The following is a 119,654-nucleotide window of genomic DNA, read 5'->3' on the forward strand; positions in this document are numbered from 1 at the left end:
ATCAGGTTTCTAGATTGTAGGGCTAAATTCTCCTGTATGACAGGCACTTTCTCATGTTATAGAAACATACAAATTGCCGTGCAGGGTCAGATCCTAGACCATCTAGTCAAGTATCTTGTCTCTGACAGTGGCCAGTAGCAAATGCTTCAGAGGTAGGTGCAAAAAAGCCCACAGTAGGCAGATGTGGGTAATCTGACCCCATGAAGGCCTAATCCCTAAATAGTTAGAGATTGATTTAAACATGAGATTTTTATGTCCCTTTCAATACTCTTTTTGTTAGTTAGCCACATGAGGGCAGCAGAGCCTATTTTATTTCAAACTTCTGCACTAACAAAGGATTTTATGTTATAGGAAACGACTCTTCAGCAAGGTACTGAACACACTGGCCAACATATCTGCTCAATTTAACACCTATGGCCAATATTTTTCAAAAATAGGAGCCGAATGTTAGGCTCCTATATCCACATTTAGATTCCTAAATAGGTGGCCTGGTTTGCAAAAGTGTTGCCTATATGCCCTTCAATTCCCATTAAGGCCAGCAATTTTGAAAAGAAGATCACTTATTTAGAAGCCTAAATATGGATGTAGCAGCCTGTTTTAGGTTACTTTTATAACACTGTGGGTCAAGATTTCTTTTTAAGTTGAGTAATGTCTAATAGATTGCATAGGTTTACTTTCTTCAGGGTCAGTTTCAGATACTTGTAACTGTCAAAGTTTTACCTTTTCAGGCTATATAGGACTCATGATTTAAAGCAATTTAGTTTCAATTTCCTAGGAAGTCCACTTAAAATTGATCACTGTGAAAAGCCTAACATTTTCCCATAAATATCAGGCACTGATCACACAGAAGAATGCCTTCCTCTTTTAAACCATACTCGGAGAAACACTGCTGCAGACCTAGCTATGGAATTCATTGGGAGCCAAATATAACTAATTATAATCTTAGACAACTTTGTGAAATGTGAATATTGCATTTTCCTATGACTTAAACATTTTAAATCTTTCTGAGAAGTATTATTTGTACATAGGTGACATTTGAGCCCACTGACTGACTGATTCAATTTCTTAATGTCCCTAGAATAACATGTTTTTCATGCAAGGCAATGTTCAGATTTGTTGGCACTACATGCTTTAATAATTCCATATGCTGATGACAGTCTAAAGTTAGCCAGTTTTTCCCTTGGTATTTCATTAAATTAAAAAAATGCATTCATGATGTGTGATACTATCATAATTGCTAAGCAGGGCATTTGCGCAGTCCCTAAAGCCATTATCTCCACTAACATAAATCTTGAGAGCAATTTGTATGAGCAATAAAAGTGGAAGGAAACAAGAATGCAGATCACATGGCTTTGGAAGAGTAACCCCCTTGTCAGAAACTTTTTATTTAAAAAAATAATAATAATCACTTGTGAAAACTTTTTCTCTAAAGCTCATCTGTTTGCTCTAAACATTCTACAAAATCTATTATAAACTACCTTCTTTCAGTATCAGAAAATGCTTTTACAAATTATGTTATCGTTTGTGGTTGCATTCACCTTTCCTTATCTGTTTTTGGATCTTTATTAACCACATGCTTTTTAGACATTCTGGGCAACATTTGTCCTTGGTGAAAAACCACAGAAGTCAGTGGAATAATACCAGGGATGAATTTGACACTGTTCAGACACAGTGTGCTTACGGACAAAGTCCATTGACAACATACAACATTTGTAAAAAGTCCACCAACTGCTTAATAATCATTTGTAAACTGGCTCCGTTTTCATTGCACATCTTGAAAGGGGCTGAAGTCTGTAGTTCAGTCATCAGGTTTTATTTTCTTTTGGCTGTAGCAAATATTTTGACTAGCCAAGGTCTTAATAAATACACAAACCACAATAATAAACTTCCCAGCATCTGTAAATCCTCGCTGAGCCAGTTAAACAGAATTAAATACTTCAATTTCTGCTAAAAATCTGAAAAAAAAATTTTTAGATGCTTGCCTTTAGACTCAAAATACTCTCTACTGATACATTTTGGTTAAGATTGCTACAAACCTCACCACCTTCTTCTCCAAGTGCAAACACACTTTCTCAGTCTTGTTTTGCTAATATAAATACATAAAACAGTATACATATAAAGATGCTAAATTATATATACTAAAAAATAACCCCCTACAATTTCCTTCTGGGGAAGGAAAGAAAGAAAGAAAGAATGAACTACATGTGACAGGTGCTAGTCAAATTGCCTAATGCACTTCTGGCAGATGTTCAGATACTATGATGATGGGAATAAGACTCTGAATAGAACAAAATAGAATAAACTTAACTGGAACACGAAAAATAAATTATTAATCTTGTGATTTTTCAGCTTTTAAAATATCGCTGAACATTTTTTATGTTCAAAAACATGTATTTGTTAATGTCCAGAATTTGCTGTTGATGTTGCAGTCAGTATCTGAAGCAAAAAGAGAAATGCAAAAAAAATTCATCAGTGAATTCAAAGGCAATTATTAAACCAAAACCTTTTTGTTTGTTTGGGGGTTTGAGGGTATTTTTTTTGGAGGGGGGAGCATTTTAAGGTTAAAAATTCATAAGGAATAAATGAGGCCCCAATCCTGCAGCTTGTTTCATGCAGGCAGATCCTGGTACCAGTTTGAGGCTATAGAGCCCCATTGACGTCAGTGGGAATTTATGTGAGCACAGAAGTCTGGCCACACAGAGCAATTTGCAGGATTAGGGCTGTAAGCAAATAAATACATCAGCAGTAAAGCTCTAGTAATCAAGGAATCAGGACCAAGTTAGAAGAAAACTAATGAGGAAATCTTTCAATCCATTCACACAGAGGAATCCAATTATATTCAGTACAAATCTCATGCTGCCTAATATGGTAAATTCGGTGTGAAATTGGGGAAAGATTCACCACATCACCCCGCCCACCCAAAAAATTAGTAGAACTGCCACAGAATGCTTTTCCACATGCTCTGCTTACCCTGGTCCTGAACTGAAACCCATTAAAGTCAGTGGAAAGACTCCCAATGATTTCAATGGGTTTTGGCTCAGGCACCATTAATGAGATGGGTCAGACAACATGGATACCCATTACGGACAGTTGTTGTTATTATTATTACAGTAACTCCTCGCTTAATGTTGTAGTTATGTTCCTGAAAAATGCGACTTTAAGCGAAACAATGTTAAGCGAATCCAATTTCCACATAAGAATTAATGTAAATGCAGGGGTTAGGTTCCAGGGAAATTTTTTTCACCAGACAAAAAACTATATATATATAATACACACACAGTATAAGTTTTAAACAAACAATTTAATATTGTACACAGCAATGATGATTGTGAAGCTTGGTTGAGGTGGTGGAGTCAGAGGGTGGAAGAGGGTGGGATATTTCCCAAGGAATGCCTTTCTGCTAAATGATAAACTGGCATTTGTCTGAGCCCTCAAGGGTTAATACATTGTTGTTAATGTAGTCTCACACTCTACAAGGCAGCACGAATGGAGGGAGGGGAGACAGCATGGCAGACAGACACAGAGACAGACACCCTGTGTCAGAGAGAGAGATGCACATTGCCCCTTTAAGTGTGCTGACACCACTCTAAGTACATTGCCTTTAAAAAGATCAGAAAATTGAGAGAGCAGCTGCGGCCAGCTCTCTCCATCCTGAGCCCTGTTGTGTCTCCCCCCTGCTCTATATGGAGAAGGGGTAAGCGGGGGGCAGGAGTAGGGAAGAGGGAGGGGGACACCCTGACATTACCCCCTCTCTTCCCCTCTCCCCTGCACAGCAAGCAGGAGGCTCCCAGGAGCAGCTCCAAGGCAGAGGGCAGTAGCAGCACATGGCAGTAGGGGGAGGGACAGCTGAACTGCTGGCAATTGGTATCCTGCTGGGTAGTTGCTGCACAGGGAACTTAGGGGAGCGGGGAGCTGATAGAGGGGCTGCCGGTCCACCCTGGTTCCAAGCCCCCACCAGCTAGCTGCAACGGGCTGCTCTTCCTGCAAGCAGTGGACAAAGCAGGCGGCCGCCAAACAACGTTATAAGGGAGCATTGCCCAACTTTAAACGAGCATGTTCCCTAATTGATCAGCAACGTAACAACGAAACAACGTTAACCGGGACGACTTTAAGTGAGAAGTTACTGTATTTGTTTCACAGTAGCAGCTACAGGCCCAAATAGCCATTGAATCCCTATTGTTTTGATGGTGTAGAAACACATAGTACGTCAGTTCCTGGCCCCAGTGAGCTTTTAAATACACAAGACAGACAAAGGGTGGGAAGAGAAACAGGCACAGAATGGTGAAGTGATTTGCCTAAGGTCATACAGTTGATCAGTGGCGGATCCCAAAATAGAATCCAGGTCTCCTGAGTCCCAGTGCTCTATCCATTAGACCATGCTGCTTCCATTTTTGTGCTTTATTATTATTGTGTGTATGAAAAATAAGTTTATTTGATTAAAGAAATGGCAATGAGTTCTGGTCTATAATGAAAACCAAAAACAATTAGTTCAGCAATATCCTTTTTATTGAGTACCCCATCAGAGGGACTTTAAAATACTACTTTTCTACAGGAACTACTGGCCCCACCTCTCCTGTCTACTATAAAGTATGTTAGTTACATTCTGAATCACCCTAGTCTTGCATGATTGGAAGTATGTTTATCACAGGGCTCAAGGAAGTCAAATTCCAAGATTTTCCCATAAGCCTCTGGACTTTATTTTAGAAACTCTAAAGACAGTGGGTTGAAAGAGACAGGTCAAAAACAAAACAAAGGGGTTATAGTGCCACTTGTCCCCTGAAATGAGGATTCCAGTGTTTCCTGCCATCCTGCAAGTGTGTGAAGATTCCACCCTTGGAAAAGTAGCACAGCAGCATCTGTTCTACAGTAAGACAAGGCTGCACATTGAAATTTACTGTCAAAGAAATTTCAAGCTTAAAACTTAGTTTTTGCAAGTGTTCATGTTAGTAAAGTTCAAACAATTGAATGTGCATTGAAATCAAGCAAAAAAGGGTCGTGAACACAGTTGAATTACTTAGATTGTAAATTCTTTGGGCACAGGGACTAGCATATTTGTACAGCACCTAGTACGGTGAGTGCAGCCTGGTTGCTGACCGGGGCCTCTGAGCACTATTGTCTGAGAACTACTGTAAGGCAAATAATAGATAATACTAATAAACTTGTTTTAGAACTCAAATAGATATTCACAAATAATTTGCACTATCCTCTCAGCTCTTGGTACATGGCACACAGTTCAACAGTTCTGGATCTATCCACTGGATGGCAATGATGACATAGAATCATAGACATGTAGGGCTGGAAGGGAGCTCCAGACGTCATCAAGCCCTGCATTGAGTCAGGGCCAAGTAAACCTAGATCATCCCTGACAGGTGTTTGTCCAACATGTTCTCAAAAACCCCCACCAAAAATGGGGATTCCACAACCTCCCTTTAAAGCCTATTCCAGAGTTTAATTACCTTTATAAATTAGAAAGTTCCTAATATCTAAGGTAAATTTCCCTTGCTGCAGCTTAAGTCCATTACTTCTTGTCCTAACTTCAGTGGACATGGAGAACAACTGGTCACAGTCCTCTCTATAATAGCCCTTACAATATTTAAAAATTATCATGTCTCTGCTCAATCATCTTTTCCATTCTTCATGAGTCAGGTTTTCTAAACCTTTTGTCATTTTGTTGCTTTTCTCTGGACTCTCTCTAATTTGTTCACATCTTTTTTCAAGTGTGGCACTCAGAATTGGACACAGTACTCTAGCTGAGGTCTCATCAGTGCTAAGTAAAGTGGGACAATTACCTCCCATGTCTTACATATGACACTCTTGTCAATGTACCCCAGAATATTAGCCTTTTTCACAACTGCATCACATTGTTGACCCATATTCAATTTGTGATCCACTATAATCCCCAGATCCTTTTCAGGAGTACTACCATCTAGCCAATTATTTCCCGTTTTGTAGCTGTGCATTTGATTTTTTTTTCTTCCTAAGTATAGTACTTTGCACTTAACCTTATTGAAATTTCATTTTGGTAATTTCAGACCAATTCTCCAATTTGTTGAGATCATTTTGAATTCTAATCCTGTCCTCCAAAGTGCTTCCAACCCCTCCCAGCTTGATGTCACTGCAAATTTTATAAGCATACTCTCCACTCCAAGTCATTAATGAAAATATTGACTAGTACTAGACCCAAGACTGACCCCTGTAGAACCCCACTAGATACAGCCTCCCAGTTTGACAACAAACCATTGATAACTACTCACACCCACCTTATAGTAATTTTATCTAGACCACATTTCCCTAGTTTGCTTATGAAATGTCATATGAGACTGTGCTAAAGCCTTTCTAAAAATCAAAATAATCATATCCACTGCTTCCCCCCATCCACTAGGCCAGTCACTCTGTCAAAGAAGGAAATTAGAGTTGGTTTGACATGATTTGTTCTTGGCAAATCCAGACTGGCTATTTCTTATAACCCATTATCCTCTAGGTGCTTACATTTGACAGTTTAATAATTTGTTCCAGTAATCGAAGTTGGGTTAACTTCTATAAGTGCCTGCATCCTCTTTGTTCCCTTTTTAAAAGATGGGTCCTTCTCCAGACATCTGGGACCTCACTTGTCCTCCATGAGTTCTTGAAGATAATTGCTAATGGTTCCAAGATTGCTTCAGCTGATTCCTTAAGTACCCTAGGATGAATTTCATTAGGCTCTGCTGACTAGAATATATTTAATTTATGAATTTTTTTTCTCCATTTTGGCTTGTGTTCCTTCCCCTTTGTTGTTGATAATTAATTGTGTTGAGTAACTAGTTACTATCAACCTTTTTAGTGAAGACTGAAGCAAAACAAGCAAAACCTTATACTTCTTGATGTAATCAGTTATTAGCTCTCCTTCCCTGCTAAGTAGAGGACCTGCACTTTCCTCTGTATTTCTCTTGCTCCTAATGTATTCATAGAACATCTTCTTATTGCCTTTTATGGCTCTTGCTAGGTAGAACTCTTTTTGTCCTTTAGCCTTTCTGATTTTTGTTCCTACATGCTTGTGCTATTCTTTTTTACTATTACTTAGCAATTCATCCCTGTATCCACTTTGCTTGGACCTTTTTGATTTTCAGGTCATTAAACAGTTCCTACTGGAGCCATATTGGCCTCTTACTATTCTTCTTATCTTTCCTTCACAATAGGATAGTTTGAAGTTGTGCCTTTAATGTTGTCTCCTTAAAAAACTGCCTGTTCTCCTGAACTCCTTTTCTCATATACTTTCTTCCCATGGGATCTTACCTACCAGTCCTCTGATCTTGTTAATCTGCCTTTTTTTTTTTTTTAAGTCCATTATCCTCATTCTGCTGCTCTCACTCCTTTCTTTCCTTAAAACCATTAAATCATAATTTTATGATCACTTTCACCCAGGCTGCCTTCCACCTTCAGATTCTCAACAAATTCTTCCCTGTTGGTCAGAATCAAATCTAAAATGGCTGCCCACCCTGGTTACTTCCTCCATCTTCTGAAACAAAATGTTGTCCCCCGTACATGCCAAAAATGTAATGGAAATTTTGAGTTTTGCCATATTACTTTTCTAACATATGTCTAGGTCGTTAAAGTTCCCCATTTTAAACAGGTCTTGTGTTTTGGATATTTCTGTTACTTGTTCTAGAAATGCCTCATCCACTTCCTCTTCCTGATCTGGTGGTCCACTATAGACCTTACATGATGCCACCCTTTCTCGCCCCCCACTTTATCTTTACTCATAGACTTTCAACTGGTCTGCCTCTCCCCTCCTTCTGGCCTTCAGAACAAGTGTATATATTATTGATATACAATGCAATACCACCTCCTTTTTTTGTCCTGCCTGACTTTCCTGAAGGAGCTATATCCTTCTATGTCAATATTCCAGTCATGAGACTTATTCCACCAAGTCTTCGTGATGCCAATTAGATTATGATTTAGCTTATGTACTAATTCTTCCAGTTGTTCCTGTTTATTCCCCAAACTCCTTGCATTTCTGTATGGACATGTAATATGTTGAGCACATTTTCTCCCCCACGACCCACTGATTTTCTTCTTGTTTCTTCTAAGACACTATTGTAATTATTCATATGTGTCCCCCCATAACATCTAGACCTCTGTTAAGGTCACCTTTCTTTATACTTACCTGTGTGCTTTTGTCACCAGCACCCTTTGAATCTAGTTTAAAACCCTCCTCACTATGTTGGGAAGTTGGTGTTTGAAGATAATCTTTCTCTTCTTAGTCAGATGGACCCCAACTTCCCAGCAGACCACCTTCCTGGAACATCATACCATGGTCAAGGAAGCCAAAGCCATCCATCTGCTCAGCCATGCAGTCAACTCCATGATGTGCCATTGCCTGGGCCCGGGCCCTGAACTGGAAGGGTGAATGAGAACACAGCCTATGCCCCCAATACCTTCATTTCGACTTCCAGAGTTCTGAAGTCACTGCTGATGTACTCAGGTCATGCCTAGCAGTATCATTAGTGTCCACATGAATGTGCAGCATGGGATAGTGGTCAGAGAGACAGATGAGCCTTTGCAACCTTTCAGTAACATCTCTGATGCAGGCTCCAGGCTGGGAGTACACCTCCCAGGACATCTTGGCAGATGGATACCTCTGTCCCCCCTAGAAGGGAGTCCCCTAGCACCAGCACCCTATACCTTTTTCTTGAGTGCAGTAGCTGTGAACCTCCCAGCCTTGAGGGCCTAGGTCCATCTCCTCCTCCTCTGCCATTGGGCTCTGCTCCTCACCTCCTGTTGCCAGTACAACATACTGGTTCTTCACCTTGATGGATACGGTCCCGGGTGGAGCACTGTGTACTGCCAGAGATGGCCAGCAGCCAGACTACTTCCTATAGAGCAGGTTCTCCTTCCTCTCTGGTGCCGCTGTAGTAGGCTAGCAACCTCTGTTCCAGATGTTTCTACATGTGTCCTGTTGATTAAGTCCTCACACAGCCAGATGCTACGCAGATAAGCCACCTCCTCCTGCAGCTCTCTTACCTGTTTCCTGAGGAACTCCCCCAACAGACACCTCTCACCCCAGGTGGTTCCACCTGCCTTACTTTCATCAGCTGCGACATGCAAGCCATGTTCCCAGCAAGTAAAGACACAGACCTGGGTGGAAGCCTCCAGGGTCAGGATGCCCTCTCGCAGGGGTCTATGGGTGGAGGCAGAGGAAGAGCAAACAGGGTGATGGAGACATGCTGTATTCTCCCCATTGCAGGGTCTTCCTTGTAGAGCACTTACAAGTTGAAGAAAGGAAAAAAACAACAGACAACCCCTCCTTCCTCTGATGGCAAACTCCCTTAGTCTCCCAACTGCCTTTGTCTCATCAGCTACTGGGAGCCTGCATGCCTTTTAAAGCTGAGAAACAGCTGGGCCCCATAAACAGCTAGAAGGGTGACTCTGTTGCATCTAATAATAATCACCGGCCTAAATGGATCAAAAACTGCACTGCTCTCACTTCAAAGAGTCCTGCTAGAAACCTGGCGCTGCCTCACCTAACTGCAAGGCAACCTAGCCCAGAGTCAGCAAGCAAGCAAGCAAAGACATATACATCAGTATCTGATGCATCTATTGGCAAAAAAACTGCAGTGTAATAACTTTTGACACTGATACGATGCATTAAGTATTAAAGAAAACTCTTACCAGTATAATGTGCACAAATATTAGGCTTTTGAGTGACAGATAGCCCCCAAATGGTGGATTATTAGCAAAATGTTTCACATGTGGACATTGTACTTAGCTATATTGCCCCAAAAGTTTCCATGAATGCATTAAAATTCTATTCTTTCCTAACAATGTTCATGCACATTTTCAGGCTAAAAGGGTTTATTTCCCCCAAATCTTAGAGGGGTGCCAAGAATAAGGCTTGTAATAGGAGATTGGTTGGAACATCAAGGCTTGGCAGAACTTGATTTTTATTTTAAATAATTTTAATGATTTTTATTTTTAAGCATTTTTTAATTTTATTTTTATCAATTTAAATTTTTGAAGTGGTGGGAAATATGGTTAGGGGTCAGACAATGGAAGGGGGTCAGAATAATTATCTTATGCCAGATGTGAAGATTCAAAAAGATAAAACTTTGTACCCATTCAAACACAAATTGTCAACATCACATGTGAAAATATACAAAATAAATATCCTTAAATCAATGCTAAAGTTCTCAAGTAGCATGTCTCTTTGCCTACCTGTACATTTCTATTATAGATGGAAATATTTTTTTCATCGGGATGTGTGTGTGCAGTGAAATAGACATTCACCAACATTAACTGATTTAAAAAATCTAATTCTTCCAAGCCTAGCTGTAGCTGTTGCTAATATGCAGGGGCAGGACTGTAGTTTTTACTTGTTCCCTTACTTTAGAAAGCCTCCAATTGCAGACCTTCATGTCAAAGTCTGGTCATCCTCCATTCTGCTAAATGACCTTAGGCGCATGCTGTGCTGCGGAAGGTGCTGTCCTTCACACTCAGGACATGGCTCATATCCCAGCATCCAGTATGACATTAGGTGCACTATGCTGCTAAAGGTGCTACCTGAGTGGATGTGACTGTGAACAGAAGGGGCATTGGAGATAAATATTTGAGGGAAGGGAGAGGGCACTATGAAAGAATAAACAGTTGAGAAACACGGCAGTTAAGGAGAGAAATACAAGCTATGAAAATTTGTACTCTCTAGATTTTCTTAACCACCTACGATCTAGCTTTAGGCCTTGGAATGGAACAGGAACTGTAGTCACCTCAGTCAGTGATTTCTTGCTGACAAGGGAAAGATCAAGTGATCATGCTGATTGTCTTAGATCTATCGGATGCTTTCGATGCCACTGCTAAAAGATGATCTTGATATGCTTGCAGGCTCCGCTGGAAATAGAGTGGCTTTTGGCTTTTCCTTTTTTCTGTATGGAAGGACTCATGTAGTGCTGGATGTTCTTGTCTTGTACAAAAACTTTTTCATGTAGGGAAGTCACAACGTTCTATTGTCTCTGAACAGGAAGGGCAATGTATATGGGAGGTAAGTAGGGGAGACAGTAAGTCAATGGGAGTGGTCGTGTCTCCATTATGCAGATAACATTTCATTTCAATGGGACTTAGGTGCCAAAATTGCTCAGGCACTTTTGAAAATCCCACTAAGCATCTATCTGCATCTTTAATCACTGCCCCCTACTGCCGCATGTGGCTGCCAACTTCCTTTGTGGACTTTCTTGCAGGGAACATATCATCGTACCTGTGCTCCAGAGCCTGCATGTGCTTACAATACATGTCTTAGTGCAGTCTGAGGTGTTAGAACACAAACCGTAATCAATACCATGTGTCTGGCTGCTCTCTCCAGGTAATTCTAAAACAGATGAGATCAGGTGAGGTGCTCAAGCTAGCAACTCTCAAAGGTAAATACCAGGGTACTGGGAGTAGGATGTTCACAGTGAAGAATCCTTGGGTCAGATCCTCAGCTGCTGTAAACTGGCATATTCCCATTGAAATCAATGGAGCTATGTGGCTTTACACCAGCAGAAGATCTGGCTCTTAATTCATGGAAGTCCTATCGTCTGTGTTATACAAAGGAGGTCAGACTAGATGATCACAATGGTCCATTCAGGCCTTATCTATGAACTCTAGAACTAACTCCCATGCTGGTCCAGCAGAACCTAAATTTGTTAGGCTTTGCAGCATGGTTTGAAAGCTTTCTTTCAGAGGATGGATAGAGTGATGAGGAGATATTGAGATGAGGGGGTTGGAAGGGTGGTTAATTGTAGCTGTTTGATCAATCAGAGGTTTTTATGCATTCTAAACTTAATATGCCTAGGCACCTGGAACACTGGAGAGGTATATTTATTTTATTTAGATTTATAAACTACAAATAATACCAATCACATGCTCTGGGTGATCTTTGTAATTCATGTCCACGATAACGTAAATGGATTGCCCACTTCAGAAAAATAAGTTATTAAAGGAAAATCTAAATCAATAGATTTTTTTTAAAAAGCTTTAAAAAGCTAAGAGCTGGCTCCTGTTTTCCTCTCCCTACTGCACTCAAGGATGCACATCAAAAACTGACTAGCAGGTTTTCCTGCTAGATTTGGCAGTCATCAGGAAAGGTTGACTGTGTAACAGACCAGATTAGCAGTGGTGCTCCTTTTATTAGGTGAAAGAAGAAGGAGTTAAAAGAGACAAATTCTACCCTTCTAAGTTTTGGATGAGTCAGCATTATCTCCTTATTCTACCATATATTTAAGGCTTTAGGGAAGGGTCAAGTCAAGTAGAACTCCTCCCCTCTGCCAAATGTTGGTAAGGTGGTAGCATTTGGTTCCACTCTTATGAATATGAATGATAGTGGCTAAAATGGCTGACTCATTACCATTCTGGGTTGAAGAGACCTGGGAGAGAAGAGGGTCTGGGATCTATAAATACAGGGCTTTTTGCTTTCTCCAGTATTGCAGACCAGAGTATGGCGCAAGAGCCACTCCAAACAAGCCTCTGGCCTTTGTTTCTGGTATGTGTAGATCTTGGCTGATATAAGGCAATTTTTCACACTGTTTGCTGTTTCATGAATAAATCAAATTTTGTCCTTCTGACGTAAAATCTTGTGTTTCGTATTTTGCTGATGTCACGGTTCTGCCCCATCACCGTACACAAAGACATACGTGGCCATTTTGTATATATATATGAAAAGGCATTGACACAAGTAGCCTAGCAACCTATACAGAACGATTTAAACAGAGGAATTTCAATGCCTTTGTCCCACATTCTTGAACAAGTGTTCCAGTTCAGTTATTACCAATACATTTCCCCAACATATTCTTGGTGGGAAAGTTGCTATGGGACACAGAGTTACCAATGGTAACATCCTAACTATGAACTGGAATCCTCTGTTGCAACATAGAAGAGAAAGAAATTTGAAGGGGAAAAAAATGCTCTTAGTTCTGTTTATAAGGAAATCACACTGCTATTTTGGCCAGCTAGCAAACTGGAAAAACATCTGTTCATAAAACTGACATTGAACCTAACAATGTAATTCTCTAGATGCCATAAAGTCTCATGTAATTCAGTCTCAGGTTACTCAAAATGGAGCGTTTGTTCATGTTAAACTGCTTGACTTCTGAAAAATTGAGCAATGAGGTTAATTCAAGGAAACACATCAATGGCTAACTTTATGTGGGTCCTACCTGGAATGTTCAGATTTCCAGATAAGATACATGCTGACAGTTTTTACCAGTGTCTAAGGCCATGTTTACACTACCACTTTGTTGTTATAACTTATGTCACTAAGGGGTCTGAAAAAACACACCCCGTGTGCGACTTAAGTTTCACAGAGAGAAGTGCTTCTGTAGACTGCCACATGTGGAGGTGGTTTTATTATGTCGACGAGAGAGCTCTCTCCTGCCGACATAGAGCGGCTACACGAGCGATCTTACAGCAGCACAGCTGCATCAGTACACCTGTGCCTCTGTACTCTTACTAATGTGGACATGGCCTAAATGCTAATTTGTCCAGAGTAGACACAAGTAAATATAATGGAGGTCTTTCAGATACAGAAACAGTGTAAGAAAATTTAGAGGAGGGAAGCCATACTGCACATAGGCTTGCCAGGTGTCTGGTTTTCTGGGTCCTGACCGGTCCACTAAAAGTCCAGTTGGCCACAGTGGCTGGCTCCATGCAGCTCCCGGAAGTGGCCATCATGTCTCTCCAGCTCCTAGGCGCAGGGGCAGCCAGGAGGGCTCCACGCTCTGCCCCTGTACATGGCGCAGGCACCACCCCAAGCACTGGCTCCACAACTCCCATTGGCTCCCAGGAACCGCAGCCAATGGGAGCTGCGGGGGCACCATCTGCTTCCCCCAAGCCTCCACCTTTAACCCGCCTCTTCTTCCCCCTCCTTTACTCCGCACGCCGCGTCTCGCTCCTCCCCCCTCCCTCCTCTGCCTCCTGCCCACGGCAATCAGTTGGCTTGCAGCATTCAGGAGGCAGGAGGGAGGGGGGAAGAGCGAGGACACGGCGCACAGGCTCCCCCTTGCTCCCCTGCCTCCTGAACACCGCAAGCCAGCAGATTGCCGTGGGCGGGAGGCATGGGGGGGGGGGAGGTGTGCTGCATCCTCACTTGTCCCCCCTTCCCTCCTTCCCGCGGCAATCAGCTGGTTTGCAACATTCAGGGGGCAGGAGGGAGGGGGGAGGAGGAAGGATTCGGCACGTAGGCTCCCCCCTCCCTCCCCTGCCTCCCACCCTTGGCAATCAGCTGGTTTATGGCATTTGGGAGGCAGGGGAGGGAGGGGGAGCCTGCGTGCCGAGTCCTTGCTCCTCCCCTCTGCCTCCTGAACACCGTAAGCCAGCTGATTGCTGCGGGCAAAAGGCAGGAGGAGGGGGAGGGGAAGCGCTGATCTGCTGGGTCTGCCGGCGGGCGGGAGGTGCTGCGGGGTGGGAGGGGCGTAAGGGAGCTGATAGGGGGGCTGCCAGCTGTGGACAAAGCAGGCAGCCAAACGATGTTATAGCGAAGCATTGCATAACTTTAAATGGAGCATGTTCTGTAATTGAGCAGGGACGTAAGATTGAAACAACGTTAAGTGGGGAGTTACTGTACTATTAACGGAGATGACTCATGGCCAGTCTTTGAGGGGGAACACCTCCAGCAGCACCCACTGTCATGCTGGAAGATGGCCCAGGCCAGGCTCTACTACAAAGGGTTTCACTTCAAGCAGTTTACCATCTGTCTCATGCCTGATTGAGTTACTGGGAAATGCAACATGGCCAAGTTATGAGGGACAGCAGCTCCAGTAATCCAGGGCAGGAGTGGCTGTAATGTTAGTCAGGTGGGGAAAGTCAAGTTAGGTTTGTGTCTATGACTTCTCTGACCCCATATGATGCAAAGCTTCTCGGGGAATACTTCATGTTTATCAGTTCTAGCTGAAGTAGGATCAGAGTTGTGACAAAGCAGTGACTCTAGCCTGGTGCTCTCTGATTTGGGACAGCTAGCATAGTTATTTGGCAGAGATGATAAATAACCCCAGCATTTTCTTCCAAATGACATGCTTGAAAACCTGTTCCCTTCCACTTATGGATGGTGTAGGAAAACATGCTGATTATGATCTGAGACATCTAGGAAGTCCTCCAGCAGGACCAGACTTGATGTATTTGATATTTCAAAGGTTTAAAAAAAATCAGAAGAAAAGCCATAATAAATGAATTCAGACTGATAGAATTACTTCCCTTACCAGGAAAAAGTATGGCCATCCAGCTGTTATAAAATTCTAATGAAACAATATCACCCTTATTCAAACTGAAAAAGTTAACAGAGTTCAAACTTAAACTTTCAGTACTTTTAAATGAGAAAATATCTTGAATATATTTTGCTTTATCTCGTGACAAAATGTAGATCCACTTTTTTGTAGTACTTTTATTATTCGGAATTATAAAAAGAACATGAAGTCTTTTTCCAGGAAGTGTGATATCTACATCTTTTCTTAAAATCCAATTGTTCTTTTTTGCAGTTCTTTGGCTAAATGATATTGGATCTCAGGGCTATATTACCAGGAAGGTTCTACATATCTTGCACCTGTGTTTTCCAATGTCATGTTTTTCACTCTTTCCAAGGTGTCCACAATGACAAATGTTTGTTTCAAATATTGTTCTTCAGTGAGACTGACTGTATTTATCTTTTGTACTTTATTGTATGGGTCAGAGGCTATTATTTCTCCCCTTGTTATAATTCTGTCAATGCTTTAACACTAAATAATGTAACCGAACAGGTTCAGCATTATGTAATGAGGGTCTAATTCAGCACTAGTCTGAGCAGGTACAACTCAAATTGACTTCAGTGGAAGTTACACCTAGTTATGTGAGGGGACAGTTAGATCCAGTGTTTCTGCTTTATTCCTTATCATCTTGTCCTATTCTCTAAAATGATCCCGTCCAGCTTTTCTCAGGGCTATTACTAAGTGATTCTGTAAGGGGCCTTAGCATGAGCCCAGCTGTTCCCTGAGCACTACAGAGCCTGCTCCCTGCCTTCGCCTCACATTAGTCCCCTTTCACCAGCGAGCAGCACTCCCCCAGCTCTCCCCTCCCTTCTAACACCCAGCCCCCATTGTCCCCCCCCGCTCGGACCTTTGCCCCCATTTTAGCCCCGCCCCACGTCACAACGTCGACCCGTTCAGGGGCGGGCCGGGCCGGGGACTCAGCGCAGGGGAGGAGGTGGCTTCCTCCGTCCCCGCCCCCCGCGCGCCTCTTCCCTGCCCCTCTAGGCCCCGCCCTTTCCCAGCGCTGCGCGCCTCTTTCCCCTGCTGGCCTCCGCCCCGCCCCGCCCCGCCCTAGTCTGGCTGCTTGCGGGCGGCTCAGCCAATCGAGGCGCAGCCGGTAGCCGCGGCGCCCGCGCAGCTCCTTCAGTGCCTTGGCTGGGCGTTTGTGTGAGCGACCGACCGGCGCTCGCCCCGGTCCGCCGCTTGTCCCGTAGCTGTCCGTCCCCTCATCGTCGCCGCGAGCCCCGGTAAGTGACACCCCCTCTGCGCAGGGACACGGCAGCGGCCGGGTGGTAGAGCTGCGCCCCGTAGCAGGGGGCCTCAATGGCGGGGGGGGGGCTGAGGTCGCTCCCTAGCAGGGGGCTGCGGTGGGGTTGAAACCCGCCCTAGCAGTGAGGTCCCCATTAGCGAAGGGTTTAGGCTGGGTGTGGTGGGGCAGGGCGATGGGTTGGGGGATCCCCAGGCGGGGCTGGGGGTGGGTGAGCACTGCAGGGTCCTCTCACAGCGGTGGGGTGCCGGGTACGTTGCCCTCAGCTGGACTGACTTCCAGAGCTGCATGTGCAACTTTTCCCTGTTGTCACAACGAGATTCCTTCCCCGCCCCCTTCTCCTTGTTGGGGGGAATCTGGCCTGTGGGATTCTGAAAGCGACCCCTACCCAGGCAAGTCTCCCAGTCACTCTGCCGTGCTCCTGCAGGGGTGCTTCAGACTGCAGACTCACTGCACGGGCTCCCGCACTGAGGAATGAATGAAACGTCATTTTGCCTCACCCACCCAGAGCTCCTTCAAGAGAAACGGTATCCAGCTGATTCACTGTCACCCCACGGCTCGGCCCCACCGGGGCCAGCGTCCACCTCATCTGAAGGAGTGTTCGCTCTCTGACTGAGATCACTCTGGTTAAAAACGCAACATTCTAAAGTAAGGCCAAATATAAAACTGTAATTGTGCAGCAGTGCCATTTTACAAGGAAATATCTATACATGAAAGTTAAAATATTCAGGCTCGGAAAGTTGCAGAAACCTTTCATTTGTTGTGCTACAAAACACTCAGTTTCTGTGATCAAATACACGAAGTAAATGATATTCCCTAGCATCTTCTCTCTAGTTCTCTGTGTGGTACAAGAAAGGGCAGGCACATCACAAAAATGTGACTTTTTGCATCCATTGACTGTATTTGTCTTGACTTCAGTTTTAGAACATTGAAGCTATAAATATGGGGAGAGGGGTAATGGTGGGATGGAGAAGGCTGTTAGAAAATAAATAATATGTAATTCGTGATTAGAATTTACCACAGTGTAATTTGTAGCTCTAGGAAAGTGGGATAGTGTGAGTGGATGTTGGCTAAAAAAACCCCTTCACAATCAGCTATCATGAGCTGCTTTCCAAATTTTCATTAACATTTCCTGCCCACGTGTGCTCTACCATGGCACTCTTTCCTATGTTTGGGATGGTCAACTGTCATCCAGTAAGCAATCTAATTATGCTGGAACTATAACATATTTGAACTCTATCTCATACTTGTCAGTATTCTTAGCTAACATCTGACTATAGAAAACACCTGGAAGTGAGGCACATTTCCTGATTTCATCAGGGAAGTTCACATAAAATACTACTCAAGATACTTAAAACCCTTTTCAGTGCAGTCTGTACACTGGTGTATGGCCTCTGGTGAATCTGCTGCACCAGGGGAGATTTTCCAAAAAAACCTAGTGTAGATATAGCCAAGTGCAATAGATTTCAAGTCTTATAACTCAAATTCTGTTTCTACCTTGCTGCTGATTTGTGCTTTATGTGATCAGTGAATATACTTTTTTGTTTGTTTGTTTGTTTGTTTTATTTGAAAGGCTAGATTTTGGAGTAAATTTCAACAGGAAAGATTACACTTTGCATCATGGTGTCTTTAAGAGTGCTAGGTCTAAGAATGGGGAATGTCTTTAAACTCCTTTTATTACACTATTCTCTTCCCTAAGTGTCTGATTACTTGTCTTTCCAGATCTAAAAGTATATTTACTTTAACCAGCTTATAATACACCTTATTTGCCTGTAAATAATAATGGAGAGAAACTGCTCTCACTGATGCCAGTACTTACAGCAATGAGGTTTCGTAGCTATCAGCCCTCAGACTGATGTTTCTAACTCTGTGGATACTGAAAATGATTGATTGAGATAATGCAACTTAAAACCACTACTACAAACATGTGACTAGCATAAATACAGAATGTCAACAGAGATCCAGAGGGTTACATTTGTAAGCTGTTATGGAAATATTAAACTTCATGCTAGTGCCTTACATCTGTAGTTGGAGAGAGAATCAGATGCATTAGCTTGGGGATGGGACAATCTGGGGAGAAGAGAGACCCAAAACCTAGGGGAGCAGACTCCAATCCTGTTACAAGTTCCAAGCTCTGCAACAGTCTTGGCATAGCTTGAAAGCTAACTACTAGTGCCTGAGCTTTCCAACACTTACAATTTTGAGGAGCTACAGCTTTCATGTATGGACCTTTTCCTTAAATGAACAATTATATTTAGAAAAACCCTTGGAAATCAGACTGAACATTTTTTTACCTACTATAAAGACTATTACCACTGAAAACAATAAGAGAAAAAAGTCTTTTTCAGTTTTACTTTGGGCAAAATATCTTTTTTTAGTATCAAATTCTTAGTTCTATCTTGGGCTGTATCTTTTTTCTACTTTTAATTTAAAGACAGCTTTATTCCCCTGACTTAAAAAAAAAAAAAAAAAGGGGGGGGGGGGGGAGAATGCATTTAAAGTCTGCTCTTAAAACTCTCCTTTCTTGTTAGTAGCGGCACTTCCCATTTTGTTAGAGCGCTGGCAGTGAAACAGGATCTGTAGTCCGGAGCGTAAAAGACAAATTGAGCTTTTGTTGTTCAGTAGTGCATTCTGCAGCAGCATAACCTTTCACCTACTTTTCTGCAGCAGTCATGTGACTTTCTAGTGCTGTGGAGGAGGAGTGTGGTTTCAAGAAAAGAAATATCGGTTGCTCAGTGGAAGTGCCCTTCAAATGACACATCAGAGCTTCGTAAAACTAAACTGCAGATCCAAATGTATTCTTAATGATTTGGTCGGAGGATAGGGGTAAAAAAAGAGAGAACAAAAATGCATAAGATTGTCCAATTCAAATGTTTTCTTGTCAGGAAAAATGGTTAACCTTTACAATATGCAGAGGTAATGGAACTGGTGGATCTAGCTTCTTGCTGCTTTAAAAAATGATTGTAAGCCCAACCTTGGAGAGTTTTTCTATATAAAAAGCAACTTAAATGGAACCTTTTTTTTTTTTTTTTTTTTTTTTTTTTTTTTTTTTAAATTGGCATGCAACTAAGTTGGGTATTGTAATTCAATAAGTCCTCTAGGACTTGCAGTATACTGTAAAGAATTCCTAAACTCCAGATTTTTAAGAGAACATGCATATAAATAATTGTAAAGCAGTCCTCCCGCGTGTTCAAATCAGCTTTTTTTTGTAGGGTCTATTTAAATAATGGCACCTGTGTTTGATTCTTTTTTTTTGTTTGTTTTGTTTTGTTCTATTTAGTCCCTAGGGCAAATGAAAAGTCTACCTCTCACCCACTTGCACTGTAAATCACATAATCTGCTGCCTGAGGTGACCCCACTGTTTTTGCCTCCATTGGCCCTGCTTAGCAGTCATACTGATAGCAGTTTTGAGCCCCTGGAGATTGTATGCTTAGCCGATTAAAAAGCCTGTCAATCCAGTTACCTAGGTTAGAGTACGGAGGGTAAGCATTGCAGTTCTCTTACTGCCGGAGTATTACAGAAGCTAATTAGTGGAATGTCATTATTCCGGTAATGTAAATGTATCTTTCACAACAGCAAAACCAATCCTCTCTCCCCCCCCCCCCCCAACCCACACAAAAAAAAAAAAAAAAAAAAAACCCCAACCCACTAGTCTTCAGCCCTTTCTTTGCTGCCTAGCAAAATAGCTGTATGGTGTTTTGGTTTTACATATTTGGCTTTTATGTAGCAGGATGTACTTTAAACTTCCAGAATGTCATAAAAGGTGGCTTTTGCATGGATGTATGCAATAACGTGCATTGTAGTACAGGCCTGAAGTGTAATGCCTTTTTGTAGGCTTGTACTGTATAGAAAAGAACATATCTGGGCAGAGAATAAGGAAAATATCTTTGTACTAGTATTTTCCTGATAAGTGAATGCCAGAGCTGCAGCAATTTTACCTTTGAACTGAGTTGAGCTGTGTGTCTGTCAGTCTGTGTTGTTAGACTGTACATTATAGGGCCTTTCCTCTACCTGTATCATGCTGCTGTGGAAGTGTGCTGGAGTGGCAGTCCTCTAGTATTTATGCAGTAAGTACAGCTCAGGCTGCTGCAGTCAGGTTCCCCCATTCTTATTTGCCCATGTGCCTCTACCTTGACAAAATAGTTTATTCTTAGACTTGGTAGAATTTGATTATTTTTTATATATAATTTTGATGAGTAACATTGTTTATTTTTAAGCATTTTTAAAAATTTACCTGTTTAAAATTTCACAGTTGTTCAAAATTAGAAGTTTTAAACATTTTTTTTTCTGGGTTTCTGTTGATTTAAATGTTCACAGTTGTGCGAAAATATTAGGGGGGGAGGGTCTCAGGCAATTATTTAAAGACAATAGATGCTGAGATTCAAAAAGTTAAGCTTTATAACAGTTAAAACCCAAAATGTCAATATCAGATGTCAAAATATACAGTAGAACCTCAGAGTTATGAACACCTCGGGAATGGAGGTTGTTTGTAACTCTGAACAAAATGTTACTCTTGTTCTTTCAAAAGTTTACAACTGAACATTGACTTAATACAGCTTTGAAACTTTACTATGCGAAAGAATAATGCTGCTTTTAAGCATCTTAATTTAAATGAAACAAGTACAAAAACAGTTTTCTTACCTTGTCAAATCTTTTTTTAAACTTTCCCTTTTTTAAGTAGTTTACATTTAATACAGTACTGTACTGTATTTTTTTTGTCACTGCTGCTGATGCCTGATTGCATACTTTCGGTTCCATGTGAGATGTGTGGTTGACGGGTCAGTTCGTAACTCTGGTGTTCGTAACTCTGAGGTTCTACTGTACAAAGCAAATATCCTTAAATCAAACTATAAGTGCTCAAATAGCACTTTTCTTTTTTTGCCTATCTGAAATATGTCATCAGTTTGTGTACAGTGAAATCAACATTTACTGATAAAAATCTAATCCTTATAAGCATACTTAAGCTTGGTTTATATTAGCAATTTATATTAATATAACTTCTCACTCAGGGGTGTGAAAGATCCACGCTCTTGAGTTATACTGACCTAACTTCCAGTGTAGACAGCTCTATGTCAATGGGAGAGCATCTCCCATCGACCTAGCTACCGACTTTCGGGGAGATGGAGTACCTATGGGAGAAGCCCTCCTGTTGGCTTAGGTAGCATCTTCACTGAAGTGGTACAGCTGTGCTGCTGCTGCATTTTTAAGCGTAGAGAAACCCTGAGTTTGCCACCAGCTCATTTTGCATAGGCCTCCAAACAGGTAAAAGTTACATGACTTGGTTATTATTAGTCAGAACTGATTTTGAATTGGTGACTTAAATGTGGAAAACACTGTAACCATTTATCAGTCAGTTCCCCTATATGCAGCTGTACAAATAGGGCAGCATGAAACACGCCATTCAATTTAGATCAGTGCCTTTAAAAAAAACAAAACCTAAAAAAATTAAAGTTCTGTTTCACATTGGACTATCACAGCAGCACACTACTTTTAGAACGGTGGTCCCCCACGCGGTGCCCGTGGACGCCATGGTGCCTGCCAAGGCATTTATGTGCACCCGCCTAGTGCCCAGCAGGGGAGAGAAGCTGCGGCCCCGCGCCTGCCGGGGACAGAGAACTCCGGGGCTGCAGGCTGCGGGCGTTGGTGCTCTCTGTTCCTGGCAGGCGTGGGGCCGCGGCTTCTCTCTGGCTTGGAGAGAAGCCGCGGCCCCGCGCCTGCCGGGGACAGAGAACTCCAGGGCTGCGGGCACCGGTGCTCTTTGTCCCCAGCAGGCGCGGGGCCCGCCTAGTGCCCAGCAGGGGAGAGAAGCCAGGGCCCCGTGCCTGCTGGGGACAGAGTGCTGCGTGCGCTGGTGTTCTCTGTCCTCGCGGCTTCTCTCAGGCTTCTCTCTGCACTGCCCAGAACTGCCGCCCAAAACAAAACTGCTCCGCCTCTGCAGAATGGACCGAATGTTTGATATTTATTTTGTAAAAACACCTTAATTTTTCTTACAGGTAGATAAACAGAGCAAATTCACATGGTAAGGTGAAAGAGTAATTGCCGAATAATTTAATTAATACCTTTTACATGTAAAATTACTTTTTTATCTTATGGATTCATATATTATGTAATATTAAATATGTTTTTCGTATTATTTAATGTACAAATACAAAATAAGCCTTGAAAAATTGTTGGTGCCCGCCACACTCTTCTGAAAACATGAATGTGCTACTGGCCACAAAAAGGTTGGGGACCACTGTTCTAGAAGAAAAGCAGAATTTTTATTTAACTCCATTGAGATACAGGGAGAAATAATAATAAAGAAGAGTACAATCTCTTGCCTGTGCAATTTATAGACTTTTCACTTGTCCCTCTCTTCCATGCACCCCAGAAGATGGTTTTCTTTTCTCTCAAGAATTGCTGGAAGGGGAAGGGTTTTATAGTTGATAATATGATAGTAGGCAGAACAGCCTGGAGAAACGATACCTCCAAAAGGGGTATCTCGGCCATCACTTGGCATTTGGCCCCCAGCGTCATTTTACTCTATATGTTAGCTCAACTGGTTTGATTCCTTGGAATCCTTACTGGGGACACTGGGTTGTTACTTTCAGCCCTCTCCACTCGTGATCAGCTCTGACCTGCTGACTAAAGACAGTTCAGCAAGGGAAACAGGACTAACTATATAATAGCTGCACCTGAGGACATGGTGTGTATATGTGTGAAAGGGTAGTATGGTTTTGAAGTTTGTATTTGGGACTACTCCCTTGTTTGGCACTAAGTTTCCCGAAACCCTTCCCCCTCTTCACCTCTGACATAGTCTCACTGTACTGGGAGTAGCAGTCAGTTTATGAAACCCAAGAGACTGGGGTGGTTCAAAGTCAAAGCTTTTTTGTGTGTATCTGTATATGTCTTCATGACTTCTCCAGTGGGGAGCTATAATGGACTGTTCTTTATTACTGTATAACTCTGTATCAGTTATCAGTTGATAGTATTGGACTAAACAGGACGTCTTTCTTCTCCCGCTTCAACTGAAAGTTCCATGCCAACTCCACAAGGGTATCAGCCCTAGCTGGTTTGGGAATAAGGTGTTCTCCATGCCAGGGGTTTTTAACCTTTTTCTTTCTGAGCGCCCCCCACCCCAACATGCTATAAAACCTACATGGCCCACCTGTGCCGCAACAGTTGTTTTACTGCATATCCAGTAGATTAAAAGCCAGGGCCGGTGTTAGGAGGTAGCAAGCAGGGCAATTGCATGGGGCCCCCACGCATAGCTAAGTTGCTTGGGCTTTGGCTTCATCCCCCGGCGGTGGGGCTCGGCTTCCGCTTTGTGCCCTGGACCCCAGCAAGTCTAATGTTGGCCCTGCTCTGTGGTTTATTTTGGTGGACCCCCTGAAACCTTTTCACAGCTCTCAAGGGGGCCCAGGAACCCACAAAATAGTGCTGTGTTGGGTGTCTTGGTCACAACACAATTCTATTTAATAGGGTAGGTGGGTCTTTAATCATCTTCCCAAACCATAGTAAGAACTTGGACCATGCAAGTTATTAGCATGATTTGGGAACTCTGAAGCCATTTTTACACTTCAAAATGGAACTTTGTAACCAGATCCCCCATTATGCTTCTGCTTGGACCTCAGTGGGTTTTTGTTGGTCAGGTCTAGATGCAGGTCACTGGTTTTTGTTTCTTTCCCTCCCCTCCTCCCCCTCCTTAGCATTGCCCAAATTTAGGAGGGGAAAGGAGGTAAGTGGCAGAATTAAAGTAGAAATCTGGGTAAAACTTCGAAAAGAATCTCCTGTAGAATGCAGGCTAAGAACAGCTAATGTGAACAATGCACATTCTCAGAAAGCTGCCCAAGGCTGACCACAGGAATCAAAGGATATGCTTACACTACAATAAAAAGACCTATGGCATGGCCTCAACTGGCATGGGCTTGCAGGCTATAAAATAGCAGTGGAGATGTTCAGGCTTGGACTGGGGCCGAGACTTGGAGACACTCCCTCCCTTATGGGGTCTCAGAGTCTGGACTCCAGCTCAAGCCTGAACTTCTACACTGCTGAGACCCCGTGAGGGAGATGGGTCTCCAAGCCTGGGCTCCAGCCCAAGCCTGAACATCTATGCTGCTATTTTTAGCTCTGTCCGTTTACCTGGGCTCTGAAACTTGGTGCCACGGGATTTGTATTGCAGCGTAGATATAGTCAAGCTTACAATACATAAGTGCAGCTTGCTCTTTGCCATTGGCCCCAGCAAGCCACCCAAAGACTCAGACATCAGGTTGCCTGTAAACATTCTGGTTTGCAACACATCCCCAGTGTTGCTGCACGTGTGTGAAGGACTTTGGCTCATCACTGTAGATGCACACTGTAAATGCAACTCTTACCCTGAATAACTTTTTAAATATTACTTTTCAAAAGGGACCGTGTCAGAAACTAGGTCAGATCAATCCAGGGTAGGTGCTATGAGTTTCAAAAGGATGAGAGCCTTGGGTCGAGCCCCAGGTGTGCTAAAAAAAATTAAAAACTGTTACATTTGGATGATGTGACTTTGGGGTGGAGGAGTGCTGTATCTTGGGAACCCCTTGCTCAAACAACCTAAAACTTGGACTACTAACTCTATACCATGGACCACCCCAAGGCAGAGAAGTTTTCACGACAAATCAGTCAGCATGCAGATTTTAGAGTACTTTTCAAAATTTGGCTATTAAACAGTAAGCTAGTGCCAGTCTTAACTGTAGTGGTGCTATGACCCCAGTATAATTGTTTGCTAGAGTCAGTCAACTTAATTTTGTTGTCATCCAAGTTAAATAGTAGTTAAACTGAATGTTTCTTTAATTCAGGTTTGAGCGCTATGTACATCTGAAACATCATTCTGTCTATGTCTCTGATTATGTCTGTATTCCTTTTGCTCCGTCCTTATGCTAGAGCCATCAGATGCATCTGTCAGGTAGAACATTTTGGCTCATGCAAGTCTCAAGCCATTTCTGTGCAGTGAATATTTATTTTCACTTTTGCTTTGCAAATTTCTCTAAACAGTGTTGCATGTCTGATGTATGACTCGTCTTAAAATACAACTTTGTCATAGTCACTGCACTATCAGTTGTACCGATAAGAATTAAGTGCAGTGAGTTTCTATGTGTGTCTTTGGCTGTTTACCTGCTAAAGTTGAATAGCATGATTAATATCAGTAAGGATGAGTAGAATTTGAGGAAAATAGGGCACTGCTTTGAAATGGAAATACCTAAGTGAATAGCAGTGCTTGGAGGGCTTTCACAGGCAAATTTAGACATCAGTTCTTGAAGGGGTGTTACGTGACACGGAAATGAGATAGCTACCCTGATTCTGAGCTTCTGCTGTCTTACCACTATTTTTTTAAACTTGGAAAACATTAATACTATTACTTTCCTGTCATGAATGACTACTATAAATAGAAAAAGGATTCTGACTGTTGGCTATCTGGGTCCCCATTTAAGTGCTTCAGAACCACATGCTTCTTCACACAATTTTCTGAGGACATGAATTCTAGCATTCTTTGAATGGCATAGCAATAAGTGTTCAGGTAAGCTTCCTAATAGCTATACATGAGTATGTAAAATTCTAGAAAAACCTGATCCCCAATCTAAGGTATCTTTGGCATTCCACTGAATTGCGTGTTTTTGGATTAGCTTCATGTTATGAAGTCATTGTTCAAATATTGCCTTATGTGAGCAACAGATTCACACCAATGAAGAATTTTTTGGCATCTTTAAGCATGAATAGTCAGCTACCCTTAGGGCCAAATTCTGCCATGATGAAGGTGGATAAAGCACCCCAGAAGTTAATGGAGTTGTACTCAAAACAAGCCTGAATGTGACCCTAAATTACCAAACTGATACTCCCATGAACAGAATTCTCTAGTATGGGCTGTGTAGAACAAACTATTAATTGAATAGTGAAAACTCTGAAATATAAGTTAGAGATCACAACTGGTTTTTATTACTCATCTCCCATGTTGGCTTGGTTGGGCAGGAGTGGATTCAGTTACCTTTCTTCTAAGGCCGTGGCTACACTCGAAACTTCAGAGCGCTGCTGCGGGAGCGCTCCCACGGCAGCGCTTTGAAGTGCAAGTGTGGTCGCGCGCCAGAGCTGGGAGAGAGCTCTCCCAGCGCTGCAGGTACTCCACCTCCACGAAGGGATTAGGAGTGAGAAAGTTGCAGCGCTGTAAAGCACCAGTGTAGCCATAGCTTAAGTGTGCAGAGCATTAACCCCTGTAGAGCAGTCTCTTCAGTTCTAGAGCTTAGTCTTCATTAGAAATGTTATCCTACAATTTCATGCTACGATCACGGATTGAGCATCATCAGCGGGAGCATTAGTGTAGATAGGGCTTCAAGCAGACATCACAATTTTAACTGCTGTTTCATTGAGCCCTGGTCTCCACTGCAAACTTATGTTGATCTAACTGTTGCTCAGGGGTGTGGAAAATCCACAGCTGTGAGCAATGGAGTTATACCAACCAAACTCCTTTTTGGGCTCAGGATCCATTTGTAAATGTTTATGGCCTGTCACGACCCAGTAAATAGTCTGGGGGTGGAGCCCTGGGAGGTTTCAGTTGAGTCCTTGCGCCTCCTCCCCCAGGTGGGTTGGGTCGGGTTGGGTCCTGCCCGGCACTGACCCCACAGTGGTGGCTCCTGCAGCTTCTTTGCTGTGGGACTGGCTGGGGTTGGCTCTGGGCGCTGCAACTTCCGGGATTGCATTGCTTCTCAGGTTTGGCCCCGCCCCACTGACTGGACCAAGTTTGTGTGAGTAGAGGTGTGACTTGGCTCATGGGGTTTCAGTGCCACTCACTGAAATTTGGCCAACCCAGACTCCCGACATCATGACAGTTGGGCCACAGCTCAGTGGTGCTGGGACCCCAGAATTGTAGTGCCTGGAGCAGGGAGATGAACCCAACCAGCCCCATAGGACAGGGGCTACCACGTGGCCCTTTGAAACATTCTGGCAACCTAATTTTGGGTTCTGATCCCTGGGTTGAGAAACCCTGCACTAGTGCTCCCCCTCCCATCATTGTTACCACAGTAGAGCTAAAATTTTCATAGCAATGTTGGAAACTTTATGGGGGGAAATCCTATTATAGGCACAGCCTTGAGCTATTTTGCATAGTGCCCCCTACATCTTTTTCATTTTTCTCTCTTTCCTATATTCTAAATTGACAGGTAATTTTTATTTCTCTTAGAAAACTTGCCGTTGTTTTGACTTTTCAGTTAATTGATTTTACTGGTTGATAGCCATTTGATTTGAAACTTGCATCATCTGTTTGAAGTAACTTGATAATTACAATATGAAAATGAATTGCTGGCTGTCTCATCTGACTTTGTTTTCTGAAGCATATTTTATCTATTTCAAGTTGATAAGTTTACAAACATTTTAATATAGTAGACCACATTGTAAAAGGCCACCAACTTGAAAATCACATTTTTACCTGAAAATCTTGTTCTTGCTATTAAAAATAATACCCACAACTTGTAAAATTGAAAGACATAAGAAAAAATGTATTTCACTTTTTTCTGTTTACTTTGCACTTTTGACTGCAGTATCTATGCAGCTGGCAAGGGTAGAGTGCTAGCAGGGCAATGGGCAGAGTTAAGTCTGCTCTTGCAGACACACATGCACACAAATAGCTTGTGAACTGCACTAACGGTGATTTGAAAGATTCTAATTATTACTATTTTTGCAAGTGTAGATGCAGCCCAATAGTTTAACAGCAATGGTAGCAGACAGGGAGGGAGCAGTGGGCCTGATTGTGCTTCACAGATTGTGTTTCACAGAAACATCAAACAAGATGAGTTGATAGACTTCAGTTCTTCTGCAGCATCCAAACTGGGATAGACATATAAGGGAGTTCAGCTTGATGTATGTGTAATCATAGTTATATTTTAAGAAAATTATTACAGAACTATAAAAATCCAGCATTTTACTTTTGTGTGAATCAAGTGCTGTATTTTTGATGTAATGATGATGAGGTGGTCACTTTGCTATGGGAGAGCGTGAATAATTGCTGAGAGTGAGATGTCTATTGGAACTGTGGACCTTATTCATAAGGAATAGGACCTGGTTTCTGAAAATGAATTTGCATATGAAAAAACAGGAATGTCAGAAGAGAATGAGATTTGTTTTTTACTAATTTTTTCTTTTGGAGCTTACTGCCAGTTTGTTGGAGATCTGAAGAGGCAGCAAGGCAGGCTGTTCCACTACCTCATCTCTGAACTGCCAGGTGAATGACTCTCATGTTTTCCCCTCTGTGATGATTATACTTTTGTTTCCACCCAGCTGTACTTAGCTGAAAGTAGAAACTATGGTAAATTCCTGAGATAAGGGAAAAATAAGGCAAATAGCAGTGTTTGCACCTTTTTGCTGTGCTGTGGCATATGACCTTTATCAAAACCCACATCCAGGTGAAAATATTTTGATTAAGGCTAATGATTACTGCTGTGTGAGATCTTGCAGTATAATTTTTTTGCAGTTCATCTGTTGGTTATAATGGAAAAGAGATTGCTGGAATGGCTGTGCAGAATACTTGCTTACCATTAAACTGTGAAACTGATGGCAAAGTGGAAGTAATCTTGCATAATAGTAAGTCATTCTGAAACGCTGGCACCGACTGTGTTGTGTTTTAGCTACTGCAGTTTTTCTGCCAGCTGGAATGTCTACCTTAAGTCAGTTGCTACAGGATGACATGGTTTGTATACTTTGCTTAGCTGGCATAGAAAGTCTTGACTAATACACTTATGAGCCACAACAACAGGAATCTGAAGAGAATTTTGGCATACTCTGAGGATTCTTCCATCTGCCTCCAATTTGTAAAATTTGTGTGGAGATTTTTATTTATAATCTACTTGGATTTATTTATTTTTATATCATATGTCAAGACACAAAAAAGGTCACTGAAAAAATGTTTGGCTTACTAACCTGCCTTTGCTGCAGATAGAACAAGTAGAAACAGTTTCACAAATCACACAGGCACAATGTTTCTTAGTTTCTAGCAATATAACTGTCTTTTCTCTGTAGTTTTTAAGATAGTTAAATATTCACATGGAAAAAGGTCATGTTCAGAAGTAAGGTACAAAGATTTAAGTTTTCCCATCTGTTGAGAGTAGTGCCACTACCTGGAAAGGATGTTATCAATCTTAATTAGTAAATGTTGTAGACCTTTTAAAGCACTTTACATACCTGCTATGTTAAAGGTATGTTCAGCTGCACTAATTAAGAAAATTAGTTGGCTGTTTCTAGTGTCATCAAGGGTGAAAATATTCTCTTTTGTTTAATATCAAGTTAAGATAATTGCAGGAAGCTCAAACTTCTTTCAGTACTATTATTTCAGTAGCTACCTGCCTTAACTGCAGTACTGTGGCCCTTGGTTATAACACTGAAGCACCCAACATAATCTTGGAACATAGACATAACTGAAGCATTTCTGAATCTTGCTACAGCCTTGGGTTTCACTAGGTTTAGTCCAAAACCTTGGACTTACCATTCCCTATTCTAAATGCCAAACTGTGTCAACCCTAGAGCGTGTTGTTGAGTTTTAACTTGGTCCAGCCAAATGATATGCCAGTTAACTGTCAAAGCAAAGGCAAACAAGAAATTATATTACTTCTGGGTTTCTTTTCTCCTTCCAATAACTGGAAAAGTGTCTGACCCATAAGATAATTTAAATAACCTTTCTAACTACTTTGAAGAAAGGGATGAGGAAGAAAATGATTGGCTCGTTGTTTCTGAAGAACCTAAAGTTTAACAATTCCCATGGTTGGAATCTGCTCAGAAAACTGGGATGCCTCTTAAAACGTATGTTCTACCATGTATAACTTCTTCTGATAACATCTGTTTGTGAAGTAACTCTTATTTCTGTGCATGTTTATAGCGATAAAGGCTTCACTCTTGTGGTTTTTCTTTTGAAATATAGCTGCTTCAGAACAGGCAAAGACTCTGGCCAATTGCACGACATTTCCCAAGGCCTGTTAGATTCCAGTTTTAAACTGAAAGTTTAATGTGGCTCAGTGAAAATGAGCATGCAGTCGACTTTCTAACGAGAATTGGATTTAATGTACTTTCCAGTGATGCCCCTCTCCCAAACTCTTTAAACAATGTAACTGTAACTTGTCAGTATCACTTTCTCACCTCTCTATCTCCACTGCTGCTGTTTGCCACAAGTGCTCACCTAATCGACCACAGTTGCAAGTGTATTTTTAGGTCTCACTGATATTCTCTGGGCTCGCTGCTTGTGACCAGACTGCATTCTCTACTTAGTGTTTCTCCAAGGAATCATTAACCTTTGATCTTGAAAAGAGAATAGTAGAAGAGCCTTTTTTCATTTTGTGTACTTAGTTTGTCATCAGGCATTTAATTAGCATTTATGTACAGAGCACACATTTCACAATAATCTGTAAATATTATTAAAATACTGAGGAGACCACTTCATAAATTGTTAAGTTGGTTTGGAGGTGATAGTGGTGGAGATACACTCACTCACCAGATATTGAGATATGGCTGAACCTTGTAGCCTTAGAAATCTGCACTTCTGTTTTATTCAGTTGCTTTGCATTTACTAATTTGCATCTTCTGAGCTCTTATTACTGCTATTATTATTACTTAAAATGTCTGGTTTCTTCTATTTAAATGTTTTAAAATGTACTGTGACTCAGAAAGGTTTGGCCTCTTGACTACTGAGGAAGTGGCAGGCCTTTGCTACAGCAGGGGAAACCAAAGAATTTTCTGGTTCTGTAGCAGATGGGCCATAAAATGGGTGGGAAGCAAGTGGCTAAAATGAGTGCAGGGGTGGAGAGTGCCTGGATATCTCATTAAGGGCAAGGGAGCTGGGGGGGAGGGGGAACAGGGGAGGTGATCTTCAGCTGACTTTTGTATTCTCCCACCCTACACAGTCATTAGATCTGTGAATGAAGAGTGGGTTCTTTCTACCAATAACATTCCCAAAAAAATCTCTGCTACAGAAGAGCCTGATGCTAAATGCCCCCTTTGTATATAATGTTTTCTAACACGTTTAGTTAGACTAAATCTTTTTTCAATGAACGTGATGCTGTTTCAGATATAGATAGTGGTTATTCTGCTGTGTTCTAGGAGCTTGTTCACTAGAACATGCAATAACATTTTTCAGATGTCCACTTCCTAACTCCAAGTGCCTTTTTTTTATACACTTGATTAAATGAACGGGTCCTGTAACTGCCTTCTTTGTGGGTTTATGATGATTTATTTTTCAAATCTAAGATCCTGTTTTTTTTTTAACACAGCATTTTACTTTGTGTTCTCTGACATAAAAGGTGATACAGAGAGAGAAAGTGGGTGAGGTAATATATTTTATTGGACCAGCTTCTGTTGGTGAGAGAAGCTTTCAAGCCAAAAAGAGCTCTCTTTCAGGGCTTGGAAGCTTGTCTCTCTCACCAACAGAAGATGGTCCAGTAAAAGATATCTCACCTACCTTGTATCCTGGGGGGACCCAGATGGCTACAACCACACTACATACATCAAAGGTAAAAAGGCTGTTTAACAGTTGTTCCCTGAAATTATAGGGGAATATGGGTCAGGGGCACGTCTGGTTAAAAGTTAACCTTTGGTTGGGCAGTATAAATGTCCTAAAGAGTCACAAAGATAACATAGTGGGCAGGATTAACAGGTAGATTTAGCTGGAGAGGTCAGCAGTATTATTTGTTGTTTTTTTTCTTGCTTGGGAAAACCAGCTGGGCTGGTATCCACTGTTGTTTTGTTATAGTAGAGAAAAAGCATGCTGAACTGTGGTTTCCTTTTTTTAACCTTGCTTTGAACGAGTGGTCTAACTTCAGCTGGTTTCAGTAAGATAGAAAACAGGAGAGTGTGTACAATGTCCTTTCAGGAGGAAAGTGTAAGATTTCTTTACACTTGTATGGATGTGAATGTATTTTTAAAGAACACGGAAATGAAGAAGTTCTGTTTCAAAATGACATTTTTTTGAAAATCATAGTCAACTTTTTAATACTCTAAGATTTTGCTGAGTCCTAAGAGAGTCACCAACACCCTAGCTTTGTGGTTCACTGTTTGGGGTGAGGCTTATTAGCATATACTGTATGGAAACATTTTGCTGACTACTAGTTTTCCTGCTGCTAAAATGAATGATTGTTTTGCTCTTGGTTTGAATGAGTGGTGTGGCATCTGTGTTACTAAACATTGGCAAATCGAGTTGATGAATAAAACGCATGCTCAGTTGAGCTGTGCCCTTCTACCTACTTTACTGACAAACATGTGACTGCTTCAGAAATGTGGAAGAAGGGAATGCATGGAGCAGATTATATTAAATTGGCTTCAGAGAAGCAGAAGAGAATTCCCCTAAAGAAAAGGGCTTCAAGGAAGCTGTCTTTTCTCTGTAGTTTTTAAGATAGTTAAATATTCACAAGGAAGCTTTTTTTTGGCTACACAACCAGTATTTATTCTGAAAGGTTTTTTTCTTTCTTTTTTTTTTTTTTTTTAACATTTTAAAAAAGCAGTAGTTTGGTTGGGAAGCTGCAGTTCCTCTCTTTATGAGGAAGGACTGCTGAACAGGGATTTCCCTACACTCCCCTGAATTTCCCCAATACCTCCCCAGTGATCAACTAGTTACTAAATTGGCAACACTGCATGTCATAGGGGTAATGAAATGTTGTTATCCTTATTGTTTAAGTAAAGGGCAGCAGAACTGTACTTAGCCTGTCGTGACTTAGGGGGTCACCCTTAGTGCTAAATTTTTGCTGAGTCTGAGCCCCGGCACATCTAGGCTTGGTATTTCATAGCTGCAGGACTTCTGGGGTTGCCACATCAGTTATGAAAGTAAAAAACTTTCTTGAGCCCCAGCACTTCTTTCATTACAAATTAAACACTGGTCACCCTCAACTGAACTGCACTCACTAAGCAAGGGTTTGGATGGCAGTTCCCAGTGGGGGGAGAGAGAGGGTGGGGATAGGTGTTTTGCTTACTGGTGTGGACTCTGCCTAAGAGTCACAGGCACAATTTGAACTCCCCCCTTCCCCTGTTTAAAGATAGAGCTGATTAGGCTCCATTGAGAGTTTTTTGTTTTTGTTAAGTGACCACTAGAGTTGAAATAACTGATAATTAGGTCTAAGTGCTTAGATCTGCTGTAGGGTAGCGGTTCTGTGGAAGACCTTGCCCAGCCTGCACTAGCAGTGAGGTTCCATCACTGAAAGCTGGGTGGAACCTCAATAGACTGATTCATAGAGGTCATAGTGGCAGGTGGCAGCAGAAGATGATGGCGCAGGAGCGGTGGCGTGAACAGTGGCACGATGGACAACAGCGGCTGGAGTGAGTGGCAAGCGGCTGGAGGAATGAGCAAGATGCCTTCTCTCTCCTGCCCCTCTCAGGGTGGAAGGTGAACTCATGTGAAAGCACCTCTGAACGCTGGGTCTCCATTGACCAAGGACAACAACGAGTGAGGTGCAGTGGAGGGAGAAGGGAGGAGTATGTTAAAGGAACATTTGTCTGTTGGACTACACCTCTACCCCGATATAACATGACCCAATATAACACGAATTCGGATATAACGCGGTAAAGCAGTGCTCCGAGGGGGCGGGGCTGCACACTCCGGCAGATCAAAGCAAGTTCGATATAACGCGGTTTCACCTGTAATGTGGTAAGATTTTTTGGCTCCCAAGGACAGCATTATATCAGGGTAGAGGTGCATGTTTTAGCGATTTTGCTCCAGAATGCTAGATTTGTGACTGGGAAATAAATAAATATACATTTTCTAGTAGGCCAAGATTTTTAAAATGCGTTATTTGCCAAGGTTGTTATCTCACGTTGTCGCTATCTCGAGAGGTCGTTATCTTGGGGAGTTTCTGTACTAAACATTTTTATTATTATTATTTTTTACCTAAGAATGACCATACTGGGTCGGACCATTGGCCCAATATCCTGTCTTTTGACATTGGCCAATGCTAAGTGCTTCAAAGGGAATGAAAAGAATAGAGCAATTATCAAGTGATCCATCCCCTGTTGTCCACTCCCAGCTTCTGGAGAACAGAAGCTAGGGACACTCAGAACATGGTGTTGCATCTCTGCCCATCCTGCTAATAGTGATTGATGGACCTATCCTCCATGAACTTATCTACCGTATATACACATTCATAAGCTGAATTTTTTTAGTAAAGGAAGCACCAGAGAAGGGGGTCGGCTTATGAACGGGTATAGAGAGGGAGAGATGGGACACAGCCACTCCCCCCAACAGAGGGAGCAAGGAGAGGCAGCACAGTCTGCAGAGACAGAAGGGAAGAGACGGGGCCAGAGTCTTTCCACTTCTGGCCACGTTGCTCTCCCACCAGTCTCTGAAGCAGCTGCAGCCGCACCGCCCGGCCCCACCCCCCAGAGCATGGTATGGCCGTGCTGCCCGGCCTTCTGGAGTATGCTGTGGCCACGCCCCCTGGCCTGCCGGAGCACACTGTGGCCACGCCACCCAGCCCGCTAGAACATGCTGCGGCCGCACTGCCCGGTCTGGCCTGCTGGAACAGCTCCAGCCAGGTCCGAGACATCCTCCCCTAGCCCTCCCCAGATAAGGTGAGAAGGGATGGGATGGGGAGAGTGTGGGGGTCCCGGGCTAAGGATGGGGTCATGTGGGGGGTGGTCGCAGGGGTTACTCCCCTGACTCCCAGCTTTTTCCCCCCCCAAAAAAAATTTCCCCACCAGTTGCTGTCCCGGCCCGTCAGGGGAAGCAGCAGGCGCGCTGGGACACTTTGTTTACTTAAGTTTGCCTGCTGACGCTCGAGGTAAACAAAATTGGCATGTTAGGTAAACAAACCATCTTGGACGACCAGCAGCTTATCCTGATGGCCTGGGAACCAACGTTTACTGACCCCTGAATTATAGGGTTGGCTTATGAACGGGTTATAAAAATTTTCCATTTTTACTTATCCATCTTGCAGGAATCGGCTTATAAATGAACTGGCTTATGATCGAGTATATACGGTTCTTTTTTGAACCCTGTTATAGTTTTCGCCTTCACAACATCCCCTGGCAAAAAGTTCCATGGGTTGACTGTGTGTTGTATGAAGAAATACTTCCTTTTGTTTGCTTTAAACCTGCTGCCTATTACTTTTATTGGGTGACCCCTAGTTCTTGTGTTATGTGAAGTAGTAAATAACATTTCCTTATTTACTTTTTCCACATCAGTCAAGATTTTATAGACCTCTATCATATCCCCTTAGTTGTCTCTTTTCCAAGCTGAAAAGTCCAATCTTAATCTCTCCTCATGTGGAAGCTGTTCCACAATCCTTAATCATTTTAGTTGCCTTTATCTGTGCCTTTTCCAACTGCAATATATCTATTTTTGAAATGGGGTGACCAGAACTGCACACAGTATTCAAGATGTTGGCATACCATGAATTTATATAGTGAAAGTGAAGGAGTTTGGTTTGCCAGACTGATCAGCAAACCAATGCTGACAACCTTTGTGAAAAGGCTGCAAAATACCAAGCCTGTGGACTGCATTGACATGCAGAAAACCTTATAAACCAGTCACTGTCCGAGCCAATTTAGAAGTACTTAATGAGGCTGTTAATAGTGCTGGAGAGACAACACAGTTTATGCAAACAAACATGGCTGTCTCATCATACTTTCTATTTAAGCAAGAGATACCACACACTACAAACTGAGGACCAATGTTAAGTGCATTGTCACTTGTTAATTCTGAAATTGGACATTGATTCCGACCAACACCAGCAGAGGCTCACTATCTTTCTGCAAGAAACTCAACTGACTGGTTAGAAGCATATGGTGCAACAGTGAAAGACTAGCAGTTGAAAAAGTGAAGAACTCTCACCACATTCAGAAAATGTGCATACATGGCCGATGAATGCACTGATGCAAATGGGCATCAAGTATTAAGTCATTGCGTACGTTATCTTGATATCAGTGGTAGGCCAGTAGATGCATTTCTAGATGTTCAGGTTATAGAAGAAGACATATCGGCTGTATGTGTGTGTTATGCTTTTTTTTTTTTCAGCAAGAGTCCACAAGGACTGAGCATCTTGGGAAAAAATAGAAGATACACTAGGACTGAAGTTCAGATGAGTCCAACCTGAGAAAACCTGCTGGCTTTCTCATGAGCAATCCTTGGCTGTTGTCTTAAAATTACAGCAACCGTTATTATTGACTTTGGAAAGTATCTACCAAGATGGGACGGATCTAAGTAGTGAGGCTGGTGAACTCTGAACTTAGTAGCAAAAGTAGACGACTGTTGCCATTCTCTCTAGTAAGTCTATTGTTGAAACCACTTGAGTTATTAAACAATGCCATCCAGGCATCTGGTACAACAGTAGTAGATCTTTGTCAAGCAGTAGAAGCTACACTGAGATCAATCGGCAAGAGAGCCATTGAAAACATACTGGAAGAAGCAAAGACTTCAGTTCAGAAGTTGACTAAAGAGGACAAAAAGTGCTTGTTAAGACAGCTGAAGAAGTACACAGACTTGATTCTTACAAATCTACAACAGCAACTTCTAGATTCTACTAAACCTCTATTCGGCTTTTACAGATGCCTGTCTTATAAAACACCAACAGTTGAGTGGAGTGAGGCACTACTGCCAATGGAGCTGCTATGTGATCAGGACAGAACAGAGAATTTAAACGCAGAGTGGAATATCATATGATGAATGAATGAAGATTTGATTTCAACTTCTTTATCATCACTAGTAGTTCGACCCGATCTTTGTGCTATGTTTCCTGTGATGAAAGAAGTAGGAATTCATCTCTTGCTACTCCCAGTCACAACAGCTATAGTTGAACATTCTTTTTCCTCATTGAATTTCCTCATTCTGCCTTCTGCCTAATCATGAGCATATCACAAAGAACCGGAAGTACCAGACACATGAGAAGCCACCAAAGATGAATGCACTGCATTCGAGAAGTTCATTAACAGAGTTGTGCAAAATTACAACAGGAAACCAAGAAGGATGTAGATGTAGTACATGCTTCATAGTAGGATTGAGTAGCTAACTTTAATTTGTGTGATGATTTTGAAACAGGAGTTAAATCTAATAAAATGGTCGTGAAACATTTTTCAGTTTTTATTATTGTGCCATACAGCCCACCTTCGCCTTAATGGTCTCACCCCATGTCAGCTATCCCCCTTCCCTTCCCCTCCTCCCCCCCCATATATTCAAACACTACCACCTCCCTAATTTCAGTTCCTGGGGAAAACACTGTTGCTGAAGGAAAACTATTGCCATGAGATTTTTCCGTGTCTCTAGGGGTGTAGTAATCTAAGCAACGGACACTGTTTGTTTTCAGGGCTCATACTGATGAGGTGATTCTCATTGCATCACTTTTTTTCTTAAATCTGAACTTTTGGAGAGGCTAGGTTATTTTTCCATGGGAGCTAATATGCCTGTATATTTGAGACATTCAGATTAAAAATATTTTTAAAATGCTTATTACCTAATCCCTTTATATTAAAACTAAAATCTTTTAAAACGAATATATAGCAGACATACGCTACCTCCATTCTGCAGATATACACACCATTTGGTTAGTTTTACCAGTGGAAAAACCTAATATAATTGGGAGAAGATAAGACTCCTATTTATAGATTCATAAATTAAGGCCAGAAGGGGAACATTAGATCATCTACTGAGATTTCCTCTATTGCACGGGCCATCTGTCTGAAATAGGCCATATGGAATTGGGTAGTACTGTACATATTTGCAGCCCACTTCATGATATCTCCCAAAAAATTGGGAAATTAAGCAAGCCAGGGATGTTTCACTGGAAATGGAGTAGCTTCTGGACCAATAGTTCCTCTGGGATAGTAAAATCAGATTTGTTTTATATAATTTTTAACTTTTTTCTTTTGGCAGAACACTTTTTGAAAATGGCAGAAGCCCATCAAGCAGTAGCGTTTCAGTTTACAGTAACTCCAGATGGGATTGACCTGCGAATGAGCCATGAGGCTCTCAGACAGATCTATCTTTCTGGTCTCCATTCCTGGAAAAAGAAGTTCATCAGATTCAAGGTATTGAGTTCCTGTAGGTTTGAATGCATAATCCAAACCTATTTGGTATTTTTAAAACTTGCTTGGATTTTGCATGAGTAGAACTAAATATTGATGTAGCTATGGAAAATGATCATCATTCATCCTGATTTAATCAAAGTCTTTTTATTCTAACATGCCAATTTTGTTCTCAGTTATAAGTGCAAACATTGAGTTATGCTGAAGAACTTAGCACTGAGTGATATTTTGTGGAAACAGTAAAATAGCTATGTGAAGGCTAACCTTGAGGCATTTTTATTGGCCTTTTATATATGAGGCCCCGGTGCTGTTCTAAATTTTATCCCTGAGGGAATTCTGTGCCAAAAATTAAAAATGTTGTATATTTTATTTGTCTATATAACACTACATAATTATACGAGTTTCAATTATTTTGCTAATTTATTTCAAATACCTGTCAGCCAGTATGTCTGTAACAATACAGACAACAAAAGAGATTCCCCCCAGGAGTAGAGAATTAATGAAACCCCTACGACAACCCAGTTCCTGTTTCTCTATTATGCTTTTGTTGGACACCTCAGTATGGGTGTGTCACACATGCCAAATGGGCACATTTTGGGGGTTAACTCTGCCCCTCCGGTCTCAGACACCCACACCCTCTACCTCCCAGAGCCCACCTGCATGGCTTACCCCAGCCCAGTATCCCCCAGAGAAGAGCTGCATGATGCCCCCCACGCCCCGTACCGCCCAGGGATCCAGAGAGCGAGACAGCCTGATGTTGACTCCCGGGCATGTACAGAGTTTCCTGCATGCTGCCTCCTTCCTTCAGGATGTGCTGGGAACGCAACTGCCGGAAACCCTCCAGCATCCCCTTTCCCTCCTCCTTCCCCCGGCAGTGTCCTGTATTTGTGAGCTGGCCTCTTTTGGGTCCAGCTGCCCATAATGGCAGCCAGCAGCTCTGCAGCACCATTCTGCAGGGGGAAGTGAAATTCTGCACAGAACATTAATTCTGCGCTAATTCTGCATTGTCCAGTGGTGCAGAATTCCCCCATGAGTAAAATTAAATAAATCTAATGGTAGGGTTCTTCCTTCTCTCTTCAGTTAACAATAGTCCAAATCCCAAAATACCCAGAAGTAGCATAACCTGGGTTGTCACATTTGGTGGTCATATTGTTAATGAGAAAACCGGGAGTGAACTAACATAGTGTTTAAATTAGAGTAGGTAGTCATTTCAGATTGAGAAAAGTTTGTCATTCTTGATTAAACAAAATTTTGGCTCTTCTAGGCCCCAGTCTTCCAAACGTGTATGCTTCTCATTACTTACAGAGAAGCCTCACTGAATTATTCCCATGTCTAAATTTTCACATACATAAGAATTTACAGTAAAAACGTGATTGTGCATACTTGCTGTCAAAATTAAGTTTCCAAACTGTCAAAACAAATATTCATGAAAACATGACTTCTTGAAGATTCTGATGTTACACAAATGTGTTCTAGTAAATTAAACTAAGAAATAGATAGTGGATCTCTGATGCGTGGAACACTTAAAAAGTAAAATCTGGGTTTTACATTAAATTCTAAGTATTGGGGTCTAGATTGTTGTGTATTCACTGTGCTTTTTTCCAAATGTCTGTTTTTACATTATGCTTATTTATGCATTATTACTATTAGTGTTGACAGACTGTAGTCTGACATAACTGTATGTGAAATACTGAAATTACTTTCTAAAATAGTTCTATTATAAATCTAGAAGTATACTTGGGATTCTTATGTAACTGTGTGTAGAGCACTGTTTTAATTATATAGAAAACTTAGCTGTGTTTTTAGAATCCAAATTGATAAAATGTTGCTGCCACACTGAGCATCTGTTTTAGAGAGGCCATTTTCAGATGAAGTGGATGTTCCATTAAAGAGTTATTTGTGCTAAAGAGGTCCATTCATTTTAGCCTCTCTTTAGCAGTCTTCCCCACTGCAAAGTGCAGCCCTCCTGGTTCTGCTTCACGCTTGCACAAGGCTTGCAGTTTGGGTGAACATATATATAATTTGATATATAACTGAGAATCTCTCTAAGCTCATTTCATGCATCATCTGGGTATAACAGCTTCTGAATCACAATTGCTTCTTTCTCCCAATCTAGTCTTCTCATCTGTGTCCATCTCCTTGTTCTGAGTTAGACGTGTATTTGGAAGAAAAATGTTGGATTCTAATGTTAGTGTCCTCTTAAAAGCTATTTGTATAATTAAGATTTTTTTTTTGTATTGTGAAATAAATGACTTTCGTATGGGAAGGCTAAGTAAGGGATTCTGTTTTTCCAGAATGGAATTATCACAGGCGTGTATCCTGCTAGCCCATCCAGTTGGCTTATTGTAGTAGTGGGAGTGATGTCAACAATGTATGCCAGAATTGATCCTTCTTTAGGAATAATAGCTAAAATCAACCGGACCCTTGATACAACGTAAGTAGACTAGTACCTATTTCTTCTGAATGAATCAGTTTTTTATGCAAACCAGCATTTCTCTTGTCAAACAGATGTATAATCTAATAGACTTTCACATACCAAGTTTTAAGTTAAAGAACTAAATCATAATACAGTATATAATGTGCAAGTCACCATGTTGGTATTACCACCTCATTTTATTAGCATGAGTATTATCTGAGGAGTACAACTGATAGCTTTTCATCCGAGAACAGACAGCACAGGTGTTGTGGACAGGACTGAAGAACATTAACCGAGCCTGTAAAGAGGAATCTTGTACAACCCTGCCCTACAATGTGCCTGGCTTAGGCAATGTACCTCTGAGTGCTAAATTCATTCACAATTTTAAGAAAATAAAAAAATAAGTGAAGATATCTCAATGGGATGTTTCACCTGCAGACTGACATGTATATCAGGACACTATATCCATGTCTCTGTTTAGGTATGAAGTACGGTTGACTACAAAATGTTGCCATGATTCTGTTTATACTGTAGAAATTGATTTAAACCTTCTTTGACTTGTTGAGCTAGGTAAGTATTAGGCTACTGGTAGCCAGAGCTATTTGGAAGTATCAGTAAATACTGTAAGCCCAGTCCGCCAAAGTCATGCAGAAGCTTGTGAGCATCAATTTAGGCCTCTTATTTATTGCTTTAGAAAGCTATTGCATGTATCTCACTAGCTGGATTGGAAATATAACTTCAGTTAGTATTTTCAGAAGACCACCAAGTGTTTCAAATGTGGTTGGGAGTATGTGTATGATAAACTGCATTTTTGACACTATATATTTAAATAAAAGTATTCTTATTGTGCCAAGCATGGATGGGCATATTGTTTTATGAATTCCACATATATTTGACACACACAAGGTATAAACACTAAAATATTTTATATGGTATTTTTTACCCCAATGTTCCTTGTCAGAGGAGGAATAGTACAGACCACAGCCAAGCAAAGCACTGGTAGACATGAGGCAAGCTTTCTACAGCGTCTTCTGCTAAGTTAGTCTTGTGCGGGATGGAACCCACACAATCCTGACTTGCAACATACTTCTCTTCCGGCTCTGGGCCTTTCTTAGTAGTGGCAGAGTGTGTGGTAGTTTTCTGATATGCACAAATGAGACAAGGATGAAACCACAAACTCTTTTGTACTTGTGACTGAAGGAAGGAATTTGTTCTCTTATATAGTGGTAAGGCTAATAGGTCAAATCATTTAGTGCTACCTTTCTCTCAGTTACTACCATTTTAACACACTTTTCTGCACATCTTGTGTATGCAGTCACTGAGGAATCTGGGTGAATTATGTTAAATCATGTTGGACCTTTCTAGTGACTTAGGAGTGTAAATCCAGGGTGAATGAGAACAGATTTATCCTCTTCTCTATTCCTACAGCACGATGAGAGGAAGTGTGTGGGAAAAGATGCTACTAATACTTAAATATTATTTAAAGCTCCCTTTTTAATAGTCATTTTTAAGGATTTGGAGAATTGATGCCCCAGAGAAAATTCTGATCCATACTTTTTCTCTCTCTCTCTCAATTGAAAAAAGTGGACTTAGCACGTAGAAAGAGACTAGCTTGGCAGTGGCCTCAAAAAGTGAAGTTGGTTTATCCACAGTCTAGGTACTGCATTGACAGCTGAAGTACAAGTTGCATCACAGCACCCTCCAGTGTGTCTCACCTCTGAGCAGGAAGGATCATCTGTAGAGAGTGAGAAACTTCCCTTTGTCATTCAGCCACTCTCCTCTTTGAGTTTGCCTAGATTAGTAAAAGATCTAACAACCTGCATTTACACAAAGGAAACTACTGTGAACATCTTTTACCTCAATTTCTGTTGCTCAAGGTCAACCCTATGATGAAACCTAGGGACGTACACCAGTGAGGAACTAGGCATATTGGAGCTCCTGCACACACACCTTATTTCCTCCCCATCCTAATCATCCCCTGCATCCAGAATAGCCCTTACATATGTGCACACAACTGCTCTTATGTAGGGTGGTTGGCAAAGGAGGTGGCAGACCTATCCCAATGGAGTTTGCCTATGCCGGAGGAATTCACCACCACACAATGGAGAATGACTTTAATGGACCAAAGAACCCTCTAATTCTCCCAGAAATCTGTTGGTGAAAGGTTAGCTATAGGACCTCTATATAGGGCTTAATGTAGCTAGTCACTGGGAACAAGCAGGGCTCATGTTAGCACTTTTGTAGTTCTTCTACATTGTTTTACTTCTTCTGACATTAATTGGCGTAAACTGACTTTTATTTTAAATAGTGGTTATATGTCCAACCAAACGCAGAACATTGTGAGTGGGATGCTTTTTGGCACAGGGCTGTGGGTAGCCCTTATTATGACAATGCGATACTCACTGAAGATGCTGCTTTCCTATCATGGATGGATGTTTGCTGAACATGGCAAACTTTCCACAGCAACCAAGATTTGGATGGTAAGGAAATTTTGACTGTTTCTGTTTTAATTGTGGCACTAATAAGATATCTAAAATACCATTTGATCTCTTTCGTCATTAAGCTCTTAGAAGCCAGTTCGTTAGTTATTTTTCAGTTTTCTTTCTCTCATTCATTCATTCTTAATGTTTGGTATGCATTGGGGAATGTCCTTGTACAATGCTATTTGCTCTCCCAGTGTCTTTGGTTGCTGTCATCCAGTTGCTACCTGGGTTGTTGGTGAAACTGTTCTAATAGTTCTTGAAGAAGGGAGAGTACTTGTATAATTTGCTAATTTACCCAAAGTGGGGGATCAAATATACGTCCTACAGCCACCTCTTCTTTAGTATGGAAGTACAACTCTGAGATTACAGGTCCCAGCATACAGTGCTGCATCTTCTACAGAATGATCTGACCTAACTGTTTAGTGCAGGATGGAGCACTAAATTTTGGGAATTGTAGTCCCTGCAATGTGACATCTCTGCTCTGGTTGAGAAGCACTGTAATCTACTCCATTTAAAGTAAAATAGTTGCAGCCCTCTGGTTCCTGGCAACATGGCTTTCAGTTGGGTAGAGCTTGGATGCTCTTGACCCAAAACAACCAATATTTGAAAGACCATGGTTGTGCTTGATGAACCGAGAGAGAACAGCAACACAGGAGATAAAACCTGTTAAGCAGTCTAAAACAATAAAACTCCCTTTTACTGCTCCCCCATGATCCATCTTTTTATTGATGTTTAGTTTCATTTCATTTACTTGAAATCTTTTCTCTCAAATTGATTTCCATATAGTTGAAAATATGGGACTTTGGCCATTTTATGTTAAACGTACAGTTTTCTATAGCTATTTTGGTCAAAACAAATACATATTTACTGTAGAACTTTATTTTGCAATGAAAGAAAACATAATATTTTCAAAGTATTTAGCACTTTTATGTTCAAAGCATGTTGAAAACATAAAAGCACAAAATGCCTTTGTGAGGTTAGGTGATTTCTGTTACCCATTTTATAGATGTCGGGGGAACTGAGGCAGACACACCTAATGATTCACCCAAGATAGCAAAAGAAGCCTAGTGTCAAACCCAAGATAAGATCTAAGAGTTCTGTGACCCAGTCCTGATCATGACTCTATGGAAAAGAATCTATTTAAGAAGCCATATGCCTCAAATGATGTTTTTAGAGAGGTCTGTTTGCATGTGGGTGAATGATTTTTGGGGAGGGGATTTGCTGTTAATCAAACTCAATTATGTCAACAAAAATACTTATCTTGTTTTGCCCTTGGTTGTATTAAAAATGGTGTAAGAGCCCGATTAAAATAAACATGATGATACCCCTTATTCACCGCATTCTCCAAGTTTACTACAGTGTGTGGTTAACATGTAGTGGCTGTGTTGTGAAGGATGTTCAGTAGGCATGTAGAATGATATGCTAAAATAATTCTAAGGTGAATACGTATCTGTTATAAATGAAATTTTTGATAGCTCCCCCAGATATGGTACTGAGAGCCGCCTGATATGAATTTGTACAGTACAGGTACTGAATGGTAAGGCACAGTGCACTCTGTCAAAATTGCTTGGCATTCTCACTGGCTGAGTTTTCAGCATGTCCTACTAAATGGATATTTTAAGCTGTTAATCTTCCCTTTATAATGTTCAGCTTGAGCGGTGTAAACTGTAATCCTAATTATCATGTCTTGCTGCCTGCATTATATTTCTGGGTACTGTTGGAAAGCTGTTTCTCTTCATGGTTTTAAGTCAGTCTCTCTCTCTCTCTCCCCCCCCCCCACCCAGTGTTGCCTCTGAAGACTGACATGTCAGAACTCGTTAATTGGTATTCTCTTTTGGAACTACAAAGTCCCTCAAACTTTTTCCTGATACCTAACATAGCTGGTTTACTAATTTCCAGTGGTAGTGATGGTATTACTTCCCTCATAAACATTGCTGACCTTCATAGCTTTTTACGTCTTTATTATCTCTTCTTGGTATTTCATTATTTTTTCTGGACCTGTTTCCCTTTTTATTTCTCAGCTGTTCCCTTGATTAAGAGCGTTCAGAGGTGTGGTTAGTATGAATTTACTGATCTTTGTTCAGAAATAGTCACCTGATTGGAAAACTGGACTGTCTGTTCACCCATAGTCCAAACTGCTTTGCAAGTGACTGGAAACTATAACACTTGTGCTCAGTTTTTTTAAGGAAATTTATTATTTTTAATTCCTGTAGCAGTACTACAGAGTAAACTTGTAGTTATAGTTTAATATTTATTCCATAGACAGCAAGGAGAAATTTTGTGTCTGCTGTGAAGGCAACACCCATTAGAATGAGATCATTGCTGTATCTGGATGTGAAATAATAGCAGTTAACTGTGTAGAATAAATCACTTAGTCTTTTTGACGGATCATTTGAGAGGTATCCAAATTGGACTAAAATGTCTTAACTGTTAACAAGCTTACTGTAAGGGGGGGAAAAAGAGCTACATAGAAGTCAATATTGTTATTGCCATCAGGTGAGCAAGAATCCTCCTTATCATGGGAGAATTTGCACCTGGTATGGTTCAAGTATTCTGAAGCCAAATTGTCCCCCCCCCCCCCCCGTGAAAGGTGAAGAAAGCAACTTCCTGGTGAAAATCTCCATGACCATCCCCATCCCCCCTGTGAGAACGGTGGGGCTTGCCTGCAAATCTTACAGATCCCTGAGAGGACAGGGCCAACCATCTGGAGATTTTGTGCTCCAGGTCACCTTCCTGGATCTTTTCTAGCAGTCATGCTACTAGGAACAACTCCATCAACCTCTGGAGGCCCTCAAGGGTGCAGGGTGGGGTGACACTGAAAAGGTAGTATCTCTGATCATGGAAAAAACAGATTTTTCTGTTTTAAAAAAAAAAAAAAAAAAAAAAAAAGTTGCCAGAAGGACTCCTTATTGTTTTTGCTGATACAGACTAACACGGCTACCACTCTGAAACCTGATTTTTCTGTATAAGTTCTGTAGGGTCAGAAAGGGAATGAATTGAATTGCCCTCCTGTGCCCACTGAGTAGTTGCCCCCTCCATTGAGGATGGTGAACCACACAGAGAAGACTCCACTGGGTTCTTGGGTATGGGTGTAGGGAGAACAGAGCTAAAACTTGAGTCTCCCCTTTATGTTGAAGTGGAGTGATCCATATCAAGTGGAACCCCTCCATGTGTAGATATAAGAGGTGGCATGATCTCGCCTTTTGTTTTATAGTAGTGTAGGTCTAGTGTATGTGATCAGTGCTCAGGACCTGCAATAGGTGGAAGGGTTCCTTCCATATAGGGCTTGAAGAAGGTGGGAAAGAAATGCTCAGTCTTAATGATGATATGCCAAGTGTGTTGCCTTCTTCCTGTAATTGGTGACTTTCTTGAGGCACTTGAAGGCCCTACATACACTAAAACTTGATTATTAACACTGGCATTCTTATACTTGTTTTCATTGCATTCTTAGAAACTGTGCTATGGAGTTGTTGGGCCAGTGGTTTCTGTTAGGAATATATATTTTGTGGGGGGGAAAACACTGTCTACGTTAGATTTTTATATCAGGCTAAAACTGTGTAGGTAAATGGTTCTCAAACATAGTTACAATATTTAATTTTTTTAAAACATGGTTGTAGCTAGCTAGTGTTCTTATTCTAGCATGGGCCTTAACCCAGTGATAGAATAGGTTTTGAGACACCATATAGATAAAGTTCGATTTTCAGTCTTGCCAATCCTCTAGTCTTCAAAGAGGTAAACCTATTCAGAAAAACACTTTATAGAGAACTTTTATGGTCTACATCATAGACATTTCTCCTGTCGCCTTTAGGATGGGAACAGAGGCATTTACCAGGCCTTTACTATACAACAGAGGCAATGTGTCCTAGTGTCTAGAACACTAGATTGGAAAACTGAGGCACAAAGAGGTAGGCCTGGTCTACACTGCGAGTTTAGGTCGACTTTAGCAGCGTTAAATCAAATTAAGCCTGGACACGTTCACACGACGAAGCCCTTTCTTTCGACTTAAAGGGCCCTTTAAACCAGTTTCTTTACTCCACCTCCGATGAGGGGATTAGCGATAAAATCGGCCTTTGCGGGTCGGAATTGGGGTAGTGTGGACGGAATTCGACATTATTGGCCTCCGGGAGCTATCCCACAGTGCTTCATTGTGACCGCTCTGGACAGCACTCTCAACTCAGATGCACTGACCGGGTAGACAGGAAAAGCCCCGTGAACTTTTGAATTTCATTTCCTGTTTGCCCAGTGTGGAGAGCACAGGTGACTACGCAGAGCTCATCAGCACATGTAACCATGATGGAGTCCCAGGATCGCAAAAGAGCTCCAGCATGGACCGAACGGGAGGTACGGGATCTGCTCGCCATATGGGGAGATGAATCAGTGCTAGCTGAACTCCGTAGCAGTAAAAGAAATTGCAAAGTATTAGAAAAGGTCTCCAAGGCCATGAAGGACAGAGGCCATAACAGGGACGCACAGCAGTGCCGCGTGAAAATTAAGCAGCTACGGCAAGCCTACCACAAAGCCAGAGAAGCAAACGGAAGGTCCGGGGCAGAGCCGCAAACTTGCCGCTTCTACACGGAGCTGCATGCCATTCTAGGGAGTGCAGCCACCACTACCCCAACCGTGTGCTATGACTCCCTCACTGGAGAAACACACAGGGAAGAGGGTTCGTACGAGGAAGATGAGGATGGAGGTAATGTAGATAGCTCACATCAGCAAGGAAGCGGAGAAACCAACAGCCAGGATATGTTTGTCACCCTGGACCTGGAACCAGTAATCCCCGAACTCACCCAAGACCCTGAGGGCACACGGGACCTCTGGTGAGTGTACCTTTGTAAATATTACGCTTGCTTTTAAACCATGTGTGTTTAATGATTAATGATTAATTTGCCCTGGCAATCGTGGCCAGTACAGCTACTGGAAAAGTCTGTTAACGTGTATGGGGATGGAGCGGAAATCCTCCAGGGACATCTCCAGAAAGCTCTCCTTTATGTATTCCCAAAGCCTTTGCAAAAGGTTTCTGGGGAGGGCTGCCTTATCCCGTCCGCCATGGTAGGACATTTTACCACGCCAGGCCAGTAGCACGTAGTCTGGAATCATTGCATAACAAAGCATTGTAGCGTATGGTCCCGGTGTTTGCTGGCATGCAGACAACATCCATTCCTTATCATTCTTTGTTATCCTCAGGAGAGTGATATCATTCACGGTCACCTGGTTGAAATGGGACGATTTTATTAAGGGGACATTCAGAGGTGCCCGTTCCTGCTCTGCTGAACAGAAATGTTCCCCGCTGTTAGCCACGCGGTGGGGGGAGGGGTGAAGTGATCATCCCAGAGAATTGGGTCTGGGAGGGGAGGGGGGTTAGTTGGGTTTGTGCTGCATGTTAACCTGGAAACCGCAGCCCCTCCTTTTACATTGCAAACCCATTTTAAATGGCCAACCCAATTCATGCTTGATATGGGAAATGAGGGCGCTGCTGTTTGAAACCATTCCCACATGTTAAGAAGGTTAAAAAAGCCAAAAGACTGTGGCTTACCATGGCTGCCTGCAAGCCGAAATCTGTTGCCTGGCACTGCGTGAGTGATCTCTCACACGAAACCGGCAGGCCCTCACTATAAGAGGAAAAATGTGACCTTGTAATGAAAGCACATGTGCTGTGTAATGTGAACAGCAAAATGTAACGTGAAAGAGTGTACCCATTGTTCTCTAAAATGTCTTTTTTTAACCACCTCTCCCTTCTCCTCCACCAGCTGAAAATGTTTCTCCTTCAGAGGCTAGTGAACATTAGAAAGAGAAAACGGAGGACGCGGGACGATATGTTCACGGAGCTGCAGATGTCCTCCCACGCTGATAGAGCACAGCAGAATGCGTGGAGGCAGTCAATGTCAGACTACAGAAAAGCACAATATGAACGAGAGGAGAGGTGGCGGGCTGAATCGCGGGATGAACAGAGCAAATTGCGGGCTGAAGATGATAGGTGGCGTCAGCTTGCAGACAGAAGGCAAGAGTCGATGCTCCGGCTGCTGGAGCATCAAACTGATATGCTCCAGCGTATGGTTGAGCTGCAGGAAAGGCAGCAGGAGCAGAGACCACCGCTACAGCCCCTGTGTAACCAACAGCCCTCCTCCCCAAGTTCCATAGCCTCCTCACCCAAACGCCCAAGAACACGGTGGGGGGGCCTCCAGCCACCCAGTCACTCCACCCCAGATGATTGCCCGAGCATCAGAAGGCTGCCCTTCAATAAGAGTTAAAGTTTTAAAATGCAGTGTGTCCTTTTCCTTCCCTCCTCCCACACCCATCCAGGGCTACCTTGGCAATTATCCCACTAGTTGTGTGATGAATTAATAAAGAATGTATGAATGTGAAATAACAATGCCTTTATTGCCTCTGCAAGTGGTGCTCGAAGTGGGGAGGGGAGAGTGGGGTGGTTGGTTTACAGGGAAGTAGAGTGAACCGGGTGGGGGGGGGGGGCTGAGGGTTCATCAAGGAGAAACAAACAGAAGTTTCACACTGTAGCCTGGCCAGTCACAAAACTCGTTTTCAAAGCTTCTCTGATGCGCACCGCGCCCTGCTGTGCTCCTCTAACCGCCCTGGTGTCAGGCTGCGCGTAATCAGCGGCCAGGCGATTTGCCTCAACCTCCCACCCCGCCATAAATGTCTCCCCCTTACTCACAGATATTGTGGAGCGCACAGCAAGCAGCAATAACATTGGGGATATTCTTTTCGCTGAGGTCTGAGCGAGTCAGTAAGCCAGCGCGCTTTTCAACGTCCAAATGCACATTCCACCATTCGGCACTTGCTCAGCCTGTAGTTGAACAGGTCCTGACTACTGTCCAGGCTGCCTGTGTACGGCTTCATGAGCCATGGCATTAAGGGGTAGGCTGGGTCCCCAAGGATCACGATAGGCATTTCAACATCCCCAACGGTTACTTTCTGGTCCGAAAAGAAAGTCCCTTCCTCCAGCTTTCGAAACAGAGCAGAGTGCCTGAAGATGCGAGCATCATGTACCTTTCCCGGCCATCCCACATTGATGTTGGTGAAACGTCCCTTGTGATCCACCAGGGCTTGCAGCAGCATTGAAAAGTACCCCTTGCGGTTTATGTACTCGGTGGCTTGGTGCTCTGGGTTCTGTCTATGGCCCTACCACAGTTTGGGAATCCCATTTCAGCAAAGCCATCCACTGTGGCCTGCACGTTTCCCAGAGTCACTACCCTTGATATCACCAGGTCTTTCATTGCCCTGGCAACTTGGATCACAGCAGCCCCCACAGTAGATTTGCCCACTCCAAATTGATTCCCGACTGACCGGTAGCTGTCTGGCGTTGCAAGCTTCCACAGGGCTATTGCCACTCGATTCTCAACTGTGAGGGCTGCTCTCATCCTGGTATTCTGGCGCTTCAGGGCAGGGGAAAGCAAGTCACAAAGTTCCATGAAAGTGCCCCTACGCATGCGAAAGTTTCGCAGCCACTGGGAATCGTCCCACACCTGCAGCACGATGCGGTCCCACCAGTCTGTGCTTGTTTCCCGTGCCCAGAATCGGCGTTCCACGCCATGAACCTGCCCCAGTAACACCATGATTTCCACATTGCTGGGGCCTGTGCCTTGTGAGAGGTCTATGTCCATGTCCATTTCCTCATCACTTTCGTCGCCGCGCTACAATCGCCTCCTCGCCTGGTCCGGGTTTCGCTTTGGCATGTCCTGGCTCTGCATATACTCCAGGACAATGCGCGTGGTGTTCATAGTGCTCATAATTGCCGCGGTGAGCTGAGCGGGCTCCATGATACCAGTGCTAGCTATGGCGCCTGGTCTGAAAAAAGGCGCGAAACTAGTATCTGATGGACCAGGGGAAGGAGGGAGGGAGGGAGGGCTGAGTGACGACATGGCGTACAGGTACAGGGAATTAAAATCAAGAAAGGTGGCTGTGCATCAGGGAGAAATAAAAACAACTGTCACACAGAATGGCCCCCAAAGATTAAACTCAAAACCCTGGGTTTAGCAGGCCGTTGATTTCACGGAGGGAGGGGAAGCAAATGCATACAGAACAAATCTTATTTTTTACATGTTAAGCTGGCAGCCGACGGTGCAGCATGACTGATAGAGACGCAGTACGACGACGACGGATATCAATCGTAATATGCCATCTTCTACCAAAAGGCAAGGGGCTGCTGCTGTGTAGCAATGCAGCCCCACGTCTGCCAGCACCCAGATCGCCCTTGGCCTCTTCTGGGTGCTTAGCAGAAAATACTAGGTGATTGGCAGAAAATAGCATACTACGACTGATAAGCATCATCATCGAGACAGTTGCATGTCTGCCCAGGTGCCCATGATTGACAGCCACTGCAGTACGATGACAATGGATACCAGTCATAATATACCATCTTCTACCAAAAGGCAAGGGGCTGGTGCAATGCAGCCCTACGGCTGCCAGTCATGCTGCACCGTCTACCGCCAAAAGGCAGTTAGCTGCTACTGCTGTGTAGCAATGCAATACCACGTCTGCTGGCACCCAGATGACATATGGTGACGGTGAGCTGATCTGAGCAGGCTCCATGCTTGCCGTGGTATGTTGTCTGCACAGGTAACCCAGGTAAAAAGGCACGAATCTGTTGTCTGCTGGTGCTCTGAGGGAGGGGGAGGGGCCTGGCGACATGTACCCAGAACCCCCCGCGACACTGTTTTGTATCATTCAGGCATTGGGATCTCAACCCAGAATTCCAATGGGCGGCGGAGACTGCGGGAACTGTGGGATAGCTACCCATAGTGCAATGCTCCGGAAGTCGACGCTAGCCTCGGTACTGTGGACGTGGTCCGCCGACTAGAGCACTTAGAGCATTTTATGTGGGGACACACGCAATCGGCTGTATACAACTGATTTCTATAAAACCGGCTTCTATAAATTCGACCTAATTTCGTAGTGTAGACATACCCGTAAAGTGACTTGCTGAAGGTCACTCATCAGGTTGGTGGCTGAGCTGGGGACCCAGATCTCCTGAGTTCCAAAGTGCACTATGGGGATAATGATGTTTACCTCTTTTGTAAAGTGTTTTAAGACCTACTGATGAAAAGCTAGGGTATGATTAATTTTCATCTCACACATACTTTGTTGTTTTGAATGTAATAGATTGTTTGTTTTTTATTTCAGAGGCTGGTAAAGCTTTTCTCAGGTTGTAAACCAATGTTGTACAGCTTTCAGACATCTTTGCCACGACTGCCGGTCCCAGCTGTTGAAAACACTGTTAACAGGGTGTGTTGTTGGAAGAGCTGAATTCACTTTTTCACAATTTGATTCCAAATGTCGTAATGGTTTTCAGTGTCTTTTATATGATAAATGTACTGAAGTGGTTAATGCTATTAACATTCCAATCCCTCCAATTTTAGTAACAGATTAACACAGTTATGTATCAATTAAAATAAAGGCTATGACAGACCAAGGGTAATTCAGAGTTAAAGATTGACACTTTTTCCTTTAATCTTTATCTTTGGGCCTAGGCTCTCAGTGGATAAGTGCACGATATTACATGCCTTGTCAGTAGATACAGCAGCACACAATGGAGTGTGATTTACTGGGATAGAGTCCTTGATATCCCTTGCTTTCATTATCTGTATTGTGTATTCTTGATGTTACTTAAGTATAGTGCTCCTGTTATAATAGGCTTTGTATTAGGAATTCCTTTAGGCAAGATTCCAACCAGTTTTAGGCTTATTTTGATTCTTGCAGGTGATGAGTCTTTGCTGGCCTTAGGCAAAGTAACTATATATGAAAATGAATAGGCAACAAAAATAGTGATAGTTAATTCAGTCCCCTGTAACTAAAAAAAACATACCTAAAATGGCTCAAAATTAAGGAAATACTTAATTCATAATATAAAATATATCACCTACTAAAAGGAAAATCACTTTTCCAAAAATTCTATGCTAATAGATGTGCTTTCATTTATGATTTGGTAGCAAGTAGTGAGTACATGAGGTAGGAATGGGAAGAGAAAGTACCATATTTGAAGGGGAGAAATAGATATAGTAATAGAAAATGAGCTTCTGTCTTTCAAGATGTATGCGCTCAATTATTTTTTACTAACACCTGTTACAGCTGAAACCCTGTAAACAGACTTTAGAATACTTCCCTTTGTTTGTTAAGCTCTTTGTGAATAAATGACAATAAGCTCTGGTGAAAGCCGTGGCACTGACATGAATTCTTTTCTGTATTTATTCTAGTATCTGGATTCAGTTCAGCCACTTATGAATGATGAACAGTTCAAAAGAATGGAGGGTCTTGCCAAAGATTTTGCATTTAATCTTGGACCAAAACTACAGTGGTATTTGAAACTGAAATCCTGGTGGGCCACAAACTATGTAAGCAGATGACCCAAAGGCTCTTATGAAAGCACATAGTTTTAACTCTGTCCTGTTGCATTTTTTTCCTGATTTTAATACATGCTTTTTCAATTTTCAATCTTCTGTAATTTTAAAGGAAGTCCAAAACCAAAATTACTAAAAATGCCTTGCACTTGCATCTTTAATGTCTTTCATATCCATTAATTCTTACAGTACCTCTGTGTACTAGGTGAGTACATGTACAGTCGAACACCACAGTTAAGAACTGACCAGTCCACCACACACCTCATTTGGAACTGGAAGTACGCAATCATGCAGCAGCAGACACACACAAAAAAAGCAAATACAATTCAGTACAGTACCGTGTTAAACGTAAACTACTAAAAAAAATAAAGGGAAAGCAGCATTTTTCTTCTGCATAGTAAAGTTTCAAAGCTGTATTAAGTCAATGTTCAGTTGTAAACTTTGAAAGAACCATAACATTTTGTTCAGAGTTACAAACATTTCAGTTACGAACAATCTCCGTTCCCGAGGTGTTTGTAACGCTGAGGTTCTACTGTATTGATATCCCCATTTTCTAGGTGGAGAAATTGAGACAATGATTTAAATAACTTGCTCAGTGTTGCACAGTGAGTAAGTGGCAGAGCCATGAGTAGAACTTAAGAATTCCTATCTCATTACTCTAGACCAGGCTTCCTGTCTGTCATTGAACAGGACTCAAAACCTACTTACTGCTATATTTGCTTATTAAATTAACTTGCAACTTCTCCACTTGGCCAGTCTGGGATCCAGGGAGTGGAAGGGCAGTGTGGTTTAGAGCCACCTTTTCCTCCTGCTTTCCTCAGCTGCACTGAGTATGAACTTAATGCAGATGTGAATCTGTCCAATTATGTGTACATGTTAGAGAGGGAAACAAAGCTGTAGCCACCGGGATGGGTGGGTGAGGGGTGTGTTGGGAGGGTGCATTTGGGGTAGGGGGGAAAAGAGGTCACAAAAACACATCTTACTGGCCTGTCTAAATCTTAGCTATACAGGGTAGCTTGAACAAGCTTATACAGACCCTAGAGCAGCTCTACCATAGGATGAATAATATTTCAGAAGCTTTATTATGATACGTATTATAAGGACACTTTAAAAATACTGTCTGAAGAGAAGATGGGAGATTGCTTCAAAAGTTGCTTACCTGAGAGTTAAGGCTGAGTTTCTGACCTTAGTTTCGTGGGTCCTTGTGGCTCTCTTTCCCCAAACAGTGACACTTCAGCACTCAGAATTAATTAAAAAAAAAAAATTTCCTTCTGCTTGGTGTATAATGTTACCCAGTGTTTTGGAGCCACTACAGTAGAGGACCTGAATCAGTTGAAGAGCAGAGGTACAGGCTAATTAGTTTATGCTAAATTTTGTTCTCTTCATTCTGTAGGTTAGCGACTGGTGGGAAGAATATATCTACCTAAGAGGACGTGGGCCAATTATGGTTAATAGTAATTACTATGCAATGGTAAGTAAATCTTCTAAACCTTTTTATAGAAACACTCTTTCTTAGGATTCCTGTTATCTTTTGTTTTAATACTTCCTTTCTTAACTCCATTGCTACTAACTGATATGATCTGTGCTTTCTTCCTGCTGGCATAGTCTGCACATAATATCTTACAAAAGCGCTCATGTCTTTTAATATGGAATTTTCATAAGAAATTCAGTTCCTCTGTCTTTAGCTCTGCTTTATTTGGTAGGACTCTACTTCAGATTTAGAAGTTCAAAGAGTATTATTACTTCCTGTAGAGTTTACTAATTATTTACAGTGACAAGCATTGCCTCTTGGCTCATAAATGCCTATGACTGATTCTAGTGAGAGTTCCCTGTTGACCGCCCACTAGGATTTCTGTAAGAGGAATCCTAGTCTCTGTGCTCTGGATCTCTGGGGGTGTGTTAAGCTTTGACACTTACTATAGCGAGGGAAGCCGTTCTTCTGTCACTGTAGTAAATCCACCTGTCCAAAAGGAAGTAGCTAGGTCAGCTGAAGCATTCTTCCATTGACCTAGCACTGTCTACAGGGGTGGGCAAACTTTTGTCCCGAGGGCCACATCTGGGTGGCGAAATTGCATGCAGGGCCATGAATATAGGGCTGTGGCAGGGGGTTGGGGTGCGGGGGGGGGTGCGGTGTGCAGGAAGGGGCTCAGGGCAAGGGGTTGGGGTGTACAAGGGGTTCAAGGCAGGGGGGAGGGGGGAGGAGTGTGGCAGGAGGGAGGAGTGTGGCAGGAGGCTCAGGGCAGGGGGTTGGGGTGCAGGAGGGGTGCGGGCTCTGGCCTGGTGCCACTTACCTTGAGCGGATCCAGGGTGGCAGTGGCACGCAGTGGAGCTCAGGCAGGCTCCCTGGATGTCCTGGCCCTGCGCTGCACCGCTCCGCTACCAGAAACAGCTGGCACTATGTCCCTGTGGCCCCTGAAGAAGAGGGGGGGCAGAGGGCTCCACACGCTGTCCTCACCTGCAGATACCTCCCCCAAAGCTCCCATTGGCCGCGGTTCCCCATTCCTGGCCAGTGGGAGCTGCGGGAGGCGGTGCCTGCAAGCGAGGGCAGCATGTGGAGCCCTCTGCCCCCCCACCCCCAGGAGCTGCAGGGACATGGTGCTGGCCGCTTCCGGGAGTGGCGTGGAGCTCACGGCGCCACGGGGGTGGTAATCCCACCAGCTGGATCCAAAGCCCTCACGGGCTGGATCCAGCCCACGGGCCATAGTTTGCCTACCCCTGGTTTACACTGGGGCTTAGTTCAACTTAACTGTGTCTCTTAGTGGTGTGAGGTTTTAGGTGTAGATCAAGCCACAGGCACTGACAGCAGTTTTTCATAATACAACTTCACGATGTCAATCGGAATTTATAAGTTGTACAGACATAGCCCCAATTCATCACAGCTCCATATACTACTTAATCCACAAGCATGTTGTTATACTAGATGCTGCTTTAAATTCTTGAATATGTACATGTTGAAAGTAAAAATATATGAACTTCTGTTATCAGAAAACAAGCACTAACTGCTTCCAGGCTTCACTGTCTCCATGATTTGATTTGAATTAAGGTTTTTAGTATTGCTCTTCTGTTGCAAGTGTGATGCCCAGACTACACCTAAAATGCAGGTCCGCCTAGCTATGTTGCTCAGGAATGTGAAAAATTCACACCCCTGAGAGATGCAGTTAAATTGACCTAAGCCCTAGTATAGACACTGCTAAGTCAATGGAAGAATTCTTCCATCAATCTAGCTACCACCTCTAGAGGGGGTGGATTTACTACAGCAATGGAAAAACCTGTTCTGTCGCTGCAGCAAGTAGCTACACTACAGTGCTGACAGTGGTGTAGCTGCAGCTCTGCTGCGGTAGTGCTTGTTCTGTAGATCTAGCTAAGTAAACTGTTCGATACACTAGATTTCAGTCAACAAGTCTTCAATCTGATGATACTCAAGGAGCAGGTACTGCTATTATTTTGTGACTTTTTAAGAAAACTTGTTTAAAGTAGGAAGTTGTTAAGCACACTATGGCTAGTGACTTGGCCAGTTTCCCTACATGAACGCCTTTTCTGTAATGACGCTGGAATTAATTATGGGGAAAATTGTATTTTGACTAATGCATGATTAATGAACTCTGTTTGCTGAATGGAGTTTGGCAATTATAGTACATATATTAACTTATCTTTCTTCTATCTTCAGGACTTTCTGTATGTTGTTCCCACTTCCCTGCAGGCAGCTAGAGCAGGTAATGTTATCCATGCCACCCTGCTCTACAGGAAAAAACTGGACAGACAGGAAATCAAGCCAGTATGTAAATCCATTTTAGTAGTTTCTAATGTCTTCAAATTTACTTTTTAACAAATCAGCATCCGTTTTGAAAAGTAACCTAGGAGAGAAGTAGTGCCTTATGTTAAGGTACAGTGTATGTAACTGTAGCTAACGTGGCTGCAAACTCATTGTGGTTGCTAGTTAAAACTCCACTCGTGGGACCTTCTATTTAAAAAGATGTAGACCTCTACAATGGAAGCTAAAGGAAAACTTCCTTTTGCTACAGTAGTGTTTGAATTTAACTTTGCTGTGGGCTGCACTCCACTGGAGGGCAAAATAGTCACGTTACACTTGAGTATTCTGTCTAGTAGAAGGCAACGATGCACATACATGTTAATTAGTATGATAATATATTCAAACTGCAGAAGTCTGTACTACCCTGTAGGAAGATGCAATTATGGTGGTGGTGGTTTTTAAGGCAAGTTTTAAGGTTTGTGCAATAAGATTTTAATGGACAAAAGGCAGATAATAATGAAAATGACATTTTCCAGGAGCAGCAGAAATGTTATGCCGGAATAGTTTGCATTCTTTGTTTACTTTTATACTGCATTTTAAGAATACAGAGAGCAGCATGTGTGTGCATGCACGCACACACAAAGGACAAACAGGGCCAACCTTGAGTCCTTACACCTCGGCAAATAAACCTGGCAAAATGGAGGAACCTATTTAATGGGCATATTGATGTGGAAATTGAAATGTGACAACTACCATAAATCTCAGTGGCAGAAATCCATCTAACTACATTTCCAGTCTATCCTCACAGTACTTCAGTTCTAAAATAAGTAAAATTGTGCTAAATTTTGAAAAACTTCAAACTTCTAAATCCCTGAAAACTAAATGTAAAAATTCGGTAACTTTATCAAAAAGTGCAGCCTTGAGGAGAGTAATAAAAAGCATCAGGAAATCAAGGTTTTGTAATACCTGGGTAAGATCAGATCATTTCACTGCCCTTTGTGTAGACATTAAGCGCTAAACAAGTTAGGAGGCTAGAGGCATTTTCAAACCAAAAAGTAGCTTAAAACTTGTGTAGAGCTAGAAAATCCTTTCTGTGCATGCCATTGAAATGGATACTGCATACCAATAATGCATCACATAGGGCTGTAGGAACCCACTGGACAAAATAGATTCCTAGTCCATCTTCTTTTTTTAAAGCAGGCATCTCAACGAAGTGACTTCTACTGTTATGTTGCAACTGAAGCAGTTGAAGGATGTGTCCCGGAAATCATACTAGAGACAGATGCAAACCAAAACCCAGCATCTGAATAGTTCCAAACTTTGGGGAAATTCAGATTCTGATATGGGCCTTATGGCTTTAGTCCATTTCACTGCATCCTATACAAATTAAAAAATAAGGCTAGAAAATTCTGAACCACTATTGAAATGGTATTTGAAAACTTTAGAAGAAAACATTTCTAAATATGAATATCTCCTCTCTCCGTTTTGATGGTATCACAGTTTGTTTTAAAAACAGTCATTGAATGAGTCTGAGGAGGATGACTAGATTTTTATTTATTTATTTATTTTTAATTGAGTAATGTACAGGTAATGCCATGCCAATGGCTTTTCTGTTCATACGAAGGGCTTCCCCTTTCCTCTGTGCCTTCAGTTTGTAGTTCATTTCTACTCCGTTTCGTGGCCGTTTATTTTAATGAATAAATGCTGCTAATGGAGGGAATCAGTTCTGCTTGAGACCTAGGATCATATGACTGTTTTAAGAGACCTGCAGTCTAATAAGAATCTGTTCTCTTGCATATATACATATATAAAATATATTCACTGATATGCTATGTAACTGTGAGGAATCAGAGGCTGTGAAGAGGCAACTCCCAGTGGATGATATGAAGTTCTGCATCAGTGATTGGCACTGAGAAAACCTTAAATCTGTTAAATCCACAGCTTTGATCTGCTTTTAAAGTGGAAGCTCGGAGTAGCTGGGCAGTGTACATACAACTAGTGGAAAAACTATGGAACCTAACATGGGTAGGTCAGGGGACAACTGGAAAGAAAGGGGGAAAAAAGGTCTTTGATGTGTTAAGAATCCTCACGTTGTCCTACAGTCTCTCTCTAACCAGTCTGTGTGTTTTTTCTCTCAATTTGCTAATTGTATATATAAAAACGCAATTGTAACATACGTTTGCGGCATAGATTCTTCTGATGGGATCCACTGTTCCACTCTGCTCAGCTCAGTGGGAGCGAATGTTTAATACCTCCCGTATCCCAGGAGAGGAAACAGGTAAGCGGGGCCAGCCAAGGACAAGGAACATCAGGGAATCCAAACAGTCTGTGGAATATTTCCGAAGGGTGTCCTCTTAATATATTCATAAGCTGCTAAACCTGTACTTTCAAAGAGCAAAACCTGAAAAAGGAGTAAAAGATGCTCTTATGTTAAACTGAATGTGTGCCATGACCATTTCTCAGCGATTAGCAAATTAGCATAATAGTTGCAGAGACATTTCTCCTTTTTGACTGACTTCAATTAGTACGGTAGTATTCTGACAGATTAATGGTTTTTGGCTGTTCCTTTCCTTTGTTTAGAAGCTGGCCCTAAGAAACTGTTTGCTGCCTTGTTATTTATTTACTTTTTCTCTATTCTGTTCCTTAAGGTCCTTCTTGGTTTTTATCTACGTTTTTACCTCCATGAGAGTTCCATTCTCTGTCATTTGAAATCTTTTTATTTTGTTTTTGACTTTCCTTTTTTCCTTTCAGCTTATGATTCAAAATACCATCCCAATGTGCTCTTCTCAGTATGAACGTATGTTCAACACTAGTCGTATACCAGGCATAGAGACAGGTACAGTTTTAGTCCTGTCAGTGTTTTTAGACCCTACTTGCATCTTAACCTTCTTTGTACATAGTAAGAGATGTCACGGTTGAAATCACCTATAGTAATGACACTTTTTATCCAAACTGTGATTTCTCCGTAACATTCTCTAAGATAATTATATTGCATTTTATAATAATTAAGGGCTCAATTCTTCAAAGTTATGAACTACTTCCACCGCGTTGTGAAAGGTTGTCAGTATAATAAAGGGAGTGTCTACTGGTTAGAATAGAGGGGGGAGTCTACTCCTGCAATTTGTTCTGTGTCTGCCACTTATTGTGTGACACTAGGCAGTTCCCTTTACTTTCCTGTGCTTAGTTTACCTGTAGGGAAAAAAAATATTCACCTACCTTACAGAAATCGTAAGGTTTAAATAATTGTAAAAGTTTTGGGCTATCTTCAAACACAAGTCACTCTAATGGTAGAGCAATATAAATAGGACATAGTAGATAGGTGTAGTTAAAATGTTTAGAAAGAGAGAAAGGGGAATGGCTAGAAAGTAAGGCACTATTATTTAAATTGTGTATGTTGTATTCCAGGTCTGCATTCATAAGAGATTTATACATACTGGTAGTTCTGGGGACTAGCAAAGGGATATGAAACCTTTCATCACTAGTACAAATCACTGGGCTGTATGAAATGGGTTGATGGTATGTGACCATATCACAAAAAACACTCTTGTAGTTGGTACCCTTGTTAATCTGGGAAACTGTGGATCAAGTAGGCTGGGAAACTAGAGCTATGTTCTTATCCCCTAAAGTGTCTTCAGGTGAGAGCTGAACTGCTAAGGTTGTTAATTTGATCTTCAACCAGCAATTATAAATTGCTACAAAAGAGAGCATCCTAGCGAATATACAAGGGTACATACATTTTACACACTTTGGCATTTTTAAAAATGTTTCTTGCCATTTCTTAAAATTATATCCTGCATCCCATCTTCTGTTACTTAATCCTACAATGAAGTCCCAATGGTGAGTGTGATATAAACTTCTGTGGTGGTGGATTGTGGTGTCATAAACACAAGGTAATGATTCACTGCGGAATAAAACAATTACCGTATATACTCAATCATAAGCCGGTTCGTTTATAAGCCGACCTCCCCCCCCCCCCCCCCCCCCCCCATGAATAAGTAAAAATGGAAAAATTGTATAACCTGTTCATAAGCCAACCCTATAATTCAGGGGTCAGCAAACTTTGGCTCCCGGGCCATCAGGATAAGCCGCTGGCGGGCCGAGATGGTTTGTTTACCTCGAGTGTCTGCAGGCACGGAAGTAAACCTAAGTAAACAAAGTGTCCCGGCGCGCCAGCTGCTTGTCCTGACGGGCCAGGACAGCAAATGATGGGGAAATATTTTGGGGGGGAGAGGGGGAGAAGCTGGGAGTCAGGGGAGTAACCTCTGCGACCACCCCCCACATGACCCCATCCTTAGCCTGGGACCCCCACACTCTCCCCATCTCATCCCTTCCCACCTTATCTGGGGAGGGCTAGGGGAGGATGTCTCTGACCTGACTGCAGCTGCTCCGGCAGGCCGGGCGGCGTGGCCGCAGCCTGCTCCAGCGGGTGGGGCCAGGCCGGGTGGCATGGCCCCAGCCTGCCAGCCCCGGAGCTGCAGCTGCTTTGGAGGCTGGGGAGAGAGCAGGGTGGCCAGAAGCGGAGAGACTCTGGCCCTGCCTCTTCCCTTCTGGCTGTGCTGCCTCTCCTTGCTCTCTCTGTTGGGGAGAGGGTCTGTGTCCCACCTCTCCCTCTCTATACCCATTTATAAGCCGACCCCCTTCTCTGGTGCTTCCCTTTTTTACTAAAAAAATTCGGCTTATGAACAAGTATATATGGTACTTCTGTTCAGGACAAAACCAAAGAAACTGGATTCAGAAGCAGATAGCTTTTTGTTTTAAAACAAAAGTCTTAACAAAAACAGGCCCATTCTCCTCTTTGGAGCAATTTGTTAAGAGTATTTAAGCCATCAAGAATCCTCAGTCAGAAAAGTGAATACTTGGTTGAATCTTCTCAGAACCAATGGAAATACATTTCACACCAGTAGTTGTTAGTTGTCACTTGGAGCCAGGATGTCCCTGACTAAGGCATAGAAGGAAGGGAAAGGACCTCCAAAAGGTCCAGGGACTACAGAGACTGCTCTTTTTGTCTGCTTCTGGGGTACATGTTGCCCCAAAATGAGCAAGGAGGAAAGCAAGACTATGGCACTGCTCCCCCCTTTATATCCCTCTCACTGGCCTGAAGAATGGTCTGGGCATAGAGAGGCTTGGAGAAATAATCTCTGACCTGTAGGCAAGTTCAGTGTATGTACTCTAATTACTTGGAATACTCTGAAAAGAAATAGGCCTTGATACTGAAAATGTAGGAACGCTGCGTGTAACTGGTTCATATACTTTCTGTGCATTGAGCTTTGCAGAAATATGATATAAAATTGGCATACTGTTGTTGTAACAAATTACAGTTAAAGTAAATTCTGTACATTTGAAAACCACCACAGTTGCACCCTAATTTTTCTGCTGCTCCAGGCAGCAAACTTAAAGTATTTTGTATGAAAATCTTCTGTCATCTTCATAAAATAATTAATCACTTTCCCTTAATCATTGTTTCATGTCCTGTTTGTTCTTTTCAGTTTCAGCATGTTTTTCATTTATCTATTAAAAATAGGAATTTTATGCTTTAAAAATGTATTTCATTTCCACACTGCCAGTGATGAAACCTTAATTATCTCAATACAGTATCCATTAAACAGTTCTTATTTTAATTTTTTCTCTTACAACTAAATATATTATGACAACAGTGAACTGTTTATATTAGACCTCAGAGATGGAAAAGACCAGGGAGATCATCTGGTCAGTCCACCCTCGCTACCATAGGAAACCCGTGCAATTTTCTTCAGACATTTACAGATGTACAGAAATAACATTCTTCTAGTAATAGAACAAATGTTTAGAGACAGTTACTTATGTAATATGTTAATCTTTTCATACTTTTTTAGGCACCTAAATCTATATTTAGGCACCTAAATAAGTGGTCTCATCATGAGAGGCGTGGATCACCTGAAATTCTTATTGAAATAGTGGAAGCTGGGGGCAATTGGAACCGCTGGAAAAGCAGGGTCCTGATTTTCAGTCAAGAGGTGTGGTCCCTTTGTAAAGGCACAAAGGAGCCATAAAACTAGTGAATTGTGGCCAGATAAGAATCCTCGAATATAGAGTTGAATCCCTGAGTGTCAGAATGTTCCTTACGTCACTACCCTTTTCATAGCCCCCATCTGAGGGATGTGGCGGTAGCATTGCTGCCCTCCGCCTATTCCCAGCTGCCAGAACAGATGTGATTGTGGGCCACAGGCATAAGTTAGGGCAGCCCTGAGGTTGCTTTAACTTGTGGCTGGTGCCAACTAGCTGAAGAGCCTGGGTGATGTAAAGCCACTTTTATGCCCATCCTTCCTGCACTGACTTCCTCGCCATATCACAGAACTGGAACTCAGGTCACTTTCTTAGTTGCTTAACACTGGCACCCAAGTTAGAAAGTGTTTGCATTATGTATATATGAAATTATTATAAAATTTAGAGGTTTTGTTTGGCTATTTTGTATAGCAGTATTTTCTTGCTAAATTTCAGATAATGTGTCGCCAGTATTATAAATCAAATGAAAATGTGGGATTTAATATTTTGTAAACAAGTATGCTTAGACACAATGGTATTTTATGGTAAGCATATGCCCTTTAGAGTTAAACATTCGGTATCGGATTGTTTGCATCCTAACATCACATGACCTAAGGTTGCTTTCAAACCTTGATTCTGATTTTAGACACTATCCAGCACATGAAGGACAGCAGACACATTGTCGTGTATCATAAGGGCCGTTATTTCAAAGTCTGGCTATATCATGATGGTAGACTGTTGAAGCCTCGGGAAATTGAACAGCAGATGCAAAGAATTCTAGATGACAGTTCAGAACCTCAGGCTGGAGAAGAGAAGTTAGCAGCTCTGACTGCAGGAGATAGGTATGAATTTTTTTAAACAGTAACTTTTCTGATATTTTAAGACAGTTGTTTAAAGATGCCAGGCTCAGAGACAGCTTCTGAACCTTACTGTCTGCAGTTAGTTGATTATTCCATAATCTGTGCTGTTGCATATCACTGTAATGTGAAACAACGTTGAACCCTTTCTGGTTTGAGTTAGAAGTAACTTGGCAGTGACCGGTCACCTTCATGCACACCTTCTGCCTATTTGTAGTTTGAGAAGCTTGCCTTAATTATGAAACAAAAGTGAATCAATAAGTGTTTAATTGAACAATATTTGATGGCTAATGAACATTTGTATAATCGGTTTTCTGGGGCATTACCATACCTACTAAAATTATCAAATTTTAAAATCAAGACACTTCATCAGATTCTGCTGTTACACTAGCGTAAATCCAGAATATCTCCCTTAACTTTAGTGGTGTTACTCCAACCTAATTTATGCATATCTAATTGAGAAAGTAGAATCTGACTGTCTTTACTGAATTTATCCCTGTTACTACTTCACTGAATTCAGTAGCCTTACACCAGAGATCAATTTGTCCCCGTGTTTCTGGTTTGGAAAACAAATACATGAAAGCACAATGGTTCCTTATTTTTACACTGTTCACTTCCTTTTTAAGGTTTTTGGTTTCAAATGCACATCTTAATGGAAAAATGTAACGTATGTTAAATGTACAATTCAATAGCATAGTATATAAACTTTTTTTTGGAGAGTACAGTCTTATTTATATTATAACACTCATTTTGGGTATCTATATTATATAAATTATACAAATACACTCACAAATATATATATATATATATATATATATATCAATCAGCAATTGTACATGTTTGACTCCAAAAATCTAGCCATCTGCATACGAGAAGTGAGTTACAGTTCTTGGACTCGGACTTCAGATATTCAGACATTTATAAGTTAATATCTCAGACATAACCATTTCATTAGCATAGTTTTAAGCTAAATGTGTGAATCTATCCAGGTTTACACATCGGTCTCCTTTGTCATAGCATTTGAGCACCTGTAGATTGGTTTTGTGACCTTTTATATCTAATTTCTAGTGTGTATGTGACTTTCCACAGAGGTACATCAAAAAGTTGTGCTTTGTTAGGCTGTAAATGTGCAAAATGTGTAGTATGCATTTTGTGTACCAGACACATGTTTAATTCCTGAAAACCAAATATCCTGCCTGTGTACTACTACTTGAGTTGGCCTCTGATGGTAGTAATTCCTTTTTCATCCAGGACTCTGATTCAAGAATATCTGTAGCAATATCCTCACCTGTTACTGCTAGTATAAATTCATTAGGCAGAGGGTGAAAGCCAAAGGACATTTAAATCTGTTAAAAAGTAAGATTGCCCTATAGAATCATACTGTGCTCTTAAAGGTAGTAAAACACTGACCAATTTACATAATATGACCATAAATTGAAATTCTGGCTGCAGAGTACCCTGGGCTAAGGCTCGTCAGGCCTATTTTGGACGCGGAAAGAACAAGCAGTCTTTGGATGCTGTGGAAAAAGCAGCTTTCTTTGTGACTTTGGACGAAACTGAGCAGGGCTACAGGGAAGAGGATCCAGTGACTTCAATGGATACATATGCAAAGTCTCTTCTGCATGGCAGTTGTTACGACAGGTACAGCAATGAGCAGGTGGGAACAGTGCCTCATAGTCACAATGAGCAAGTGGCTATCAGCCAGGATGGGCAAGGATGGTGTCCCTATCCTTTTGTTTTCCAGAAGCTGGGAATGGATGACAGGATGGATCACTTGATGATTACCTGTTCTGTTCATTCCATCAGGGGTACTTGACATTGGCCACTGTCAGAAGACAGGATACTGGGCTAGATGGACATTTGCTCTGAGCCAGTATGGCCATTCTTATGTTCTTAGGTGGGAACAGTGCCACTTAGTCACATTACTTTACTGAAGAGGATTCTGGTTCATGTGTAGCGTAGTGTGGTGTTTACCTTTTGTGTGTGTCCTTTAAATTGCACTGCATACTCTTGTGGGTTTTGGTCATCTGGTAATCAAGTTGTCATTTATTATTTTACCAGAGTGGTGTGTGTGTTCAATCTGCTACTTAAATCAGTCACTTTTTTTCCATGTTTCTTAAGCATCATATGTACCTGTGTCTTACTTTTCATAATTCACAGCCAGTTGTAGCGTCATAGTCATGCTGAAGTTTGTGAGTAACCACAACAAGCAACATTTAAGTTTGTGATGATGTTTGGCCCCCAAGAAAACTTTAAAATTTCAGATTTTCTTTTAGTTAAAAATAAATGCACTTGTCTATTTGAAAACTTAGAAATTTTCAATATCTGGATTTTTCAAACAGAAGTAAAATGGTTAACTGCCTTTATTTATTATTACATAGCTTTTAAATACAAATCCTAATATACAGTTGTAAATTATAATCTAGCATTGCCAAATTTACTTGACAGGCAAAATTCACAGAATACATCAGCTTGTTTAACTCTATTCACTTTGGTGGAGTTGCACCTGTTTTTGCTTCTATTGCATTTGGCCCAGTGAATTTATAGGCTGGTTATTTCTGTAGCATGTTTTTAAATCTTTTCTCTTCTATTCGTCACCTGGAATTGTGTGCTGGTATATCTAATTGAAAGAGAGATTCAACAAGGTGTCACTTTGAATGAAAACTTTTAAACATACAAAAAAAATCTCCAATTTTTTTTTTTAAGGTGGTTTGACAAAACATTCACTCTTGTAGTGTTCAAGAATGGCAAAATGGGCCTGAATACAGAGCATTCTTGGGCAGATGCTCCTATTGTTGGACACCTTTGGGAGGTGAGTGTTTCTATAGCTGACAAAGTAAGGTAATGGAAAGGATTCTCATCTTGGTTGGTTCTGTTTTGTGAATCCTGAGGCTAAAGTTTGTTTAAAGCTATGCTTACTAAGAAAGTTGTGTGTCTGATATGTGAGTTCTTAGTATTTCATGTGGGTACGCATGTGCTCCATATGCCTGAGACCAGAAAATTTTTCCAAGCAGTGTCCGTTGATTTGCCCCTGCACCTCTGCTCTCCTCATGCTTTGCACCAAGAGTATAAGGGATAGGGTGGACCTACTGCCTCTCCACTTCCTTCTTACTGCCATATGGCCTGTGTCAGAACCTCCCAGGGTCTGGAGTGTCTCCTTTTTTCTAGACTTCAAACATATAAATATTTCAAAGTTTTATCTTTAGTGATAGAGTTTAGTTGTATTAATTTAGTTAGTTAGATTCTAACCCTTCCTCCCTGGGAACCTGTCTGCCTCCTGGTACGAAATTAGATTATGCCCAGAGCACTGGGCTTCAAAACTGTGTCCTTTGCCCTTACTCTTTCTTGGTCAGAAATGACTACCAGCGCTGCCTTAAAGAAGCACATATCTCCACGAGGTGCAATATCTGTCACTCCAGCCCTAGCAGAACCTGACAGGTGTTGCAATTCCACCTTAAAAAGCAGTTCATGGAAAAGGTTATTTGGACCCAATCAGACTTGGGCTGGGAGAGAGACCTTCTCCCTTTCTCCTGTACATCATCCAGAGTCAGCAAGGAGCATGACAGAGGATGCAAAAGTCATAATACCCTGGACCTTGCACCTCAATCACCTTAACCCAACCTTCCCTCTTCTCCCCCCGCCAGTAGATATTTTTGATGGGATGATTGGGAGTTGTGAACCACTATTGATGCCATTTTCATCCAATCCTTGCATATACTTGGTCATCTAGCACTCTTTTCCCACAGCTGAAGTGTAATAACAGACAAGAGAGTGCTGAATGTCATCCATTCCAGCTATATCATCACATTTCTCTCCGTACCCTCTCCAAAATCTCCTTCCCTATACCTCTTCAGGGACCATTCTCACGAGGAGATTCTCCTCCAGGGTGTAGAATCCCTCCTCCAATGGGGAGTGATCGAGTAGGTGCCTCTTCAACATCAAGGAAAGGGTTTCTATTTCTAGTAGTAGTAGCAGCACAGTTCAGACATAATGGCTTTGCCATTGTCCTATATTTAGACGACTGGCTTTTTGCAGGAAGGGTGTGCTTAGAAGCCGTTGCATCAGCCTCATCATTGCTTCATCTGTTATCCCTAGAAATCTATGTAAACATGGAAAAGTCTATCTTGATACAAAAGCAGATTATAGAATTTATAGGAACAAGTCTAGACCAATTAGGGCAACGGCTTATCTCACGCCATGATCAACTTGATAGATCAGATCATGCACAACCCTTGAACATTGGTTCAGATTTCCCTTTTTCTCTTGGGGTATATAGCATCCTGTTCTTCTGTCATGCTATTTGTCAGACTCCACTACATTGCCTGTGGGCTTGGCTCCAAATAGTGTGTATATATACACCAGGCAAGTATAACGTGAACATCAGAGTGAGGGCCTCGCTAACTTGATGGAAAAATCCTGGACAAGTCTCTGTGGGTTCCTTTCCTATCCCTTACACCCAACAAGACGATAATTCTGGATGCCTCTCTGCTAGGCTGGGGAGCCTATGTGGACAGTAACGTGGTGCTGGACACTTAGATGAAATCAGATTGCATATAAATCTCCTGGAACTCTGGGCAGTCTGAGAGACTTGCAAAGCATTTCTACCATTCATCCAGTCTCACCATTTATTCATAGTGTCCAAAAATATTTCATACTGTCAGAAAATATAACAATCATATTCTACATAAACAACCAGGGAGGAGCGAGATCCATTCCCCTGGGTATAGAAGCAGTCACCTTTATAGAACTGATTTTATCAAAAAACATTATGCTATCAGCAGGGTACTGTCCAGGAATCCAGAATTCAGTGGTAGGCAGCCTCAGCAGGTATTTCACCATCAATCGCAAGTGAGAGCTACACAATTCACTAGTGAACAGCATCTTCACTTGTGGGGAAACCCCACTTGGGACCTGTTTGCTTCTAAGGCAAATAGGAAATGCAGCACATTACTCCAGGGGAGCTCAGGGAAAGCACTGCAGAGGCGATGTTCTCCTACTGCTTTGGACAGATCACTTCAGCTATGCTCTTCCCTCTCATTCCGCTATTAACTCAGGTTCTACAGACGATTCGACTGGACAGGGCATAAGTCATCCTCAGTGCCCCCAAGTGGCCTGGAGAATTCTGGTTTCCAAGTCTGTTGCAAAAGTTGTCCAATCCACCTGTCAGCATTTGGTCCTCTCAGATCTCTTGACTCAGGAGAATGGCAGTCAAATATCCAAACCCGGATGCGCTTCATCTCACAGCTTGGCATCAAACCTAGAACATACTCTCTGTGCAGAGTAAGAGGCGATCAGGGCGCTGGCGTGGACCAGCAGACACTGCTTGCAACAATTTTTAGGTCTCAATGTGCTTCCCTACATTGGAATACAGATAGAACTCAAGTTACAAAGGTAGATAACTTCCCGTTATCTTAATTTGCACATGTAGTTGTGCACAAAGTTTTATTTGGTTTATAATCTGTGACATGCATTTCACTCAACTTGCGTGCATATTTCTGAAGTTCTTACTTTTTGTGCTTTATATGAAATTGTGATTGTGAAGAATTTAAGGAAGCATACTATCAAGGCTGAACACTCTTCTAAACCATTCTTTGACAGGGCTGCAGATTGACATGTTCAGGTTGTTCATTGTTATGTATACTTTCAGTGAGTGGAGTGAAGAAGTGCCCTCCCCCCCCTTTTTTTTTAAATGCCCATCTGTTTCTCTGTCTCCTGGCCCTCCTATTTTATTTCATTGTCAACACAGTTCATTGCCCCAAAACATTGTTTGATCTTTTCACCTTTTAGAATTTAAGCATATATCCACCCTTATTTACTCTAACAGCTCTCAAAACCAGTACAAAAAGGGTAAATTGGTTGCTTTGGAGACCATTTCAACTTTATTTTACATTTGTCTGTAATACATTTGTCCAAAGTGATTTGTCTTTTTCATACATTTTTGGTATTAGCTAGTAGTTTTTAATATTTCAGCAGGGAATATCCACATCTAAAAGCCTAGTAGTCTTTCTGTCGTCCCTAATTAGAAATTGCAAAGGGATTCTGGGACTGAGATTGCCCCCAAGAGTCTAATTCTGACTAGCTTTTCTATTCAATCACTAGAGAGGAAAAATTCTTCTAATTCTTGTTTTAGGGAAGCACTGACTATTATTTGTTTATCTCCTTTCCTTAATAAAGGTGCTTTTAGGGTGTGGAAACAACTTCTTGCTAATATCTTAGAAGCCCAAGAATAAATTGAATTTGGTTTAATTTTCTAAAGGATTAACTACTGCTAGCTGATTATACCTAAAGATATAGTAAATTAATTATTAGATTCTAAGTACCAGTTGTGTACCAAGTGTTTGGCATGTTCTATCCGTCCAGTGGAGAAACTCAATAAGAAACAAAAGATTGAAAGTATACATGGAATAACAGGTTTGCTACAGAGATTCCCTGTTCTGTACTCAGTGTGTGCTGCCACTGTGTTGACCAGATATCAAATATCAACTTGGACTCATGTTGAGAAGGAGAATATAGACGTCAGTGGGACAGTCACTTTCTTCTCTAGTCTAGTTTACTGTGCTGCTGCTGCTGAGACCTACACAAATTTATGGAAAAGGTCTTTATTGCATTTGTGGTAAGACATACTGTGGAACTCCCATTTTTACAGTAAAACTGTTTCTGTTCATTTAAGAAATCAAATATTTCTACCATGAATACTAGCAGTCTATAAAAAGTGCTTACAGTAAACATAAAAAAACAAGAGGCAGCATTCATGTATTTATTATCTAGATATTTTTACAAGTCTTTATCTTATAAATCAAGAGGCAGCTCTTATCTAGAATCAGGCTAATATCCCAGTAGCTCAGTCTCTGCTTTTGTTAATGCAAGGTTCTGGTTTAAAGTAAACAAATCCATTGTGGTGGCACTTTAAGAAAACTCCTGCACCAGAGCTGCACGCCTGGTCTAAATACGAGAGAGAGAAATTGAATGTTCAGTGCATTAATGAACATATGTCTGCAGATACTGTTTTGCGTTCTGAATCTAGTAATTAATATTTCTGTAGGTTGAAAATGGAATTGAGTTAGCCTAACTCCAAAATGAAATGCATTTGAACTCTATAACCTGAAACTCTTTATTGTACAATACATGTAGTTACATATGTCTTGTTCTTTGCAGAATGTTATGTCTTCTGATTGCCTTCAACTGGGCTATACAGAGGATGGTCATTGCAAAGGAGACATCAATCAAAATATTCCTTTCCCCACCAGACTACAGTGGGAAATCCCTGAAGAAGTGAGTGCAAAACCGCAGCTAAGTTCTTGAGTTCATTTTACTTCTCTTAGTCAGTAGTTACCTTACAGAGAAGATAACTTGCCCCTCTATGCTTCAGTTCATTGGAGCCTTTTCAGAGGTTCAATTATATGTGTTTCACATGAGGAGCCTTGGAATAAGAGACAACCACAGCAGTTGGGTTTCTTAAACTGAGAGGACTTTTAATAAAGGCTTTCCTTCAAAAATGTTCAATTTTTTGCCCAGATTACTAGTAGGACCTTAACTAGGTTGCACTTGCTAATTTGTGCATACCAGCATTGAAAAATGGCTATCCGTAATTTTTCAAAGATTTAACAGCAGTATTCTAGTGTCACTAAGATTTCATTATTTCATTCAATTTATGCTCCAGAGCACTTGTTTGCTATGTAATATAAGCGATTGTCCATTTATAGCTTACCTAAAATACATGTTGTTATACAGTAACCGTTCATTTTTAATTACTCACTAATACATAAAACTGTGAATGTAAGTCAGTTGAATAGGGGTGTCTGCAGAAAACGGAGTATATTCCCTTCTTTCCTTTCCTGTATTTTACCTGGGGCCCGAGGAACCAGAAGGCTTTATAAATGTAATCATATAATACTATTTAAGCTCTAGTGACTTAGAAAACATTTCAGAATATGAAAATCAGAAAAATTTTGCTGGATTCCTGGAAGCATATGGGAGTTTAAATAGCTTTCTGGTCAGATTTTTTTAGCTATTTATTTAAGGCGGGGGGCAGAATATATTATTTAGCTATAAATAAAATATATGAATGAGCTTTTTATCATTTTCTTAAAGAAATAGTGCAATTTTGTATTATGTATGTATTTTAAAAAATGTGTTGCTGTTTTTAGTGCCAAGAAGTGATTGAGAGGTCCCTGTGCACTGCGAAATCTCTAGCAGATGATGTGGACTTCTGTTCTTTTCCCTTTGATGCTTTTGGGAAAGGGTTAATCAAGAAAGCTAAAATAAGCCCTGATGCCTTTGTGCAACTTTCCCTTCAGCTTGCTCACTATCGGGTAAGAACCAACAGTATCTGGTTACTTACAGAATGTCATAAAAATGGATATAATAAAGCTGTACCATGGCTAAAAATATACAGACATCTAAGATGCTTAGACTTCAATCCAACTTCTACTAAAGTCAGTGGAGACACTCCCTTTGACTTCAGTGGGAGTTAAATCAGGCTCTAAATGGTCTGCTAGCTGGAAATTCATGATTCCAAAGGTCATTTTTATGACTGACACACACACACACACACACACTCTCTCTCTCTCTCTCTCTCTGCTGCTTAATTAGTGATCTATTTACAGAAGTCCTGCACTTAAAGGAAATGGATTTGATTATCTAGTAGGTATTTTTTCATATGTAACATCTGTTATCTTAAACCATACAAATTTACTTTAACGTTTTTTCATCATATATGTTTGGTTACTTCAATAGTGTTCATAGATATTTGGACTGTTTTCTTTCCTCTTTGGTTAATCCTCCATCTGTAATATGCTTTTAGACACATTTCTGTGTCAGAAAGATTCCCCATTCCTGTTGTTGACTTCGCTTGGTAGCTTTTCTCAGTTTAAGGTATTTGCACTCCATTTTTCTGATGCTGTTGTAGATGGAATCTCTTTTTAACATGATCATAGAAATTTAGATTTTCTCACTACTGCAGCCAATTTTCTCATCCTGAATTCTGAAAGTATCCATGAATGCCCCTTGTCAGGCAACGACCCTGAGCAATAGTTCATATCATTATTACTTGCAGCCTTCATTAGAAGGAGTAACTGGCTTGCACACCTGTCCTGACTTGTATTTTAACCAGAAAGCTGCTGATACATATTAATTGGTGATGTGTAACTTCCTTGGTAAATTTTAAAATCAGTGCATGGGCTGTAATGTGCCCAAGTACAGTAATATGTAGGAACCTTTCCATTGACTGTTCAAATGGGCTTTGGATCAGGCCCTGTCCAGCTATAGAGGATTATGTAGGAAAAAAATGTGTGGGATCGTTTTTGTTAGGCTTTTGGTTGCTTTTATCAGAAATTTTGGGAAGTAGTTGTTGAGCCAATTTTGTTTTCATAGACTTTAGGATACAGACTGTGTTTCAAGTTTTAGGATGAATGGAAAAATACTTTAGTTTGGTCAATTTAATTTATGGTGTGATTTTTTTTATGATTAGTTTCTGTATGCTTGCCTTGATCTGCTGCTTTATAACACCAGGTTTAGTCTGAGTAGATTTTTCAATCTTCGTTTTTTGTCTCCAAGGACATGGGAAAATTTTGTTTAACATATGAAGCCTCTATGACCCGCCTGTTTAGAGAAGGCAGGACAGAAACAGTGCGCTCATGTACTACTGAATCGTGCAATTACGTTCGAGGCATGGAAGATCCAACCCAAAATGTAAGTTCATTGCAGCAATTCATGATAAATTCTCATAAATTTTGTGTACATATATAGGTATCTGGTAATAAAACACAGACTTCCTGTGACAGTACACTAGATTGCTTTACTGCATTGTCTACCAACCCAGAAATAACATTAACTATACAAATAAACCCCATAATAGGCAGGGCTTTGGAGCAGAGCCCGGAGATGAAGCGCAGACCAGTAGGTTTTTGCCTGGAGCCAGAGCAGAGCAATTCAAAAATTTGATTGCTCCAAATCCCTGATAAAATGGTTTTAAATGCTTAGGAACTACTATATCTTTCTTTCCTTAATGAGGAATAAATATCTAAGTTTGGATCTACACTGCAAAGTTTTGTATGCATAGCTGTGTTGGTCAGGGGGTTGAAAAAACAGTACCCTCTATCTGACATAGCTATGCCAGTAAAACCCCCAGTGTAGACACAGCTATGCCGAAAGAATGCTTCTGTCAGCATAGCTAAGGTTTGGGGATGTGGTGGTGTCATGCCAACAGAAAAACTCCTTCTGTTGGCATTTACTGCATATACAATAGGAGACTCTGCCTGCATAGCTACACCAGCAAAGCATTTGTAGTATAGACAAGGCTTAAATGCAGACTAGTGATGATCTGTACTTCTCTATCATTGCAGCAGGATTTTAGAATTGTTACATAAAAAGAGAACCGCAGTAACTAAAAAACAAGAAGTGACCCTTTTCTTTGCAACTCAAGATTTTCACAAATATAAATCAATTATCATTTTTAAGCGAAAATGTGTTCTCTTCTTAGAAGGAGAAACTGAGCAAATTAATGCTATTGCAAGGTAATTTTCTGTTATGCAAAGTACTGTGCTAGCTATGTTTGTGTTTTACTTTTAAGGAATAAATATTTGGTAGTGGTTGTAATCAGTGATGAACTGCCAAAATTTTAACAACCAGTTCCATATAAAAAGTTCTGTTTTAAGGGATGTGCCACAGTATGTATTTTTTGGTACCTTTCTCCATAAGAAGTGGCAATGCATTGAGTCATTGGGAGTCGTACTTAACAATAAAAAATACGTCCGTATTTTCCCGGGACAGCGATTTAAGAACCAAAAAGCCTGTCCTGTCCGGGAAAATACGGATGTATGTTAACCCTACCTAAAGTTCTTTTTTAAAAAGATGGGCCTGAACTAGAAATGAGCTCCATTTCACATGTGTGGGTCCCTGCCACTCCCTGGGGGTGGTGTGCACATGTGTGGGTCCCAGCTGCTCCCTGCCCCCCTCATTGAAGCAGGTGTGCAGGGTTACTGCCCCGGGAATTGCAGGGCACCAGTGGACGTGGGGCAGGGCTAGCTGGAGGCAGGGGGTGCAGGGCTGGCTGCGGGCAGGGCAGGGGCTGGCTGGAGACAGGGGGATGTGGGGCTGACTGGCTTCGGGCAGGGCCGTAGGGGGGTGTGGCAGGGGCTGGCTGCAGGCAGGGCAGGTGGTTCAGCAGGGGCTGGCTGCGGGCAAGGTGGCGGGTACTCACTGGGAGAGCGGCTCGGAGCAGCCTGAGCAGCAGGACGCAGCCCAGGCCCAGCAGAGCAGCCGGGGACCCACCAGGCAGCAGTGGGAGCCCCAGGGCCAGCGGTTGGGGGAGCAGCAGCAGCAATAGGGCCCGTGCTGAAGGCCAGGCGGTGGCCCACATGGCTCCCACAGCCAGCGCCCCCAGCGGCCGGAGGAGGAATTACATCACTTCCTGGCCAGAGCCCATCAAAGCCGCAGCGCCCCCTTGCTGGGAAGCGGGTTAACAACTGGTTCTAAAACTGCTTCAAAATTTAATGACCGGTTCACGTGAACCGGCGCGAACCAGCTCCAGCTCACCACTGGTTGTAATAGTATGAATGCTGACAAGGGAACACAAACATTTCTGGATGACATCCTCTGATAATACCAATAATACACTCTAGCTAACATAGACATAGAAGAAAATATTGAACTGTAGTGTGGCTCTTAACTATTTAATCTAAAAGCTTCCTTCCTTACCCCTCAGTATTTCTGCTAGTCTGTTGCAAATAACTGCAAAGTCACAAATGTAGCATTATGACCTCACTGTGAGACTGAGCAAGAGAACTCCAGGCCTTGTTATGGGTAAAAGCTTGCGGGGGGGAAGGTTGTGTGGCTTTTTTACACAGATGTTTAGGTTTTCCCATGACATTTACTTATTAAACAGTTAAAAGGTAAATGGAATACAGTCTAAGTAAATGTTTTCTTGACTGTGAATATCTCTTTAAGTGAAGCAGATAGTTCTGCTGCTGCACAGTTGGTAGGGTAAAGTCCTGTTTTACAGCTGTGCAGTGCAGGTCAATGTCTTGTGAACAAACTATTAAGATAACAGAAAACATGTTCATTGTACGCAAGAATTGCCCACATACTGCTAAGTCCAACAATGTGAAAGGTCGAAGTGAGGACACATGTACAGGCTGAATGACGTCGGTTGAAATTGTCACTTTTGAGTTTACAACTACAAGTAGTCATATTGCTGAAGACACCTTTGTGACACCACCATTGAATGAGTCCAGTTAACATCATGTTAAATACCATATTTGCAACTTCATATTACATAGTTTTAAACAAAAATTCACAATTGAAATGGTTACTTTACCCTATGAACTCTTACTTGGTGCTCTCAGACTGATAGTGTAAAGTACTACAATATGTCACGTTTCACAAGATCGCTGGTGCTTTCGATGAGCTTGGAAATTACTTACCTGATTTTCAGATGTGCTGAGCGCTCACAGCTCCTATGGACTTCAGTTGGAGTGCTAGCAATATTGAAAATCAGGCCTAGAATTCAAACTTAATTTTTAAAATTGTTTTTATTTATGACCCTGTGAACTTACTGAATGCCATGCCAGAAAGTCACTGGAAACTGGGTGCGCAGCATCTATGAAGATCTTTCTTTAGGTGCCTAGATTTGAAAATCTGGACCAGGGCTCATTTCAGAAAGTTCTGTGACAATGTCCTATTATTTGGCCAAACATTTTAAAGGTAAAAGTTATAGCCAAGGTTTTTTTTAATTACAGTAGGTCAGATGATTCAACCATCTCAATCACTTACAATTTCTCCAAGTCGTGAATGGGCTTTTCTGAAGGCAGTACTTCAGCCTCTGACAGGATGCTGTTTCTACTCGAATACTCTTTTCTTTTCTTTATTTCTACATCTGATTTTTCCTCCCCGTTTTTCCTGATCTCTTACTTCTCCTTTTCTTTCTGTTTTTCTTCCTGCATCCCCCATGCGCCTTTCCAGCCACCTGTGTTTTTCTATCCCGCTCTTTGCCACTCTTCCCCTTCTTCTTTTATTGAATGCTATCGTTATCTCAAATAACTAACAGGAGAAGTATTAGTAGCTTCTTCTGCCAAACCAAGTAGGCTGTCTAATACCCTATACGGATAGTACGCCATGCTGTGATGGGAGAAGGCTAGGGAAGAAGTGACAAATTATCATACTCTGAGATAGCACACTGGGTGTATGAAATAATCTGACAGAATGTGCTTGACTATCTAGAAAATGAGTGTTTGTTTTATTTAGTAACTAAAATCTTCTATTGCCATTGACTGCACTATCTATCAGCCTCTTAAAATAGCTGTTAAGCTCCCAGTTCTTTCATCAGTTCAATAAGACCTGCTTTTTATAGCTGTCTAAGCAGAGGAATACAAAAACAGAGTAAGATTAGATTTTTTTGTTCTATAATCTCTCAGGAAGCTTGATTTGATTAGATGCATAATGAAGATGCAAACTTCATAAGGCTAGTATTGTAATCATATCTCATGCTATACCTGATTCAGTGAGTTATATCACACGTTTTCTACCAGAAACTATTGACATATATGCTAACTCCAGAAATTGAAATATGTTAAAACTAGAAAAATTGGATTTTAAAAAAATCAGTCCCACATCACTTCAAAGTTCCTTTCCTGATGGTGGTGGTAGTTCCTCATAGCTGGTTTTTGTTGCATACTTTGTCTTGTACTTGGCTTTTAGTGCTGCAGATTGAGACCAGTCACTGTAATTTTGATTTCCCAATTTAAATACCTTCTGTCTTTTTCCTTGGTGTTTTTTTTTTATTATTATTCTTTAGAATGAAAAGAGGTGTAAACTATTCAGGATTGCTGCTGATAAACACCAGCACTTGTATCGCCTTGCCATGACTGGTGCAGGCATTGACCGCCATCTGTTCTGCCTTTATGTGGTGTCCAAATACCTTGGTGTTGAGTCTCCTTTCCTTAAGGAAGTAAGTAACCTTTTTTCATTGCTATCCAGTAGAGCAGCTTCATCAAGTAAACAAAAGATTAGTTATCAATAATTAGTTTTTTCTGATATGAGTTTACTATAATTGTATGTTAAAATGTGTAGTTCTAAGGAAAATGTGAGATTGAGTTGGTTACCCTGACATTTTGAAATATGTTAATGAATGCTAATTTGGCCCTGGTCTACACAACAAAATTACTGCGGTGTAACTATGTTGCTCAGGCGTGTGAATACTCCATACCCCTGAGCGATGCAGTTATACTGATCTAAGTACTGGCGGAAGAGCTTCTCCTGCCGACATAGCTACCGCCTCTTGCAGAGGTGGAGTTAAGTGTTATGTCTTCACCAGAAGCACTACAGTGTCACAGCTGCAAATTTGTAGTGTAGATCTTCCCTTAGTAGTATTCAGCTTTATAGGAGACTAGATAAGCTACAAAGACACAACTTGCAGAAAACTATTTTTGTAGAGTAGTAAGTGTCAGCAGTGGTTCAAAGAGATGTGACAGGTATTGCAAAAAAGAAATGATTGATAGCAATAAAGGCAGTGGAGTTAGGCTTTTAATTTTTCTCTAGATCACATTACTTACATGTAAGGTGAAGTCACTGTAAAATATCACCCTTTGAAGTTAATGTTTGCTTAGGAAACCACATGTGTGGAGATACATAAATGTTACGGATTATCACACTAACAGAAGAAAGTATTATCTTGATCAGCGGCCCAGCTGTGTGCTTAAAAAAATCCAAACACGGCTGCCTGGCCCGGTGCGTGGCGGGGTCCAGGTCTCAGCTCTGGCTGCCCCAGCTCTGGCTGCCCCACCCCGCACGTGGCACACTTGGCCCCACTCTGTGGAGGAGTCTTTGGGCGGGGAGCATAGAGGTCTGTAGGGGGCTTAGCGGGGTGGGCGCTATGGTTCTCAACCTGTGGCCCATGTAACAATTATAAATATAGGTTGAGAACCACTGATCTTCTTTAGTGAAATTAAAGAACCTTATTATATAGTTTGGGTTTGTAAGTTCTAGACAAGCAAAAATGGTGCAGTATTGCATTTGCTTTCTCATAGATGACAAAAATTCTTTGCTGCTTCATTCCATAAAAGATTAATCAAGTGTGTGATCATTGCCTGGGTCACAGAGATTAATGAATGTAATGATCAGGCTGAAGAGGAAAACAACTTTTTGCAGTTTTCCTTAGTCCTGTCTTGAAACTGATGTGCTATAACTAGAGATTACACAGAACTCTTACTTTTTTGTAAGGGTTACAGTTTCTTAATACTTTACTGTTGCAAATCAAGGGCCTGACCCAAAGCCCATTGAAGTCCATGGAAATCTTTTCACTGACTTTAGTGGGCTTTCGATCAGATCCCTAGTGATCACTCTTCTTATTTCAGCAAGCCTTTTCCAAGCATGATACTAACAGGAACTTATCTGTTTTCTGTATGGGATCAATGTCAAGGCCTTGTGTGCTGCCTTTTTTTTTTTTAACATAGCTTGTCCTGAAATATAGATAATTCATTTTAACCTGTTCGTTCCATTGGGAATGTTTATTGGAGTTCATATTTAGTAGTAGTGCTTTATTAAGCAAAGTCTTGTAGCTTAGCTTGATCACAACTACTTAATTGCAAAACACAAGCTGCCCATATGCACATTACTCTGGACTTCATATGCTCTAAAGGTTTTGTCAGAGCCTTGGAGGTTGTCAACAAGTCAGACACCACAGCAGCACATTGATCTGGAGAAGAACCCTGAGTTTGTATCCAGTGGCGGAGGCTTTGGACCTGTAAGTTTGGGGTTTTTAAAAACCTATTTTGTAATGCATACTTCTTAAATAGGGGCTTAGTTTGTAAGCTCCTAACTTGAAACTTTATCTCAGTAATAAGACTGAAGACTTGTTGGGAGATGTGTGTTAATGTTTTCCTTTTGTATGTATGTGCACAGGAGAATCTGTTGTCTTGGCTTTGTTCTTTTCTTTCAGACTAGATAAATTGGGTGGGTCTTGCAGAGGAATCCAGGTATGCTAGGCAGACATAACTATACCATGAAATCTGGTGGATGGGGGCTTACTTCACCTCTTACTTGTGGGATTTGTGTTCATTATGACATATTCCCATTTTTTGCTGAACAACCATTGAGAACGCAGAGTAGCTGCAGATGAAGGCTCATATGTACTGTACCTATTTTTGTTAGATTCCCCCCAATCAGAGGCGGGGATTGCAGTATATATCCTGTGTGATACTGTACTCTGACCAGCTAATGAGCCTGAAAATACCTTTAAATCACATCCTTGGTATGATTTTTATCTTTTCTCCAGTACACTGAGATACGTGTTTTTTTTTTTTTTTTTTTTTTTTTAAATTGCAATGTCATAAAATAAGAGCTCCCCAAAGGGGTGTTCAAATTAGGAGGCTTCGGCATTTTTTTCCAAATAAGACTTTTACCTACTTAACAAGACTAAGTGAAACTTTCCCCTGGCAGCGTTTGAACCTCTGAAATCCTTTCTATGGGGTAGTTTGACTTGAGAAACATTTCATGAACCACAACATCCAGATTATATATGGCCAGTAATTAGTATCCAAAAGAGGACACTTGCCAACAAAGAAATGTGTCTCAGCCATAGGGATTTCAGTCCATTCTTACTTGTCTTTTCATTTTTGTTCTTACTTATGTTCCATTGTCTCACTCATCATATTCCTTCTTCCTGTTCCTTTTTATTATTTCTTTTGTCTTGCCCCTGAATGTTCTCTTCGCTTCTAAATGGGCTCCCCTCCCCTTGCGACAATGGAAGCCCAAGGACTCATTACTTCCTTACTTCCTAGTTTCTCTGCTCTTCTTTTAATGCTCTACAGAGCACGACCCTGTAGTATAAAGGAAGAGTACTAGGGTATCAGACTGCTCAGCAAGAATGGGAGATGCCCCCATGTGCAGGGAGGATGCATCACATTTAATAAGTAGGAGGTGCACAGCTGGACAGTCCTTCCTCTGTGTATTATAGGATCTGTCCCATGGAGCTGCATTTTGACACTTGAATGGTCATGTGCTGATAACACTGAAGGCAGACCATTTAAACTGTTCTGTGTTCCTCTAAATAGCAGTAATTCTTTGAGCTGAAGCATCATTAAACATACATTAAAACTTATTTTTGCATTACAGCAGAGGTTGTTAACCAGGAGGTGTATCAAACTTTTTAGAGAGCCACTGCAAGCCTTCTGACAGTAATTATAGTAAAAGTGAGGGGCCAAATTTGGCCTGGCTGCCTGTTGTGACCTGACATGCAGGGGTGGGGGGGGGGGACTCCAAGTTAAAAAACAAAAAAACGGCCAAGGTGAAGCATGGTTCAGAAAAGGTCAAGAATCCCAGCTTTAGAGAAAACTTGAAGTTATTTTAATACCTAGTTATAGAACAGGAATTGTGCTGTTATGTATGAGTGTATTAAACCTATTGCTAAATACTTTTTCCACAGGTTGCTGATGATGGTTATGGTGTGTCTTATATTCTTGTGGGTGAACACCTCATCCATTTCCATGTGTCCAGCAAATTCTCTTGTCCTGAGACAGTAAGTGTGGAGTAAAATTACAATTCTATTAACCTTTCCTACACAGCTCAGTAGTGATTTCATTTTCAGATTCGTTTGTGAAATGTCCCTGGAGTCATATTTTTAAAAACATATATCTGAATCTGTAGTATATGGCTTCTCTGTGATTACTCATGCTGACTTTTTTAGATCTGCTGTGAATCTGTTTTTCTCAACTTGTATGTGTAGAATATCTTTATAAACAATGGAAGCTGCCCCCATTCAAGTTCATCCAGACTTTCATACACCATGAAAATATATGGCCTGATCTTTTTCTCTCACATGCAGTGTCATGGGATTCATGTAAGATAGTCCTTATCCATCCAGTAAACACCACTGGTGGATTCTCACTTTTTAATACTGCACATCTTTCTTCAGGCCTTCCACTAGTTGGAGGCATTGGAGCTTTAAGACAGTGCAGAAGGAATGCCACCTCTTTCTGAAAACAAGTATCTCCTAGTCTAAACTATAGTATGTGAAGCTTGTCCACTTATTGTGTTGATCGGTAGTTAATAAACGTGTAGTATATTCTGAAGCTTTTAGTGAGAGTCATCCATTAGGATCAGGTGGGAATATACTGTGATACAGGGTGAGCCTCAGTCATTCATTTTATTTTTTTACTGTTTCTATAAACCTGCTGAATTTTAGCCACATAGATGATCTCATTGTCTTGTTGGAACTGATCTCATAGATAATTTAAGGTATCTTAGCTATGCTTCCAGTGCTACTATTCCCTATTCATAAATGGATTAGGACATAAATTGTAGTCCTTGGATCATGCAAATTCATCCTTTAGTTGCCTCAGTTTTTTTGCCTTACTCATCAGTGAAGTCAGAGTTCCACACCAAGAAGGAAGCACTTTTTATTAGTGACCTTGACTTCAATACTATTTTTACACCCAGTGTGCACTGTGTTCAGTTTTATAAGTGTTTTTTAATCTTAATTCCTTCCTTTCATTATTGATCTTTAACTTACAAGAAGGAAAACTGGTCTGGTTCACAGTTTATTATTAATAGACTAGAGCATTGTTGTACAATGATTTACTATAGTTTTCATAACCCTCTTGTGCCAGAAAGATAAGAGATCCTAACACAAACTCAAGTACAAAAGGTATTTGTGATGGGTTACCTGACGGGTTACCCCCCTTTCCCCCTTCCCCCCCGTGACACCTGATGTACTGGCATACCACTGAGCCTGCCTGTTCCACAGCCTGGGCTCCCTGACACTGTCCTGCTGAGCCAGGCCCTCAAGCCTACTCCTGCACACACACAAGTAGGGACACGCCCAGCTGCAGAAAGACACAGACACTGAAATCAGTTCTGCCTGGGAAGACTCAGCTAGCAAGTTGTGCAGCAGTCGAGTGCACACCACTCTCTGGAGTGCAAACCCAAAATTGTATCGTCTTGCGTTGCACAGAGGACTGACTGTCCTTGTGGAGGAAGATATGCACAGCTTTCCCCCCCCCCCAGTTATGAAAACTGGTTTTAGAGAAAACAAAAACAAGTTTATTAACTACAAAAGATAGATTTTAAGTGATTATAAGGGATAGCAAACAGATCACTGAGCAAATAAAACAAACACGCAAACTAAGCTTAATACGCTAAAAAAACTGGTTACAAATAGTAATTTCTCACCCTAAATGTTGTTTTAAGCAGATTGCAGAGGTTCTTGAAGGCAAGCTGCTCTTGCTTGCAGATTAAAACTCCAGGTATTTCTTTCACAGGCCAAACACCTTCCCAGCCTGGGCTCAGTCCTTCTCCCCTTCCACTTTATCTTTGTTTCTTAGGCCTTGTCTACACTGGCAAGTTTCTGCACAGTAAATCAGTTTTCTGCAGTGTAACTCTTGAGGTATAGACACGGCCAAGCCACTTAGTGCGCAGAAACTCCTCAGTTGCAGCGTTGCAAAAAAAACCACCTCGATGAGCGTTATAAGCCTTACAGCGCAGAGGATCCAGCGCTGTATTGGCAGTGTAAATACATTACAGCGCAGAAAGCAATCAGTTGGCCTCCAGAAGTGTCCCATAATCCCTCAAGTGGCCGCTTTGCTCATTGTTTTGAACTTGGCTGCCCTGGAGATATGCACCCCTCCCCTTTCAGAGCTCCATTTCTGACAGCCGTTGCATGCTGTGCTGATCTGTTCCCGGACGAGAGAGACACGCGCGCGCACACACACACACACCACCCCCCCCCCGGCAATGTAGTAGGATACCCATGGGACAATGGGATTGGGAAACCTGCATCATGTGATGCTGTGCCTGCCCCACGAGGCATTGCAAACCCTTCCCACAGCACCCTGCGGCCAGTTGCACAGTGGGATAGCTACCACAATGCACTACTCTCTTTGCTGTTGCAAGAGCTGCTAATGTGGATACGCTCCACTGTCATAAGGAGCACAGTATGGACACGCAACAACAGTTTAATTCCAGCACTTTAATAAAAGTGGTATAACTTGTTGCACAGAAACTTGCCCATGTAGATATACACTTAGATGTTTCCAGCAGTCATCCTGGGCGGGGATTCAGTGAAGAATGAACTTGATTAAGTCACTCTCCGGCCTTAAATAAGTTTTTCATATAGCGGGAATCCTTTGTTTTCTACTGTGGTCTCTTCCCCCCACCTCCCTCTCTCCCCGAGTGGAAAAGTACTGGTATTCTATTATGGAATCCAGTACAATGTGACTTCGATCACATGACCCCACAGTGTCAAAGCAGCCATGAGTCAGAGGCGGTTTGTAGCATCCCAGGAAGGTGGGAAATTAGCATCGTCAAAGATCTATTGTTTTTCCCATAATGGCTCATCCAGACTGATTGGATTCTGTCTGGTGGGCGTTCCTCAGGTGCAAACACTTTTGTAGTACTGATGTATGTATAGTCAATATTCCTAACTTTAGATACAAAAATCATACATGCATACAAATAGGATAATCATATTCAGTAAATCATAACCTTTCCAGTGATATCTCACAAGACCCATCTTGCATAAAATACATCTTAGATATGCTATAATCATATTAAAACAATATTTCTATAAAGAATATCAGGTGTAGTGTCACAAAATTGTCACCAGAGACTTCATGTTAAAAGATTTCTCCCAGGTCATCTATATTTCCTTATATTTTGGTGTCATTTGAAAGTCGGTTCCTGCTGAGAATTTTTTTTTTTTTTTTTAAACACATCACTCTTTGAAATAGTAATCTGCAAAAGTCAGTGCTGTTCCTGGGGGAGAAAATTTTTCAATTTAACCTACAATAGAGACCAATCTAACTTCAAACTAAAATACAGCTAAATTCCATTTACAAGGAAGAAATGGATAATGGAGGAGGATGCATGCTGAGATAGCCCTCTTATATACTGCATTACAATTATTCAGATTTTCACATTCTCCTACTTCAGTATGAATAGATGACTGCTTCATTCCATAGATTTCAAAATTACAAAAAATGAAAGGAGGAAATAGATAAGTTTGGCTACAAGATTATGGTGGCAGTTCTTGCATTACAACTCTTCCTATATCTTTTTATTCTCTTAGGATTCTCATCGTTTTGGAAAAAACATCAAGCAAGCAATGGTTGACACCATAGCTTTATTTGGCGTTGGTATGAACTCTATCAAGTGATTCCCTAATATCAATGCCAGTGTCCTACCATTGGGGCGAGAACTCTTCTGATCAATGAATGAAAGCAAGGTGTACTACGCAACGGTTGGAGGGGCATTTGGTCATAATCATCCAGTGATCACCTGTGAATAAGGATTCAACACCTAGGCTGAGGTTCAAATGTCCTATCACTTCACAATAGCTCAGAAGAGTTTTCTTCCCATAAGGGATGACTTTTGACATCCTATGTGATTCTAGGGATAGTATAAAGCAACATCATGTGAAAGGCATGTGTACTGTAGCTACTGTAGGCCTGTCTCAATTTTGTGTACATTTAGTAACTTTTTACTTAAAATCTGGGTCTTACTTGTATTTCATAAATGAGTGGATAAAATTTATTAAGTCAATCTTAATCAGCAGAAAGTATTTGACTTCATATGTACTGGTAGCAAAACATCAATTGGTATATCTGCTGCTTCTGTCTGAGAGTGACAAGACTTGTGGGTATTCATCTAGGTTGTCACTTTTTAAAGATATTTCTTTGCATTGAAAATATATCACAACCTGACATAACCTAATGTAATGCACTAACTGAAAATATACTGTGCTTCTTGGAAATAAGTATATGCTACAGTGGGTAGTAAAATAGTTGCATTACATAAAAGAATGGCAGGTATCACCTATTTTCCTCTGTTTTATAAGCATATAGTTTGCCACATCTTAATTTTATTACCATATGAACATACCTGCATGTTGTATGAGCCAGTGCCTTAAAAATGAAAGGCCTCAATACAGGGAAACCTTACACTGTGGGGTTCTTGTTTTTTGAATTATTTCTATACATTTTCTATGCTGAACAAGGGGAATGGGATTGTAAATTTAATTCTCAAGTTGATTTATTTAGGCAACATAGGATGAGTTCATGTTTTTACACGTTGCAATTTGGCTGAGGGCCTCTATGTGAAATGCCCCTTTATCTGTCTAATGAAAGATTAATCCTGGTGAGACAATGAATTAACTTTGTTTCAGAACCACCACATTTCTAAAAATCACCATTTTGCTGTGTAAGTCACCAAAGATAACTGCTGCATCTCATGTACGTTTTTCTCTGGGACTCCAGGGAACGTAGCCATTAGTACATACAAACCCGTTGGGCAATCCATAGAAGAAGACTGTCTGCAGCTAAGGAACTGCATCTTGTCTACCCTCATGTTTAAAGCAGCACCCACCACATTTCCAAACATCTTTAAGGGGAAAGGATTAAGACAGTCAAATGGTAATGCCAGAATGGTGAAATCTAGCATTCTCTGGTCTCTGCCTGGAGAGGCTCTGGGTAGGACCATGGAGAATCAACACACAGTTAATGAGGAAAGCAAATGGGGAGGGAGAGAGAAAGGAAAAAAAAACTGAGCAGTACCACTCAAAAAGGTATATAATGGAAATTTTAAAAGCAAAGTAAAGAAACCTTCACAGTTCATGGTTGCTATGAAATTAAATGAAGTAGCTTTTGTGATACCTCTCTTCCCTGGGATTCAAGTTGTGTTCATTTTAGACAGTCTTTATATCACACAGAGCCTAAGCAGCATAAAATGTGGCAAGTACTTGTAAGAGCAACTGTATATAAAAGGATCATGTAACATATACAGTGGTGGTCAGTACAAAAATGACTGCTGCTCCAGGGCTATAACAACATTAACAGCCCTGTAAAGGAAAATGTCAAATTTATCTTTAGATTGAGAATATGAATATTTTCTGAGCATTATCTTGTTTTGACTCTGCCACGTAAATTTTTTTTCCCTCTGGGTTTCACACAAATTTAATACACAAGTTTGGGAAGAGGCCCAGATGCATAGTCATGTAAATATTGTAATGCAGGAACTCGACAGAAGTGGGCCAGATAATTTTTATTGGGTCAGATACAGTGTGCAGGCAAGGAGCTTATCAAATAAGCCTTACTGCAACTGGCAGGCATGGCATCTAATCAGACTACTGCAGCAACTTCACAGTGAATTGTCCTTTTGGAGCTGCAGAAATCATGCACTATTTATAATGATCACTGACCAATCTGTATTAAATTAACATTGACATATTAGCTTGTAGGAGAATTTTTTATTAAGAAAATATTTAGGTTTGACTCTCAGGTTTTAAATGTTACATATGTAATTGTAGGTAGTGCAGTTATCAATGCAATTTTACATTCCTTAAGAGAATGTAAATATAATTGGCACAGGAAGAGTTTGTTTTTATTGTACATGTTGAAAAGGATGATAAGTCTTATGTATTTTTTATTTGGAGCAGATAATTTCTAAACATGGTTTGTATTTCATTTATCTTAGAATGTCAACTGCATGTAAATAAAAATGTGCTCTTTTGGATGTAAATCTTAAAAATGCACAGTGAATGTAGGTTATCATTAATTAAAAATTTTTTAATCTTCCTATCCTCTACATTATGTACACACAGTGAAACTGCTCACTTTTGTTTGCTTAAGTTGTATGAAAGTGACAGTTTACCTCTAATTTTTTAGTGTGGTACACATAATACTAAGAAGCACGGCCAAGTTAAAATATTGTGTATATATTTAGAAAAATTCTTGATTGGTTGATTCTCAACCAGTGATTTAAAGAGGACAAAACTAAGGTTGAGTAGGCAATAGAATTTGGTAGGAATTATAGTAAATCAGTTATTACATGGCATTGAGGAATTGGCTGGACAACTGAATTGTGCATTTCCAGATTTTCTAATATTTAGCTTTTTGGTGTGATTTGGGAAACTTAATATTTAGGTGTTAACACTTACTCTGGTTGATGGTCCTAACTATTTTTAAAGTTTTGTTTTTTGTTTTTTGGTGGGAATATGGATTAGGGTGTCTGACTTTAGCCCCACAAGTTTAAAAAAAGTTCCTAATTTATTATGCTTTGTACCATATTGATTTCCTATATCAGATTTACTAATTTATACTGGTTTTATCATGCTCATTTACTCCACTTGTACTATCTTTTCATCAGTTATTTACATCTAACACTTCTAGTTTGTTCTTTAATTATATTTGTTCCGCCTTTCTGACTCTGAACAATAAAAATTAAGGGTTTCACAATTATCACTCATCCTTTTGGAGTCTTCTTCCTTACCCTTTGCTCCCATGTCTCTGCTCGTGGACCTAGGGTTACCACCTTGCCAGTATTTGAGCAGCCTGGCTTTTTTTTTTTTTTTTTAAACGAATTTGCCAGTTGCCAGAAAAATTATTTAATCTACCAAAGTTGTTTATGTGGGTCTAAAGATTTGCGTAATTATCATAATACATTGGGATATCTAACGTTAAAAGTTTGTGTCCAGCTAAAGATGCTGCAGTGTTCCCACTGCCACAGTTTAAGCAATAACAGATCAAAACTGTTGAAAATACAGCAGCTGTATGCTAGGGTTTTCAGGCATCCGGTTTTCGACCAGAATGCCCGGTCAAAAATGGACCCTGGTGGTTCCGATCAGCACCACTGACCAGGCCACAAAAATCTGGTCGGCGGTGCAACAGGGCTAAGGCAGGCTCCCTAGCTCTGCACGGCTCCTGGAAGTGGCTGGCATGTCCGGCTCTTAGGCACAGGGGTGGTTGGGGGGGGGGGTTTGCTGTCCCTGCCCTGAGCGCTGGCTCCGTAGCTCCCATTGGCTGGGAACCAATTGGCTGCGGGGGTGGCTTCTGCGGGTGGGGATAGGGGACTGAGCCCCCTGGCCTCTCCACCTAGGAGCCAGACATGCCGGCCGCATCCAGGAGCTGCCTGAGGTAAGCGCTGCCCGGCCAGAGCCCATACCCTGGACTCCCTCCTGCACCCTGAACACCTCATGACCCCACCCCCAGAGCCTGCACTCCCAGCCAGAGCCCTCACCCCCTCCCGCACCGGTGAAAGTGAGCGAGGGTGGAGGAGAGCGCGAGTGATGGAGGGAGTGAGCAACGGCAGGGCAAGGCTGTTAATGAGAGATTTGCCTCAGATGAGAGTGAGACAAATGTTAATCTTATCTATATATGTTATCCCTATAGATACTGTAAGTGGCTGTTGGGGGAGGGGAAGGGGGGAGTTGCCTTGTGACTGGGGGTTGGTGGTGCTGTGGGTTTTTTGCATTTCAAAGGTGGTAACCCTCCATGGACCTGTAAATCCACATGCTGTTAAAGTCTATTAGAATAGAATTGCTTGAAGGAATGAATGTGGGAGTTAAATTAACTACATTTAAAACATTTGCAGGAGCACCTACAGCTATGGCTCAGTGCTAGTTTTAACTTTATTTTTAAACACCAACAAAGACTCGGGCACAACAACACTAGTTCACGCCAAGCGTTTGGAAGTCGGGTAATGATACGGTCGTAAGGATAAAAAGGTGGGCACTAGAGGGCAGCATGGCACCAAGCAATAGATCAAACACTACGGCTAGGGCCCTGAGAAGCCGCGCCCTCCTTGCATTAGAGCTCAGGGGGTATCAAAAGCCACCTTGGTGGTTTTCTCCTTAGGCCTCCAGCTTTGTTTCCTTACCCCAACCTCTCTCCCGCCCCCCACCCCTTATTCTGAAGTCTCTGTGCTCGCAAAGCATGAGTACACGCTGCTGAGCACTGTCCCCACGAGGGGAACGGACGGACCCCCTCAAAATGGCCGTTCCCGGGCTGGGCCGGAGGCAGCGTGGTGCAGAGCGCACTCTCTGGTCCCTTGCCCTCCATCCTCCCACGCGCTGCTGGGCCGGGCGAGGGCAGCCATGCGGAAGCCGGGGAGGGACTCGGACACTGCCCTAGAATGCAGCCCTGCTTCTGTGCGCGGCGGCATTCCCCGGGGCTCTCGCGCCCGCCTTTGTTGTCCTGCGCACGCAGCTCTTCTTGACCAGCCCGCGCGAGGCCTGAAGTGGGCTGGGGACCCGCCTTGGCCCTCGCCACGTGACTCCACCAGCCCTAGAGAAGTTGCCTCCTGCCCCCCTGGCGGCTCTTGCGCAGGCGCTCCCGGCCCCAACGGTCCCAGGGGATGCGGCGGTGGGTCTCGGCACGCAGACCCCTCCCAGGCCCAGCACAGAGCCGGAAGGGGGATGGAGGGAGAAAGGCGGGAGCTCGCTGCGGGGCGAGGGGAAGGTGAAGGAGGCTGCAGCCTGATCACCCCGGGGTAGTGAGCACACCCTGTTGCCCCACCCACAGGGCGGGGCATGCTCTCTAGCCCCGACATGGGGTGTCCCACTGCACGTCCCCCTCAGCTGCAGGGTGATCCCGGGATAGGGGGTCCCAATGCACATTATACCTGCAGATAGAGGGAGTATCGTGAGCCACACATGGGAGAGCTGTCCCTAATGCAGCCCACAGTGCTCTGGCGGAGATGGGGGTCACAATCCATTCCAGCCTCCCTTGTGCCCCACTGGGGATCAAACCCATGTCCCTCTCATATGGGGCAGGCTCAAAATCCAGACATACACACAGAGGGTTGAGGCTCATGATCCCACTGGGGTCCCCGTCTCCCCTTTCTTCTTCTGCAAATGATAACACAGGCAGTGTTTAGAAACCACAGTGTACTAGTTCCTCCAGACACCCCATCCTGGAGTCTGGGCACTAGTTATTTCTTGCCCAGATCGCTGGAGATTCTGGATGCAAATCTATCACTCCGGCTCCTAGGCACAATATGAATAATAAAACCTTTTCTCGTGTCGCTACCGTTCTTTGCACTTGCCCTGTTTTCTCTCCTCTATCCCCTGGGGTTAGAGGATTGTACCTATGTCTCCCCACCACACTCCCGTCTCCCTTGGGGTTGAATATGAGAATCCATCCCACCCCCGTTTGAGTATTGAGAATGATAGTAAACTAGTCTTCAGGGTATGTCTCTGTTATATATTTGTAGAGTGGCTAGCACAATATTGCCCTGGACTCTAGGCACTACTGTAATATAAATAATATTTATATGGAGCTAACGTGACTAACAGTTGCTATAATATAAAGTGTTGGATTTGCATTTTTTTTTTTTAAATTGCTAAAATTTCGGCTGCAAATTCAGTTCTGGTTATGAATTTTGCCAACATGTGGGTTTGTTTGGAATTAGACTTTGGTTTGGGCTCACCTTTAATTGTGTGTGTTTGTAGCTTGGTTAAAATTATGCTATTTATTTTATAGAGGGAAGACTTACCAAGAAGAATTTTGATCTAGAAAAGTTAAATATCCCCAAGGAGAAAAACAGATAAAAACAAACTGAGATTCCAACTGTGGCTATGGAAAATCAGACACTGCTTGGTGGAATTTCAAGTACAGAAGATGGATTTATCACTGAAATATTTAGTCAAAATAGTCCATTTAATTCTGAAAACCTTAACTTTGAAAATACAGTAATTAATAAACCTGGTGAAGAAGGGTTTCACTCCAGTCAAGACAGTCATTTATGCACTATGGCTGTTGGAGAAACTTTGCTGGATCAATTCAAATACCCTCTTAATATTGAAGGTCAAAATACAATACTCAAGGTCAAAATACAGCCACTTGTAGAAGACAATCATGATAATGAAATCCTTGGAAAATGTCAGAAGCTACAAGACCTAAATCCTTCAGAAGAAGCTAAACATACATATCCACCTTATCCACTGTCACACTCGTACAATGTCCATTTTCTGTCTTCCTTAATGATGCAACAAAGAAATTCTAATGTTTTGTCACTAAGTACCTGCCCTCCAGAAGGAACAATCAATCAAAATGTCAGAATGATACCAGTAAGATTCAACAAAATAGAAATTTCTATTTATAAACGTTTTCTTGATTTGTGTGTGTGAATAAGCACAGTTCCCATATAAAGAGAAAGCATAAGATGCTTTAAAGTTATTACTATATAAGTTGTATTAGCTACAATTTCTTTGTCTCTTTTATTCTTCTCTTCTATGTAGCACATAGGACCTTCTCCACTGCCTTCAATTTTTGCCAGTCTCCTGCTGCAGTCTTAGGTTCACCATGTCATTTTGATAGCTTTCAGTTCTGCTTGTATTGTGCATTTCCATGTTATCCTTGGTCTTGTTGCTGCTTACCCCAGAGGTTCCAGTCCAACATCCATCTGGTTATTCTATTTGGGTCTTTCCTCCATGTATGTCCTAGCCATCTTCATTTTTTTTCTGTAATTTCCTGTTCTACTGGTTTCTGTTTCATTCTCCTCTAGAGTTCTTCCTTAGTGATTTTTTTCTGGCTATCTGATATTGAGGATTTGTCTAAGGCTGCTAGTTGTTTATGCAAATTTGGAGTTTAGATAGTAAGGTCTTAATAAGTCTCCAAGTTTCAGTACGATATAGTAAAACTGACTCTACAATGGTGTTAAATAGTCAAAGTTACTTGGATGGCAAGATTTCTGTTTCTACAGATGGGCTTTAGAGTTACAAAGGCATGTCTGGCTTTCACTATTCTCTCTTTAATGTCTTTGGTCCACCTGTTGTACTTACAATGCAGCCAAGATATGTGAAATATCCAACCTTTTCTATGGTTGTTTGCAGTGTTGTAGCCGTGTTGGTCCCAGGATATTAGAAGGTGGGTGAGGTAATATCTTTTACTGGACCAACATCTGTTGGTGAAAGAGACAAGCTTTTAAGCTAAGCAGTGCTTTTCTTCCAGTCTGGGAAAGGTACTCAGAATGTTGTAGCTAAATACAAGGTGGAACAGATTGTTTAGCATAAGTAGTTATCACACTTTCTAAGGGACCTTTCAAGGTGAAGTGGCTCATTAGCACCTCTGCAGTCATAGGACAAAAAAGGGAGGCTAGTGGGTTACAGATTGTTGTAATAAGCCATAAATCCATTGTCATTATTAAGACCATGATTTGTAGGGCATGGCTACACTTGCGAGTTAGAGCGCATTAAAGCAGCCCCGGGCACTCTAACTCACGACGCGTCCACACTGGCAAGGCACGTAGAGCACCCAGACTCCTCGGCTGGGGCGCACCTGGTAATCTACCTCGACAACAAGCATAGCGCTTGCTGCACCCCAGCTGGAGTGCCGCAGCGCCAATGTGGACGCCCTAGTCTATTAATGCGCTCTGATTAGCTTCCAGAAGTGTCCCACAATGCCTGTTCTAGCCACTCTGGTCATCACTTTGAACTCTACTGCCCTGCTCTCAGGTGACTCACCGTCAGACCTGCCCTTTAAATTCTCTGGGAATTTTGAAAATCCCCTTCCTGTTTGCTCAGCAAGGCATGGAGTGGTCTCAGCGAATCTTTACAGGTGACCATGCCTCCAGGCGATCCCCAGTATGGAGCAATGCTGAGGTGCTGGACCTCATCAGTGTTTGGGAGGAGGAAGCTGTTCAGTCCCAGCTGTGCTCCAGCCGTTGGAATTATGATACCTTCAGTCAGATATCAAGGGACATGATGGAAAGGGGCCATGACCGGGATGCACTACAGTGCAGGGTTAAAGTGAACGAGCTGCAGAATGCCTACCACAAAGCCCGCAAGGCAAACCACTACTCCGATGCTGCCCCTGTGACCTGCCGTTTCTACAAAGAGCTGGACACAATACTTGGGGGCGACTCCACATCCACTCCGAGGACCACCATGGCACTTAAGGCCTGGTCTACACTACGACTCTAATTCGGATTTATCAGCTTTAATTCGAATTTACCCTGCAACCGTCCACACAACGACGCTATTTATTTCGATATAAAGGGCCCTTTAAATCGATTTCTGTACTCCACCCCGACGAGCGGAATAGCGCCAAAATCGATTTTAACATTTCGAATTAGGGATAGTGTGGCCGCAATTCGATGGTATTGGCCTCTGGACAGCAATCTAAACTCGGATGCACTGGCCAGGTAGACAGGAAAAGCCCCGCGAACATTTGAATTTCATTTCCTGTTTGCCCAGCGTGGAGAGCACAGGTGACCACAGATAGCTCATCAGCACAGGTAACCATGCAGGCCGGTAATCGAAAAAGAGCACCAGCATGGACCGTACGGGAGGTACTGGATCTGATCGCTATATGGGGAGAGGATTCAGTGCTTGCAGAACTTCGTTCTAAAAGACGAAATGCCAAAACTTTTGAAAAAATCTCCAAGGGCATGATGGAGAGAGGCCACAATAGGGACTCAGATCAGAAAAATCTCCAAGGGCATGATGGAGAGAGGCCACAATAGGGACTCAGATCAGTGCCGCGTGAAAGTCAAGGAGCTCAGACAAGCGTATCAAAAAACAAAGGAGGCAAACGGTCGCTCTGGGTCAGAGCCGCGGATATGCTGCTTCTACGCCGAGCTGCATGCAATTCTAGGGGGGGCCGCCACCACTACCCCACCTGTGATCGTGGATTCCGGGTCGGGGATAGTCTCATCAGCTACACCTGAGGATTCTGCCGATGGGGGAAAGGAGGAGGAGGAGGAGCTTGCAGAGAGCACACAGCACTCCGTTCTCCCCAACAGCCAGGATCTTTTTCTCACCCTGACTGAAGTACCCTCCCAAGCCAGTATCCAAGACCCTGACCCCATGGAAGCGACCTCAGGTGAGTTTACCTTTTAAAATATAAAACTTGTTTTAAAAGCAATCGGTTTTTAATGATTACTTTGCCCTGAGGACTTGGGATGCATTCGCGGTCAGTTCAGCTACTGGAAAAGTCTGTTAACGTGTCTGGGGATGGAGCGGAAATCCTCCAGGGACATCTCCATGAAGCTCTCCTGGAGGTACTCCAAAAGCCTTGCCACAAGGTTTCTGGGCAGTGCATCCTTATTCCGTCCTCCATGGTAGGACACTTGACCACGCCATGCTTGCAGCAAGTAATCAGGTATCATTGCCTGACAAAGCCTGGCAGCGTATGGTCCCAGTGTTTGCTGGCATTCAAGCAACATCCGTTCTTTATCTTGTTGTGTAATCCTCAGGAGAGTGATATCACTCCTGGTAACCTGGTTGAAATACAGGAACTTAATTAAGGGGACAGAGGTGGCCGTTCCTACTGGGCTGTTTGCCTGTGGCGGAAAATAAATCCTTCCCTGCAGTTAGCCAAGCGCAGATGGGAAATTGGCCCTGAGCTTTTCGCGTTTGGCTAGCAGGGATCTTCCCTGTTACCAGCCACGCGGTGGGGGGAGGGGTACCGTGATCATCCCAGAGAATTTATGGCGGGAGGGGGGCGGCGGCGGAGGGGGGTGGTTAGTTTGGTTCCTGCAGGGATCTTCCCTGATGCCAGCCACGCGGTGGGGGGAGGGGTACAGTGATCATCCCAGAGAATTCATGGCAGGAGGGGGGGTGGGGTGGTTAGTTTGTTTTCTGCTGCTGCTGAATGTTAACAGAAAAACCGCAGCACTCTACAGGCTATGCTTGGTATGTGGGAAAGGAGGGCGCAGAAGCTGTAAGACAATGGCTTACCATGGCCGCATGCAAGCCGAATTCTGTTGCCCGGACCTGTGATCTCTAGCAGCAAAGCCACAGGCACTCAGCATTAAGAGGCAAAATGCGACCTTGCACAGAAATCACATGTAATGTGAATAGTGTTGGTCACCGTGAAAGAGTATAAGCATTGTTCTGCAAAATGTATCTTTTTAAACAATTCTCTTTTTTCCCCTCCCTACAGCAGCTGCAAATTCCTCAAGCCTCCCTCCTCCATCCCGAAGGCTATCACAGATAAGGCGTCGTAAAAAGAAGACGCGAGACGAGATGTTTTCAGAAATTATGGAATCCAGCCGCAGTGACAGAGCTCATCTGAATGAGTGGAAGGAAACGGTTTCAAAGTATAGGAAAGAAGCCAGTGAACGTGAGGAGAGGAGGGACCAACGTGAGGAAAGGAGAGACGCTCGAGATGAGAGGTGGCGGCAGGAAGATCAGAGGAGGCAGGATGCAACGCTGGGGCTGCTGCGTGAGCAAACAGACATGCTTCGGCGTCTGGTGGAGCTTCAGGAACGGCTGCAGGAAAACAGACTGCCGCTACAGCCCCTGTACCCCCCTCCCCCCTCCCCATGTTCCGTATCCTCCTCACCCAGACGTGTAAGAACGTGGGGGGGAGGCTCCATACACCTTCCCATTCCACCCCAGTAGACAGCCCAAGCAAAAGGCTGTCATTTTTTTAACCTTTTTTTAGTGGCCTTTTCCTTCCCACCGATCCTCCTCCCAAATCCCACCCGGGTTCCCTCCCTCTTTTTCTAATCTATTAATAAAGAATAAATGATTTTTAAATGATAGTGACTTTATTTGGTTTGAAAGAAAGCTGGGGGAAGGGGGAGGGTGGGTTCCTTACAGAAAATGAGTCAATAAAGGGGGCGGATTTTCATGAAGGAGAAACAAACAGATATTTCACCCTGTAGCCTGGCCAGTCATGAAACTGGTTTTCAAAGCTTCTCTGATGCACAGTGCTTCCTGGTGTGCTCTTCTAATCGCCCTGGTGTCTGGCTGCGCGTAATCAGCAGCCAGGCGATTTGCCTCAGCCTCCCACCCCACCATAAAGGTCTCCCCCTTACTTTCACAGAGATTGTGGAGCACGCAGCAAGCAGAAATAACAATGGGGAGATTTCTTTGGCTGAGGTCAGAGCGAGTCAATAATGATCGCCAGCGACCTTTTAAACGGCCAAATGCACATTCTACCACCATTCTGCACTTGCTCAGCCTGTAGTTGAACAGCTCCTGACTCCTGTCCAGGCTGCCTGTGTATGGCTTCATGAGCCATGGCATTAAGGGGTAGGCTGGGTCCTCAAGAATAACTATTGGCATTTCAACATCCCCAACGGTTATTTTCTGGTCCGGAAAGTAAGTCCCTTGCTGCAACCCTTTAAACAGAGTAGTGTTCCTGAAGACGCGAGCGTCATGAACCCTTCCCGCCCAGCCCGCGTTGATGTTGGTGAAACGTCCCTTGTGATCCACAAGTGCTTGCAGCACCATTGAAAAGTACCCCTTGCAGTTTATGTACTCGGTGGCTTGGTGCTCCGGTGCCAAGATAGGGATTTGGGTTCCATCTATTGCCCCACCACAGTTAGGGAATCCCATTGCAGCAAAACCATCCACTATGGCCTGCACATTTCCCAGAGTCACTAACTTTCGTAGCAGCACCTGAGTGATTGCTTTGGCTACTTGCATCACAGCAGCCCCCACAGTAGATTTGCCCACTCCAAATTGATTCCCGACTGACCGGTAGCTGTCTGGCGTTGCAAGCTTCCACAGGGCTATCGCCACGCGCTTCTCAACTGTGAGGGCTGCTCTCATCTTGGTATTCTGGCGTTTCAGGGCAGGGGACAGCAAGTCACAAAGTTCCATGAAAGTGCCCTTACGCATGCGAAAGTTCCGCAGCCACTGGGAATCATCCCACACCTGCAACACTATGCGGTCCCACCAGTCTGTGCTTGTTTCCCTTGCCCAGAATCGGCATTCCATGGATAGAATCTGCTCCATTAACAACATGATCTCCAAAGCACCGGGGCCGCGGTTTCACAGAAGTCCGTGTCCGTGTCCATGTCCATGTCCATGTCCTCATCATGCTTGTCGCTGCGCTGCCGCCGCCGCTGCCTCCTCGCCTCGTTTTTCTGGTCCTGGCTCAGCATAAACTCCACGAGAACGCGCGAGGTGTTTACAATGTTCATGACTGCTGTTTTGAGCTGAGCGGGCTCCATGCTTGCCGTGGTATGGAGTCTGCAGTGTTCACCCACCCAGGAAAAAAGGCGCGAAATGGTTGTCTGCCGTCCGTTGCTTTCATGCAGGGAGGGAGGGAGGGAGGAGGTGAGGCTGTACCCAGAACCACCTGCGACGATGTTTTTTGTCCCATCAGGCACTGGGATCTCAACCCAGAATTCCAATGGGCGTGGGAGACTGCGGGAACTATGGGATAGCTACCCACAGTGCAACACTGCAGAAATCGACGCTAGCCCCGGTACTTGGACGCACACCGCCGAATTAATGTGCTTAGTGTGGCCGCATACATTTCGACTTTATACAACCTGTTTTCCAAATTCGAATTATATAAATTCGGATTAATCCCGTAGTGTAGACATACCCTCAGAGACCAGTTCAACAAGTCAGGAGGAGGAAAGTGGGAGCAAGGGTGCTGAGGAGGAGGGAGACAGCCTGGCATCCCTAGATGCCTGCAGCCAGGAGCTATTCTCAAGCCAGGAGGAAGGTAGCCAGTTGCAGCCGACGGTGCTTGGGGAAGGACAAACACCAGAGGAGGTGCCCAGTAAGTGGCTTTTATTTTGGGAAGTAAGTTGTTCAGTGCGGGCTCTTGGAGCGAGGAAGGTTAGGGCTGCATGCATGCCTAGATGTGGAATAGGGCGTTGATGTGCTCTCACATCATGGTAATCGGCCTCAGTGATCTCTTCAAAGGTCTCATGCAGAAGCTGGGCAATGCGTTTGCGCAGGTTCCTTGTCAGAGCTACTGTGCTCCTTGTCCCAGTCAGGCTAACATGCCCGTGGCACTGTGCCGTGAGGTCTGGGGGGGACCATTGCTGCACACAGGCAAGCTGCATATGGGCCAGGGTGGAAGCCGCATGGTAGTAGAAGACCCTCCCTTGCTTTCCAGGTCACCCTCAGCAGCGAGATATCTTCCAGGACGAACTCCTGTGGAAAATGTAGGGACAGTGTTCAGTATAGGGGCCCCCTGCAGCTGTTAGCTCTCCCCAAGGCACAGAAGCCCAGAGGACAGTATGGCCGTGAAACAATCAGTCCCCCTTGCCCCTGTGCTTACTCACCGTTTTGGGGCTCCTGTGGGTTATGTGCGTTTGCTTTGGGACGGGCAAATTCTGCTATTGTGTAGACTGTGCTTGTCTTTAAGTATGGGTGAATCATTGCTCTGTCTGGTGTGAACAATGCTGCCTCTGTTAAGTGTTGCATTTTGGCTTTACAGATGCAACCTTGAGATCTCAGCAGTCCTTATTATCACTGGCCGAAAGACTCCAAAGCATAAGCGCCAACTTTCCCCAGTGCCAGTGGGTGCTCGTGCCCCCCGGCTCTGCCCCAACTCCACCCCTTCCCCGCCTTTGCCCTGCCCCCATTCCAACCCCTTCCCTAAAGTCCCCGCCCCAACTCCGCCCCGTCCCTGCCCCTATTTGAACCCCTTCCCCAAATCCCCGCCCTGGCCACACCTCTTCCCAGAGCGTGCCGCATTCCTCCTCCTCCCCCCTCCCTCCCAACACTTGCTGCATGAAACAGCTGTTTCTCGACAGCAAGCGCTGGGAGCTAGGGGGAAACAGCAGGCATGCTCAGGGGAGGAGGCGGAGGTGGAGCGGAGGCGAAGGTGAGCTGGGGCGGGGAGCTGCCGGTGGGTGCAGAGCACCCACAGTTTTTCAACAGAGCACCACCAGTTTTTCCTCATGGGTGCTCCGGGGCTGGAGCACCCACTGAGTCAGAGCCTATGCTCCAAAGAATAAGGAAGTGGCCACGTAGAAATGAAGAGGACATGCTGCATGAAGTAATGCAGCAGTCCCTTAATGAAAATCAAAAAGCGCAGGAATGGTTGGAGAGTGAAAGGAGGGTCCGCCAGCAGAATGCGGATCGCCGTCACCAAAGCATGTAGCTGCTGCTAAGCATTATGGAGCACCAAGTGGACTCGATACAGGCGCTCGTAGCAATGCAGGCGGAGCACTACCGCACCCACCCCCACCTGCATCCCTTGTTCCAAAACTCTTTCCCTTGTGCCCCCATGTCACCTCCAACCCACTTTCCCCCACCTCCGGGTTCTTATCACCAGCTGCCTCCAACATCTGTAGCTTCACCACCCAGGCTTGCAAACTACGACCCTTACCTACTGCACTCAACCCCCATCACCATGCATTTTAGCCAGCCTGAAGTGCAGCACCCATTGCACAACACTCCAGACAGGAAGGCTGAGTGTGATAACAGGACATATGCAAATCTGGGATTGAACCTTTCCCCACCCCACCTCCTGGCCCTTTCTGTTTCCCAAGCAGTTGTGTTTCTTTTCAATAAATGAATTTTCTTTTCAATAAATGGATTTCTTGGCTTCGAAAACATTCTTTATTATTGCATTAAGGAAAAGATACCTTAGCCCAGGAAAGCAACAGGCACTGCAAGTCAGTGTAGCAAACATAGATTCCTACTAACATTGGAACCACCGCTCTTCGCTCTTGTGCAGGGCACCAAACATTACTGGTGGCTTTCAACCTCAAATTGCTCCCTCAAGGCATCCCTAATCCTTGCAGACCTGTGCTGGGCCCCTCTAATATTCCTGCTCTCTGGCTGTTCAAATTCAGCCTCCAGATGTTGAACCTCCGAGTTCCATCCCTGAGTGAATCTTTCACCCTTCCCTTCACAAATGTTATAGAGGGTACAACATGCGGATATAACTGTGGGGATGTTGTCATCAGCCAGGTCCAGCTTCCCATACAGACAGCGCCAGCGGCCCTTTAAATGGCAAAAGCACACTCCATAGTCATTCTGCACCGACTCAGCCTGTTGTTGAACCGCTCCTTGCTGCTGTCAAGGCTCCCTGTGTAGGATTTCATGAGCCATGGCATTAAAGGGTAAGCAGGGTCTCCAAGGATCACAATGAGCATTTCAACTTCCCCTACCGTGATCTTCTGGTATGGGCAGAAAGTCCCAGCTTGCAGCTTCCTGACCAGGCCAGTGTTCCAAAAGGTGCATGCGTCATGCACCTTTCCAGGCCAGCCTGCGTTAATGTCAATGAAATGCCCACGGTGATCCACAAGCGCCTGGAGAACCATAGAGAAATACCCCTTCCAATTAACGTACTCAAAGGCTAGGTGGGCTGGTGCCAGAATTGGAATATGCGTCCCATCTATCGCCCCTCCGCAGTTAGGGAAACCCATTTGTGCAAAGCCAGCCACAATGTCATGCATGTTACCCAGAGTCACAGTTCTTCTGAGCAGGATGCAATTAATGGCCCTGCAAACTTGCATCAACACAATTCCAATGGTCGACTTTCCCACTCCAAACTGGTTAGCGACCGATCGGAGTTGCCAGCTTCCAGATTGCAATAACCACCTGCTTCTCCATCGGCAGGGCAGCTCTCAATCTCGTGTCCTTGCACCGTAGGGTGGGGGGCGAGCTCATCACAGTCCCATGAAAGTGACTTTTCTCATCCGAAAGTTCTGCCGCCACTGCTCGTCATCCCAGACATGCATGACGATGTGATCCCACCACTCAGTGCTTGTTTCCCCAGCTCAAAAGCAGCATTCCACGGTGGTGAGCATGTCCGTGAATGCCACAAGCAATCTCATGTCATATGCTTTATGCGAGTCGACATCATTGTCGGACTCCTCACTGTCAGTGTGTAGCTTAAGGAGTAACTCGACTGCCAAACGTGATGTGCTGGTGAGACCTATCAGCATATTCCTCAGCACTTCGGGATCCATTCCCGCAGACCAAAAGGGAAGACAAAGCGCACAGTACAAAAAACGTTGAAAGAGGGCGTCAAATGTGGATGGAAGCACAGAGATTGCTGGGATGCGAAGCGATGCATCACGGGGCATTGGGACAGGACCCAGAATGCCCCCATGTACCCCCGCCCCCTTCCCACAAGCCACAGCGCCAGAATGGGAAGAGGTGCTTTGTGGGATAGCTGCCCATAATGCACGACTCCCAATGCCGTTGCAAGTGCCGCAAATGTGGCCACACCAGTGCGCTTGCAGCTGACAGTATGAACACACTGCAGCGCTTTCCCTACTGCTCTCTCTCTGAGGGCTGGTTTAACTCACAGCGCTCTACATCTGTAAGTGTAGCTATGCCCGTAGTGTCTAACAAAGTTATGTGGAACAGATTGTTTATTGTAAGTAGTTAACACATATTCAAAGGGACCATTGTTTAACTTAAATTGATCACCTGATTGTGAAGTTCCAGATCAGGTGGTCTGTGTTTGTTGTAATTTCTGTTCATAACTTAAATTTGCAAATAAAAAACAGGTATTACAGATGATGCAATTATAAGTGCCCTGCATTTAAAATACAAAGATATGTTCGTGAACAAGAAAACAGTAGTAGTGTTTTCAGCTTTCTTTCACAAGGTTTTATTTTAGTATCTACTAGTACTAGATAGATTGAAACAGTCTTCTACACCTCTCTATCTTTAGATCATATAAATATAATAGAAACATAGACTGTGAGGCCAGAAGAGACCACTGTAGTCATCTATTCTGACCTGTATAACACAGGCCACTGGACTTCCTTGAATTAATTCATATTTGAACTAGAGCATATCTTATAGAAAAAATCCTATCTTGATTTAAAATTGTCAGTGATGGAGAATTCACCATAACCCTTGGTAAGACGTTCCAATGATTAATTACACTCAATTTTTTTACCTTATTTCCAGTTTTAAATTGTCTAGCTTCCATCTCCAGCCATTGGATCTTGTTCAGTCTGTTAGACTGAAGAGCCCTATATCAAAATTTTGTTCCCCATGTAGGTACTTATAGATTGTGATCAAGTCACCCTTAGCCTTTTTTTTCTTTTGGTTCAACTTAGCAGACTGAACTTATTGAGTCTGTAAAGCATGTTTTCCAATCCTTTAATCATTCTCCTGTCCCATCAATGGCTCTCCAATTTAATCAGTATCCTTTTGGGGTTTTGGACGTCACAACTGGACATAATATTCCAGTAGCGATTGCACCAGTGCACCGTGTCCCCCCTAAATTTCAAGGTAATTGTAAATCAAGTTTTTGGATAACCAAATCTTCTTCTTCAAGTGCTGTTCCTGTGGGTGCTCCACTTCAGGTGTCAGTGTGTCCCGTCTGTGATGTTACTGACATGAACCGTGACTGTATAGATCATTGTTGCAACCAGGATCCTATGATGGCACCAGGTCTTGTACAGAGGAGGTCAAGTGGTGTGCCAATGGAAACGTTGTAGTTTGCTGGTTATGATTATTCTGTCTGTGTGTGTGTATCATTTTTGTATTTGAAGTTATGAATATTGGTTATGTACTTGTATCTCAATGTGTTTGATTCTAAGTAGCCTCAGTGAAGCATTTGGTTAGCTTCTTGAGAAAGGACTAGTCTCCATCAAGAAACACTCATCTGACAATGGACTTTGGGAGACGCCCATCCACATCTGAGCTTTCTTGGGAACGTTCAAACTAATATGTAAACAATGGCTTCGGCCTGCAAAAAGCTGAATCATTCATGGACATAAGCTTTATACAGAGTAAAACAGATTTATTTGGGGTTTAGGCTCCCAGAAAAACTGAATACTGGATGCTGGGAAAGTTCCTGTTAACTGAGAAACTCCTGGGCCAGGTGAATCTTAGTTTCTGTGAACTGCAGGGGGGCATGGCCCAGCCTCTTGGTCTATGCTGGAGCCAACTGGTGTGTCTAGCTCAGCAAGATGGGAGTGGAGGGAAGCCTTTTCTAGCAGGGGGGTTTGTTCTCAGTGGTATCCCAGCACATCTAGAGACAGTCTTGAGGGAGTTTCTGTGACCCAACCCGTCACACAATCAATCTGAGATTTTCGGTAGCAGTGTCCGGTCAGGATGCGCCTGTGCAGTAGCAGTCTCACGGTGCCGCTGGTGCCTCATCTAGCTCACACACCCCGCGACCCCTGCAGTTCCTTCTCAGCCATCCTCGGCTTGAGACAGAGTCTGGTAGCAATGTCTCTAAAACCTTCAAAAACATTAGGTTAAGTTCGATAGCATAGTTAGTACCCTTTTTTATTAGTAATTTGTTATTTTAATTAATATAGTTAAAGTTAGCATTAGCTAAACTTAGTTAGATAGCCATAAAAAAACCTTTCATTTTCCCATCCCCCTTTTTCATAAATATGCCTGGCTTCCCAGGATTTAAAAGATGTACTTCATGTAAGGACGCAATACCAATTTCTGATGGCCACTCCTTATGTTTCCGATGCTTAGGTGTGTCACACGTACTGCAGAAGTGCGCTCACTGCAACAATCTCCAAGCGAGAGCAATGAGAGATAGGGATCTTTATCTTAAACTTATTCTAATGGAAAAATCCCTCACTCCTACATTGGGCCCTGGACAACTCGCAACAAGGGACTCTGCAGCGCATCCTCCATGGACAGACTAAGTGCCAACTCCTCTACAAAATCGAGGAAAAGGGTCATGTCTCCACCAAGCCAAGAACTGTTAAAAAAGAATGGTCTCCAGCGTGATCGCTCCCCATGGTGTCAACCTCCTCCAGAATGAGCACCATTGATGCATCGGGCACCTCCAATACCGTCCACTCCATGACCTCTGCTGGCAGGAGAAAGGAGTCAAGTAGCAGGCACAAAGAGACCTCCTGCTCCACAGCTCCGACTACCCCTACAAAGGGCACAGTACCACAACCTCAACCACCTGTGATGGCTCCCCCTCCGGCACCAAGCTCATCGGCACCGAAGAAGGCTACACACAAAGGGTAGGCACCGGGCTTATTTCCACCTAGGACGGCAACGCAGAAGGATACAGCACCGCATACAATGGTACCAATTCCCCTTATGGACTTGTCAGATATGGAAGTGTTCTCTGTTCCCAGATCTCCACTGTTCGGCACTGCCTGCTTGCCATTACTGACTGCACTGGACCAACCAGAATCTCCCAGTGCTCCACATTTTTCGAGTGATGAGGAGGACAACATGGAGGAGGCAGTTTTCTCATCTGGGCACTCCTCCCCAGCAGGAACCTCATTATAGACTCAGGGAACAGAGCACCAGGGACTTCCCCCCATGGCTCACTAATCCATGGATGTGCCCTCCCATTCCATTTCCCATTCAATGGCCACAATGGGACCCATGGGCAGCCTACAGGTCTCAATTTCACAGACCTCCCACTTCCCACAGGAAACCCATACGCTCTGTAATGACATCGGTACCCGAGCCCTCTGAGGTGACAGAGGAGGTGGAGGAAGATAGGGATGAGACCACAGAAAATTAAACATCCCCTGATCACAACTCCTGTTCCGCTGATGAGGCAGTTATGACCCCGCCTCCCACTAGTACAGATGATTTCAAACACTTTCAAGAGTTATTCCGGTGGGTGGCATAGAGCCAAAATATTCCTCTTGAGGAGGTACCAGGGACGCAACACCAACTCCTCAAGATCCTACATACTTCATCAATGACAAAAATAGCTTTGCCCATAAACGACACTCTGATGGAACCTTTAGAAACGGTGTGGCAAACACCTGCCACCATCCTCCCAACCCATAAGCATATGGACAGGAAATACTATGTGCCAAATAAAGTCATGGACTTCCTTTTTTCACACCCACAGCCTAACTCCTTAGTGGTGGATGCGGTCAATCAGTGGGGCAAATATCCTCAATTCAAATCCACACCACAAGACAAGGATTGGAAGAAACTAGACCTCTTGGGGCAAAAAGTTTACTCTTCTGCGACTCTTGAATTCCACACAGCCAATTACACACTGTGTACGATCATGATAATTAATAAAACTGAATGATTTCATCCAGGAAATTCTAGAGGAAAAGAGACCAATTCCATGCCATTGTCAATGAGGGACAATGTATTGCTAGAACAGCGCTCCAGACATCCCTCAATGTGGTGGACACAGTGGCATGCATAACAGTGACAGCTATCATCATGCACAGAGCATCCTGGTTGCACTCATCTGATATCCCAAGGGAACTCCAGACCAAGGTAGAGGACCTTCCCTTTGACAGGGACAAGCTCTTCTCCGCTAAGACGGATGAGGTCCTCCATTCCATGAAAGCCACACTGAGGATCCTCAGGATCTACACACACCCTAACAGGAGATTCAGATACCAGCCTTACAATGGTAACAGAGACAGCACGTCTCAATGCCAGCAGAGACCATACGACAATCAAAGACAAAGGCACAGACCACAGAGATATTGCCTTACCCAATCTCAGGTTGCGACGTCCCAAGCACCACCAAACAAGACACAATTTTAAAACATTGATCGAGGGTCTGACCGACCTCCCCCTACCGTTAGCGCCAATGGAACAAACGATCCAAAACTTTGGTCATCAGCTTTGACCATTTTACCATCCGTGGGCCTCCATCACCACGGACCATTGGGTTTTAGAGATCATTCGAATGGGTTATACCATCCCCTTTACCTCCATCCCACCTACCCGTCTCCTCGTCCCCGTTCCTCTTCAGGGACCCTTCTCACAAGCACCTATTGAGACAAGAAATACATCACCTTCTACAACTAGGGGCCGTGGAACAAGTTCCAACACAACACAGGGCAGGGATTTTATTTCCATTAATTCCTGACTCTAAAAAGAAAAACGGATGTTGGCAACTCATACTAGATCTCAGAAAACTCAACAAATTTGTCCGTACCCACATATTCAAAATGGTCACACTGAACTCTATCATCCCTGCGCTGGAAGAAGGTGACTGGTTCTAAACCTTGGACCTGCAAGATGCCTATTTTCACATTGCCATCCATCCCGCTCACAGACGATTTCTATGATTCACAGTGGGACAAGATCACTTCCAATACAGAATACTGACATTCGGACTGTTGACCGCTCCATGTGTCTTTACCAAAACCCTAGCGGTGGTAGCTGCTTATTTGCGCAGACAGGGAATATTGATATTCCCATACTTAGATGATCGCCTGCTAAAAGGCCATACCTTGACAGAAACATTACGCATTACTTGAGAAACCATCTCTCTTTTTCACTCCCTAGTGCTACAAATCAATTAAAAGAAATCTATCCTAACTCCAGTACAATGTTTGGACTTCATAGGAGCACACCTTGCCTCAGTGGAGGCTAAAGCATCACCCCGATTCACAGCAATGACCTCCCTCATGTGGGTGGTCTCAGACAGCCCATGGGTGTCTGCACACACCTGCCTACAACTCTTGAGACATATGGCAGCTACCACTTTCGTTGTAAAACACCCCAGACTCTACATGCGCTGCCTTCAAGGATGGCTGAGCTCGGTATAGATTCCACGAAAGCACAGCCTAAACAAAAGACTTACACCGACCCCAGAGGTTCTACATTCACACACGAAAGTGGACAAACCCAATAAACGTTTGCTCAGGCATCCCATTTCAACAGGATCCACCATCTATACAAATCACAACAGATGCTTCACTGATCGCATGGGGAGCTCACCTAAACCAACATTCAGTCCAAGGCAAGTGGTCCCCACTGAAACACATTTACATATCAACCGTGCTCAAATTACGCACGTTCCACAAAACGTGCCTTCATTTCCTCCCTTTTATATGAGGCAAAATTATAAGGGTTCTGACGGACAACATTGTGTGTATGTTCTATATAAATCAACAGGGTGGAGCATGTTCCCACTCCTTATGCACAGAGGCCTTAAAACAACGGAACTGGTGCATAAAACACAACATCACTATTACAGCAGCATACCTCCCGGGTCGACTGAACATGATGGCAGACACATTAAGCAGACAGTTTCCCCAAGAGCACTAATGGGAACTGAATGACGAAATAACACAACACGTATTTTACATATGGGGATCCCCACACATAGACCTGTTCGCGACATCAGTAAACAAGAAATGCCCAAAGTTTTGCTCACGAGCAGGACTAGGGGCACAATCCCTAGGGGACACTTTTCTCATCAAATGGAACGCTCCCCTTCTGTACACATTCCCATCAATACCTCTAATCTCCAGAGTAATACACAGAATACAAACTGACAGGACCAAAATAATACTCATAGTACCAACATGGCCCAGACAGACATGGTTCCCTTACCTGACACCCACAGAGATCTGCACACCATTCACTCTCCCTGGCCTATGGAATCTTCTCTCTCAGGACGATAGTCAAGTCCTCCATCCAGACCCAGAGAAACTTCACCTGAAGGCGTGGCTCCTTCATGGCACCAACACGACGAACTAACTTGCTCAGAACATGTAAAACAAGTCTTAATAAACAGCAGGAATCACAACACGCGTACTACTTACCTCCAAAAATGGAAAAGATTCTTCCTATGGTGCCAGAATAAACAAATATCTGCAAGCAAGGCACCACTTCCACTAATCTTGCAATATTTATTATCCCTAAAGAACTCAGGGCTTACTATGAGCTAACATAGAGTTCATCTTGCCGCCATCACGGCCTTCCATCAACAGGTAGACAGGACTTCGATATTCGCTCACCCGATTACTAAGCGGTTTCTCGCGGGCATATAGAACATATATCTAGATATCTGAGAACCCATGCCAGTATGGGACTTAAATCTGGTGCTCAGAAGTCTAACCAGAGCCCCATTCGAACCCTTAGCCACATGCTCATTACTTCACTTATCTATGAAAGTGGCATTCCTGGTCACCATTATATCAGTGTGAAGAGTCAGCAAAATAGGGGCTCTCGTGGCTCACCCACAATACACAATATTCTTCAAGGATAAAGTGACACTTAGAACACATCCTAAGTTTATGCCCAAAATATCGTCCTTGTTCCATCTCAACCAACTGATTCCCTTAACTACATTTCATACAAAACCACACACTATCGCTCAAGAGGCGGTCCTGCACACGTTGGATATGCGCTTAGCATTTTATCTATTTGGAACGAAGCTCTTCCAATTGACTTTTGACTTTGTGTCAACAACAGAACGATCAGAGGCTCTGCTATATCTCCGCAAAGATTACCGAAATGCATATCCAGCTGTATCCATATGTGCTATTCATGCACAACACTGAAGCCCCTCCGGGCATCAGAACCCACTCAACAAGAGCTTTATCTACATCCATAGCATTCCTACACAATGTGCCCATTCTAAACATCTGCAGGGTGGCCACCTGGGCCTCTTAACACACATTCACAAATCACTGCGCAATTACTCTCAGTTCAAGCTCAGACACAAGACTAGGCCTCACTGTACTAGCCTCAGCAACAAACTGAACTCTGAATTCCTTTCCATCCTCATGAGAGCACTGCTCTACATTCACTGAAGTGGAGCACCCACAGGGACAGCACTCAAAGAAGAAGAGAAGGTTACTCACCTTGTGCAGTAACTGAGGTTCTTTGAGATGTGTGTCTCCTTGTGGGTACTCCACTACCCACCCTCCTCCCCTCTAATTCAGAGTACGAGCTAAACACTCCACGGTAGAGAAGGAACTGAAGGGGTCGGGACCTGAGCATGCTAGATGAGGCACCAGCAGCACTGCGAGACTGCTACTGTGCACACGCACCCCAACCAGACACTGCTACTGAAAATCTCCGATTGATAGCACTGGGACGCACCAACACCTGAAGTGGAGCACCCACAGGGACACACACCTCGAAGAACCTCAGTTACTGCACAAGCTGAGCAACCTTCTCTTAAACTTTGAACTAAATGGCTATGATTTTTCACAATTGAAATCAAATAGTTAAATTTTTCTATAAATGTGTTGAAGTTAAAGAAATGAATGAAAGAAAACATATTCTCTTTCTCTAGGTATTCAGACCTCTACTAGATCCAGTTACTGGTGGGAATAATTGTATTTGTTATGACCAATTCAAAGGAATGCTTAATAGTTGTGTACAGTCACAAGCCTTGCCAGGTACCTCCAATGGTAAGTGTTTGGAGAAGTCACCTACTGTGTTTGATTTTTTTAATTTGGTCTCCTCCCATCTACAACTGACAGTATAAATGATTGACCGTCCCTGTATGATTTCTAGTTTATTTTTCTCCTGTAAGTTAATTTTTTGTTAGCACTCATTAAAGTGTGATGGGATTGGAGATGGAAGTCTTCTATTTATCCATGCATAAGGCTATGTTTATGTTATGGAGGTCATCGAAGTCACGGAATCCGTGACTTCCAGAGACCTCCATGACATTCTCTGCCTCAGGCCCAGGGGCCCCCTGTAAGGTTCCAGTGTTAGGCAACAGCCTCCTGAGTGGGCCCTTGGGGTTCCAGCAACAGGTGACAGCCTCACGCGGGAGGGTGGGTAGGGGGCGCCTTTGGCGAGTGGCTAAGGGTGTCCAGTTTTCTCTTTGGGAAATTTGGCCCCCCTTCAGCTCCCAGCCACCATGGTTGGAGGGGGCCCCCCTGCAGCTTCCAGCTGCCACAGGCAGAGGGGGAACCCCACAGCTCCCAGCCACCATGGTGGTAGAGGAAACCATGGAGCCGCAGCAGCAAAAGTCACAGACAGACACGGCTTCCGTGAATTTTTGTTTATTGCCCATGACCTGACTGTGACTAAAAATAACCATGACAAAATCTTAGCCTTATCCATGCAGCAGTTACAGCAGAGCAAGCTTCTCCACATTCCCTTATCAGTGTGCCTCAGCCCCAATTTAGGAGGAGCTGCTGCTCTAGTTAGGGAGAGGGAGATTATCAGTCTTCAGGTTATTTTAGATCTTGACCTCTCTGCTGAGTCTGCCAGCAATGAGTGCCACTGGTAATTGGGAATTTGTAATGTGGATGCTTACACATTAGAAACAAGACAGCAATCATAAGTTCAAGTGACATAAGCCACTGAACAGCTATTAAATGGGAATGATTTTTGGTCATTACTCACAAGGCCCAAATTTGAACCAGTTACTGAAAGGTATGAAGTATGATATACCGTCACCAATCCTCTGAATTGTTCCCCAGTGCTCTGATTTCTGATTGCACGTTAGCTTTGTGACCTTTGATCTTGCTATGTGATAATGTGGGCTTTACATCATGGAGGTTGAAAGGAATTGTTTTTAATTTCTAGGCAGTATTGTTTCTATCCATGTACCTCTATTTACTTTGATGTCTATAAGGAAGCTGAAGAAGTTTGAAAGAGAATGTGTTCAAAAAAATTATCGTAGCTCAATGGTTATCTTGAAAAGTGAAGATATAAAGTTCAATTAAAGGATAGTTTTCTCCCTGGTCCTTTAAAAAGCTATTGCTCAGGTTCCAGTAGGTAGGAGTGAGCTCTCTTCTCATGGGCTCAGTAATGGCCACTTTGTGCCCTTCCATACACAGGTGTACAAGGGAAGGAGAGGGGATGGGGTGGGCAAAAGGAGCCTTACACCATTGCATAGGGGCCATGCACAGTTGCACTCCCTATGTGCAGGAGTATTCCTTGCTTAAGAGCCATCCCAAAGGGGTGAGGGAAGAGACAGGAGTAAAGCCAGATATACAGAGCTGGACAGATATGCAGAAAGGATCATGCTGCATCTTCCTAAGCAGTGATGCCGGGGGTGTGCTCCCTACAGTATGCATGCCTGGAACCTCTTGGAGGGTTGTGCATCCTTGAAGAACGTTGCCTTTTGGAGTTCCCCCTGCGATTGTGCTGCTCTGCATCAGTCCTAGCATGAGCCAGTGTCAAAAAGACAAAGCTGCCCTTATATAGATGCCAGACCACAAAGCATGTTCTCCAGTTGTTTCTTCTAATACATGAGGCATCTCATAGCCATTTGTCATGTGATCGGGTATTAGAATCCCTCCAGTGGCAAGTTGCACATTCATTGGCCTTTTTTAACATAACATCACTGAGAAATGTATAATTTTTCCCAGCTATTTTGAGAAACATCAAGCTGGCTCAATACTGGGGTCTCATTTCCCAACGTTCCTGACAGGAAGTCTGTTAGAGGAGAATATTCAATATTTTTATGCAAGCTTAGCTGCACTTTCAGAGTGCTCGTTTTAATTTTTGTCAGTGTCCTACGCAATCCTGTGATGTCCAAATCTTTTTTCCTCAGACCTATAGTATAAAAGATCTCCTAATGTTTGCCATTGTCCTCATTGTTTGTTTAAAAAACCTTCCATTTTGTGTGACAGACCCTTGCAGTGATACCAGCACTTTACCTCAGACTAGTGCTCCTGTCTGTGATGAACTTGTAAGTATGAATTTAGGATGTTGTTGTTGTTTTTCTGAAAGTTTTTGTTCTTTGTTTTTGATCTTACAGGCAAAATATTGTAGAAATTGAAAACGGGAATCACCTAAACTGCCAAAGGGTAAAATGTTTTTTCAAATGCAGTCCTACATATTCCACATACAAAAGGAAAAAGAGAACATTAGACATCCATTTATGAAAATCTTGGCTGTAAAGTTAGGCTCTTAAATCCTCATTTAGGGGCTAACCTAAAACCCACTGAAGTCAATGGAAAGACTCTGATTGACTTCAGGGCGTTTTGGATCAGGCTGCTAGGCACCTAAGTAGGTGGCTGATTTTCAAAAGTGCTGAGGACCAGCAGTTGTCATTGAAGAGAATGGGTATGTCTAGGGTGACTAGACGTCCCGATTTTATCGGGACTGTCCCGATATTTCCTTGTTTGTCCCACTGGACAAACAAGGGAATGCTCCGGAGCCTGGAGCCCGGAAGTGCTCGCGCCCCCTCCCCCCCCGCCCCAGCTCCGCCCCCTCCTCCCCCCATTGGCTCCCTCCCCGAATCCCCGCCTCTTCCCCAGGCTCACCATTCCTCCTCCCTCCACAAGCGCTGGAGGGAGGCCGGGGAGACGCAGGGAGAGCGTGGGGCCGGGGTGAGTAAGAGACTGGCCTGGCTCCAAGCAGGCAGGACTCAGTCAGACAGTAGGGAGAGGAGGGGGGCGGCCTGCGGGGCCAGGCGGCGGCTGTTCCCCCCTCCCCCGGGCAGCAGGACTCGGGAGCAGCCGCTGCTGCAGCTCCCACTGCTGCGGGGGGAGGAAGCGGCCGATTGCCAAGCTCGGCGGCTGCGGCTCTGGCGCCCGGGCCCAAGCCGCCCGGGCCTGTTCCCCTGTGGGACCCGAGCAGGACGGGGGGGGCTGGGGCCTGCTGCCCCCACTTCGGGGCCGCCCAGGGATAGCACCAGCTGGGCAGCAGCCCAGACGCGATTGGCCAGGGGCTGGGCGCAGTGTGTGCGCTGCTGGGTCCCTGCAGCAGGCCCGGGCTTGGGGGGTTCGGGCCCGGGCGCCAGAGCCGCATCCGCCGAGCTTGGCCATCGGCCGCTTCCTCCCCCCCCCCCCCCCGCAGTGGGAGCTGCAGCAGTGGCTGCTCCCGAGTCCCACTGCCCGGGGGGGGGGAAGAACAGCCACCGCCTGGCCCCGCGGGCCGCCTCCCTACCGCCCGACTGAGTCCTGCCTGCTCGGGTGTTTTTTTTGTTTTTGTTTGTTTTTGGCCCCGCCCCCCCGCGTCACGCCACTTCCCCCCCCCCACCCCCGCACGTCCTGATATTTGACTTGGGTGATCTGGTCACTAGGTATGTCTGGGTTGACAGACTCAGGTTAGTGGAGCTTGCACTACTTCACTGAAAGTAGGCTGTGTAGATATCATGATTCAGGCTGGAGCTTGGGCTCTGAAGCCTGGGGAAGGGGCTAGGCTTCAGAGCCTGAGTTCAAAGCACTATCTGCACAGTTCTTTTTAGATCACTAGCACAAGCCTCAATTCCCCAAGTGTCTCATCCTGGGCTGGGAGACTTGCTTCTGTGGGCAGTTTGCAGGCAACATGGATGTACCCAGTGAGGCTGTGCACATGCATAAGTACTTTGCTAAATCAGGGCCCGAAAGAGAGACTAGTCCTGCAGATGCATTTTATTTGATAATGTAATGCCCTATAGCTGCTTTGCCTGCCCCCCCAAAGGATTTCCCCAGCCCAGGGGGATCTTGGATGGTGTAGTAGCTTCTATGCTACCCCTCTGCCTAAGGCAGTCACATGGACTGTGGCCAGTCATCCCTGTACAGTCAGAGAATTCAAAAGTGGCTTATGGCTACCTTTGCATATATCCCATCCTGAGCTGTGCCAAAAACCCCTCAGCTGTCACTTAGCATCTGAGCCTGTATTATGTTGCATGCATACAAAGGGGCAGAGTTAAGGCTGAGGTACAACTATAACACTGGCAATTCCTACTGTTGGAGTGCTTCACTTTGCAACCCTAACATTCTCTTACTATGTTTGGGTTTTTTAAATGTAATTTCCTAGGTTTATAAAAGACAAACCATAAAAACAAAGAAATTCCAGGTTGGAGAACTTTTTGCTAGACATCCCTGGAACGCTGTCATGGACAAGGTGTGCCAGGGTTCCTGGTGAGTGCTTTAGTGTGTGCTTTGAATGAATCAGGGCTTTATTCAGAGGTTTGATCATTATGCAGTGGGTACTACAGTTCTTCCATGTACCAGCTTGACAAATGCTTTATAGTGGATAGTGTTGCCAATGAGTAAAGGTGTGGCAATTCCCATTTGAAGAAGAGTACGACCAAAGTTTACTCACTGATCACTTTGACAAATGTCTTAGTATGGGAATGCTGCTTAAACTGTTAGGTTCCAGTCCTGATGTTATTGCTTGGTTGTTAATTAAATTAAATCCCTTGAGTCCATAGGGCTCAAGTTCAACAAGGAGTCTGGTGGCACCTTAAAGACTAACAGATTTATTTGGGCATAAGCTTTCGTGAGTAAAAACCTCACTTCTTCGGATGCATAGAGTGAAAGTTACAGATGCAGGCATTATATACTGACACATGGAGAGCAGGGAGTTACTTCGCAAGTGGAGAACCAGTGTTGACAGGGCCAATTCAATCAGGGTGGATGTAGTCCACTCCCAATAATAGATGAGGAGGTGTCAATTCCAGGAGAGGAAAAGCTGCTTCTGTAGTGAGCCAGCCACTCCCAGTCCCTATTCAAGCCCAGATTAATGGTGTTGAATTTGCAAATGAATTTTAGTTCTGCTGTTTCTCTTTGAAGTCTGTTTCTGAAGTTTTTTTGTTCAATGATAGTGACTTTTAAATCTGTAATAGAATGACCAGGGAGATTGAAGTGTTCACTTACTGGCTTATGTATGTTACCATTCCTGATGTCCGATTTGTGTCCATTTATTCTTTTGCGGAGGGACTGTCCGGTTTGGCCAATGTACATGGCAGAGGGGCATTGCTGGCACATGATGGCATATATGACATTAGTGGATGTGCAGGTGAATGAGCCCCTGATGGTGTGGCTGATGTGGTTGGGTCCTCTGATGCTGTTGCCAGAGTAGATATGGGGACAGAGTAGGCAACGAGGTTTGCTACAGGGATAGGTTCTTGGGTTGGTGTTTCTGTGGTGTGGTGTGTAGTTGCTGGTGAGTATTTGCTTCAGGTTGGGGGGTTGTCTGTAAGCGAGGACTGGCCTGCCTCCCAAGGTCTGTGAGAGTGAGGGATCATTTTCCAGGATAGGTTGTAGATCGTGGATAATGCGCTGGAGAGGTTTTAGCTGGGGGCTGTATGTGATGGCCAATGGTGTTCTGTTATTGTCCTTGTTGGGCCTGTCCTGCAGTAGGTGATTTCTGGGTACCCGTCTTGCTCTGTCAATCTGTTTCCTCACTTCCCCAGGTGGGTATTGTAGTTTTACGAATGCTTGATAAAGATCTTGTAGGTGTTTGTCTCTGTCTGAGGGGTTGGAGCAAATTCGGTTGTATCTTAGGGCTTGGCTGTAGACAATGGATCGTGTGATGTGTCTTGGATGGAAGCTGGAGGCATGTAGGTACGTATAGCGGTCAGTAGGTTTCCGGTATAGGGTGGTGTTTATGTGACCATCAATTATTTGTACTGTAGTGTCCAGGAAGTGGATCTCTTGTGTGGACTGGTCCAGGCTGAGGTTGATGGTGGGGTGGAAATTGTTGAAGTCCAGGTGGAATTCTTCAAGGGCCTCCTTTCCGTGGGTCCATATGATGAAGATGTCATCAATATAGCGCAAGTAGAGGAGGGGCATTAGGGGACGAGAGCTGAGGAAGCGTTGTTCTAAGTCAGCCATAAAAATGTTGGCATACTGTGGGGCCATGCGAGTACCCATAGCAGTGCCACTGACTTGAAGGTATAAGTTGTCCCCAAATCTGAAGTGGTTGTGGGTGAGGACAAAGTCACAAAGCTCAGCCACCAGGCTTGCTGTGGCCTCATCAGGGATACTGTTCCTGACAGCTTGTAGTCCATCCTCATGTGGAATATTGGTATAAAGTGCTCAAGTTGTGTATTGTATGACTAATTCATGTGTTTCACATTACTTGTTAAAGCAGTCTCTTAGCTTCTCCAGGGCAGCATGGAACTGAGTTGATGATTGCCAGTATAGGAAGGGAAGGAACGGCTTTGTTGCTGTAAAATATGTCTTTGTGCATTACCCATTGTTATTCTTTAGAAGTATTTTCATTTGATTATTAAATGAAAATCATTCAGTCTAAGCTGTAACAGTTAGAACTAGCTATTCTCCAAATTAGGTTTGAATGCAGTTTTTGCTTTAAAATGCATTGTTTATGCAGCTATAAATTTTCATCTCCAGTCCTACTGGCACTGCAATTTAGGGTAGCATTTAAAGTATTCCTTTTAAGATGTGAAACTATTTATTTTTTCAGGTGGAGGTAAAAGAAACAATTGTTAGTAATATGGCTAATAACCAAAAGGAAGCAGTTTTTCAGAATTCAAATGCAGGAGAAACCAGCTGCAAGTTACTATCTGCACAAAATGTAATGGAGGACCCCAGCTGTTCACACAGAACAGATTCCAGTCCAGTGGTAATTACTTCTTGAAACTGACAGCAACAGTACACATTGAAGGAAATTATGTTTATTTGTTTGCTTATTTATTTGTATTATAGTAGTCTAGAGGCCCCAGTCAGGGGACCACTATGCCTGTGCTATACAGACAAGTAATGAGAAGGCAGTCCCTGTTCCAGAGACCTCATGATCTAGGAGCTTATATTTAATTATACTATATTTTGTCTATATTTACTATATAACATTAGAAACAAAGCAAGCTGTGGAGTTGGCTACAACCAAAAAGAGATGCTTGCTCTATAGTTATAGTTGGGTGAACAAAATGAAACACCATTGCAGACCCATATTTCTGTCTTGAGGACCAAATCCTAAACACAGAACACAGCACTAGTAATTGGAATGTGTCCTGGAGAGTTCCATGGTTGGGGAGTCTAGAAAGCTATAAATCCTTCCCACCTGAGATGAGGAGCAGCAGCATAGATGTTCAATGGCATTCTGCAATCAGACAGATAGGTATTCTTATGAAAAACTTTATATCTATGTGCCTAGAATGACTATCCTTAGATGAAAACTAATCATTTATGGTGTATTTCAGGTGATCTGCCAGTTGAAAGGAGGTACTCAAATACTCTGCATAAACAATTCTGGCACAAGAGAACTGAAAACAGTTCATCTGGTTCCCCAGTATCAAAACCAACATAATTATCTTCAGTCAGGTACAAAGAAAATGAAAATTTAAAATAATGTCAGACATTATGCCACAAATCATTAATGTGTATCTACGTGTTTGTGTTTCTAAGCAACATTGGTGCTGAGATGAGCCAGGACTACCACCAATTACTATTTATTATTTTACGGTTTCTGCTATGTACTTCACAAAAAGACCACAAGATTACTACAATAGATGTGCTGAAATTAATGAATTGGTCATATGATGTTAATAAGCAGATTACATTCAGTAGGAAGTAATTTGTCCAAGCCATATGCATTCTCAAGAATGACACCCACTTGCATGTACCCAAGCTTGCCACCAAATGTTACTTTCTCCAAAAATAAAAAGCAGCTGAAGGGGCATGGATTTAGCATTAAGATTTTCATCTACAACAGCAATGCTGTATGCAGGGCTGGCTCCAGGATTTTTGCCGCCCCAAGCGGCGGAAAAAAAATAAATAAATAAAAAAGAAGCTGCGATCGCGATTGGTGGCAGCTCCACCGCACCGCTTTCTTCTTAGGCGGCAATTCGGCAGCAGGTCCTTCCCTCCGAGAGGGACCGATGGACCCGCTGCCGAATTGCCGCCAAAGAGCCCAGCGTGCCGCCCCTTCCCCTTGGCCACCCCAAGCACCTGCTTGCTGGGCTGGTGCCTGGAGCCGGCCCTGGCTGTATGTGCATGTAGTTTAATGGTAACATTTTAGTAAGCTTCTCTTTCCTCCAGCAGCATGACTTTCTTAAGAGCCATCTTACCATTGTCTCCTTCCATGTTGTTTTTATTATTTTCTGTTGTTTGTATTGCAGTAGTGCCAATGGGCACCAATCTGAGATTAGGGTCTGATTATGTTAGACACTGTAAAAACATGACCTACAGGCTCAGTTTCACAAGGTGCAGAGCATTTCCAACCCTGATTGACTTCAGTAGATTCTGCAGATGCCCAACATATTTGATATAGTGTAAAAAAACCAAACAAGGCCCTTACCAAGGATAAATCTGAAAGATCCAAAATGAGGAAAATATTTATATTGAAATTCCAAATTCTATTACAGTCACAATATCTCTAGAGGAGAGGATGGTGAAACCATATCAGAGAGCTACCATATGTCTTTATCTCCCATTTGACCAGACTTTCTTCCATTTTACTCACCTTCATAGTATAAAACAGAGGGCAATGGGAGGCCCAGGATTAGAAGAACCAGAAATTAAGTCCATTAAAGTCCCAGAGCGATGGACCCCAAAAGTTTCCAATTTGAGCTTTTTTCTGAGCTCCATTTTTTCTTACAACATCTGCAAGAAGGCATCTATAAATTAATTTCAGATAGCAAGATTCATTTCGTCAATCTCATAGAGTCTAATCCTTTTTTTTTTTTCAAACTGGTGTGGAGGATTAATATGAATTAAAGTGAGTGGGACTGTTCACGTACTTCAAGTTAAGCATGTGCTTGAGTGAATTGCTGAATCAGGACCTATATAAAGAAACCCCCCCTAGGGCTATGGCCTCCTCCTTATTTTTCTAGCAGTAATTTCTTGTTCATAGGCAAATACTTCTGCTCCAAGTGCATTCTTTTGACTTTGAAAGTTGTAAAATAAGAGTCCGAAATAAATACAATGAAAGGTTCTGTCAGTTACTTATTTGTAAAGGTATTTTAGGCTATAAAATTTGCATTTGGAGTATTTTTAAACATACTCTGATGCAATTAAGGTCAAAGAGTAAAGGCCTCCGATGGTCAACTTGTTGACAAACTGTTGATGGTCTTTGGTGGCTGTGTGCAGTTGTTTAGTATACCTCTACCTCGATATAACGCTGTCCTTGGGAGCCAAAAAATCTTACCGCGTTATAGGTGAAACCGCATTATATTGAACTTACTTTGATCCGCCGGAGCACGCAGTCCCCCCCCCCCCCGGAGCACTGCTTTGCCGTCTTATATCCGAATTCGTGTTATTTCAGGTCGCGTTATATCGGGGTAGAGGTGTATTTAATTCCAAAATGCAACCCTTTTGCAAATTCAAAAGGAATGTTTCTGGAGAGATATCTTCTGGACCCTCCATTAACAATATTTATTATCGGGGAAGCATGAGTTTGGTTCCAAGCTAATCTATGACAAAGAAGCGGAGATAAAAGATAAACTCCGGAAATATTTTTTTTTTTTTTAATAAAAGAAAGGCTTAAAGATGCTAAATGGCACATCTGTTCCCACAAGTTTAGGCTTTGATCCTGAAAACACTTATGCATGTGCTTAACTTTATGACCTA

The 119,654-nt window shown here is 42.9% G+C and overlaps 2 protein-coding genes across 6 annotated transcripts; both read left to right on the forward strand.

The window, feature by feature from the left end:
• Positions 1-16,310: 16,310 nt before the first annotated feature.
• CPT1A (carnitine palmitoyltransferase 1A) lies at positions 16,311-88,573 on the forward strand. Of its 5 annotated transcripts, none has more exons than XM_034770436.1 (20): positions 16,311-16,465; positions 16,913-17,133; positions 38,315-38,469; positions 40,761-40,900; positions 43,191-43,362; positions 52,504-52,605; positions 53,574-53,711; positions 55,111-55,188; positions 57,385-57,492; positions 59,659-59,746; positions 64,136-64,331; positions 65,799-65,987; positions 67,053-67,158; positions 71,502-71,618; positions 72,494-72,658; positions 73,902-74,036; positions 78,139-78,291; positions 79,981-80,085; positions 81,766-81,858; positions 85,405-88,573. In XM_034770436.1, exons 3-20 carry the CDS (start codon positions 38,329-38,331, stop codon positions 85,489-85,491), a joined length of 2,313 nt encoding a protein of 770 aa, XP_034626327.1. In that variant the 5' UTR covers positions 16,311-16,465; positions 16,913-17,133; positions 38,315-38,328; the 3' UTR covers positions 85,492-88,573. The 5 variants fall into 5 exon arrangements, with proteins under 5 accessions (XP_034626327.1, XP_034626328.1, XP_034626329.1 ...); XM_034770437.1 differs by having other exon boundaries at positions 16,994-17,133; XM_034770438.1 differs by lacking the exon at positions 16,913-17,133 and having other exon boundaries at positions 16,312-16,464.
• A 3,011-nt stretch (positions 88,574-91,584) lies between these two features.
• TESMIN (testis expressed metallothionein like protein) lies at positions 91,585-117,430 on the forward strand (the record flags this gene model as incomplete). Its single annotated transcript, XM_034768778.1, is given in 5 exon segments — positions 91,585-92,178; positions 109,739-109,856; positions 112,041-112,099; positions 116,551-116,709; positions 117,287-117,430. Coding segments are annotated over 5 exon segments (1,074 nt in total), but the record flags the coding sequence as incomplete, so codon positions are not given.
• Between the last annotated feature and the right edge of the window lie 2,224 nt (positions 117,431-119,654).

Source organism: Trachemys scripta, chromosome 4 (genome assembly GCF_013100865.1).
Source record: "Trachemys scripta elegans isolate TJP31775 chromosome 4, CAS_Tse_1.0, whole genome shotgun sequence".
In the NCBI taxonomy this organism is placed as follows: Eukaryota; Metazoa; Chordata; order Testudines; family Emydidae; genus Trachemys; species Trachemys scripta.

Bases quoted from the DNA above. Each gene is read 5' to 3' on its own strand.
- CPT1A (XM_034770436.1), top strand. From the start codon at position 38,329: ATGGCAGAAGCCCATCAAGCAGTAGCGTTTCAGTTTACAGTAACTCCA. The intron at 59,747-64,135 runs GTAAGCGGGGCC...TTCTGATTTTAG, and splicing joins TATCCCAGGAGAGGAAACAG to ACACTATCCAGCACATGAAG. The intron at 64,332-65,798 runs GTATGAATTTTT...TTCTGGCTGCAG, and splicing joins GCTCTGACTGCAGGAGATAG to AGTACCCTGGGCTAAGGCTC.